The 140,177-nt window shown below is 40.6% G+C and overlaps 9 protein-coding genes and 1 long non-coding RNA gene across 18 annotated transcripts; 3 read left to right on the forward strand and 7 right to left on the reverse strand.

The window, feature by feature from the left end:
• Window positions 1–1,688: 1,688 nt before the first annotated feature.
• Window positions 1,689–15,431, reverse strand: LOC100678958. Its single transcript, XM_008215456.2, has 6 exons — window positions 15,249–15,431; window positions 13,014–13,719; window positions 10,658–10,950; window positions 6,426–6,749; window positions 2,972–3,112; window positions 1,689–2,581 (listed from the first exon to the last, which is right to left on the reverse strand). Exons 2-6 carry the CDS (start codon window positions 13,300–13,302, stop codon window positions 2,297–2,299), a joined length of 1,332 nt encoding a protein of 443 aa, XP_008213678.1. The 5' UTR covers window positions 13,303–13,719; window positions 15,249–15,431; the 3' UTR covers window positions 1,689–2,296.
• Window positions 15,432–31,650: 16,219 nt separating this feature from the next.
• On the reverse strand, window positions 31,651–32,108 carry LOC116416756. The gene is made up of 2 exons (XR_004227102.1): window positions 32,007–32,108; window positions 31,651–31,935 (listed from the first exon to the last, which is right to left on the reverse strand). It is a non-coding gene; the product is annotated as an uncharacterized LOC116416756 (long non-coding RNA).
• An 8,011-nt stretch (window positions 32,109–40,119) lies between these two features.
• LOC100123355 (cytosolic endo-beta-N-acetylglucosaminidase) lies at window positions 40,120–43,843 on the reverse strand. Of its 3 annotated transcripts, none has more exons than XM_008215453.3 (8): window positions 43,763–43,843; window positions 42,919–43,383; window positions 42,392–42,844; window positions 42,139–42,310; window positions 41,840–42,058; window positions 41,416–41,765; window positions 41,152–41,334; window positions 40,120–41,074 (listed from the first exon to the last, which is right to left on the reverse strand). In XM_008215453.3, the coding sequence occupies exons 2-8, from the start codon at window positions 43,164–43,166 to the stop codon at window positions 40,957–40,959; spliced, it is 1,743 nt and encodes a 580-aa protein (XP_008213675.1). In that variant the 5' UTR covers window positions 43,167–43,383; window positions 43,763–43,843; the 3' UTR covers window positions 40,120–40,956. The 3 variants fall into 3 exon arrangements, with proteins under 3 accessions (XP_008213675.1, XP_008213676.1, XP_032453675.1); XM_008215454.4 differs by having other exon boundaries at window positions 43,662–43,825; XM_032597784.1 differs by lacking the exon at window positions 43,763–43,843 and adding an exon at window positions 43,448–43,618.
• Window positions 43,844–44,326: 483 nt separating this feature from the next.
• Window positions 44,327–101,252, reverse strand: LOC100680540 (COPII coat assembly protein SEC16). Its single transcript, XM_003424205.4, has 5 exons — window positions 100,970–101,252; window positions 59,688–59,875; window positions 50,003–50,296; window positions 49,290–49,440; window positions 44,327–47,750 (listed from the first exon to the last, which is right to left on the reverse strand). The coding sequence occupies exons 1-5, from the start codon at window positions 101,022–101,024 to the stop codon at window positions 47,551–47,553; spliced, it is 888 nt and encodes a 295-aa protein (XP_003424253.1). The 5' UTR covers window positions 101,025–101,252; the 3' UTR covers window positions 44,327–47,550.
• Window positions 50,711–57,206, reverse strand: LOC100680511. The gene is made up of 3 exons (XM_003424204.4): window positions 57,066–57,206; window positions 56,625–56,712; window positions 50,711–56,550 (listed from the first exon to the last, which is right to left on the reverse strand). The coding sequence occupies exon 3, from the start codon at window positions 56,523–56,525 to the stop codon at window positions 50,784–50,786; it is 5,742 nt and encodes a 1,913-aa protein (XP_003424252.1). The 5' UTR covers window positions 56,526–56,550; window positions 56,625–56,712; window positions 57,066–57,206; the 3' UTR covers window positions 50,711–50,783.
• An 11,472-nt stretch (window positions 101,253–112,724) lies between the features above and the next one.
• Or139 (odorant receptor 139) lies at window positions 112,725–114,900 on the reverse strand. Of its 2 annotated transcripts, XM_008215087.4 has the most exons (10): window positions 114,683–114,900; window positions 114,385–114,507; window positions 114,197–114,314; window positions 113,858–114,122; window positions 113,690–113,791; window positions 113,531–113,621; window positions 113,317–113,453; window positions 113,108–113,240; window positions 112,941–113,028; window positions 112,725–112,848 (listed from the first exon to the last, which is right to left on the reverse strand). In XM_008215087.4, the coding sequence occupies exons 1-9, from the start codon at window positions 114,827–114,829 to the stop codon at window positions 112,978–112,980; spliced, it is 1,167 nt and encodes a 388-aa protein (XP_008213309.1). In that variant the 5' UTR covers window positions 114,830–114,900; the 3' UTR covers window positions 112,725–112,848; window positions 112,941–112,977. The 2 variants fall into 2 exon arrangements, with proteins under 2 accessions (XP_008213309.1, NP_001177542.1); NM_001190613.1 differs by lacking the exon at window positions 112,725–112,848 and having other exon boundaries at window positions 112,978–113,028; window positions 114,683–114,829.
• Window positions 114,901–116,307: 1,407 nt separating this feature from the next.
• On the reverse strand, window positions 116,308–119,917 carry LOC100680226. 3 transcript variants are annotated; one of them, XM_031926984.2, is made up of 7 exons: window positions 119,720–119,917; window positions 118,252–118,507; window positions 117,929–118,086; window positions 117,525–117,855; window positions 117,104–117,456; window positions 116,932–116,998; window positions 116,308–116,860 (listed from the first exon to the last, which is right to left on the reverse strand). In XM_031926984.2, the coding sequence occupies exons 2-7, from the start codon at window positions 118,311–118,313 to the stop codon at window positions 116,674–116,676; spliced, it is 1,158 nt and encodes a 385-aa protein (XP_031782844.1). In that variant the 5' UTR covers window positions 118,314–118,507; window positions 119,720–119,917; the 3' UTR covers window positions 116,308–116,673. The 3 variants fall into 3 exon arrangements, with proteins under 3 accessions (XP_031782844.1, XP_031782843.1, XP_031782842.1); XM_031926983.2 differs by lacking the exon at window positions 119,720–119,917 and adding an exon at window positions 119,059–119,150 and having other exon boundaries at window positions 116,314–116,860; XM_031926982.2 differs by lacking the exon at window positions 119,720–119,917 and adding an exon at window positions 118,737–119,127 and having other exon boundaries at window positions 116,314–116,860.
• LOC100680480 lies at window positions 119,298–124,270 on the forward strand. Of its 3 annotated transcripts, XM_008215451.3 has the most exons (7): window positions 119,309–119,648; window positions 120,628–121,812; window positions 121,991–122,282; window positions 122,352–122,464; window positions 122,540–122,876; window positions 122,964–123,434; window positions 123,530–124,270. In XM_008215451.3, the coding sequence occupies exons 2-7, from the start codon at window positions 120,639–120,641 to the stop codon at window positions 123,729–123,731; spliced, it is 2,589 nt and encodes an 862-aa protein (XP_008213673.2). In that variant the 5' UTR covers window positions 119,309–119,648; window positions 120,628–120,638; the 3' UTR covers window positions 123,732–124,270. The 3 variants fall into 3 exon arrangements, with proteins under 3 accessions (XP_003424251.3, XP_008213673.2, XP_032454409.1); XM_003424203.4 differs by having other exon boundaries at window positions 119,298–119,648; window positions 121,991–122,464; XM_032598518.1 differs by lacking the exon at window positions 119,309–119,648 and adding an exon at window positions 119,760–119,872 and having other exon boundaries at window positions 121,991–122,464.
• Window positions 124,271–124,478: 208 nt separating this feature from the next.
• On the forward strand, window positions 124,479–127,798 carry LOC100123321 (zinc transporter 9). 2 transcript variants are annotated; one of them, XM_016984658.3, is made up of 12 exons: window positions 124,479–124,684; window positions 124,992–125,120; window positions 125,200–125,492; window positions 125,574–125,769; window positions 125,837–125,919; window positions 126,003–126,126; window positions 126,211–126,349; window positions 126,422–126,745; window positions 126,839–127,051; window positions 127,132–127,266; window positions 127,356–127,469; window positions 127,542–127,798. In XM_016984658.3, exons 3-12 carry the CDS (start codon window positions 125,204–125,206, stop codon window positions 127,584–127,586), a joined length of 1,662 nt encoding a protein of 553 aa, XP_016840147.1. In that variant the 5' UTR covers window positions 124,479–124,684; window positions 124,992–125,120; window positions 125,200–125,203; the 3' UTR covers window positions 127,587–127,798. The 2 variants fall into 2 exon arrangements, with proteins under 2 accessions (XP_016840147.1, XP_001606946.2); XM_001606896.6 differs by having other exon boundaries at window positions 124,992–125,492.
• A 52-nt stretch (window positions 127,799–127,850) lies between these two features.
• On the forward strand, window positions 127,851–136,980 carry LOC107980959. The gene is made up of 4 exons (XM_016984657.3): window positions 127,851–129,630; window positions 129,834–130,281; window positions 130,883–130,960; window positions 131,045–136,980. The coding sequence occupies exon 4, from the start codon at window positions 131,074–131,076 to the stop codon at window positions 136,795–136,797; it is 5,724 nt and encodes a 1,907-aa protein (XP_016840146.1). The 5' UTR covers window positions 127,851–129,630; window positions 129,834–130,281; window positions 130,883–130,960; window positions 131,045–131,073; the 3' UTR covers window positions 136,798–136,980.
• Window positions 136,981–140,177: the final 3,197 nt, after the last annotated feature.

Genomic DNA, 140,177 nt, shown 5'->3' on the forward strand with positions numbered 1-140,177 from the left:
GGAAACGAATACGCCATTCCAACAATCATGCAAAATATAACGAACAGAAGTTTGTCATTTTAGCAGCTACAGTATTTTCATGTGCTGATTTCTCAAAATCACAAGCTTACTTTGACTGTAGCAATTCCTTGTACGGAACAGATTTTTATATCGAATATTCGTACTTACGTCGCTCGATGAAGTGTGCGAATTAAAATCCCATTAAAATGATTGGTACATAAGACGAATTAAATTTTGCACAAAAGAAAAGCTGCGTTAAGGTAATCGGACGGAATATATGACTTCCTTAAATATTTGTATACACTCCGTAAACATGATCAGAGGCTAAAAAGCGTTATTTATGATTTTTAAAAATGTATTAAATCAGAGAGAATCGGTAACTGCATTTGTTCAATTTTGAATTGAAACGTTTAGAAAATACAGACAAATTTGATTTATTTTAACAATAAATGCCATGAATAATCACTGCTTCGTTCGAAAGCACATCGCGCGATAGTTATCTCACCGCATTGTCAAGGTTAGTGATTTTCCGTATAAAGAGAAACTTTCGCGAATCTTCTTCTCGTGATATCTTTGGCATCGTCGCCACCGATCTCTCACCAATCTTGCACATCTGCGCGCGAATTTAAAAAAAATCCGCGCGAGATTCAAACTTTCGCTTGCACGATTCTCGATTGGCGCGCACGCGCGTGCAGCTTTGTGTTTCCCCGAACGGTGTGCAATTCCATCTATACTTATGTATAGGTACACACGTGAGGCTCACGAGAAGTGGCTTTCACGTTGAATTATGCATTTTCTTGACTGTTAGGCGAAAGCTTATAAACTTTTTCTGTTTAATTCGATTAGACTTGTGTGGTGTGGGGATAAATAGTTGACGAAAAATGTAAACGTTTTATTTGTTAATATAGTAAAACATCAAGAATTTATTTTATTTTTATCTCACGTATACATTATAGTTGGAGTATGTACAGAATTCCTTAATGAGTTACGCTATGATATAATAGGTACTAGTAGAAAAATGTCAAATTTATTTTCTAATATATATATATATATATATATATATATATATATATATATATATATATATATATATATATATATATATATATATATATATATATATATATATATATATATATAACCCGCGGTTTTCTTATTAACGCATTATTTATTCTTAAATGATTTTCAGAGCAAGTGTTGCCTTTCATTCAACAAAATATTCATTGATTAGTATACTAAATATTATGTCTCGAACATAGTTATTTTTTTATGTATATAAAGTCTATAACTTAATGAATAAGTTTCTTAGTAACAAAAATCGTTGCCTATTATTATGTACACGTTAACGATGAACCTTCGAAATGCATTCATACCATCTGATGGTTATAAAATAATTCGAAACGCATATTTTACACTAAAACCAGCGGTTTGTCATTGTAAAAGTTTTGAGTATAAGTTCTTTGATCTTTTAGAATTGTGAGTATTAACTTTTTCTTTTAGCTTAATTATAGTGTGTCAAACTCATAATACATGACATCAACAGTACTATTAATGTATTTATTTATTTAAAATAGTATTTGGGTAAAACAACTACTTCATAAAAGACCAACATGTTTAAACATTCACAACTACTATATGAATATTGAAGATAAGTTGGTTTCTTGTTACAAAGTATCAACTTATTATTATTTTTTTAATAGTATGTTACACAAACAATAAAAATCTGTCCTATACTTAACTAGAAATAAATCTTATGATTTCATTTCTAACGCTAATACAAAATTATTCTTTTGCTTAATTTATTTGATTATACATCTCAACTGTAATTTTATTGCAGGCTGATGAGTAAATTATAATTAACTTACGAGCTAGATTGAATAGCACCAAACAAATAAAAAATTAACGTTTTGTCTGACTAGCACCTTATTTCGTTCACAAACGAATCCGAGGCAAAAAGATGCCTGAACATACATTACGATATGTAAAAAGTTAAAATCTAGTCATAGAAAGCATTGATTTTTGTGAGGTCCCTCATACGTTTGATTCAAACCAATTTTATTCAATTTCGATCAATTTGAGTTCAATTGGAAAAATTTGTCCTCTCTAAAGATAAAAGTTTACATCGCGCAATTACGTCTAACCTAATTACTTATACTCTACGCGTAAAATCATAGAAAATTATTTACAACATTATATCTTCAACAACCGAACGTCGCTTTCAATCAAACCGATCTCCAGAACATTCCATAACTGAATTCTCGCAATCATCTCTTCACACATCCCAGCGATAAATCGATCACTTGTTGGCGCCGATTTCGCTTCCGTGATGGCTCGAGGCTTTGGATTTCCTCTCGGGGTCCATAGCTATGGAGATGAATTCCTCGGAGATGCGTTTATCGAGGCCAGTGTAGGTGCGCGCGAGGTCCTGCTGAAGCTGGCTGTCCTCGCCGATCGAGGCCATCGGCTTGTTAGCCGATTGCTGCTGTTGGCTGGAGGAACGTCGCTGACGGGCCTCACCGCCACTGTCCGAATGCTCGGAGGAGTGACGGCGCTTCTTCTGCTGTTGCTGCTTGCCTCGGGCCTTTGACATAGATTTCTCATTAGTCAGCTTATCGGTATTCATGCCATATTATTAATAAACAATTTTTCGCGTCGAACTCGCATATATACAAGCTAAAAAAAAATTTCAAGCCTCCTTCCGATAAAATCTCTCGGACTCTACACCCATAAATATCTCCAGCGCGCACTTTCCCACCGCGTCGCTATCTCCCACTAATCAGCTGCCTCCGCGTCGTGATAAAGAAGCTCTATCCTCCTCGAAATTTCAATGGGATATAATCGATCGTGGCGAGCTGCGCATGACAATGGAAAATAGGAAAAACGCGATAGTCGCGTTGCATGTGCACGCACGCCGCGGGAGAGAAAAAAAGCGGTGCTTAATTAGCCGGAATGCGGCTCGTTCGTGACTTACGATTTGCGAGGGCGGCCTGGCGGGATAGGCTGCTGCAGCCATGTGGGCCGGTAGCATGGGTACGGCTCCGTAGGCTGCGGATGGTGGTGGAAGGAAGCCACCGGCGAATTTCCCATGCGGCGCTGGCATTCCGTACGGAGTCTGCAATAGAGATATGTAGAGGTATAATGAGGTGCGTGACCATGGTATTTTGGTTCTTAGAGGGACGTGAGTGGGTGAAAGAATGTTTTTAAAATTTTGCAAAAGTCAAGAGCAAGCAACTTTGTTCTTACGGTAATAGCACATTCGCGATCGAAAGGCACGTTCGTTCCCATCGAGACTACTTATACACACTGAGTCGAGAAACGTATTATGAAGTGCGCTAATAAAAACGCGTTAAACGCTCATCACGCTCTATACAACCTCGCGTTGGCAATGATTACCCACAGACCCACATACAATCTAATAACCATCATCATCTTCCTCGAGAAAAAAAATCACGACACGCTGGGAAAGAGGGATATAAGCGAGTGGCCGTCCTCGAAATTCCTCGAAATGTAGGCACCCGATCGCCCGAAGCCATATTATACACTCTCGTACACACGTCTTTGCATTTTCGCATCGTTAACGCCTCTATCTCTACCTATACGTACGATCACTTCTTAAAGTCCTCTCACCGAGTTTCCATACACCTGTACTATGCCGATCTTAAAAATCGGTATATAGGATATAATACCGATCTCAACGAATGTGAAAGTCATTGCGCTCTCGCGTGTATGGACAATGTTTTCAGTGTGTTATAAGGACGTCGGCGAAGCGTGTACTAATTTTTCCTTTGATTTATCGGTCTAGGTGTTCTTTTCGCGATCGGTGTAGATGGCGCGCGTTGGATAGCCGATCGGCCGGCTGGTGGCCGTGTCTGCGATTTGACGCTAATGTATGCATGCAAATCGAACCCGACGGGTCGGTGTATATAATGCATTTTAATGCTGTATTTTTTTTTTGTAAGAATATAGTGCTATTGTTTGCGAGAATGCAAGGCAGGTGTGATTTATCGTTTGTTTGGTGCTCTGGATATGTAAAATAAGGTATCTCGGAATTCGCGTGTATTTAACTAGGATTTTTATGTTTCTGTCGAGTAATAAGTTCGCTTATTTATATGAAAATACACAGTCGTATAAAATTTGGCTTTTCATTACCTTAATCAACGCATTAACAACTTTTCCTCGAATAATTAATAGCCTTAATTAAATCTGAAATTATTCATCGATTCGATAAGAAATTAAAAATCGCATATACTTAAATTCGTTATCAATACTGCCCATACAGGTTCCCCTCTAACGCACAGCATCGGCTTGTACTACAAATAACACAGCAATCGCCAGCTGATTTACAAGTTTACACAAAGAAAACTATCGGTCTGTTCAGCGACCTAAAATGCAACCGCGCGCTTTTTAAATTTTTCCGCAAATACGGCGTGTAAAGCAGCCGTTACAGTGCTCCCGTCGAGTTTACTACCTATTCTCAACTCTCAGCGTATGTATTCTCTATACTTTAGCCATAACCGCTCTCTCGGTACATAGAAAGTCAAATAAACGTCCGTCGGTGCATTTTACCGCGGTTTAGCAAATAATCAACGTTTTCACTTTTTCCTTTCCCTAATTCTCTCGTAAAACAATATACGCGAACCATCTGAAAATTAAAAACTCCGCCGGATCGATCAAAGTCCACATCCAGAACAGGAAAAAAAGATTTCCCAAGAATGTGGCTCATCAGTAGTACAAAGCGCGCGCGCGCGATCGATCAATTTCTAAAATGCTAATCCGCGGAGCGAGAGATAAAACGGGCAACGGGAAAGAGGATGAGCAAGACGAAGCCTCGGTCACTTTGTCTCTTGAACTTTCTAGCGTCTCACTATAGCTGCGACTGATTCTCTCCGAGAGAGTCTCGAGGTCAAGCGAGATCGTGAGAGATCATCGCCGAAAGAAAAGCGCTTGGAATGGAGTGAGAGTCGCGACGGAAATCGATGTATTTTTGGGATGTGTATCTATGCTGATGTTGTTGGTATTCTATTCTGTGCATTGTTAATTCTTAACGATGGCTCTGAGATGCGTTAACTTTTACTGCCTGCGGCTTTATCTTCGCGTTGTAATGTGAGAAGTGAAAATCGCGGAAGTAGACATGCCTCCGTTGTGACATCTTGTGCCTTGATGCGCGTAGTTTAGCATATTGTTGCGTCACTTTTAGCAGCTTTTTTAAGCGGTCGTTCATCCTTCGATATTGCGTAAATATTTACGGCGCGATTATATGCTTCAGCAGACGACTAGAGCTATTGCAATTTGTCAACGGAAAGTAGAACGCGTATACGCGATATTGATTATAGCCTAGAAATTAGAGATTTCTTTTGACACAAAAGAGCTCGTCGACGACACCATAAAGTCAACAAGCCTGAAATTAATTCGAAAACCTGCAAATTAAAGTACTAATAACGTACATTACACACATCAATTACGGATTTCCAATGACTCTGCGATTCCGACGAAAAGCCAGACCGACGACTTCGCTATTACAATAATGACTCGATGATTTTCGATTCTACCTCCGGTGTACAAGCGCATAGTAAAAAAAGAGATCCAAAACCCGCACGTGAAAATCGATTCGAAGCTTCGTCGCTGCGCGCAAATGACACGCAATTACATCGGGAACCGAAAATAAATCAACTCTCGGTACTTCTCGCGCCTCTAATCACGTCAACCACCGCAAATCTTCAGCCGAGAGATGATTGCCGTTTTTATCAACGATTACCGAGCGCCGGCTCTCGATCATCGCACTCGCCGGAAAAAAAGAGAAAGAAACGCGATAATGGCCGACCGCAAGCTCTCGTGTACGCGAGCGAATTTCTCTTTTCTCGATGCGCCTGCGCGAATTCGTCTTCGCCCTTATACACTCTTGCAGGAATTCCGAGAGTACTTATAATAAAGTTTTACTGTGTATAAAGCCTGGCGTAATTGCTTTAATTGCGTCAGTAGAGATTTACGGTGTCTCGGCGGTGACGCGCGCGCAATTGATAGTAATTGTGAGAACGGCCGTTTTGAATTTCGCGGGCTTTTATTGCGCGCGGGAGTTTCGTAAGACGCGGGCAAAAACGTACCGCGCGAAGATATATTTTCTCGGCCGTTTCGGCGAAATGCCGTGATTACAGGGTGTGCTAAGGCGGAAAGGTGCAGTGAGAGATAGATACATGTATACAGAGGAGTAGAAAGTATGCGCGGGTATGTGGAGGTGAAAAACTTGGATAAAAAATGGGTCTATAGTTATAGAAAGTAGACGTGTATATAATTGAGCATGTAATGCGGAATAAATTTGAATACATCAGCTGTATGCATAAGTGTGTGCGGAGAATTCGGGATCAGTTTAATGAAGTAATTGCGAGCAATTTGCACAAAATTATATTGTAACGTTTAAATTTCCTTACCTGCATCATGGGGTGCATAGGCACGAGCGGCTGTACGACGTATATCGGCTGGTTCTTACCGCAGGCTACCGGATGGTTCTGAGCTATGACCCACTGGTGCACCATATTTCGGGTCTTGAGGGTCTTGCCGTCAACGGTAGTCGTGACGGTGACGTCCTCGTCGTCGGCCTGATCGTCGGATGGTCTGAGACAGCCGCAAAGTTTAGGCGCCAGGGTGACGCAGGTGTAGCCCGAAACAAAGAGCTCGGCGACACTGGCCACCAGGAGGCCGATACTGGCCAGCAAACCGGCCCAGCCTTCCTCCACTTCGATGCTTTCGTCGTCCTAAGGGTTGTCGTATTTTTGGTCAGTATTTAGAACAGGATATTAGAGTCGAAGTAGTCGATCGCGAAACGCTGAAGTACTGCGGGAAAATTTGCCAAAAATGGTATACCATAGGCGGTTTCGTAACGCGTAGGATTCGGTAGCCTGTACACAATCGACGCAAATGATTCGGCTTCGCAATACCATTTCGTTTTAGCGTGAGAACTTGCATCCAGGTCTATCGATCATAATAACAACAACAAACAAATCGGAGTTTCCTCACTTTTATATCGGATGATTCATAATACCCACAGTAGAACTTTTTCATAGCGTCGAATTAAATTTAATTATACGTCAATTTTTTTCAATTAAAACGATTTCTCGAAATCGTTATAACGCGAAGCCGGAGAGAAATTACGCTCCGTACGCTCACGAAACATCCGTAATTGAAATGAAAGCAGATCTTCCTACGTTTTCATCACGAAGAGTGTATCGCTCCGCGAAAAATCCGCAATTGCTAGTGAAGTAAGACGAAACCCATATCGTATTCCCGATAATTAGCTTTTCAGCGAATCTCGATGCAATATCGCTCAAAATTAGCAATCATACGCTACCGAGATCTTTTTTCTTTCCTATTCCTAAAAATCAGTGAAAATCGGAGAAATCCTCTAACTGACAGCTCCAAGTGCCCACATACATCACACACTCGCCGCGAGAGATCCTAACGAGCTCAGACTTACACACCGAACCAAAGAAAAGCCGAAGCAATTATCATTCATGCTCTCGTGCGTGCGCAAATCTTCCGCAGCCCATCGCCATAACCACAGATATACATAGGTATACGCGTGGAATAAAGAAGAAGCTAATCTCTATACCGGCTCGGCGGGGGCAGCGACGCGTGAATCGCGCGTCGATCGGACCGAAGCGTCTGTTATCTCCATCTCGCATCTCTTTCTCTCTCTCTCTCTCTCTCTCTCTCTCTCTCTCTCTCTCTCTCTCGAGTCTACGCGCGTATATGGATACGCGCGCGAAAGCGATTAACGCGTCGTTAAGCACCGATTCGCTTGGCTGTAGGATATAGCGACGTTGGAGAAACGCGGGGGTGGTGAACATTTTTAGAAGCTTCTGCTGCTGCAAATAGATCATCGATCGCGACAATATAGCCCGAGTGTGGAGAGTAATAACATCATCCATTAAGATCCGTGTAAAGGCCGGCAATGAGAGCAGCAAAAGGAGGTAAAATCTGACAGTTGGAAAAAAGCCATATATTGAACCGGCGTGACTGGTAAAATCGCGCGCGGAGGCAACGATGATAAATTGAATCGATACCGCGCGAGAGTCGAGTGCGAGAGCTGATAAAAATTTCGGAATTTTTCTGTTTAATAGAAATTCACCACTGTATATATACGTCATGTGGAGTTTCTCGTTAAGACGAGTATGTGTATCGGATAAGCTCTATTGATAAATTTCCAGACATTCTTCGAAGGAAAATAGACGTGATTTTGTGGGGCCGTCAAAACATTTACTGCCTTTGTCGAATTAGAAACGAGAAAAAGCTTCAACACACTCGATAAAAGCCCTCTAATAACCGTCAATTATAGGCGTTCGAAAAGCCATTTCCCAGTTGACCAAAAAACTCTCTCACATACACACACTTTCTATTCAAACTCTCTCGACTATTCCATTCACAAAATGCAAGAATCTTTTTTTTCATTCACAAGTATATGCGATAGACCCAGCCGAAATTCAACAGGTTTCCCCACCGTCCAATAAAAATGCGGGCGGCCACTTGACTCGATCGCGTCTGCTATATACACACACACACACACACATATATATATATATACCTTGACCGTGTTATATACACAGCCTTGGCAGTGAACTTTCTCTCGGTTTCGTCGGTGGTCCGATACATCGGGTCTCTCTTTCTCTCTCACTCACACGTGCAAGAGCTGAGCAGTAGCGGCAACCTTTTAGGAAACGGGGCCATCGGCGGCTCTGTGCTCCGTTAATTGCCGTCTCTTTCACGTGCATACAGTGGTATGTATATAGATATATTAATTCGCTATATCTGCTTATGAGTTTTCACGCGAGGAGAAAACGAAACCGACGCGAGACGGGCATGTGGAATGTATTTTTATGAACTTTTAGAACTGCTGATCGACGATCGCATCGCAGGTGTGTCCGCGTGTGAACGATCGTTATTCACTGGCTGGGAAAACTTTGTTCTCTCGGCGATCGACAAAATTTTCGCCAACGAGTCAACAGCTGTTCCGCCAGTGTAAATACGAGCGACAATTTTGCCAATTACGCGGGAAAAACATTTGGAAAACGCGGCGAGGAGGAATGCCGCGCTATCTTCGAGAAAAAAAATTACCGCGGTATTTTTCACCGGCTGCAGCAGCGCGGTTTAACATTCTTTCGAGAGCTCTGTGTACTTTCACTTGAAGAAAGGTATTCGATTTTTTTTTTACAACAAGAGCGAACGAAGACTATTTTTTTATTACGTTTTTTTTTACGGTGAGTTAAATATTATGAAAGGTCGTTCGTTGTTGTTGCGGGCGTGTGACGTTGTCGTGGGCTGAGCGAGAGTAGGTATGTTATTACGAGAGCTAGTTAGGTGAAAATGGAGGACAGTTATTAATGAATGGAAATTGATAGCTTGTGCAATTAGCGATCGTCGTTTCTTTTGAATTCGTGTGAAGGATTACCCAAAAAGGATCACTGGTTATTATATTTTCCAATTATACAAGTACGACTAAAGTGCGAAGTCTAACGCTGAAGTAGTGCAGCGCGGCATAGACTTGTTATTAACTTTTTGCAAATAAAAACTTTATAATAAAACGTATAGAACACGTGCGCGGAAGGTTTCATTAAAACAGGTTACGTTTATGGTTTACAGGTGACCCAAATTTGGCGACACGCGTCTGTTAAGTCAACCAGCAAAACCTGTTCTTTTTAAAAGCTGGAATTTCTTCCGCCAAAAAAAAAAATGAATGACGGATATCGGAGTTATCGGTCATTGAAAAATGTCGAAACGGGAAATCGGATGATTTTTTAAAGATCATTTAATTAACACGTTGTACACACCCTAATTTGTATTTCATCTCACTTTACCGCAAAAAATTCCGACGGAGAACTGAGAGATTTGCTCTGCTATGCGATTAAGTAATAAATATAAGGAAACTCATTGTGTGCTACAGCCAATGCTGTATCATCACGGCTGATTTAACACGAAAATCCTCAGCGAGAGTCGAGCTAACCGCGAGAGATCCTCTCAGATTAAATGCTCCTGATATGCTCGTTAGATTACACAACTTTTTCGTCTCGCGTATAATCATGAGATCATCCAGTTGTAATACTATATAATACATACAATTTCGGCGCACTACTGGTATATATCTATATAAACATATCAGCGCACGCACGACCCCGATTTTCCTCGGTATAATTTCTCGCGCGCGAGATTTTCTCTCTCTCTCTCTCTCTCTCTCTCTCTCTCTCTCTCTCTCTCTCTCTCTCTTACGCGCCGTTTTAACTGTACCCATATATACACACACAGACAGAGCGAGGCGCGTGCGAACAATCCGCGAGTTTTACCGTTCGAGTAATTTCGCGAATTTTCAAAGGCTTTCCGAATGCGTGTACGTGTGTACAGCGAGCTGTACGTGAGGAAATTAAATAGAGCGGCGCGTAAAACGCAGCCGAGAGTAGGCTTGTAACGGTGAGGTTAGCGCGTGATAAGATCATCGTATATAACACAGCTCGATGAATGAGAGTAGCTCCAGCTGAGTCGAGGTATATATTAATTAGAGTTTATTAATCGCTAGTTGATTACATTCCGAATTTGAAATTCTCGCCAATGATCAAATATTCTAATCCGACCATCGACGCAGACAAACCCAAGTAAAAACCAAAAAAACACTTACCGGAAGCGTGAGCTGCGTGACGTCCGGCGCAGCCCTCTGAGAATCCCTGACAACCGCCGTGAGTGCGGTGATCGCAGCCATGTTGGACAGGGCCAGAGCTACGAGGCTCGAGGCCAAATGCGCCGAGGAGAAGCCGGAAGTCGTCCTACCACTCGAACTCGTGGCCAGGGTTGCGACTACGCCCAGAGCACCGGCTACCAGGGCACCTGCGCCTGCCCAGAGACCAGCTCCCGAACCGCTCAGTGCGGCGCCGTGGACTAGAACCAGGACACCGAAGACCACCAGCACGACACCTGTTGAGGAATTTCGTTGTTTTGTTATTTTGAAATTGCGTCGCTTAATTTTGAATTTATTTTTAAGATAAAATTTACGGTTGCGTTTTTAAGAACTCTCATTACGACGATTTGACGCCTCTGCAGCGTGTATAATTGGAGTGTAATGCAACGCGCCTTTAACTTTGCGGTAATACTCAATGCAGAGACATTATATTCGGCTTTTAATTGTCGCCTTTTAAATTGTTTTCACACTCTAATTATACTTCCTGCTCCGTAGCTTGGCTCCGCGCGTTGGGGCATTATTACCATTCCGGGTGTGCATGAATTTTTGAAAGAAGTTTCGAAACGCATAATGTCCCGCGCATAATAATAGTTCGGTGCGCTGTAATTTTCAAAAAATATTACGGATTGCTCAATTCGGATTGCAAATGACGAAGTGATTAGTGGACACTTCGTTACCGAAACTTTCGTAACTCGAAAATTCTCGAACTCTACACTGTAGAGGTCAAAGCTGGACCCGAGCGTTTAGAGGAAAAAAAGGCTTGTATTTATTACCCTTGATTTGCATATCTAAAGCCTCTGAAACCCCACGAGGGAATTTATTGACGGATAATCGCTCGCGCTGCATTCCTCGGCTTTTAATAGCTTCGCGATATGGAAAAGACACTTTGAATGTGTCAGCGATGAGCTCGAGATGAGAGGTGCGATGATTGGCAAATCGATGCGACACCTTCTCGCACAATGGCCACATTTGCCTTCAATGCTTGTTATAACTTATACCGCATCAGCCCACTATACTGTTGCGGAATTCGAGTTGCGTAATTTTGGCTGGATTTTTTTTCCAGCTCGGAGTAATTAGAAAAAAGGGTTGGTGTATGGTCGATGTGACGTAACGACAGAGTAAAAAGTATACACTGATGGGCAGTAAAGTTTTACGGCGTTATAAACGATGTATAATATTCGAGAGAGGGACCTTGAGGGTGATTTCGAGATGAAATTAATAGCGAGAGTTTTGAGGTCGTTTTTTGGTACACGGTTTTTTTTTAATCTGGAATCAGCTGTAGCAATGCCGAGCGACGTGGAATTATTTAATTGGAAGCATCTTTTGGGACGATTAAAAAATTTATTTGTGTGTGTCCATAAAAACGCGCAGGTAAAAAAGCTCTGGATTGCAATACGCTTTTAGAGCTTATCTCGTTTAATTGTCGCGTTATCGAGTCCGCAGAAGAATCTCGACGACGGCTTTACGACCCTGACATAGTATAATGAGCGTTCAGCGAAAGTTTAAATAAACGCGCCGTAGCTATATCTCAGTAGATACATATCGGCAATGGTCAGACCCGCGCATTAAGACAGCTTTCATTGATTTTTCATACTCTCACATTCGCGAGCTATACAAGAGCTTGAAAATCACCTCCTTATTATTTCCGATAATCAGCTCGACTCGGACGGCACATTCCTCGGTCTCTCTCTCTCTTTCAGCTCGAGTCGACAAAAGAAAACTAAACAGGGACGGTTGTACATCCGATACATTTTTGCGGTGCCGCATACGTAAGCTAGTTTTCCAAGGCGGCGCGTCACGCTCGGGATGAATCGCGAAGAAAGACCGCAACAAAGCCAGAGGGAGATGATATAAAAAATAACAACGAAAGAAACAGGCGCAGCGGATGGAAAATGAACACCGCTCTCGTGCGGAGGTATGGCAATAAGAGCAAGAGATGTAGAGATGACCGCAGGTCTTAAACGGAACTTTGGTGTCGGTTACTAGCGGGGAGGGATACCACTTTTGCGATGATGTTCGACGGGGAAGATTCCTGAGGTGGGTATGGATTCTTTACTTCAGATTTGCTGGACGCTTTCCGAGAAACGATGGGAAAATTGTGTACAGTTTCGACGAGTTCATGGAGATTTTATGGAACGGGAGCAATTGGAAGCTTCTTTCTCTTTTTTTATCGGTTTTTCTTCTTCGAGGCATTTTACGACACCTTGTTGTGAGTGACTCACTTTTCAAAGTGTAACACTTGGCGGTGGATTTCTCGCGCGATAGAAATGAAAATATGCGATTCCTCCAAATAACTCACCCAACAGCAGCTGTCCACAGGACGTGAACATGAGCACGTTCGAGTCGTCCTTAGGCTCCTGCGGTGGCTGCGGCTGTTGCTGCCTGGGCTTCTGATGCTGCTGTCTCCTTCCCGTCTCGATCAGTCCATCCTTCGAGTGTTTGGACTCGAGACAGCTCTCGGGCTTCGACGACGTCCTCGTGCTGTCCGTCATCTTCGACGCTTTGCTCTCCTTCGAGTCGCTGCTGTTGTTGGAGTCCTGACTCCTGACCGTCGAGTCGGCAGCTGCTACTTGATGATGATGATCCATGTTCTCTTCTTCTTCTTCTCTTTATCTTCGCACAACAATCAAGCCCTTGGCATATCACACTTTGTTCTCCCCTTGATCACACTCACTAATTATAATCGCGTCTAATTAACGCTTCTCTCTGCGCGGTATGCGGTGTATAACGATGATGACTTTTAAGATCACTACGGGGGAGGGAGCGTAGGAGAGTATAACTTCCGTTTTTTAATTTCACGCTTTTTTGCTCGCGGCGCTACGCGAGGCAGAGCCGAGTACCGTTTCCTGCGCCTCTTCCTCTTTCCTTGATCGCAATTAGGAGGAGAGCGAGCGCAGGTGGCAATTAATCGATTACGGCTGGAATGATGATGATGATGAGGGCGATGGCGGTTGCGTCAGTAGCGACGAGTGGCGCCCGGTCATCCGGACCGATGTGGGGCTGATCTGTAACAGAGAAAGAGATGTAGGGATTGATTAGTTGGTGTTGTGGGTGGCTTCGTTTCTGGCAATAATATTTTTTTGTCGCGTTTTCTAATTTTCCGAGGAGAAAAGATGTCCAAGATAGGAGAGGTGATGTTATCGCAGTTCGAATGAAACTGAGCTATTACGGTTCAACGCTCAATCTTATTGAGCCATGACATCACAATAGATCTATTATATTCGGAGTATAGCTTTCAAAAGAATAGCTCGTGTGAAATATAAGAAATGACTGTTGAACTTTTATTCCCGTAAAATAAAGGAACAACAATAATGAGAGGAAATGCAATTCCTCACTGATTATACGTGTGATAACTAGTTTTTTACGCTTTTTTGTCAGAGTTTACAGAAAAAAGTAAAAAATAACTCCTATTAAAATTTATACGACTCGACTTACAAATCGATTCCGGTATTTCGCAAGTATCTTCCAAACCGGAATCAAAGTATTTCAACTCACGCGTGTACATCTTTTATTATAATTAATTGCACCTGTTACACGCGAGGAACATTCATTTCAATAAAATCAACGATTTATGAGTATCATCAACCTTTTTTTTCCACCTGCTGCACACCATCGATGAAAAATGAAATCCCATGTAATAATCTCCGGACTACTAAATCCCGACCCACAAAAAAGCCCGTCGAAAGTCAAACATCGGCTCTTTATCAAGCTACCCCAGAAAAAAGGACTCTCTCCTAAGCACACAGTTTAATTAGGTGCCGTAAACGGAAAATGTTAACATTTTATACTGTGCTATGAACGAATCGTAAAAGACGGGACAGAAGTGGAACGCTATTAAGACTCGGGCTGCGCGCGCGAGCGCGCGAATGTAGGATACTTTAAAATGTAACCAAACCACCTAGAAAGCACATTCTTCTTTTTTTTCAGCGCGAATGCACTTTACAGTTATTATTCCTCTATTTCATCGGAGCCCGAGGGAAAATTAACGACGCCTGTGTCTGTGTGTAATTCGCGAGTTGAAAATAGGAGAAAAGAAAAAAAACGGTGCATGCGTGTGTGGGAAAGGATGTGGATGCGGAAAAAGTTTATGATTCAAAAGTGAGAGACGATAAACCTATCAAGCGCGTTGTCGTTTTCGAATTGGAGTTTTTACTATTCGAGAGCGGAGAGTTGATTTTTTCATGGTTGAAAGCTTCACTGTGTGAATATACTGCGCCTGAATATGTTTAAAACATATTTTGCATTTTTTTTTTCAAATAAAGGCTGAATTTTATTAAAAAGTGCGAGTTTTTTGATTTTTGAAAAAAAAATTTTTCATAATTTTTCATAATCCATGGCACATCGTCACAAGAACCATCAAACCATCGTCCACAACAGCACTTCCACATAACATAAACTAAAAGAAATCTCGTACATAGCGCACACCGCCTCATCTCTCTCGGCGCATCAGATATCAGTAGCTCCGCGAATACCCTTTGCGAGCATCGAACTCTCCGCGCGCGTATCACTCGTTATTTTCAAAAGCGACCCTTACTTTTCTTTCTCTCTCTTCAAGAATCTTCGATCTTCGATTAATCGATGAATCTTCGATCGATCACAACACTGGTCCGTACGAATATCTCGCGATAAAACAGCTCGAAATAAGCAGTGACTTTGATTATTTTCACTCGCGCAAACTCAGCATCGCTCCGGCGAGCTGCGCGTCTGGTCAGTGACTGGCGCGAGTTGCAGGTTGCCGCGGCTCTTGCGCCTTTCTCTCTCGCGGCCGCCGCAGCAGCAGCAGCGGCGGCGGCTCCTTTCCTCCTTTCTCGACTTTTCTTCTCGATTCGCTGAGAGTATAGAGCTGTGTGTGTATGTGTGTGTGTGTGTGTGTGTGTACCTGTTCGCGTAGATCGAGACAAGTGTCCCCTATTGTCGTCCATCTTTGGGATATATCGGGTATGAGAGAGAGAGAGAAGGAGGTGGGATGTTTTGTAAATATAAGTGACTGCGAAGCTGGAGGATTATGTATGGGAAAGTCGAAGGAGTAGGGGAGAGGAATTATGGGGATCGGGCGGAGCTTTTAAATTCCGCGCGTTTTTATCGCGTGACGCCGGTGCGCTAGTCGTGTAAATAGGATATGGTATTCGCAGGGGCTTGGAGTTGGGTTTGTTGATAGATTTTGATTTATTTGAATTTTTCTTATTTCAACCCTTCCACCACAATGCTAATTATTCGTGAATACCTGCCGACGCGAATCAATCACGGCTGTAGATTTTCATTAGAACAATAAACATTCTGTTCCTATCATTCATCAGCTGCTAAGTTAAAATGAGTTCTTCATTGTTGTCTGATTTATCGATTCTATTGCAGTGTCTATAAGAATGCCCTTCGAATGATATTTATTGATCCGTTCGTATACTTGTTATTAAATTAATGGAAAGTTGCTAATGATTTGTACTGTGAGGTACCCTGCAGCATTGTCTTATTTACACTTATATTTGAAATATACGATTTAAAAAATTATGCTAAATAATTAGGTTATATTAAATTCGACAACACATTGGTTTCTTCAAATGCAGTTCCTATCATTCTTTTCTTCCTGGTAATTTGTATTTCCTCGTTACATAATTATAGCTGCCTCTATTGTCATTCATGTTGAGGTAGAGGAAATGGATGGTGTTAATTAATAATCCTGAGAAATAAGCGAGAAAGTTCAAGCTAATCTTATTTGTTACACGCGTATGAATTTCATGTTAACAACATCGCCCGCAAAATATTGGGCTTCAAACCAACAATAAAAGAGTCGAAAAATCCAAGCAAACAAACTAAATCCCCGCGAAATTCCGCAGATTCTTCGATAAGCGCGAAACAAGGAAAAACCCATGCAAAGCACATTCCTGGCCCCAAACAGCATCATTATGCTTCTCCTCCTATTTATTATAAAACCGACATCGTTTTTCCCCCCTTCGTTATACCAGCGCTTGGAATCCGAGCTCGTACACTTCTTTCTCCGTATCCCTACGGTATTTTCCCTTCGTCCTTCCGCATTAGTTCTCGCACTTTTTACGTCATTTGTTTTGCTATGAGAACTGAAGTTTTGCGTTTATGTTGATGTTTATAATATATAAATTAATTAATCTTGCTAATCAATCCATTGTCGAATACTTGACATTATGAAATGTCTCATGAATGAATGCGAATGTCAGATGCCACGAATTCCTAGTAAGAAAGTTAGAGTACTTGGCGCATATTAATTCGAGAACCGGTTTCTATTTGCTCTGAAAATTTACACAAAAACCCAATTTATATGTTTCACCGTGTTGACTGTGAGTTTATTTGGTTGATTATTATATTAAGGTCATAACGTTTTCTTAATATATTTACACCTGTTATTTACTAATATGATGCGCTCAACATCTGAAAAATATATATTGAATGAAATTATACAATGCAATATTTAGTATGCATTCTATTCGAGATTAGTTAACGCTACGAAACGCCAAGTTTTATACCTAGTGTATATCAGATATGAATTTACCCTGGTAGATAATATTATCATTATTCAAATAATCAACTTCGATAATTGAAGAAACATTATGTATGACTTTCGTTTGTAGGTTGCAATCATCGATAGTTTCTAAATATTGCAACCTTGAAAGCTGGATCGATCTGTTCTGGGAAATGCGGTATGCGAAAATAACATTTTTACTTCGCATTTTAAATAATCGATATGGTTCACTTACTTATTTTGTTATAGTAAAAGAAAAATGTCTTTTGTCGAGGTAAATTCTTTAGCAATGCACCATGCATCCAATACTCAGTATTTTACAGTTCGCTAGAACTCAGTTTGTAGTTTGCATACGTTACGCTTGTAACTGAAAAGTCAAAATAGACATTTTAAATGTATATTATATTGAATAGTACTTATCAAATGTATTTTATCAGACTGTTTTTGTGTGTTGCATTTAATATTATTTTGTGTCACTGCTTTAATTCGCAGAAGGAAGTTGAAGTTTTAAATTGCCTAATGAATTACTTGACGGAACTGAACCAAATCCAAAAATCAACAATCATAAATACATCCCCGGATCAATTAACATCTACCAGTAATATGCATTAAATTTTATGAACCTTGAAAAATTAGACCTCTCCCTGGTAGAAATATTAAAGATGGATTGAGCAATTGTTAGTTAATTTTGGAATTAAAAATGTTACACATGACATTATTAACATTATGAAAGATAAAAATGGAATTTTCGCATCTACGATTTTGCGATAGGGCTGTTGAGAATATAGCGATACAAAATGATGCGGATAAAATTAGACTCCGCTGATTGCACGGGTGTATTGGTATAAATAGGTTTTTATATATATAACTCTCTGCATTCATGATTGAGACCTTGGATTTGAAATGATTTTGCTATTCATTAGGTAACCAAATGCATTTTACAGGCTGTTGTAAGGTCTGTGACGCCAGTTCTTGTAATCCGGAAAAGTTTCATATTTACTGCATACAGCCAAAATTTACCCATATCCGAGCGCATCAAATTTACGATCAGTAATAACTGTAACACGAGCCTCGATCGATCTGTTCTAGGTATTTATTGACGAAGAAATAACTTTTCCATGACGATTTGAGGTATTGATTCAACCTTTTTATAGAAAGATAATCAGTATTTATTTTTTTATAACCTATACACTATGAATAGTAATTTTTTGTCACAGTAAAACACATATTTGTTTTGTCAGATGACACTTATTAGCACTATACTATACATGCAATGTTCAGTAATTTTTTGCATACGAACAGCACAGTAGGTTTTCATCATTTTATAGTTTACATCCGATACGCTTGTAACTCGAAATCCAAACTAGACCTTTCAAATTGATCACGTATTCATCATATTTTTCAAATGCATTACAGCAAACTATTTTTGTGTGTTGCATTTAATATTATTTTGTGTCACTGCTTAAAGACGCACGAAGAAGATGCAGTGTTGAATTACGCGTTGAATTACATGAAGAAACAGATCCAAATCCAAAAGTCAATAATTATAACTACATTCCCGGATCAATTAACATCTACCAGTAATCTAGTGATTAGAAAAGTATCAGCTACATTTGCGTCAATCATTTTAGATACAAAAGAATTCATTGAATCTAAACAGCACAAAAGCGTTGTGATTAACCATATGCTTCATCAGCCATTTGAGCCAGAATTATTGTATGTAATTTTTTTACGCAATCGTTCTAAAATGTATAATCTCAAAGAGATTTTCAAACTATTTGAAATTTTAATGTATCCAAGTGATGTACCAAAGCATTTATTATTTATTATTGACAAGGATCCTATAGAGAGTACAGAAGTACTTGTAGACTATATATTTTCATACCAAATTTTGCATGTCACCGTGATTAAAATGATCGAATGCAGAGGTAGTAAGCATCTTCGTAGCGATGCTCAAGTTCTATTTGACAGTTCTATACATCAATACAACTCATTCGAAAATACTTATTCTACCTCATCCTCGTTAAAACAAGTTGATTCACTTGCGAATGAACAACTACAGTTGTACATATATACTTTAACCGAAGGCATTTCAAACTTTAATTTTTATTTTATGATCGGCAAAAAGTATTATGGAGACATGTGGCGCGCCGTTGATGAATTATTAGATGAAAAGATCTCGGGGGCCATTAATATCTTTAAAGGAATTGCGGCGAATACAAGTGGAAAAATAAAAATTGAAGTATACTTAAATTTTGGTCAATCAAAATCCTTGCAAGAAGTTCTAGTCATAGAAAAAAAATCTAAAATAAAGTATGGGATTTTTCCTACAGCGACGACGAAATTCATGTATGTTCCCAAACGCTTTGTCTTTCTATACCCACTTAACATAAATGTAGTAGCAAAACAGTATGGAAAGCGGAAGGTCACCTGTACCTACGAAGTTATTACTTTGGGCGTTTCAACCGTGATTATGATTTTATTTTTTACTAGTATATTTCACCAGTTTTTTCCCAACAAAATCTGGGAATCATACAATGTAATTTACATCCTGATCTCCGGACAGACATCGACATCCATTCCTGTCACTGCAATCGAGAGACTTCTATTTCTTTTTATGATTTTCTTCTCCTCGGGCTTTTCCATTTACGTCTTGGGAGAACTGGTGGAGATGAACTTTTTACGTATGGCCTATTTGGATTTGCATTCTCTCGAGGACATATTTTATCAAAACCTTTTTCCTTACTTTAGCAAATTTGGAAGAACAGCGACTAATAGTAGTTATTTTACGGACGACCCAATAATTCAAGAATTGATTCGCAAGCAGCCACACATTGGAAACGGCGACTTAAACTGCGTATTGGAATTAACTAAAAATGATAGTGAAGTAAAAAGTTGCATTTTGTTGGAAAATTACGGGCGTTTATTGAGCTCTAGTTATTCCTCTGGTAGGAATGGATGGATTCTGAGCTTCATCGAAGAACCTGTTATGTTCGGTTATTTTGTCATACACTCAGCAACAGAACAGGTCAGGTTCCAGGTGACATTTCACCGATTTCTGGAGTCTGGGATATTGGTTAAGTGGCATGAATTAAACGCAAAATTAACCGGAGTACTAGATAAAGAAATATTCGGTAATGATAGTTTTAATATCCTGTATCAGCGAGGTTTAAAGAGAACCAATCTTTTCGACAAAGAAGGTGAAACTATTCTGAACAAACTGGTGTTCATTCTCTTTATGGGTAACTTGTCAGCTATCGTTGTGTTTGCTATGGAGAATTTGTGGAAATATTTGAAGACAAAATTCTAGAAGAGAAAATATTCTTGGATTGATACCAGTACTGATGGCTGATTTATTGCACGAGTGTTGTTTTCAAGTTCTTACTCCACATTGATGGACCTGAAGTGATAACCCGAAGAATAAAGAAAATTTGAGATCAGCGTGCAAGTTTTGCATTAATATAAAAGTACATATAATTCACATGCATTTACACGACTTATTCAACAGCAACTATTGTATGGACAAAATCGATTGTCGCGTGTAAAAAATATACTTTGTAATAAAAATTGATTACAAAGCTAACGTCAATACATTTCATTATCCTTACGACCTATCCGTCATAGTCCCTCTACCTTCACCGACACCCCATACGACCTCCCTAATTAAAATCCAAGAATCCACATCTAATCCTAATTTCATCTCCAGCTCTCGCTCACCTCTAATTTACTTCCCGCGCATATGCGCGCTCGCACGCGATGTTTCATGCCTCGTTATACCTCCGCCTCGCGTTTTTTCATTTCCTCCCGGCGTTTTTGAGCCACCGCTCAACCGAGCGCACCGAAAACCCATATACCGGAGGTCAACGCATCCTCCGCAACTCGACTGATCCTATATTTCTGCCTTTTACGGCGATTATTGAACTTCCTTTGTTCGATTACGGCGAGAGTTCGGTTTTTACATTAACGACTATCGTGGGGCGAAAAAATTCGTTTTCTCATGCGCGCTATACGGCCATTCTTGCAAAATTCATGAATACATTTTTACTTATATATTACGCAGAGCAGAGGGGCTATTACTACTTGAGCGTAACGGACAGACTCGGTTAATTTCTCATGCGCGATCGTGCAGATATTGCGGAAAACTCTCCGGGGTGGATGAACTCGCCACAATGTGTACACGCGGATGTTTCTATATAATGAAATAATATAACCGCGTGCGTCCATTGGAAAATTTTCTGGATTCCGATTAATTAGGATTTTTGCCTATAGGTGCAATCGTTATCTCTGCGGTGATTATGACATTACATGCACTCGTTCATATGGCAGAGAGTATGATTAACAGGGAATCAATCTCGGAGAGGCCAATAGTAATTGACGATCGATTTTACGTAATCAACGTTAACAGCCGGTGGCGCGCGCGCGTGTACCGGTTTTCACTTTCTCGACTTTCCAGATCGATTGTCGGATAAATTTTACTTTTTTCGGACGTGTGTGAGTGGATATTTTTTTTTTGGTCGTTGCGCGTTTGTCAACGATTAAGAAGAGAGATAATTTTCATAGTTTTCCGGAGAGAAATTCGTTTTCAATTGTTAAAAATATGTCGATGTTTTATATCTTTTCGAATCGATGTATCTTTTATCACAATGATATGAAAGGTTAGTCCGAATCAGTTATCAAATAAAGCACGAGCGACTTAAGCAGTAGGTCTGAGATGACAGTTTTGGCATAGGTACCAGATATCTATATGCACGTTCCGCGTAAATTTCGATGTGGGAAAATAAGAAAGCACCTGTGCGCCACCTATCGTCGCTACTTAGAGACTATAGTGAACCGGACATTTTCAACGCTAAAAATGCACCAAACACTCGTCGATATTCCTCATACTATATACAAAACAAAATCCTCGCACGAAGCTCTTAAATCTCTCGAAGCATCACAGCCTGAAAAATCGTAAATCGCTGCATGCGCTTGTACATATACACGGAAAGAATTTCACAATATAAATTACATAGAAATTAAGGATCAAAATTACCGTGCTAGCACAGTAACGTAGGGACGCTCCGTCATCTAGAGCACTTTTACTGCATCGGCACAGTAAAATTTTCGGTACTTTTTTATTTTTCTCCATAGCTTCTATATTATGATATTTTGTTGTATACATGTTCGTAATGCATTCTTAACGCCGTATTATTGATATATGAAGGGTTATTTGTATATGACACACTTTGAACCAAGAAATTCGTTGGATTCAACGAGCGTACATCAGGGTTAGATTTGGAGGTTATGGAAGCAGATGACGCACATTAATTTACATGGCCGCGCATGAATTTCCTTTGCAGCATGGTAAAAATTTTCGACATTAAAAAATTTACAGTGCCGGTTCAGTAAAATTTACGGGGAGCAAGATAAATAATATCTTGGGTCAGATAAAAACTTTCAGAAAGACACGGCGGCCCATGATTACCGTGCTATTCCGGTAATTTTTACTGAAAAATTCTTTTCGTGTAGCCATACCTACACACGCACACCTGTCGCGCGCTTTGGCGCGTGGAAAATATATACCTACACACGCGCGCGAGTTTCCCCCTTCATACACACACGCGCGTCGAATGTTTCATTCATAAGGAGGTTTGTTTGCCGAGTCCGTTCCCGTTTCCTTTCTCGGAACGGCTTTTTTTCTCTATGGACCACCGATAATTTCGCAGCAGGTCGCATAGGTGTGAAATTCGGTGCGCATTGTTTTTAGCCGCCGCGCCGGCGGTGGTAAATCGCGTTTTGCAATTGAAATCGATCCTAGAAAGTCGCCGCGGTTGATAACAGAGCTGTGTATGCGCTTGATTCGTTGCTCGAATATCACTAGGTGCGTGTGTGTGTTATATGGTTATTGAGTAACGTCGCTTGGGAGTTTATTACATATGCGAGATTTGAGGAGGTGAAAAAAAGGCTAATTGTATTACCGCTCGGTGTCATAATAAACGCGCAATTAACGAAAGCCGTAATGAGTCGCTGTGTGCGCGCGTATACTCGTCGTTGCAGTTAAGGTAAACTACTTGGATACGTGATGGAATGCAAATTGCGTTTCATTAGCCGGACTCGGATTCACTTAAATTTTTTTTACATATTACACGGGTGATGCTCGAGCTCGCGGTGAGCGGAAGTCGTTATTGCGTAGGTACGCGCGCATGTGTGTTCGAAACCGCGGAAAAAATCAACCGGAAAATTATGTTAATGCGATTATCTCGTGCGGGTCGTCGCGTGAGGTCAAAAGTTATAACTACTGATTTAATTCATAAAAACCAAACGTAATAATACACTCCAACCACTTTTTTATACAAAAAATTACTCTTTCAAGATCTTTCCTAGCCGCTAACCTCGAGCAATTTGAAAAAGGAAGGCACGAACCATTACACATACTCCGCAGGACGGCGACGTCAGAATCCCACGTTTTTGCGCTCTTTTCCAGATCATCGGCTCGGAATCCCTCTTGAGACCGGCGGCTAATCATCGAGCGCCGTAATGAATGGAACGCTCGCGCGCTTTGCTTCATAATTCGGCTGAGCTTTGCGCAATATCGCGCGCCCGTGTGTAAGTATACGGATACATATAGATACACACGAGAGGTCGTGCGTTGGAATGCGGTCTCGCGTGGTGTCCGATCTTGTGCAGTGTATACACTGAGGTATATGGACTCTCGTTGCAGGTGCGCGATTATGTGCGGAGATTTGAGATGTGGGTATGCGTTGAAGTCCATCTACGAAGTTGCGGTGATTTTCTGCTTTTTTTTCGACGTATGGCTATTTTGAAATCGTAATCGGATCCAAGGATGGGAACGCTTTGGGGCTGAGTTGTCAAAATGGAGATTGCGAAAGAGGTTACGAAATTTCGTTTAGTTTAGCTTATATGAGTGTATCTAGTCGAGGTCCTTAGAAGGAAGTCATCGAAGGAACTAAACCAGATGTATGAATTCGATCGAGTGCATTCGAAAGTCGCCGAGAACTCAAGCCTCTTATCTTGCAGCTTTACACACGTGCAGTACAACACCGATTAACCAAAAGTGAAAAGTATCGCGATCGCTATCACACCTGCCAAGACAGCACCAGATCTCGAAAAAAAACGTCCATAAATACTCGCGAGCAGTCGGACGAGTGAAAGAGCATCAGCCAAGCAGCGCAAGTGTACAAGTACACACATAAAGCAAGTGCAGCAGCAGAAGGATTAAGAGCCGCGCGCTCGACGAGTCTCGCCGAACTTCCAGAGGTTTCTTTCAGCAGCAGCAGCGCCTTTCTACCGAGAGGCATCCGCTTGAGGAGAAATGCGAAGAGAAGCGGCGAACATTATTACGGCCGGAATCGCAGCGCCTGGAGGCTGCTGTCTATATCGGTTTCATTTTTCGACTCTCTGCAGCCTCGTGTTTGGACACAATGTGACCTGTCATGTAGTGGGTGACCTCGGAAGGGAATAACCTTCGTGACCTGCATGTCTCTTGCTGCTATTGTCTATGTTGGACCGAATTGAAACAATGGACTGGAAGTGGTAAAAATTGGCTATTCGTGTGTACATATGTGGGGAAAGTTGGGAAATAGGCATGTGAACTGAACTTGATTGTACAGAGATGTGACGGATAGATGCGCTATCTGCTCTTGTACATCTGAGCGGAATGATTTATGGAGATACGGGCACGTTTTGCGTCCGCAGACTGTATTTTCAAGGTTCTCGCAAGCTGTGCGCACTTCAGTGAGCATTTGAAGAACGATTATCTTTTATTATATGCCACACCTTGTACACCATTTGGATCTGGTTGATTTCTTAGGAACGAAGTACGCAATCAAGGTTAATTAGACTCGAACTTTGTAACACACGCGTTGATGGTCTCGTTTAATCAGAACACGTCGCATAAATAATTTCACACTTCAGTAGCACAATGAGCCTACAGCAACACCACCTACATCATCGAAGTCTTTAGAAATATATTTCTAGCCATCGTATACCCATATCATCTCCACACATACAGTACTCGAGTTGCGCAACGAGGAAGAGATGGGCCGCAGACAGGCGCGCTTTTTTCCTTCATCGCGCACTCTCTCTCGCGGGGCTTGTTGAGTGCCGAGGAAGTGCCGTAAGGAAGATCCATACTCGCAACGTGTGTGGCTTTCGATTTTTATCCTGTCTTCCTCTGGATGTACTCGTGTCGGCCTCTGTATACTCATGTATGTGTGCTTTTATTACGAGGAGGCTATTCGAGTGTGCCTTCTGAATCGATAGATAGAACTGCTATCTATCAAGTCAAATCAAATCCTGATAAAAAATACATACTGCAGGGATTCGATAAGAAAATTAAGTTCGCTCTAAGCAATTCAGTTTTAAAACACATCAATACACGCGTCTGCATAATGCGAAACAAAGTTCCGCGCATAAATAGTTGCACATAGACTCACCACTGCCGCAACAAAATCACCCGTGTAATAGCTCAATTACCGGTAACGTTAAAATTGACCGGCAATCGATAGCTGAAAAGAAATAAACTACGCGCCGCAACGAGCGTAAGTAAAACAACAAACATACAAACAAAACTGCAAACCTTTCATTTCGCCGCGTCGACAAAGAATTATCCTTTCCCTTTCTTTCTCGCAATTCGCATCGACCACCTCCGCTCCCAGGATATTCTACGCTGACAGGTCATGTGTTTGGAATCGGCTGCCGCCAATCTCGCGTGGGAAAATCAATTGAAGCGACTCGCGGCGTTTGGATAAGAAGCGGCTGCCCTTAGGTGTGTGTTTATTGAAGACGCATAGATGCGAGATTATTTCTCGTAGCTTACACACAGAGTTTACCGTAATGGAGAAATCTCGTTGTGAAACGAACAAAATAGATCAGCATTTCACCTACGAAAATTAGTGTAGTGAGAGGTGAAGGTTGTCGCGTCGTAATTACAATCCAGTAGAACAGAACAAAGCATCAGTCCACGATGTGGAGTTTTCATTCGAAACGAGGTTACAAAAGCGACAGAAGGTCAGCTAAATCATCTCGCATATGTATGTCTTTGCCGAGAGCTGATCAACCAATCACTCGTTCGAACAGATCTCGACTGTTGGACGTATATAATTAACCTGCTTCGTTATGTTCTCCCGAGGCAAATCATCGGAAGCTCACGCTTCGATGTAACGTTATGGCTGTGTGCCTTCGTGTGAACCAAAAATGAGTTGTCTTAATACAGACCTGACATTTGAAGAAGGTTAACGATTTTTCCGAAGTCGATGACAGCCGAGCGCATATCTCTCATTCAAACTGAGAGTTTAGCATGGGAATGTGTATACTTACAACAAACGCCTGCATCCGCGTCAAATTAAATACCTCTTCATTGCTCGTGCGGAAATTGCAAGATACGCAGGAATGTTTAGTCTGGCATTAGATGGCAACGTAACAGACAGTTGGATCTAAACGGACGTTACCGCTTATTAAGCGCGAAGCTCTCGAATACGCCCGAAGCTAATTCATCCGAGTAATTTGACGTCATAGAATAACGCGTGTAAACAAAACTCGTCTATATCTTTTTCTCTAAATCTCAGCCGTCAGTCGCACTCCGGTCTACACCAGAAGCGAAACTTATTCTCAACGCTCGCGATTTCAGCGCAAGCACGCAACGTTTACCGTTAGACGCCTACGTATACCTGCACTCGCTCTGCATCAGATTGAACCGATTTCTCTAATCCTCTCTCGGAAACAACAACAAACGCGCTCGGGTTCGATTATCCTACAGCTGATTCGCACCTATATGCAAATAACCGTATACGTATTACCGTACCGTATCCCCTGAAATGAATCATGCGCGTGCGGCAGAATAAAATTTGTGAATTTAATCAGAGCTGCGAAGTAAGGAGAGAGAGAGAGAGAGAAAAAAAAGACCTTGGCATTCGCGTGCATCGCCGAACAGTTATGCCATTACGGAGTAGAGCTGCGCGGCGATATGAGATTATGATAATAATCACCTGTTCGCTTGGGTTGATATCTATACGCGTTATGTCGCGGTTTGAGGAATTAGTGTGATAAACTCGTTACGCTATATGGATGCGCTTGTTTATCATTTGGTTGACTTTTTTTCTTGTCGAGTGTGTAGGAATTTAGGTGATCTGGTTATTTAGAATATGGTTCAGTGGATTTCTGTGCGCTGTTGATTTTGTTAGAACGGTTATACGATTATTGGAAAAAGTTGTTGCTGTACATAACTAATCAAATATAGCTCGGCGAGAAAATTAATTGATTTTCAATGTGCAGTCGGAGAAAGTTGGCTGTTTGTATTTTCTAATGACGACTTCGCGACTGACGTTTACGGTGCTCCATAAATTAATTAATAAATTCCTTTCGCAATCAATCAATCAGTTATACACTTACACCCAACATCCGATCTTCAGCTCAATTAATTAAACGATTAAACTCCATGTACTATATCAAAGCGTCGTAAATCCCCCGATTTAATTCATCCCCCAGGAATACTCGCCTCGGAATTTCGCCACAAACCCATAAGCGCGCTGAAAGCGCGAAAGGAGAGAGGAATCTCTGTGTAAGCCGCAGTTGGGAATTTTCCCGGGAGAAAAGTCTCATTAATCGCGGCCCATTAGTTCCGATGTTATGCGGAAAAGACTGCGGCGCGCGGAAGTGAGGAAAAAGCCGCGCGCGGTTATCGACACCAGTCCATTACACGACGAGCTACGCGCGTTGCGATGCTTTTACTCTCGAGAGAGCGAAGATACACTTACATTTACGACGATGTTGGAACAATGACGAACTGGATAAACGCGTTGCGTAAGTCTCGGAAGGTTTTTGACACTTTGGATTAGGCTGACGCATGAGCCAGTGTTATACGAGGAGCGAAAATTGTCGTTTGAGTCCTGGGAATTTTGGGACTAATGACGGTGCTTGAGACGCGCGAACGTTTTTGGGAAACTGCGCAGGTCTTTAATTTCCGTGAGACCATTCGGAAGCCTGTGTTTATGAGCGATTAGGCGTTTTGTCGGCGTTAGGTAGTTTTTGAATCCTCAAACTGTTGTTTAAGTGAAGCAACAGCCGCTCTGCTGTTACGAAGCTGGAATAAAAGTAGTAAAATCGGGCACATTCAATCTTCAATTCAATTAACACCTCGGCAGCGTTTCGCATTCATCTCACACCGAACGTACCTTCAACAAACGCCAAAACTGACGCAACGATCACCCAGTCCCACTTTTGCAACATATCCATCAAAGCCTCTTAGCAATTCAAATTTCCCGCCGCACGTAAACCCAAACACGACGTAGTTTTATGCGACGTTTACGAGCCTCCCCCCCATCGTCGGATCAACGATAAACAGTGCAATTTTCCTCGCTGCAGGCTTATGCCTATCCGGATAAACGTCATAACCGCGAATTAAAATCTTTCGTCTCGTTTTTGTCCGCGCGAGTGTGGAAAGTCGCGCGCGGAAATAATCTGCTGCACTTTTACTTTCGTCGATCTCGGCAAAAGGACGAAACAACCCCGAGATATATACCTGTATATAATCAAGGACGTTCAACTTGGAGTGAAAAGTCATGGAGATCTTTCTTCGTATAATAATATTGTGCGGCTGCGAGTACCGTTTTTAGGTCTGCTTTTGTCGGCCGTTTTTTCGGAGACATAAGCTGGGTTGTATTCGTACAGTGTAAGAGATCGGTATCGGCGAAGTGAAAGGTGCAGGGGATCGGAGAAAATTTTTGTTCGATTGTATCTGATTCGGTAATGAACTAATTGAATGCAGTCGCAGTTCGAGCGTGATAATTTAATTACGACGGTGCGAGCGAGATTTATATTGATTCTGTGTGCTGTGCCTCTGTGCCTGTGTGTAATTTAGAATGATGTATATTTGCAACGACGTTTCTTCCTTATAAGTCGACGTACGGAGAAGATAAAGATTTAGTCTAATTGGTTTGGAATCTTCAATATCGAAAACCTTCGATTTCTTGTCCAACGCACCGCATTTACATAAAGCATGCAAATAGCCGATAAACCCACGAAACACGCAATACCTATCCACATCTATATCCGTAATTTTGGAAAGCTGCGGCTATTTGGTTCAACGCGGCGCGACATTATTTTCAAAGCTGCCGTAAAAACTCGCATCCTCCATAACATCGCACGCGAGCGCTGTTTACTTTCACCGTCATAACGCACCGCAAACTCAATCAGTCATGCTTTTTCCACATTACGTCGAATTACGCGACAAAAAGAAACTCCTTCTCTCCATCCGATCGATAAACCCAAGCCCTTTTACACAACTGTTGAGACGCATCCGTAACACCTTTACGACTTTACCTAGAATACTCTCCTTCGAGATGTGCACGTAACGCCAGTATTATACGCTTTACATAATTTTCACATTTAGAATGTCAGATCCGAGTAGCCGATTCAGCGGCAGAAGTAACGTATAAAGGTCGAGGGTCGGAGGGAGAAAAATTTCGTTCGAAAACGAGCTCGTGATATGCCCAATACAGGAGCTATATTCGCATACACGTGCGCCAGAAGTCGTGAGCGCGGCGAATCTGATTAGAGCTCGGATGCCGATTTTGGTCATTTTTCCCTCCGCGATGGGCCTTATTAAACCGATTCCCTGAAGCGAATCGGGTATTTTTTTTTTAAGTTTCACTTTCATACCCACCACTGTGTGTACGCCTGCGGCCTTCTAAAGTTGTATACTGAAATTAGAGATATATCTCGATCGCGGTTTGGATATATAAGGCAGGTTGTCTGGCGTAATTTCGTATTTATTATATTACATGATATCGGTCGAGTAAACTCTGATTATTAAATAATTCAAACTACTATAATAATAAAACAGTCAATCACCTCACCAGTACTACAACATTCACCGAACCTCCAATTAACAACAGCTCATAATCAGCCAACGCTGAAAAATGCAGCGCTACAAGTGCACGTCGGAGAAATAAAAGCCAGCTCTCGATCTCGGCATGCGACGCGACGCTGTGCAATAAAAATTAACCAGGGGAGAGTTCGGTCGCCGCGTACCGCGTGTTATTTCGATCGGCGGCGGCCGACTCTCGCGATTGAGAAATTTCCGAGCGTTACCGCTTGTTGATTAATATCCAAGTGTGTGTGTCCGTGTACCAACGCGAATGTATAGCTGCTTTGTATACGGGATTACGCTGATTTACGTCTCGTGCTTTGGTTATTAATTAGGGTAATTAATTTGGGATTTTATAGAGGGATACCGGATTTTTCGGTGTTTTATACGAATTTCTGTTTTTCTCGAGTCCCTCGTTTTATCGCCTTTCCACGAAGCGTGTATCTCAGTGGCTATTTCGATGCCTTTTCTTATCCTTTGTTTGACAAAAAAACTGTTGAATAACCTGTATATCCAGAGAAAAAAGGCTCGATTTGCATCATTGTGACCTGGAAGCTAAAAAATTCGTACATTTTGCATGAATTCGCGAAGGAAATAGTTGAAGATAAATTTATCGCGTTATTGTTTTCCTACCATTCAGTCGTCATACCGAAAGTATTCATAAATTCGCAAAAGTAGAAAGCCTTCAAAGCGATTTAAAGCAACAATCGGTTAATTCAAGTCTCGGCGTTTTTTCGCGAAACGCTGAAAAAATGTCATAATAATACACGCATTCCTGCATCCATCGATAAAAATCCGACGAAGAATCGTCATAATAGCAATAATAAACGCGCTGAACTCGAGTGATCGTAAAGAAAGTGATAAAACCGCGGAGTAGCGCTGTGTACGAGTGATAATGATAAAATTAGTGAAAGGCCGTAAATCTTTCCCTGTTTCCAATTTGTCTTGCATTCAATTCGGCACATTCCGCGGTAGCGTAACAGCGACGTTAAAACAAGCACGATTGCGGTAATCGTCAGTGAGAGAGAAAGCATAATCTGAAAAGAATCGATTTGCGCAAACACACGAAAAAAATGTTTGTCGAGATTTTCCACTATCCAACCTTTCACTCTAATGAAGACTGAAGACGCAAGAGACGTTTAAAAAATGCCTCGCCGATTACCAAACGCTAATGACAATTACGCCAGAGCCACTGGCGAATTTCCGAGTAGACTGCAAGAAGCCACTTGGCGCGCATCGTCGTTCGTTACTTAAACGTTAAATAATTCATTTGTTTATCTTCGCTTTGCGCCGACGAGCTCGGGTAGAAAGTGCGCGTTGATGGGGCGACGCGTCGAATGAAAATAATAGAGCGTACGTGCCTCGCGATTTCGTCAGAGTATGCGTGTGAAGATATATGTATACTTGTATAGTGTACTGATGCAGCCGCCGTGAGCTCATCGCCCTGAGGATCATTTGCCTCGCGGGTTCGCGACCTCAATAGGGAATCGCACGTTTAAAGAGTGTACTTACGTGTATAAATTATTCACGCGCGTTGCGACGCCTTTGCGCAAATGGGTTTTTGCGAGAACTGTTCTAGAATAGGCTTTTTTTATAGATGTATTATAATTGGCGAGATTCGTATATTTATAAGTTCAAATGTTATTTTTAAACGGATAGAATTAAATGATAGTATTTTGATATATTGGTCGACAAATTTCTCCTTGGAGTTTTGTTCCTGGTGGGCATTGCTTTTCTCGAGATGGTATTACAATTATGGTGACATTCGACGCGTAGTCTCTCCATGACTGACCGTAAATTGTTTGTGTCAATATGAACAATAGAATAAGCATCACGAGTACTTTCGGATACATTTTGTCGAAAGACCTATAGTATCAAATTATATAAATAAGTGATGATACGTATTTGAATCAGATTAAATAATATAAAAGTCTTACGTCGATCTTATAAACAATATTTTACAAAGTTAGAAAAATACTTCACTCCGAACTCAGCTGTTGCTAGATCTTTCACGAATCTGTACTGCAAAACTGCTACGTGGTTACCATTTATACATTGTCGTCTGCAAGTACAGCCATACAACAAAAAGGCACTAAAAATTATCAAAATTGTTGAATAGCTACGACTAAACGACCTCAAATTCCACCGAATAACAACAAACCGGATACCCTAATCTTTACAGCTTCTCAACAAAACCACAGGAAACTTACGCCTTGAAAACTATCTAAAATACCAGGAATAACAAAAAAAAGTTAACCAACACACACACACACACACACACACAACTCACGCAGCGATAAATTCTCCAAGAAAAGCATTGACGCATAAACGAGCTTCATCCCGCGACGTCTTTCTAATGAAGTTGAGCATCATCTCGTCGTGCGAATGAAAAAAGACAAATTCCAAAGACAATGACGACGAGGAGCTATAAAGGTTTCTAGTTCGTCGACCCACTAGGATGTCGCTATACGCGACGACGACGAGAAAACGACGCGAATTCCTACGCGACGACCTGTTTTGTCGTCGCTGGCAAGGATGTGCCTCTGCTTTATGTAAGAGCTTGCGAATGCTTCTCTGCGCCAACGAGTAATGCATCAGTCGCGGCCTCGATGTATGTATATCTTATGCGTTTTCTTTCTATGCAGTGCAGTAAATCAGAAATAAAAATAACTCTTAATGTATACTCGAAGATTAGAAAATGTAAATAGAAAACTGAATCTCATCCACGCACATAAGAGTAGCTTTTCCCCGCGTGAAAAGTGAGCAAATAAGTTGAAAACCGCAGCTTCCTCGACATAGAAAAATTCATCTTCGATCTGAACACTGAAAATTTTCCCACCAGCACCAACAACAACAAGCTTCAAGAAAACCGCTCTCGGCGCAAAAACACACCATCTCGCAACGCTCGATCCCGAATCATTATCGCCATTAGATCAGGATAACCACTCCGAAAACCGCAGTTTCCTCTCGCTCAAAAACTCTCGCTCGTCTCTGTATACACTTTTACGATTTATCCGCCACGCACTTGCACAAGCGCGCGAGCGACATCAGCGGAATGCGAGATGAGGCGTAAAGGAGAAGAAAGTCCGTGGAAGGGTTAACGCGCGCCGATGACTTCATCGCCTCGGCTGATGTGCTCGCGACGAGACGAAAGCCGATGATCCTCTCTCGGCGCGATTGTTATTGCTCGCACGCCGTAGGCCAACTTTCTTTTTGCAGCTGTGGATTACGCTGTTGCGAGACGCGGACTGGTGTGTCTTTTTTGGCTGCCTTGTGTACCTAGTATGACTAATGCGGTGAGCTGGAATTGCGAAGTGGAGTAGTCTAATGATAGACTGTGGTCGTTTTGCACCTGTTTTTATTTGGGAGCTGAATTGCAACGTGTGAGGTGCTAATTTGGACTGTACTATATATATTCAAAACCTAACTACAGTCGACTTTCTAATCCCCTAATCGTCACCCGCAGCGCTTGATCTTCCACTCAACGACATAATCGCGCGTCTATACTCAGCCAGTCGTTGGCATATGCAAAAAGAAAGCCGCTCTGATGCGTGATTTCTCACGCCTGCGTAATTCAATCATCGGAGAATCGCGTGCGCAGCTTGTAATTGACGGGGAATCGAGTATCTCAGCGCGCGGACGATGCCGAAAGTAAATCCGCGAAGAGCCGCGCGCGATCAAGGTGAAACTCGAGAAGCGATGCTGTAATGCGAGGCTTCGCGGATGATGATTCGAGAAGCGCGCGCTTACGCTCCGCTGTATTATCTCTCGCTCGACGATGATTGTATAGGAAGTGAGTGGGGTATCTGGTGTTGGAGGATGAAACCTTTTGCTTTGAGCTTCGGTGATGGTTTCCGATTGTCGGAGGATGTTACGCAATTTCTTAAGCGTTGACGCTTCTTATTAAAAGTCCTATTTGCGACAAGAATTTGTTTCAATCTCAAGATTTTTACCAACCGATTTTGCGCCCGTAAATATTCATAGATGCAAATTCATCTCGTTCGAGCCGACATTCCCATGACCACGGCTAGAGTTCACGTGTAGGAAGAAAACAAAACCGTATTATTCCATCACGACAACTGCAGTACAAACGCGCTGCAACGTACCGATATCCGCAAAACAGTTCTCGAAATCTCCAGCTCACGACAACGACGATGACAACGCAGTGCGGCTCGCGAGATATGATAATTATTCCAGATTACGAATGCCTGCGCGAAGCCACCAGAAATAAATGTATCCTTCAACAGTGCGGCTCATATTCGCTTGGAAAGCATCGGAGTTTGCCCTTTCAACGGTTCTGTCGAGTAGGTAACTGTAAATGCAAATTGCAGTGGATGTAGGTATGTATAAGTGCATAAGCAGAGTGACGCGGCCATCTGTGCGAGCCGAGTGAGAGAGTTGAAATCGTGCATTTTCCTCGCGTTGTAAGGAAAAGATGCTTGTACAGCTGAGGAGGACTGCGGGTTGTTAGTTTAACGAAGGTGGACTGTTAGTTAAGAGTTAGATTGTTTTTGAAAATATATGCCGGAGCGTCATGTATATTTATTTGTCGTTAATAAAGACCACAGGGTATTTACAATAATATATTTGCAGTTTGGTTTTTAATATAATCCGAAATTCGAGGCGCTATATTCATTGCTAGATTCATACTTTTGGCGCGTAAGCACGGTAAGCAAGATTCTGAGCAAAGACAGAATCGGGTTTCTGATCTACTACAGTCTTCGAGCTGGTATTTTATTCCGCTCTTTCGACGCGCTATCAAATCTAAGAAGAGTAAGTTGCGGAGCATTAGGGCACTCGAAGAGCTACCGACTGTAGACGATTCCTGGTTTATCAAGAAATTAGATACAGCTGGCAGCTCGGAATCCAAAGTCTGAGGATTTAACCAATTCAGAGTTTCTGGAACAGCATCATTTAGCTCCATGAAATCTTCGTAGGCATTATTAATTGTTTCTTCTTTCGTGAACCAGTGGTCTATTTTATTTATCGGATTCAGGTATTCGTAAGCAACCATCAAGCCAGAGCCAATCAGATTGAAAATGTTATTTATGAACGAGGACTTCATACTGCTGCAAATGAATCTGTGTTAACTTTTCGCACTGATTCATGATGTTCGTCTAAACTGCGATGCTTTCTCATGAAATGTTTCTTATCACTTTTAGCCAAAGTATTAAGCGACTCGATCATTGGCATTTCTGTAGATATGGTATAACCAAAATCATTCTTGTCCTACACGCTGAACTGAATATTTTCGTGTATTATTCAACTCTTTGAAAAAAATGGCGATTCATTCTATGACGCTTTCATCGGGAGGTAAAACATTTATAATATCTCCATTGTCATTTTCCTTGGAGAAGTAATTATTGTCAACAGTTGTGATCAAATTTTTTTATGTTCTTAATCATTTCAACGAAGTTTTTTGCGAGTGCGAGAAATGCTTGTCCATCGGCACCAAGTGTCACCGAAGGGTAGTTAATAGTGAATACCAATTCAACTTTTTCAGCATGCAATTACTGTATTACATTATTAAATATATCCGGGCATCAAAGGATACGTTAGAATTTATCTTTGCTTTAGTTGTATATGCGTACGTGATTAGTTGATGTGTCTGCTGGTCGATGTTGTTTGTTATTCCTGGTTTATACTATAGAGATTGATAGTTGTGAGTGAATTTTTCTAGTTTAAATCATTTTTAAGGTGCGAGGCTTATGCGTTCTTAGCAGAAAAGATGAGCTGTGAAGGTTGTATTATAATAAGTATCTATAGTTTATTATCCGTTGGAATTCCTGGTCGTTTAAAGAAGCTTACATGAAAATTTTGACAATCTGACAAATGTGCTATCCTCGTTGATTTCCGCAGAAAATATATCAATTTATTAAAATAATTCTAATTAAATCTCGTTTCTTCATAGCGTCGTTATTTATGAAAACAGAAACACTATATAGCTTGCACAATTAACGTCAACGGCATAGGCTGCAGAAAGTTTCTCAAAACACCGACAGTATAGCGCATAAAATCCAACAAAGCAACAATGCAGGCTCGAACAGCGCCGCTAATCACTCCTCGAACCTATAATAAACGCAGCAGGAACTAAGTAGCTCGGTCTTCGCATGAAAATACCTCCGCGATGCCCATAAAAAAGTGAAAACCAATATCATCGCAGTTCGCAGAGACCACACCCGGATGTCCAAACGTGCAGCGTACCAACGAATTTACAGTCTCCGATTGTCACATCCGTCACTTTCGTTCAACGCGTGAAAGCCACAATATAACTATTCGGCATTCAGTCTACGTATAACATGTCACATACGTGTACGCGTGTCTTCCGTCATCCCTCGCAATACTCCGTAATTACTTCGCAATCGCCACCGTTTTCATAACACGCGCGGCTATGATATCTGTGCGCGAATCAAACTTTTCTCCTTATGTTCTTCGCTTCTTTTTCATTTTTTTCTCGGCGACTCTCTGTAGGCAACGTCACGTAATATCGACGTGACTTATATCCGCTCATTAGCATAATTCCTCGACGTCTCGTCGAAGCGATTCCTACAGGTTCGTTACAGTTCTGCAGCGCCCGTTTCACTTTCCGACGCGTCGCTAATTTATCATTAGCCCCGACTATCACCGCGGACGTTTTCTAAGAGTTTCACCTTGCCGTATATTCGCATCCCCCCCTGTACCTCTATAAATAATGATAATGGAATTACGGCTAATGAATGTCGCATCGTCGGTCACGTTTCGCAGTGGAATGCAGGAGAGAGTCGTTTTGCTGGGAAATAGAAGAGGGTTTGTAATACACAGCTGACCGCAGAAGGAGAAGGCGAGTAGAAGAAGAAACTTATGGTACATCCAAATGGGATATGCGAGAGAGAGAGAGAGAGAGAGAGAGAGAGAGAGAGAGAGAGAGAGAGAGAGAGAGAGAGAGAGAGAGAGATGAAATTGAAAACGCGACGAGATAGGGGAAACGAATTTAGCGGTGAGATGATGCGCGATTGGGTTCGATTGTTTCTTTGATGTTGGGGTGTATTAGATTCTGTCTTATGATGGCTGTATCGAGTGGGAATTCGATTTGGATAATGGAGGGTTTTTTTCGAGTCTGTGGTGGGGAGTTTGAGATGCGATAAAAAAGCTTTAAATCATGATACAATTTAACGTCAGTGTTTTCTACAATTAAAACGCCGTATTTCAGGCGGTATTTCACGGACGACTCTAAAAGTCATCCTCGGCTTTTTAAATCTCACCTATTAATCTCCGAGTAAGCCGCTCGGTGCATGTGTACAGATTCATAAACAGCGACGTTTTAATAGTACCTGCACTGTCTAAAGCAACATTTAAATCGCACTTCACTGCCGAACAACAAAAATATCTCTAACAAAGCAAGATCGACCGCTGCATCTTCTGGATCGCCCATAATTTAAGTCAAAAAAAAAAGTTTCGATCCACTCATCCACGCGAAAGTCTCCCTCTCTCTCTCGTTCCCCACAATATACCCATACCTCAGCAGCTCGATTTTAATGAGTCGAGCATTCCGAAGCTCACATGCTCTATATATCCCAGAATTTATTCGTCGCTGTGTGCGGAGAAAGTCATAAATTTCGAATTTCATCCCGCCGCGCGCGCACGGGTTTTCAAAGCGCGCGGAAATTCGATTTCTATATACATCGACGACGGATTTATGCGTCGAGTTTCTTCAATTAGAATATTACTTTTTACTCGCCGCGAAAGTCGCCGGCGCTTGATTAACATTTAAATCGATATCTCCATACAGCGTCGCACGCGATAAATTTCATATTTACAGCTATGCTATATACTCGCGTGTAAAAATCGAAGACATGACCACATCTTGGCTCGTTATTGCGCCATTGGGGAAAAACAATCGCGAGAGCTGAGGGATATCCCAATAATAATCAGCGACGATATTGGCAATAAGCGGCATAGCTATAATAAGGCTCGTCCGTTTGCGAAATTTTATGCAGCAGCATCTCTCGGCTATTGCAGAGATGCATTGTATTCACGAGTGCCGAGAGCGGCATCTCTTTGGCGAATGAGCGCGACGAGGCGCCTTACTCGGAGAATTTCACGCGCAGGCGTTTCCTTCCGACGAGAGCGAGGCGTGTGTGTTTTTATACGGGGGCGTCGACTGCTAATCCGGTATGAGATACCGTAGGCGCTTCGTTGTGCTCACGTAGATGGGGTTTGGTATTGTCGTCGTGGGAGGAGTGTTTTGATTTTTCTTTTTAAAAAAAGAAAGATTAAATTTCAATATCCAAAGCTCTCAACCGTACTATTATCACAGCCGCGTCGTTTCCTGAATCAAAAGCGCCGCGGAATATGAGCCGCGAATCTTATGTTTATTCAAATGCAGCATCTAGTTTATATACGAGAATCCGTTAAACGATTCCGACGCGAGCATGTAACGGGCTGTAGGTTCTCTCGCCGCTACTGCTGCCAGATTCGCGGCAAAAAGTGTAACGCGCAGGTGCGAAATAGAAATCGGATTATACTCGGATTGTTTACACGAGGGTTTTTCTGGATCTCGATATAGAAATTAATTTCATTCGCTGTAACTTATAACTTGGATTCTTCCGAAGAAAGCGCATAGGAAGCTCCCTTACATAAATTCCAACGTCGTATAAAATGATTAATTCGAATACTCGCGTACATCCAGTATGTAAAAATTCAATCAATCATAACGACAAAAAACCCATACGAGTATGATATATAATCAAGGTGAAAATTGGCAAAAAAAATCCGCGCTACCAGCTAAGTAACTTGTCGCCAGCAGGTACATACCGTTAAACACACGCGCTACAGGTCGAAATCGAAACATATAACTACACTTCTATCTACCTATATACATATATTGACAGGTCAGTTTCGACTACTCTGTAGGCTCGCGAGCGAGAAGTGGTCACGCCGCACGAGTGACCCACATCGCGTATACATACAGCCGCATGTGTGTACGACACACGTGTAAAACGCTATACGTATATAATGACTGTCCGACTAGACACACGGCTCATTGATATTCCCTCTCGGTTATCGGGTCGGTCCGATGTCTAAAACACGTCTGCGTACGTGTCTACGCTTCGGTATTACAGAGGAGTAAGTACGCGGATGTAGAGCAGAATTTCGAAGATCCGCTTTCGTAAACCGATCTTCTGTCGATACATTGTGCAGAGTATAGAATTATTCGAAATCGGCAATATATTGTACAAGAAAAGTTCCGTTGGTCAGCCGAATACACCTGTGCGCACACGGTATAAAAAGCTCGGTAACAACACACCTATAACGAGCCCGGATTGGCGAAGCGCAACAAAGCGATCCGCCAACGCTCTTCTCTCTATATAATCACGAATATCGGTTCATCGACCTTCGCCGGCGCGCGGGAATAATTAATTTTCGCGCGCTCGGAGAGCTGCCTAGGAATGCGAGAGGTGTATCCCAGCTACTATACTACAGGCTTCCATATAAGCGAGGGAGACGTCGCGTTAATGCTGCAGCTCACACGCGTGTGGCTATACGACTTTCTCGATTCACGCGTAGCCTTGAGATTCTGCGGGAGACGATGCAGTGCAGAGAGACGTAATCGATTGTGGTGTGACTTTTTTCGAGAGAGAGAGAGAGAGAGAGAGAGAGAGACCTCTTTATGACAAATCGATCGGCAAACCGATTTTCTGCCGATCTCAAGAAAAATAAAAAAATCTGTCTCCAAAACGCAACATACATCAGCGTCGATCAGGATGAATGGACGAACGAAGGCTACTACTCTCGCGTATACAGCATTATCTCTCTTTCTGGCCGGCGGGAAGTTATGGTGCCGTGACCTACTTTTGTGCGCACAGCGACGACGAGCGATACCGTTTGGTTCTCTCTCTCTCTCTCGCTCTCTTTTTCTCGGCGGCTGATCTTTTCGCCATAACGTCCTTTCGACGGACGCGCTTGGAATGCGGCTACCCTTGACGAGAGAGTTCCTGCATCGACTCGAGGTTACGCTGGAAAGTACAACTGTGTATGCAGATTTCGCAGTTTAAATCGATTAGATAACACTTTTTACTTATTGCATACAGGTTTATTCAAAATTCAATATTTATACGCGTTACAATATTCACGCTCGAGAGCGCACGGTACACAATGGGTATAAAAGCAGTACGAAATCGTTACATCATAATAAAGCTATATAAAGTTATTCAATAAAGCCATAATTCGCTGTACCCGGTCTATAAACTTACGATATACAAAAATATAACGCGCTCGGGTCAGACGATCTATATAATATAATATATACGCATACACAACAACAACATCCTCTGGTCAAAACGAGAACAAAATAAAAAACGACGTCACCGTTCCAGCCGAAAACGAGCCTTGGCCTCCTACTGCTATCTTTTCATTAGAGAACCGGAAAACGAATCATACAGTCCCTATCGTTCGCAGCAGCAGCGCTCGATCGACGTTTCGCGAACCTATATCTGCGGCGGCCGATTTATAGCGGCGAACCGCTCGGTCTTCCTTTCACCGCGCCGCGCGATTCCCGACCTCGCGATAATGCACCGCAGGCTCTGCGCGAGAGTGTATATCTGTAGGCAGGTATTATGCCGATGAAGTTTTTTTTTCGAGCTTGTCGGCGTAATACGACGCGGGTGTTATACTCGTATTATGTTTTTCGATCGGTAGTGAAAAAAATGAGCGAATTTTTAATCGTTAAAGGCAATCGGGTCACGGTCGATGACTAAAAAGTAGCGACGAACGTTATCTGTTTTCTGTGCAAGCGACACTGTAACGGTTCTCAGCGATCTTTAAAAATCGATTTTTGTCGTTACGCTATCGCGAGGTTTGCGTTACAGTACTCGAACAATCAAGTTACACGAGGAACTAGATGCAGGATTACATGTGACGAGGACGCCTGGTTTCTTCGAGGATGATCTTTCCTATGTAACAGCTTCCTACGTGTGTTAGGCCCACGCCGATCTCGTGGGTTGTCCTTACGTTCGTATGGAAAATACTGCAAAAAGTAAATACTATGTATTACTCAGTTTTATTTTTTTTCTTTTCATATTAATTCGTTTATCTTTAATTTACCTCATTTTCCATCCTAATCCATACTGTATGGTATCCCTGGGCAAGTAGGACGTCACCCCATAGCCGTTTCCAAGTAATAATACTAAACTGCTTTTATCGTCGTCTCCTGAGTCGGTATTGCAGTTTCGGTAGATAACGCGAGCTTGGATTTCCCTCGAAAATCCGACGTACACGAAGAATAATCTAAATAACAAAATTCAATTCAGCAAATTATAGCAGTTACTAGATAATTCATAACAATTTTGCACAGATAAGGAAGAGTACCTGTGGTACGATCGAATATTCCTAGTGATAATCTTGAGACACCCGCCTCCTTCGTAAGAAAGGTCGTAAGAAAATTGCGTACAATTGATACCAGCGTAAGAGTCCGGCTTATCATCGAAAGTGATTCTTTTCCCAAGAACTTTGACGATCTCGTGCCAAGTCTCGTAAGTACACAACTGAGGTTCCGGCTTTAATTTGTCATCTTTTTGAACTGCTGGCAATAATTTTATCGAGATAAACTTCAAATGCGGACACGCTGCTATCATTTGATGCCTTTGCATTGACATATTGTAGAAAGAACTGTTGGTCAGAACCGTTGCTTTTGTCTCCGGATCGTAAAACGTTATTTGCTAAAATAAAAAACGTCGCAGTTGATAATTTATTTGACATTTTGAAGAGGAGAAAATGTATGCTAAACTACTACCGTTCCAAACTCGTAGTACTTCTCGCCAGCTCCTCGACAAAACGTCGTGACAAAGCGTTCATTTTCATAAATAGGAACATGTATGTACAGATATTCCATGAGCTGAGCCCAGAAGATATTTTCTACTCGAGGAAACGTTTCGGGTCCAAAGTACTCAAAGGTCCAAGCAGGAGCAAATATGGCTGCAGACAGTCCTTGATTTCGTATCTTTCCCAGTGCCTAAACAAAAGTATAGATTATAATGAATACTTTGATAGATTTCTAAAGGGAGAATAAATGGTAATCAGTGAGCAATTTACGTAAGCTGAGTTGAAGCCTCCTCCCCCAGGACAACCCCGTCCCCAAACGTCTAATCCTACGTAAATGTCCTTTACTCTGTCGGTATTCTTGGCACGCTTAGCACTTTCTATTAAACCTGAATCACTCCAGTTGTAGTTCAAAAAAATCCCATCACAACTGTCAAAAAAGCACCTGAAACATTCATTTAAAATTTTTTTACTACTCATAAAATTTTCATCAATAAATCAGAAATGTTCTTTAATTTCAACTCACTGATTTTTGTCATTAAGTTCATTCTGCCATATCAGTTTTCCAGTGTTAATTACACTATCATACCAAATAATTTCAGAGTCTTCTATTTTCTGATGTATATTTTCAGTCAAGTATTGAATAAAGAATGTGAGTTTGGTGATATCTGCCTCATTTATTTCGTTTTCAATATTTAAAAGCCAGCCTTCAAATTTGTAAAACTGAGCCAGTTGTACCAGGGCATCGGCAAATTTGATTATGCTATTCCGGCTTTTAAGTATTTCATCCCATATTGCCTGACTTCCTGTACCCTCGGTGATCAGTGTGCCCAAAATTTTGACACCGTGCTTATGAGCTGCATTGATCCATCCAAAAGGTGGTACCGTCACAAAATAATGACTAAAGTATATAAAAGTATCAACAATGCTCCAGTGATAAAAGTGGTATGAAGCATTTACATTAGATCCATCTATAAACCTAAAATTAGAAAATCATTGCATTAATTCAAATTGTTTGTCTTATTAAGAGTGAACAAAAAAGCATTTACTTACTTATCTTCTAGATATCCTCCCATCAAATCATGGCACACTATTGTTTTGGGAACACTGTCTCTTTGTAACCTTCTTGGTCTATCGATTTGTGCATCGATATCTGTACCTTGATACACATAGTCTGTTGATTTACGTAAACTGATAATCCCAGACCAATATTCTAGTTTATCGATCTTACTGTAGAGATCTTCTAAAGACTTAAATGGTTGAACCACTCGTTTGTTCTCTTCCATTGTTTCTGACTGCATCTAACTGCTCTATGTGCATATCCTAAATAGTGAATGCTTACAATGGTTTTCCGCTTCTAGTGCATCAAGGGCGATGATTGGTCAATGCATATCCTGACGCATTGATATCTCCACCGGAACTCCTGATATCACACTTTCAAGTGCAACCGACAACTTTATGCCTGGCTATCTGCCGACTACGGATATTGTGTGTGGTTTTTGATGCTCCGTCAATTATCTGTAAAAGAATGAGAACACGTTTCAGTTGTCTATGACAACTTTGATAGTGATAAGGAGCGTACTATGATTGAGGTCAATGATACACGGTATGAATGAAATTTTTAATATCACTGGCTCATTTGTAAAAGTAATTAGCGAAAAAAAGATGTGTTATGCTCCGCCATGTTTCCAAATTTATAATGCAAAAATGTTAGAAAAAAGTATATTATCATTAGCTATATAATCTACGAGTTAGGTTAGGTTAGTTAAAATATCGTGAGCTGTAAATTCACAAACACTAGAACACTTCATCTTAAGTTATTCCTTTAGCCAAGTGAATAGTTAATATTTTAGATGATACTCGAATTCTCTTTAAGAATATTAACGTCATTATTTACAGCACGTTTGTCACTGGAATATAAGTCGCGAATGCACAATGCACACGTATATCGTCGGCTGTTGTAGCAGACGACAGTAGGAATTTCCGGCGCCAAATCATGTTCCATTTTTTTAAATTCAAATTCGATCATACAGATATTTTGTAGTAAATATAAATAAGCAATGTCTATAAATCGATTATATTATCGTATAGTTATATATTCAAATCTCAAATCATGCATAAATAACACTGACAGTCGAATTAATGAACAAAACCAACAGCGAGTGATATTTCAGTCTCAAAACTCGCTTAAGGATTTATCGAGGGTCTCGTAAGATCGGTCCTTGTATTGGCAATTCCAGTGTCGTACAGCTTCCTGCGCTGCTGATTAATGCTTCGAGCTGGCTCAGGTGGAATTACGGCTCCTGTATCGCCATCTGCGTGCGACCGACGTTTCTCGCCGAGCGATGAATTGCTCAACTGCGGCTTGCCCATGTTTTCTTGTGATTTCGAGTAATACATTTTCCAATGTGTACGAGTCTGTTTATTAATTGAATGGTTATTTAGAAAAATAAACATATTATAGTTTGGTGAAGCTATATTTTTATTTTTTTCAATACAATTCTTATACAGGTCTTGGTGACTCACATCGTCCGTCCTCTACAAACTTCCGTTCTTTTTTTTTTGTATTTATTTCCCTTTGCCACAGGCTCCATTGAATTCATCGTATTTTCGCTAGAAACGTCAAAGGAATGATCGAAACTATTATTACTCGGAACTGCAAATTCTTAGACAAAACATTCGCTGGGTTTTTTTTTCTTTATTTATTTATCACAATGGAGTCTAGTCTAGTCTGCCTATATGTAATAATTTATGATACAAACAATTTTTCTCGTCGTTATATATTATCGCTTATTTATGATGTGCGCGTCTCACAATAACAATCGGTCGGTTGTATCTTCTGGTACGTTTGAAATGCAAATTTTTTGCGTATATTAATATCAGAGTTTGTCAAAATTGAACTGTTTATGATATAACTTTTCAATTAGATTAATAAGTAATGAGTTTTAAAATGTATGCAAAGGGAACCTATATAGTTTTCTAAACTAATAGAAAATATATATATATATAGGTATCTGAAGTCAGTTTTTTTACATTAGTATTACGGATTATGTATAGTTGGAAATGTTGTAAATAACTTTTTCGTATAGATACATACTTATAAATATTGAACTAATTAAAATGTCTATGATTGCATTACATTAGATTATACATATGTACTTTATATTGAGTTTGCATTCGCATATGTATTGTTTAGCGTTTTGGTTCCATTTATTACGTCTTTTACATTATTATATAATATGTATAGTATAATAGATAATATATGGGTATTGTGTGCCTTCGAGTATATTAGGTATACTAGGATAACCTTTTGAATTTTGGAAGAGTCGTTTGATCAATATGAAACGGGCTCGGAAGATTATTATTTATATAATAAAACTGTTTCGAAATTACGTTTTCTATATTGTTTTCATTGTTTTGTCATGAAGCACGTTTTATTAATCATTTTGTAAATAGGTAAAATCAGATTATAGTCATTTGTGAAAATAATGATTCAACATTTTGAACATACATAATATACATTCGTACAAAATAATAATAAACGAATTAGTACAGTTTATGAGTAAAATAGCAACTTCGGAGTATTATTATTTGTGTTTACATATGTAGTTTATTGATGCACAAATTAGTTTATAATATATCTATAATGGAAAAATTAATAAGGTGATTATATAACTTTGAAAAAAGTCTCTTGTACAATGACATTCCGTGTACTGCAATATCATTCGAAAATCAGAGATTCGCGTGGCAAATTTTTGAAATCACTTTCCGCATATTTCTTGCACCTCGTCTCCTTGATTATTGTATCCCGTGACGTGAACTTGTGAGTTTTCCTTGCTTAAGACTCGTTTAAGCTCTCGAAATTGCATAATGGTTATTATATCAAAGGAAAAATATATTTTTACAATAATGTTTTCGAAACTCTGGGATGCAAACGGATTTATTTTATGCGTTTTCTATATTTTTTTTTCTCGTACTTATAATCATACATACGAAATGCTACTCGGTTAACGTGTACTGAACGCCAAATGTACACGACGCCTAGAATGAGATTCTAGTATCACTTCGCGATAATTAGTTTGGAAATACATGAAAACGCGCGCTTTTTTAAATATTACTGTTTGAACTTCAGATATGTGGAATCGAGAAATTTCGCTTAGAAAATCTCACGAGGGTTGATATGTGATTAATATCCAATTATTTTAGATGGAACCATTGAACATAAGTGAAACTTTTGATTGATGAAATTTACACTCATGAATAAAGGTATAAAGAGAAATTAAATATTTAAAAATCAAATGGTATTACTTCATTTTTATCTTAATGAGCGCACGTGAGGTTTAAAAAGCGAACCTGCGCTGTCTCTTAAAAAATCTAAACTACATATTATATTTTCATCATATACGAAATGCTTTGATTATGAGTGTGCGTCTTTTGTTCACAATATATAATTAATATATGGAAGAGATTAATTCATCGTATCAGAAATTAAAAAAGGGGGAAGATGTAAAAGGCACGTTCCTGAACGAGGGAAAGCGCCGCATTGACAATAAAGTTGTTTCTTATTACTATCTTTCTTGAAATTTTATTTCTTCAACTGTGCACGTTTAATTCATTTTATTTGATTTGTATAAGTAAGTATTAAACGATCTACATTTTTGATTATTCAGTAATTTTGGTGCATCCGCTAGGCATTTAACTTTCTCAAGCTGATTTTTTTTTTTTTTTTTTGGTAAACTTAAATTTATTTAAGTTACTACGGTTTATGTCCACGATACTAAGGTGCTATTAACATATGCCGTGTGTTGCTCAAACGTTTCCATTATATAATTGATATTAAATCGAGTGTGTAAAAAATAGTATTTTCGGTTACATATTGATTTTAATATTTATTCATCAGTCACTAATACACGACACACAAAGTGCTGCCTGTTTAAAAATAAATCCACAGTATATAGAATGCGTTTACTAATTTGTCAGACCAAAGCTGGAACTTGTGTTTTCAATTTTCATCGAGAACTAAAATCAATCAATGAATTGAGAGAAAACGAATAAAAAAATTGCTTTTAACTCCGAGATGATGAGCCATATGAATAATCTGATAGTCGTATTTGGAGAAAATATAAATATTATCATTATTTATTCTGACTATACGTTAAGTACGAATATATGAATCCCTATAAATTGTACATTACTTTATAGTTTTCTGTAAAAATTATAAACCATCCGCTGTCTATTACTCTTCATAAAACTCGCTTGTGCTCTAACGATCCTATTGGCTTTTACAGCTCAATGCATATCGAGAACGAGATGATACTCAATCTAAAACTGCTTCAAAAGTAAGACTTTTTGCTTACGCATATAGAAAAAACGAAAAATGATACTCGTACACAAGTGCAGCGTATACATATTGGTGTTATCTAGTCAAACTAATACTTAACATTAAGCAACAAAACGCTTCAGAAATCATGCGACGATACACTGCGACAATTCCAGTCGTGAAATCGTGGCTCTCGCACTGTACAGCGATACTCAGTAGTATACATCCAATTCTCTCGTCACGAACCAAAAAAAAAAAAAAAAAAGAAAGAAATTCCAATTCTTTATTGTCGCGTATCATTATATAACCCATCGCCAGGCCAGTGATCAGTATCATGTTGTAGCAGCGAAAAACAAACAACAAAATTAAAAGCTCTCCTCGATGCCTCTCTCGTGTTCAAAGTCGAAAAGTTCAAAATCTCCGGCACCTGCGGCCTCGACGCTTTGGGGCCTCAGACCCACGCAGTCGCGCGGCGAGCACTCGATTCGGCCCTCGGAGCCACAGCTGCACTCGACGCAGTTGCCCGTCGAGTGTGGCAGCACCTCGCCCTCTTGGTACTTCCTCCCTGCAAGCACAGATAGGTATATATAGACGTGTATGCGGGGGTGTGGGGTCGAGTGTGACCGAAGAGCAGCAGTTGCGCTGTTCGAGCTTTAATGGGATTCCGCGAGGGGTTGGTATTTGATGAAGCCTATTTGACTTTTGAGAGGATGGCGCACTGCATGGAGCCTTGCGAGTGAGAGACGGTCTGATGGAATTGTTTTTCGCCGGCGAGAGGTGAGAGGCTTTTGTGGGTAAAGAATTTTTTCGGATTCTAGAGCTTGAAAGCTTTGATTCCGTAATTGCTCGCGTTGGAAACTTTTAGCGGTGGGAAGAGCCTTCCAACGAGATGAGCTCGAATTACTACCTTCCAAGGCAGAGGCTTTCAAAATAACGTAAATTGCAACCCAACAAATCCCAACAGCAGCCGATCAATCGAACAAAAGCTCCTCCAACCGTCGAGAACCGCATGATAATTCACGTCGTAAACATCGCGAGCCGCTGATCCAATAATCGTTCCCTCACTGCTATTCCTCTCAAGAATTTCAATTTTCCCGCCGCGGACTCGTCGCTGAATCCCCGCAAGCACAATCTCTCACATACAACGAGAGGAGGCGAATCCCAGCGACAAAGACCATAGCGCATCGGTCGCTGCGTCTCTTTCTCTCTCTCTCTCTCTCTCTCTCTCTCTCTCTCTCCCTCGGTACCTCCGAGCTTCGTCGCCATTATGCTGCAAAGCACACGGCAAAGAGCTTTCAGCCTGCAACGCTCCTTTATACATATATACAGCGGAACAATGTAAGGCCGCGAGCGTTAAAACGAAGCCAATCCCCGGACTCTGCTGTGTGTGTGTGTGTGTGTGCGGGAAATCCGCCAAGACGCCAATCCTGCTGCTCTCTTTGTTTCTTGCGCGGAGCGAGAATATATCTCTCTCTCTCTCACCCCGTGACGTGTCGCGCTGGATGAGCTTTGCCGCCGGTGTGCGGCTTTTGCGCTCTCATTTGAATTGCGCGCGCTGATGCTGCGGTTTATCTCACGTGGATGAGCTTTGCTTTCCGAGAGGAGATGTATGAATTGTTACCGTTGTTTTTCTTTCTTTCTTTTTGGTACATTACGCTCAATTTTTGTTACGAGAAACGACGACGAGAAATTGGTACTCGCGAGCTTTATATTACGAGGAAAATTTTCCTTCGAAAACGAAAGGTTAAAAGTTGATGAGATCTAGTTTCTCCGACTCGCTCGATTCTTCTCTATATTTAACTTCAAACAAACGGGAAATTTCTTCGATCACCGGTACACCTCTGAAGCTCTCTGCAGAATCGAGCTTTTTCTCAAATTCACGCGTAATCAACGCTAAAGCTCCAGAAAAGTAAACAAAACGAATTATTTCAAATCTCGCACACACGACTGCCAAGATCCAGCTTTCACCTCCCAAGAGCCCACCCGAATCGCGCCATCCATCCTCGGTAAACGCGAAGAGGCGCCAGCAGCGTCGCTCTCGGCTTCATTAGAGCCGGGCGATAATTCCCAGGGCTAAGGACACGTCCGAGTAAGCTCGACTTACCCATGACAAGGCACGTCGCTGGGGCTCCGGTCGGCCGTGCCGTCGTCGTCGTCGCCGCCGTCGTCGTAGTACTGCTGCTACTGCTCATCGTTGAATTTTCCAAAGTCTCCGGGGCTGATGCTTCATCCTTCGAGACGGCGATGCTGTGATCCTAGGAGAATATTGAAGCTTCTTTAGAGGGAGAGAGCTTTTTTAGCCGCGCAAGCTCGGATATGCGAGCTGTTTGCATATCGTTAGGTGTGAGAGCTTGCGGAAAGCTGTATAGATTAGAGAGACTACGGGTAATGAGATGCGCGCGTGCTGAGAGGGTTGATTGTTGTTTTCTTTACTTTTTTTTTTAAACGAGAGTGGCTCTAAGTGGTATGAAAAATAAAAACATTTTTGAAGCTTCATTTCAGCATTGTAAGTCTAACGCGAAACGTAATACGCGATGGATACCCCATTTAGCATAAAGCATATCACAATGGAGCTCGACACTGCTCCTCGTCAAGCAGCCCATCAATTCCCCACGGCCATTATCGCCCTGGTAATCCTCACCACGTAACAGCATTCCGACCACGTAAAAAACCTCAATGCCATTCATCGACCGAGAAGGAAAAAAAATTCCACACTCCCAGATCCGAGCTTTCACGGGCCCATAACTCCGGCATTATGTTCGCAATATGACACATCCCTCTACCCCCGAATATAAACCGAGAGATAGAGAAACGTACGTCTTGCTGTTCGCCGGAGGCTTCGAGCAGCGCCGACTCCCCGGAGGCCTCTGGCGATTCGCTTGGCCCCTCGGCGTAGTCGCTCTCCTCCTCCGTCGTCCAAGACGACGGATCATCCTCGTCCTCTTCGTCTTCTGCTACGTCTTCTTCTCCTTCGTCTTCTTCGTCCTCCTCCTCTTCTGGAGGAATGGGGTTGTTGGAGCTTCGGGATTTCGAGGCGACGTACTTCTGCCACCAGCAGTACACCTCGCCGGCTACGCAGAGGCAGTGCGAGCTTGAATCCGTCCAGGGGATCTGGAATTTCAAGCGATTACTTTTATTGAACTATGTTTATTTATATTTTGCGAAAGTAAATTTTGTTCGTTTCGTATTTGTGAAAATATTACGAATATTGGAAAAACAGAGGTTATTACAGAGGCGCGTCGCGTAAATTAGTGTAAGCCAGTAGTATTTTAAATGAATTTTTTTTTCCATAAAATCGGAATTCCACGTTTTCAAAGATGTTTGTTGATTCTGATAATACCAAATAAAAACTTACGTATAAAATTTGTAGTTATAGGATTTTCTAAGAAATATCGAAGTCTACAGGAAAGTTTCCTAAGCAAGTCACGAGCTATGGAATATGGAACATAATTTTTGCCTTATGGCGACAAAACTATATAGGAGAGAGAGGAAGGATCGAATCTCAGTGGTGAATGAAAAGAAGCATTTTTTATTCATGCATTTATTTATCACGGATAAAGATAACAAACGTTTGTAGTTTATTTTAAAATTTACATTGCTAATTAAATCTAGGTCTATGAGCGTTATAAGCAAGAATATTAGAATACTCAGAATCTCTTTGTTTATCGACTGCAAAATGATTCTGCTTGTATTTCATTCCGTTCTTTTGTCGTACTATTAAATCCAGTAATAATAAATTTTCATTGTTACAAAGTGAGAAATAGTTTGGCAAGCTGTTAACAGCAGACGAATCATCATTTATGAACGGATTGGTAAAAGTCGGTAGTTCTGAACCTGTAGACGGAATATTTGTCCATTTCGCAGCTACGGACGCACTGTCGTCCAGCGTCATAAAATCTTCTTCCTCAATAATTTTTTCTTCTTTCGTAAACCAATGACTTATCTTATTTATCGGATTAAAATACCCGTAAGTCATCAAACCAGTACCTACAAGATTAATGATATTATTTATAAACGAAGATTTTATATTGCTGCAAGCTCCACTTGTAGAAAATGAATCTTTATTCGTTGAGAACTGTTGCTCATTTAAATTTCGACGTTTTCTCTTACTACGGTGTGAATTACTTCGAGTGCTAAATAAGCTATCTGTTGGTATTTCTTGCAACGGGTGTTTATTTTGTAAATTAATATTATCAATTAAAGATATTGTATCGTCTACTGCATAATATTTATTCAAATTGTCGTTGCATAATGTAGTGAAGTCGCTGTCGACGTATTGGCCGACACCTTCTAACTCCAGATCTATTTTTTCATTTGTATAATTTGCCAATGAAGCGAAGATATTGTTTTTGCTCAAATCGTATTTCCTGAGTTGTATACTCCACAAGGTATATGGACTGAGAAACGGTTCGTATTTTTCTAATTTTTTGTACGAGTCACTTGAATCCTGAGGAACTCCATTTTCATTCTTCATGAACGTATACATAAGTGTTTGATTGTCGCTTACAATGGTATAAAATTTATTATGGCATCTATAGTAGGAAGTGCCCATGTGCATCATTTCTACTTTCAAATACTTTAATTGTTCATTTAATTCAGATTGCATTGTTTCGTTCTCTAGTTTAAAATTGATGCCCACGACATTAAATTTTATCGCATTCTGCTTCGAACCTCGTATAATATCGGATTTTAAAATTATCTTTTCTCCTAGTAGGAGTCGCTTTATCGCATTTTTATACTCATCATGACTCCACACGAAGAATGGCTTTGATATTGCCAAATTACTATTAAATGGTACTCGGCTGTGGATGTATTGATCGTATTCGGTCATGGTAATTTTAGATTCTTCTAACTTCGACCTCAAAAGACTTATCTTTTCACCAGATGCTACTACTAAACTGTTGGTATCATTAGATACAAGATTAGAGGGTAATTCAAATTCTGCAAAAAAATAATCCCCAAATGGAAATATGCGCTGCTTGAAGGAGTTCATGGATACTTCATATTTTTCCAATACGAGATTGGATTGTATAATCCACTTCAGACTATCAACTTCGCGTCTCAGTTCATCATTCTCTATTTTTATCTGACCCGCACTATTAGAATAAATGTTCGCAATATAATCGGCCAATTCTGCTTTGTCGTGATAATCTTCTATGCGATCATACATTTTGATCATGATTGTCATGCCCTCTTCTAATTTTTCTATGCAGCGAACAAGATTTTCTTGTACACGAAATCCCTGTGTCATTTGTTTCATTTGCAGCTTCATATCCCTTAGAGAACCTTGTATTCGCCATTTACTGATATCAAGGGCAGCGTGAGATTGACCTTGTAAATTACTTCCCATTTCATTTATCTTATCTTCGAGATTTCTACACGTGGGAGCGATAATTTGATATATCAGCTGTTCATATACTCGCAACTGATATAGATTTTCATCTAATTTTCTCATAGCACGACCTAATTCATCTATTTTAGCTTCATCATTTTTAATTTTATTGTAATAATCAAGCGGTATTTTAATTATTCCAAAAGTATTTTCTATGACTTTTACTAAATTTATCTCATCCTCTTTCTTCTTCTTTTCGCCTTCACCGTTGCCTTCGTCCTCATCATTGTTTTTGTTATTGCCTCTCGTTTTTTGATTTTCTAGCATTTCTCTTTTCTTTTGCAGGAAATCTTGTACATCTTTTCGCATTTTGTACAGTTTATCAACGGCTTCAACATCGATCGAATTTTTTACGTTCATTTCTTTCTCTAATTGTTGTTTGACCTCGAATATTTTTTTCTGAACATCACTCATGACAGCGGATGGTTTGTTTTCTGAAAAATCTTTCAATTTGTGTTGTGTGTCATCTAACTGCGCTTTAAAAAGCGATTGTTCATCTTTTAGTTGTTCTGTTATTTTTGATATGGAATTTTTTACTGCATTCGGTAAATCAACTGGGTTTGCTGAACCTCCACCTGAGTCTTTGAAGTATAAAGCTTCTGATACCATTATTCCTCCGCCAATCACTGATCCGGCAGCACCAGCGACTGGGCCCAGAAAACTTAAAAATTGACTTGCTGTTTTCAAGACAGCAACGAGCACTTTTAATCCTCCTGCATTTTTTAATTGTTCTCGTTTTTTGTCTATCTTGTCTTTCGCTGTTTGAGTTTCGTTTTGCAAAGCGATTGTTTCTTCGACCAACAATTCAATCTGATGATCTACTCCATGCAGCACATTATTTAATTCTGGAGTGATTTGCTCTTCAACGAAATTTTGAGCTTCATTAATTTTTTCCAAAAGTGAGTTCTGATATCTTTTTCTTTCGTCATTTACGGATGCAACACTTTCGAGTTCTTTTAATTTTTTAATTTCTCTTATTCTTTCTTTTAAGAAAGCGTCAAGATCTAAGACCAGTTTATTGCCTGCACTGTTGTTAATGCTATATATTCTACTTAAAACTGACGTGTGTAAAAAGCCAAGTACTTTTTTATTATCATCCGTTAACCGTTTTTCTGCATGGAGTTCATCGGCGTATTGATCGATTCTATATAATAATGATCGATAGAATGGTAAAAGCGACAGCTTATTTCGCAATCTGTAAAACTGATTTTCTAAGCCTTGTAATTCATTAACCAACCCGTGTATATCATACAGTTTTTTCAAAGATTCGTGATGCTCCAAACCGTCAAGAAATTTTCTTAGAAAAGACTCCATCATATTGTTACTCAGATTATCTCTTACGTAATTTTTATAATCGTTAATGACTGCAGATGGCAAGCTAATGAAACTAACTTCTTCTGACTTTTTGATTTTTGCATCATTTTTACCTGTAAGGCCTTCATGGCCTGCCGAACACTCTTTCAAATCTTCTCGGGACACAACGGTATACTTGTATGAAGGTGTGGGACTCTGCCAACTGCTCACTGCTTTCAAGGAATATCCGTCTAGTGTTAAAAGTTGTCCTCTTTGTTTTCCCCCTGCAGCACCTTTACCTCCAGAACCAGCTGTTCCAATTTCTCCTTTAGCGACAGTGATTTCGAATTTTGGACTCTCAATTAGGTTTACGACAATAGGGTCAAATGAATTTCCTCCTTTTCCACCGATACCACCATCACCACCATTTCCCCCGTCAGTACAATCCTTTCCTCGTACCCACCATCGAGCTTTCCACTCGACAAAATGTGAATTAAATTTTGGAATATCGCCACTATTAATCATGTTCATCTTTATATCATCTTTTACTTCAAACTCTCTTTCATCCCACCAAGGGTCATCACCATCTTTGGGAACAGGTGGTATCGTTCCATTTTGTCCTTCTTTGCCATTGCCTCCTTTTTGTCCTGTCCCGCCTTTGCCACCTACGATCGAGAGTTTAAGATGCTCACTATTCGCTACATTTTGTGAAATACTTATGAAATGGCCAGTGGGGCCACCAGGTTTTCCGGGGTTTCCATTTTCTCCTTTAGCACCGGGTTGAGAAGCATTTTTTGCTTGTTCATCTATCAACGATGCTCCAGGACTTCCATTTAATATTATACTTGGACTTCCAATGATTTCCAATTTCGGTGCTATGATAGATAGTTGTACTTGATCACCTGTTTTATTCAAGTCAGTATCTATAAATACCTTATCCAATGCAAAGATTCTTATCGATTTTGGCTTTTTACAACTCGCAGAGTTGGTCTCATTTAATCTAACATATTGTCCTTTAATGATTAAATTATTATCACTGTCGCAAGATGAATCCACGTTGTATTTAAGCGTTAAATTTAACAATATGTTTAAGAATTTTAATTTAACTGCGCTTAATTGTCGGATATTCTTAATATTATCGTACTCTTTTTCCGAATCAGCTTTGCTTACTTTGTCTAAAAAAATTTTCAACTCCTTAGAAATAACGCTGGGATTCTTTTCGTTTAGTTTTATTTGATTTTCTAATTTGTCCACAGTATCAAAATGTTGTTGGTAGTGTTGTTGTACATGGTATTTTGACAAAATATCATAAAAGTTTATCAAAAAATTATACCATCTCTGTGAATCATCTAAATATGTAACTAGATTTGTTAATCCTTCAGCCCATTCTACGGGCTTAACTACGGTCAATTCATTATTTATTGTTTTTATAAATTGAAGATACTCACCATGATTTATGATGTTTTGAAAATTTTCGTTTGATATAGTAATATTTAAGCTAATAATGTTCTTAGTGATTTGTTCAACCATCTGTCGCGGTTCCTCAAAAGAAATTGCTGCAGTTTTTGTAGATGAAAATAAATTGTAGCCCATTCGAAATTTGTTGTGTAAATCTTGAAAATCGTTGAATGGTTCTATTCGGTTATTGCAATATTTTTCGATTTCTTTACAAATTTTTGCTATATTAGACACGATATCTTCATTTATTTTTTCGATTAAATCGCGCAGATAAATCTTAGAATTATCGGATATGGTATGGCTAAAGTCACTTTTTTTGTGCGTTTTAAACACAATATTGTTGTTTACTAGTTTCAGCAAAGATGGCTTAAGATCTTGTAGTAATGTTATGTTTCTATACTTTCCAGCCTGGTTTGGTTGTCTTAGAATTCCTATATTTGTATAGTTTCCATTTGCTTTTGTTAATAAGGCATTGATGAACTGTATTTTTTCAGCTTTCTTACTTGTTACAGATGTGTTCAAATCATTCTTAACACCTGCAATGTAATTACCAATGTCTTTTATAACTGTTTCATCTGGAATCAGAGTCGCAATCAGTTCTCCATTTACTTCTTCTACGTCGTATTCATTTTTAACTTTCGTCACTATAAGCCCTATGCTTTGGTTGAACTTTGCAATATTCGTCATCATTGCCGCACCATAATTTAACAATTCCGGAAAAGATTTTTTATCCTTGTTTTCACTGTCTACAGCAGCATAGGAAATAGTAAAAACCAATTTAACTCTTTCAGCATGATCTATAATTTTTTTAGTAAAATATGAAGCAGATATGTCGTATAATGGACCTCTGCTGTCGGTATATCCAGGACAATCGTAAATGGCTCCATCTGTATTAGAATCTGATAATAAATCCGGAAAAATCGTTTGAGAGTCAACCGTAGAATTGCCGATTTTACCCAATGTATCTGTTACTGTATAACCTTTGCCGTTAGGATTTTTTTCAGCTATTATATAATCATCGTATCCAGCAATAAAAAGCGAAGCAGTTGTTTTTCCTGTGCCTGTGATACCTAAGAATAGTATCACATCTTTACTAACACTCATTTTGATCTTGGTTTCACCTTTGTCGAGAAGATTCAAAATATCCTGTACTGTAGTTTCGTTAGTGCCGCTAGACGATTGTTGAAGATGCGCCATTTTTGCTAATTTCAAAAGATATTATCTGCAATGAAATATTTTGTCTTATTTTTTATTATATCTTATGAATGTTAAATATTCAATCGATCCTATACTTACGGTCAAAAATAGTTCGTTATGCTGTCGAAACAAGTTGCTTTTTTATTCGGCAGTCGGCTAGTGTTTTATCACAAAAGCACACGATATCCTGTAATACAAGGATACAAATAAAAAAAGCTGCAGCAGTTTTTAATCAGACTTTCTTCTGTTCAACTTTTAAGACTCCTCACGTGTTTAATATCATGATAATCAACAATTATCGATTGAAATATTATTAATTGAAAGAGACATATGTAAGAGTGTTATAGTCTGTTGCATTAGCGCGATACACTTTAGAACTTTGAAAGAACGTTTTTCTTGTTCTGTAGTGCATCAAAAGTAAGTGAAAAATAGTGTTATCTAGTCCTATTTAAATTTATCAACCATGTACCGTAATACACATTTAAAATAGATATCAAATACAAAGAAAGTCGAACCTTTAAAATAAAAGCAGTGTCATACCTGTTGATGTTAAAACTCAGTTTGTGGTAAGAATAATGTCTAGTTAAGACATGATGAAGAATTTACACACTCTGTACACGGTAGAAGAAAGTGAGAGACAAAGACAAAAGCCTGCCAGACTGAGAGCTCAGCGTTGGAAATTCTGATTTATAAACATCAAAGCGGAGAAGAATATGTATACAAGCTAGTAGGAGAGAGCGCAAGGAGTGGGGCACGAAAAACGATTAACTTCTTATCTAATGTAGTTTCTTCTTTGATATTTGCACGATATAATCTTACGATACCACATAATATTATTATTATTATGCTATTAGAATTCGGCGTTTTCACTTATTATCTTCTTTGTGTTCGTTTCACCGATTATAGGCTATTATGAATAAAATTATTTATCGATCACTTTATTTATTCAACTTCTCCTTCTTACAAAAATGGAAACTGAATTCATCTCGTGGAAAATTCCAGCGTAAAGTTGCGTTATTGCTGTCGGGAAAATCGTATTGCTAAATACCAGCCGCAATAAAATTATATCGCTTACGTTTTGAACTGAATCTCGCAGCTGATTATTATGTTGGATATAACGCGTATCTAATAAGCGCGGAAATAAATAATTCCCGCATGCGCAGGTGAAAAATCAAAAAAAATAAATAAAAGTGAAATCTGACGTTTCTGAAACTGGGACAAACAAGATAGGAGAAATAGAATGAACAGGATATTTATGAGTACAATTGAACGATGACCTTTATCATGTAATGGCTGGCATTCCAAATCAATTTTAAATTATCGTAAAAACCAATTCCACTCCAAGCATAATCGACCGAACATATACCCTTGGGATAATAAAAGAAAAATAGCCGTCTGCACTATATACATACGCAGAGGTACCCATATACCGTCGCACGTCGCATACCGCCTCGACCAGCAGCCCTCTCAAGTCGTGACTTTCAACGAGAGCTAGTCGAGCACGAATGGCACTTCGGTGCTGCTGCGGCGCCGATAAGGGCAGGCTTGACTTTGATTCCATTACGACGACTAAGTAGTCTGTAGCAGTATATGCCGGTGTGCAATTTGTGCGGCGTCGAGGATTCAAGGGACTAAGACGTCGTCGACGACGGACTCGTGCTCTTGAGTTTCGGGAAAATTTGCCCAACGAAATTTCCAAGGAATAATACGGACACGTTCGAGCTTATCGGATTTCGAACGGTCGACGAGTTTAACTCTGCCGCGGCTCTGTTTACTTGGAATATGCTTGAATTTTTCTTAGTAACGTATCGATTATCGGAATTGATTATTCGCAATTCAAATTGATGTATACCTAAGACTCAGGCCAGACGTTCAAATTCAACGGGCAAAAACAAGGGAATAAAATTACAACTGTACATACAACTTCTCGCATCCTCATTAAAATAAACGAGCGCGTGCCTTATATACACGTCAGCAGAGAAAAAACCCGATACGCGATATCCTCGCCGGCTAGAGATTAATCACGAATATAAGAAGCTGATGTATACGCGCCGAAAGTACAAAAAGTCCGCATCCTCTCTAGCAACGGCACAGCAGCAAATCAAGCTCGAAACTCGAGAATAAAACGAGCGAGCGAAGTCGACGAGGAGGAAAAAAGCGCGAAATGTAACGAGGGCTCGTTGCGCTTTCCAAGAAGGAACGATACACCACGCGGGGGCGTAAATGTACACACACACATGAGTATATAAATACAGCCAGGCAGAGTGTGTGACCCGATTCGGCATAGGCGCTCGCGCGTGTATAATCCTCCGGGGTAATGTCAACATGCACTCGAATGTCGCTAATTGGATGCAGAAATAATAAAGCGCGCATCGCCCGAATACTAACGTGTACATGTACATAGAACGCAATTTCGTCCCGTGTATGTGTGTGAGTAATGTTGATTTATGCCAGGAATACGTCTGATAATTGGAAAAAACATTTTTCGAGGCTTCTGAGAGAGAGAGAGAGAGAGAGAGAGAGAGAGAGAGAGAGAGCTGGTGAGTGACGTTTTCCGTCGCGGCTCGTTTGATCGTATTGATTAGCGAGAGGTGTGCGGCGCAACCTGTTCTTTTTTTAGAGGTATGCATTTTTTTTCGCTGATGTATGTTTCGTTCGATAAACGCGCTTGCCGATGGTTTGACCGATTATTTATATTTTTATTTTTCTGGCATTCAAATCCTGAAAAGACTAATTCCAGCCTTCGAAGCAACCCGACGTTCTCCAATAAACCCCCTGCCTTCAAAATTTCCCTCGCACACATCACTCCCCCCCGAGAAAACTGCGTTCGTCGCAGTTTCTTCCGCGGCTTATTCAATCGAATCACACACACATATACAGTTCCATGGCCATACAGACACACGAGAAAAAGTCCGCATGAATATTCATGGCGTTTTTGCGGGGTCAAGCGCTGAAAAAAATTCCTCTGGCCTTCGGGGTAAACGGCTTTCATCGTTCGGTCAATATTTGAGCCGCCGCGTGCACGTGCCGCCAGGGCAAGTTTCCCGCGCCCGTTATACTGTCTTTCCGTGAATCCGAAAATCCTGTTTCGGGCCGCGTGTACGACCTTGTAGTTTAAAGCTCGTCTGAATAAAGTGATGATCGAATATTTTATGACATTACCATCTGACTGTGAGAGTAGGCCTTGTTATCGACGATGCACTTCTTGGCGAAAGGTTGTTCAGTGCTGGTTTCGGGGCTGTCGTCGTCCCCGGCCACCATCCCACCGCCCCCGCTGTCATCCTCGCCGTCGTGCATCGCGATGTCCACCTCGCCGATGAGGATCTCATTGGCACCCCTTCGATTCGGCGCTGAAAAACAAAGCAAACAAGTTTTCACATAACACACCGCTAGAAGTGATCCAAGCGGACGGGTATAAGACGCAACAATTGCCGCGTGTGACACACGCGCTGATATATATTCATGGCTCTCGGGGGTAATATCTCTTTAAAAAGCAATTTTCTACTTTCGAACTTGTTATTTTCCCGTCAGGGGTAATTGCTCTCGCAGGCGACGACACGTCACAGTGTATACGTGCGGGGGAGCTTTCGCGCAAGCTCGCGACGAGAGGGATGGGATATGATATAACGCGCGGAAGAATCTCATACCGAGCTGCTGCTGCCCGAGAAGGAGGTGTGGAGAGGAGGAATGAAAAAAAGGAGTAAGCTCGCGCGATCAATTCTTGAGAGAGGGTGTAGGCATCGCCTGAGTAAATGCACGACGAGATTTCCATCTTCCTCATGGGGGGTTTGTCTTCCATCAGGTACGATGTTATTAGAAATTCGAAGGAAAAATCGTATTTCACGGTATTATCGCGCGCAATTAAATTTTACCTTATTCCACCAGTGGATACACTTTTGAAATAATTTGGCAGGTCGAGGTATACGTTAATTAACGGTGGCACCACGCCGACGATAACAAAAGATAACGATCCCTCGTTTGACGCGCTTGACATTTTTAAATGAAAACACGCCGGCATCATGACCGATACTAATTATTGAATGAGATATTCCTATGTAGGTATACTATTCTCGGCTGTTATACCTTTGGGAGAGAGAGAGAGAGAGATCGAGAGAGAGAGAGAGAGAGAGTTCAAAAGTTCAACGAGGGAATAATACGAAAAAGCCGCATCTTAGTCTTTATTTTTAATTAAACTACGGATAATTTACTGCAAAGTCGGTTAATTAGCCGATCCTTTGTATCGCAGTTCTTAAACACTGCGGAGCTTTCCACCTTTATTTACCGTGTTATCGATGATTCATCAGCTCAACAGATAAAAAGCTCTCGAAAGTTTTTAAAGCGGAAATTTTACTCCCTCCAAATTTTGCAAGTCCTACTTCGTAGTACACCGAGCGCTAAGCAAGGGTAGTGCGATTCCCTGCTTGGAATTCGAAACAGTTACGGGTGAAAAGCTCCTCTAAAAATGAAGCCGAGAACTTTGATTCAAAGTTTTTAACGTTATTTCGCTCCAGTAATAAAACACAGCAGCGGCAGCTGCGCAAATTACAAGGCAATAACATCGCGTTCGCTTGTCTAACGAAAACACTTTCGTAATGGAAAATAGTGGAAAGTGTAGAGGTATATGTATAGTCAAACGTAATATTCGTGAGAGCAAGAGCTGTTTTTTGCCACGCTGGTGTTCAAGAACGGCTTCGGAATGATTTTTTTTTATTTTTTCGTAATTATACCGTCGTTGTTAATCAAAACTTGCGGCGAGTGAGTAAATAGAAAAAAAAGAAAATTTTCCGAAACGTATTTCTCGTTCCAATATAGCCGTATCCGAATATGGTTAGCCAAACGGAATTTTATAGATCTCCTGCAGCCCTTCCAATATTAAAAAAAATTAGCCCTAAACGCGACGGACGGAATCGTATCAATAAAAAGGCGCTTCCTCGCAAACAAAGCGATTGTTTTCAGCATAATAAGCGCTTCACGGCACGGCCGGCAATCACAATTAAATCCGTTTTGCCATATCCGCCGAGTATCGCATCAAAGCCGGCGGTCCGATTAAAGCCGAGCCATTAAACGCAAATCCAGACCGAATCGAAGCGTAAAAAAGTTATTAAAAACCGATTTGCCACGATCGCGCGGCAATTAATCAATTAAGCGAGCGAAAAATAATGACTACGGCAGCGCGTCAAAGTGTCGAGAAATCGTTGGGGTGTCGTCTCCGACCAATTAATCCGGATGATAGGTAGCAATTATCGCGATATATCTACCGTGCGAGTCTGTGTATAACGAGACTGCTCTGTATCGCGTGTAATTCCTGACCTGTCCGTCCGTCCTCTCGAGGGTTTCCAGTTAGAGAATAACGTACGAGAGCGTCGTCAATGAAATTTGGTGATTTGTAACGGATACGACGATGTCGCGTAATTGAAGCTCGTCTTTCTTCGAGTAGGGATAGTTGTCAATATAGTCACTACTTCGATAATGAAAAGTAGGCTGAGAGTTTTCGTTACAGTTTGGCAAAAGTTCTGGAGAAGCCGTAGTTTTTGGAACGAATTTCCACGCGCGTTAATTAGCCCGGGCAAACTAATCTCGAAGAGCTTCGTTATCGCCGATGATATCGATATATTCCAGCGAACGAAGTTGAATTAGAGGTGTATCGCGTTGTCTCTCAGAAATAAAATTCATCGATTCTTATTGCATCGTCGCTGGATATTGTTTCCTCGAGATACGAAACACCGATACTCCCTCCGCGCACTTTTCATCCGAAGAAGATTCAATTTTCGAGGAAACAGAGAAATTAAAGCCCAGATCCATATACTCCCTATTAGTATCCCCTAGACATACAATTCGGCTGATCGGCTCGAGCCGTATACACACAGAGAAGCGGTTCACTCAATAATGTAGCCACAGTAAATATCCGCGGCACTGCAGTCCCAGTGTAATCCGTTACTCAAAGCTCGAGTACACCAGCTCCTCATACCTAATTTACTGCGTCGCTCAAGCGGGATACAATTCACTCGAGGAGTATATAGCGCGTCCGAGGAAAATTTACAAAATTTCCAGACGACCAGCACAGTATATAGGGGGTTTATACCGGAGCTGTCGCGGAAGTTAATCCTGCTATCGGATGAGCCTCTCAGCCAGGTGACTCCTCTTCCTCTACACATGCTAGCTCTCCCAGAGGTTGGCTCTTGGATAAGAGTGTCGCCCAAGAGCTTCTCTCGAGGATCGATCCGCTCTTCTCTCGCATCCACTTTGCGACGATGCATAATGCAGACGCATACGTGTGTGTCTGTGTGAGTGAGCGTCAAAGCTCGAGACTCGATCATTTGTCCTCGCGGAGGAGAGTTTGTTCGCCACCGCAGTACAGTGGAAGTGTCTTGTGTCTTCGAGACGACGAAACGCGGGGGTGGCTGTGTGCTCTTGGGCTTCCGGGAGAGTCGAGAGGAATCGCTTTGTTTGCGAGCGGCTTTTCATGCGTTCAAAGGGTGGATTTTTTTTTTGGAGATGGCTGATTTGATTTTAGGGTTCGAGAATCGTGGATGAACCGATGTTAGTAGAGCTGGAAAATCATAACGTTTTTCCTAAGAAAGCTATCTCTTATCATCGATATATTGCGGTAAGTATTCAAGCTGTTATTATTTCAAGCTCTACGAACGCTTCAAAAGCTAATCGAAAGTATCGACACATGGCTGATAAAAGGTGTAATGTTTACGTTTGTCATGAATACATTAGAAAGCACAATGCGAGCGCAGGTGCAGCTAACGAAAGGAAATCTCTCCGACGATTGTCACGATCAAGCTGAGCAAACAGAGCTATGCAAATACATAACGAACTTATGCTCCGTCGAGTAAATAAAATATTCACTGCAGTTATATCTTAATTAACAAACAGCGAGCTTTCAATACAAGACACACACACACACACGCACACACAAAGAATACAGCCGAGCTATCCATCCAGTAACTTATTACATTCGAACTTCTCGTTACCGCCAACAACTGTTTACTTCCATTCATCGCCATTACGAACTATACTATATACCCGCCCACACAGCGGAGAAATGATACAATGGCCAAAGCTGCGCAAATACGTCTGAAACTTCAGTGAGATATTTGCAAACCATCAAAACTCCATCGGATAGTTTGCGACGGTTAAAAGCCAACTCGGGACCGACAACTCGACGAAAAGATTGGACAGTAATTACAACAATATAAATCTCTGCAATTTGCGACGCCCGGCGTTTCGCGTATGCGGAAATATCACGACGTAGCGTAGAAACTCCCAAGAATTTTATTAGGAATATTTATCGCTCCAAGAGAGAGAACGAGACGGTTTTGTATTGTTATGGACTGCGACTCGAGAGAAGAAGGGATATTTTTATTCTCCGGGGCACAGACGTTGTCAAGTGCTCGGCCGAGCAAGTTCTCTGCGCTGGAAGTACATTCCAGGCCAGTTCGAGTTTCAAACTCCCTCAAAGTTTTATACCCATCCCTCCACCTCCGGACGTAATATCAAAAGATAAAAATAGATACTTTCACCCCTCCCTCTTTGTTTCAATAAAACGACGTCGTCGCGATTTTTCAAATCCTTCGATTTAATGACCACAGTATAGAGCTCGGCGTATTATAAAAAAATATTAATTCAGCACCAATGCCGGCGACGTAAAAAGCATTCAGCGCCGCAATGCATAAATCAGCGACACGACCCGCATTCATATTCAAATAGCAGGACAAACTCCGGCGCGTTTATATATAAAAAAAAGGCCAAATCAAACATTTACCCGCGCGCGGCGTTCGCTCACAATATATCCCATTAGCCGACGCAAAAATACATCGTATATTGTATAGTATAGTCAAAGCGCGGCATTATACAGCCAATTTTTCCCGCGAAACAATTCCGGATCGATATATGGCGCGGCATTCAAATGAGCTCGCGCAAACAATGCGCTTTCTCTCTTTCCACACATACACGTGAAAGCGTGAAATATAAATAATCGCCTAAAAGCTCCGACACACTGCAGCGCTCTGGAGTAGCTTCCCTGCGCGCATAACGATAAGCGCGTTATATTCCACGCGCATTATTATCACCCACAATCCACGCGCCGACTCGTTCCATCTCCAAATGAGTTATGCACGAAATTTTCCGGAGCCGTACTTACCAAGACGCGAAAAAGCAGCTCTGTGTGTAAACGCGCGCGAGCGACAAAAGCAGAGACACACTATATACGTATATATGTGTCTATGTACGCTGCAGCTGACAGCCGGTTATTATAGCAGCTCTTTCGGGGGAGGGAGAGAAGCATGTGCGCTGCAGCCCCCGTCATGTGCGGTGGGATCGAGAGACGCGGCGAATTAGCGCCTCTCGACAATGAACGCGCCGTGTATATGTATAGCGCCAATCTCATGGCTGACCGAGTCGCGATGATTCCACTGCGTATGTGTGCGTGGGTAGGCTGTGCTAATCACGCGAGCAGCTCGCCCAGCCCTGGCATAAGTGGACAGCGGAAGCTGGGAATTTAGCGCCGCGGGAGATTGATTCGCCGAGTGGTCGGATGTGTGCACGGGGTATAGGATTGAAAGTTGGACAGAGATGGACTGCGCTTTTGAGAGCGGAGCTTTTTGCAGCGAGCTGAGTGAGCGATCAGGATTTTTACGAATTCATGTACTTTTGGAAAGATGTGAAATTTTTCATTTTTTTTCTCGATTTAATATAAAAGCTGTACTATAAAAAGTATACCCGAAGGGCCATTGACATTTATAGCGGTTGATGACTGTACAGCCTAGTTGCGGATATTTTTAAGCGGTACTTCGGTCGCTGCAGCGGTTAAAATTACAATATCCGATTTTACAAGAAGAATCGAGCTCGATACGTGTAGAAATAGCAATAAGCGTGGATTTATAAATGAAGAAGTGTGTAGCTGAAGCTTTCGTCGATATTTACCTTACTGTATTTTCAAAATCTTCCGAGTATACCTGTAAACCGACGATATATACGCCGAATCGTGTAATAAATGTTAGATGCGCACGATAAGGTAAATATAGGATAAACAAACGGCGCCATTAATAACAATATCAGCGCATACATGAACCTCGATCAACAAGACATACTTCGTGTAGACCAATCCAAGCTACATAATAACAACGATAACAAAATTATCCGAAATATCCACATCAGCTGTAATAACACAAAACACATCGATACTCGGACATCGAGATATCACCCGCAAATAAGCATCGACACTCTAATACACCCGCCACACCGCACAGCAGAAATTCATAATCGTACCTACACACGCGACATCGAGCAGCTCGATATCATTATTTCAGCGATCAATCTTTCGCTCTTGTTAATTAATTAACAAGTCTCTCTCTCTCTCTCTCTCACTATTGAGTATCACTATTGATAAGAAGCGCATATATATATATATATATATATATATATATATATATATATATATATATATATATATACATATATATACATACACACACACACAATATATATACAAAACCGGACTCTCTGTCTGCGGAGCATAATTCGCTATTGTTTCGCAACAGAAGCCGGCGATTATTCATCGCTTTGCCAACAGCATGCATCAGGAACTGCGTCTGCGGTCATTTTGCACCTGCGCTTGTTTCCTCGTAATCGCGCGTGTATATCCTGTATATAGCTACATAGGTATATGCAGAAAGAGACGTGTCGATACTTTTTCGGTTAACAAGGCGAAAAGTCGTCTATAACTGCTGTGTCGAGTTTGAATGCGTATTTGGATTGAAGTGTCAAGGTCGGCTGGTATGAGCTTTTTACTGCACGTGGAGCTATTTTGCAAGTATAGGAGCGAATTTCAGTGGAGATTGAAATTTTAACGAATTTCAGCTGCGGGCTGTGTGTCCGAGAGATGATTGAAAGTTAACAGTGGAAACGATTTTCAAATTTATATACTTGATCTATACGATCGTCGTTAGTGATTCACCGCGTTTTTATTAAAATCGGTTCAAGTATATATTTGACCTTTGTCACGCTCTATAAAACCCATTATAAAGTGGCTAGCGTTCGGCTGCAGGTAACGATAGCAAATGAGTATCGATCGATCCCTTCATCCCACTTTATTTAAAAAAAAAGCTTCGATTCAATCCCACGAAAAATAAATAATGATAAAATACCCCATACACAATACACACCCGCGCACTTTTTTACAGGTATGGATGATGGATCGATAATAAACGAGTCGGCCCGTAAAAAAGACGCGGCTGTCGGCTCCAGGGCTCATCAATTATTCAGCGAGGCATACAATATAAAAGCCACAGCTAGAATCCGATTAACCGGCCGTTTGTTTCAGCGCCGAAATATCGTTAACCAAACGATCTCCTCTCCCTCTCTCCCTCCCAAAGACGCATAAATCCGTTAGTCGTGCATTATATCCGCGAATTCGACGACGTGTTTAACGTCCCAATGATTTTTCTCTCTTCTGCAGCAGCAGCCGTTGTTCTGATGCACCCGCGCGTATAACATACACTCCACCAGTGCAGTGGCGAAAATAAATTGCGAATAAATTGCCGCGCTCGCGCGCGAAAGCTCGATTATAATTTTAGTCGACATACGGGGCCATTTCACGCCGAGAGCCGTTTACGCGACTGATGTTAATTGGACGCGAATTGCCGGGGCAAATCGCGCGATGTATTTTTCGATGATTTTATATACGTTTGTGCATTTGGTGCTCGAACGCGTTCGTAACGACGCGTGAAACGATGTTTCGGAGGTGGAAAAAATGAGGATTTTGTTTTGGACACAAGCGCGCGGGAGAGTGCTTTGTGCTACATTTACGCTCCGGTGGAATTACACCAGCGGCTGATAATTCACCTGTATTTGTTCGAAATTCAAATTGATCGAAGTATACATCAAAATCATTTCTCGATGCCCAAAGAAATTGAATCCAGTATAGCATATCGTGGAAAAAGACACGTGGAAAGCCGAATCGCAGAGCCGTATCCACGGGATGGTGGTCGTCAATAACAATCAGTACGGTAACAAGCGTCAGTCTCCGCGTCTAGCCAATCACGGCTGCACGCTCTGCCAATCACTCGGCTGATGCTGCAGCTCGCCAATTTCTATTACCGCCGCGACAAGACACCTGCTCGTCATGGCCTCGCGTATATGGCCGTTGTATCCTCTATTTTCGCTAACCAAGCAGAATGGGATATTTCGCTTTTGAGCGAAAAGGAGTGTCTGTGGATTGCGATGGGGTGGACTTTTTTGACGATGTATGCGGAAAGGGGAATCGGTTTAGAGTGTCCTTTGATCGTCGTGAAATTGGTGTATTGGGTGACTATTCCCCCACCCCTCAAACTCTTTGACTCTGTAGCTTCTTGTTAGCGAAGATAGGTGGCGCATAGGTGCTTTTTCATTCCCCACATCAGAATCTGCGCTTCAAATGTAGATATACAACTTATTCCAAAACTTGGTTTACAGGCCTCCTGCTTGAGCAGCTCGGGCTATAACTGCACCTGTAAGTCTTTTGTTATTGGGTTGTTGGGTTGCCTCACGAAATGAATAAGTGGGTTTCAAAGAACAAAAACAAAACTGTCGCGATAATTAAATTTTCTCATGTAATATCCAGGAAATCCATCACCCAACACGTACAAAAAACATACATTTCCACACGGCTCATCTCTCTCACTCTCGTACCGAATCCACATGGGCGCGAGCACAAAAGAGAAAAAATAACAGCGGCTCAGCAACTTTTTCTGTAGCTTCGCCGGAATTATTTCACCGAAAGTAAACTCCAACAATGAGAGGCATCGTAGAGCACACACACATATACCGAATATCCGAACTCATCGATCTCAACTCGAGGAAATGGAACAGAAGCTTCGCTGCAACGAGGAAACTTTTTTCCTCTTTTCACTCTCACTCCACATCAGCGGTATTAAGCAAGCGTCGACTTGTAAACTCGCGAATTCGCGAATCATCGAAGCGGTACAGAGATGATACATGCGCGCATACGTCGACAAGCCTGTGACCGACTAACCTCGATTCTCATTAAGCAACTAGACGTATTTTAAGTGCGGATGTGTATGCAGTGCTGCTGAGAATCAACCGCAGGGTTGTTCCTCTGTATTTTGGTCATATGTTATATATGTCTTATATACGCTTGTTTCATGTTACGCGTCGTAGGCATCTTTTTGAGCTGTATAACATGTTTATTTTATCTATATACGAGCTTTGACTTGGTACCAGTTGAACTCCGGCATACAAATCGAGCGTTTCAATGCCGAATGTTTGTCTAGAGCGCTTCATTCAAGAAACAAACAGTCTACTCCTTACCATTTCCGCTGAATTTATCTCACTGCCGACGCGCCGACATAGCCTGAACCAATACAGCCGACGTTGCATATAGACACGGATGACGCCGTCGACGGAGCAAACAAATTAATTCGGATCTCGATCTCTCCCTTGAATTCTCGAAATACTCCACCAGAACGTCAACTTTAAACCACGTCCGCTCCGTCTTTTTACATTTTTTTGCGAGCCAACACACGCTGTATACACAATCCGCGCACGTGTGCCACTATACCGCGCGTCGCACAGCTCGTCGTCGCGGCCGTAAACTTCGCGCATGCAAATAGGGACACTTGTAGACCAGCGAAGCTGCATACAATTTCTATCGATGCGCCTGCCTACACAAACACAAACGGACGAACGCGTTCACTCGGTCGGGAAGAGCCGAGAGAGAGAGAGAGAGAGAGAGAGAGAGAGAGAGAGAGAGAACTGGGATGAATGCGGGGGCGCAAGGCTGTGCGAGTCTGTTGAATTTCGAGCTGCTATTTTTAGAGGCCTACTGTGATTTTTGCTCGATCGTCGCGTGTCTGCGGGGACGAGAAGTTTGTGTTTTTTTGCTGAGATGAATTTGCAAAATGAAAGTGAGAACGTATAGAGCGATGGTCGATGATGGGAATGAAGTGTGTCTTTGTTCGAGGAGGAGTGGGTGATAGTGACGAGTTCGAGTAGTTATGACAGTGTGCGGTCAGACACGTCGATGAATTTGCAAAATCAAATGAATTTCGAATGCAGAATCACTGATTAATTGGAGCGAACATTTTCAGTGTACGTATACATTTAAAAACGAAATTCGAAATTATTAACGCTCGACTAAATCGCCGTTCCAATGTAATCAATGAAAACATCACAAAGCGATTCTAGTAACAAAAAGAAGATCACTCCTCGATATACTCTTGGAATCTCTCCAGTCTGCTCGATAAAATAGTTCGTCGTCGCAAAAGCAAAAAGAAAACCAGCTTCAAGAGAGGAATAGAAAAGGAAGAATTTTCGTCGCATTACATAATTTATAACGAGAATAGCGAGTGTTCGTTTACGGGTCACCAGGTATGCGCAAACGCGCCTCGGGGCGGCCCGGAGGCCTAATTAAAAATGCTTCGTCGTCATATAGAGAAGCTCGCGTTCTCGCTCCCTCGCAGAGAGAAAAGGTGAGAGAGAGAGGAACAAAAGAGACTCGTATGAATCGCTGAAAGATTCTTTCGTTACACGTGCCGTCCTTCTCTCCCTCACGGCCTCTTTGCCCCGCTCTCTTGAATATGCGCACTGAAAACGGCTGGAATAAGCGCGAGCGCGAGGGAGAGATCGATAAACAAACGTCGAGTATAATTACGCTTTATTAAGCGCGCTGATTTCGCTGGCGAGGAAATGAAATTTTTTTTATTTTCTCGGCTCTCTCGTCGTCGTTTTTGATTGTACCCCGCTGTGATTGGCGTGTGAATAAGTGATAATTACCAGGCTGCGGGCTGATCTCGCGTGATTTATTTATTATGCAGAAGGAGCTTGCGAGGTGAACAGACAAGCGCGTCAAATGGGCTTTTTGTATAATGTATAAATCGTTCGTCGTTGAATTTTCGAGCCGATAAAAGTTGCATCGATCGTCGGGACTTTCAACGTCAAGTTTATAACGTTATAAGTTGGCGAGTATCGAGACGAATTTTTTATAAAATCAATTCGCTCCCAAGAGACAGCCGTCAACGTCGCGAAAGTTTCAGGCGTTTAATACAGCTTAGTCTATACTACTGGCTGCATTACGAATTCAAAAGTGTGTCAAACTCGGTTTACCGTGTTTCGTCAATGCGCGCGCGGCGCGCTTTAATCTTCGCTTGAATATTAACGTCGTGCGCAGAGTTTCGCGTGTATTCGAATTTCGAGCAAAAAACGTGCGACTTTTCAAACGCTACGTTGATCGAGTCGAATCTGTGATTCTTTCCGACCATATCCGCGACGGTTATGATAATACACGGTATGGACAGTCGTACGCGCGGATTTATAGTTTCCATAAATCGCGCGACAATATGCGAGGAGATAGGCGCTGCTTTATTGCACCCCAGAGCGTCTGCGCGTGAACTCCCAGAAGACGTGCAGAGGTACGCGAGATTCGACTCAAGGCTGAGTCTAATTTTGTAAAAGCATCGAGGAAAATTTAAATCCAAGAATTTCAAGTCCAGTATACCTGTCCCTCCGTAAAATAAATAAGAGAGAGAGAGAGAGAGAGAGAGAGAGAGAGAGAGAGAGAGAGAGAGCTGAGGGTAGCAGCTATAGCGGCACTGATGAATCGACGCCTCATGCAGAGGGATAACGACGGGGTAGAGGAAGACGCCGCCGCGAGCGGAGAGAAGATGTATAAGCCTCCTCTCAATTTAGCCCCGGCGTTCACTACTTGCTCTCGGTCCGGCTTAATTAAATTTCGCTTAGATTAATGGGCCGCTGCGGCTTTTGCCACCTACGCCGAAGGATATTGCCCTGTGTCTTCCGTCTAATTTCGATAACGAGTGTTCCGACGACGACGACGACGTCGACGGCGGCGATATGAGTGTATAGCGGGACGAGAAATGTTTACGAGAGGATGTCAGCGAGTTATACGACGCGTCGTTTTAAGAGGGGTTACGATGTGTGCTCGCGACGGTCATTAAAGCTGGCGTCGTATAAAAGAATCTTGTGTGCGATGGATGGAAATGACGCGTTGCGATGAGTGCGATGATGAATCTATATAGCTATAATTGTAAAGAAATACACTCGTAAAAGGAATTGCAGGCTCGAAACGTGCTTCGGACGAGATTACGCAAACGAGCTTGAAATTATTTTTTTAATTAAAATTCTCACGTACACTCATCGCGCTCTCTTTTGCGAGCCTTCGTTATTATTTTATTCCAGACAGCTTTCGAATCATTTATTTTTAGTCCCACCTATGCCAAGCTGGTTCCCCCACCACTTGAACTTTCGCGCATTCTACTGTATGCCTCTGGTTACCGAAGACAGATGGCGCACTGGCGCTTTCTCGTTTCCCTCATTACTTTGACGGACGCGGGGTGTATAAATATAGCGGTGTACCGCCTAAGGCAAAACAGCCTCAACGGACGAGCTGCTTGGGCCGCTCATACTAAAACTGCTGCTAGACTTTGGTTCATTATTATGTGCTTCCGAACTTTTTTCCTATATGTGCTTCCAAATTTATTTCCTATTGATAAATAAAGTATTAGCTTTAGAACTAAATTGAAGTCGACTCGCGCGACGAGTCGAAGAAATAAGCTACAGCCGTGTACTTCCTTTTCGCGCACTTGTTGATTATTGAGGACGGAAATGAGAATGCTGTGGTGGAAGCTCTGGGAGTAAATTAGAAAACGTGTCGAGATTTGCATGGCAAATGAAGTCGAAAGAGCTTGTGTGAGCTGCGGAAGGAGGCAAATAAATTTCGCTAATGAATATAACGTCCGCTTTCCTCTGCAAAAATGAATGACGGACACGAGTATAAAGAGCTTGTATTATTATTTCAACCTCATTATATAGAATCTGTGTATACACCCACTCGAGCATCGAATATTCAATTTATAAAGCCTTGTGCAGTGCTTGTATGTACGAGCTGTGTTATTAATTTTGAATTATTGACTCCGTTATTGTTTGGAAACGCGGGGCGTCGTCGTTCAAAGCAACGATTTCGTTCGTACACAATAAACGCAAAATTCAAACGATTATCAGCTAACGATTCTCGCTTTAAACAAAATGCCCGAGAAAACAATGTGCTTTTAGCCCATTAACGCAGCAGTTCGGTCGACAGTTAAACTCGCGCGCGAGCGCGGAGAAGAAAGCGAGGGAAATAAAAGTCAGGTAAAGAATAGCCGTGCTCGGAATATTGACTCGCTCACAGTTTCGACTTCACCTCTCTCCCTCGTCCATGTATATATTCGCCGGATTTTTCCGAGTAAATAAATGCATTTGCAGCTAGCTTACTGGAACTGCCTCGTAAGCTCCGAATCGAAAAGAGGCGAGATTAGAACCGACCGATTTCTCGGCCATTCGAGTGCTGCGACTCGTAAAAAGTGTAAAAAGAAACGGAATTAAACGGCCCGCTATATATATATATATATATATATATGGCGAGAGAGAAAGAAGGGAAAAAGGGGAGGGTGCTATGAAGGGGAATAAGGAAAAATTCCCGCTGACGCGCATTATCCGGTCTATAGCCGGATTCAATCACGCGGAATGAACCGACCGGTTTTCGATCCTTAATTTACCTACGGATTCTCGGAATTCTTCATCCCTCGAGTTGATGAGATGGTTAGGGGGTGAAAAATCGCGTCCTCCTAGTTATCGCGCGAAGCGCCATATATAAAAGCGACCCATATAAAACAGCGCAGTTTTCATCAAGTTAGCCGGTAAATTCAAAGCGCGAACGCGCATCAGTGCCCCGCTGGTATATATTCCCTGGAGTAATATCGGCATGTCCGAAAGCGACCGCCGTAGATATATATGCACACACGGCAGCGAGTTTTTTCCTCGCCGCGCAGTCATTTCGCATTCGGCCGTCGCTCTCGCGGGATATAAATCAATGGGGCTTGCGCGCGAGCAAAAAGCCAAAAAGAAGCCCACGCCTCCGAGTTAATGTAGCAGTTTTCTTGCCGTATATACACTGAGAGAAAAGAATCCTTGACACAAAGAAGAATTCTTAACTGTTAAGAAAATTGGATTAAAATATGGAGAAATCCAAGCGTCTTAACAGTTAGGTTTTCAGATTTTTGAATTTTCGTAACTTTCTTTCCATCGGCGTAAAATCACTAGCATTTTATAATTACTTGTTTTCACTTCTTATTATCATTTAGTGCGCTGTTGCTGCACTCGGTCGATAAGTTTTTACCGACAGTGCGCCACAATCGCTCAAAAATTCCTAAATCCTTAATAATTAAGAATTCTTCTCTTACTATGAAAAAATTTTCGTTTGCAACAAATACATGAAAAATAAGCTGTGGTTAAGTCACAAATCCTTTTAGACAAGGATTCTTTTCTCTCAGTGTACGTATACGCGGGGAGAGCAGCTGCTGATTAAGCACCGATTTTTATGTGGCTTTTTTTTGCGCGAGCTTGCGAGCTTTTCCGTTGTCCGGGGGAAATATTTAACGCGCGCGCGTATGTGTAACGGACGCTCGTAAAAGATAAGTCCGTGTATAGGCCGTCGACGCACGTTTTTTTCGGGAGGCAAGGAATTGAATTTTTTTTTCTCGTTTTTAATGGATCGTTAAGTAGCGGTTATAGCGCGGAGAGAGGTGGCTATACGGCCGCTGGACACGGATGCGGCTGTTTTTGTGCGTGTATAGTCGGGGTATTATAGGCGCGTTTGAAAGTTGCCGGTGATAACGCTGCAGTTTAACGGTATGCGCTGCTCTTTTGAGGCTATGGGATATTGTGTAAAGGTGCCGTTATCCGGCCATGCGGGTACACACACACGAGCTTGTTTCGATATCTCTCGCGGTAATATTTCGCTTCGTTACCGCGACAAACGGAACAAAAGCTCATCATATACCGGGTATTGTTGTACGAGCTCGAGTTCGAACCTTCTGTCGCATTAGATCCTCTTCCAGAAAAAATAATCATAATTCGACACACACACACGCAGGCTTCTTGCGCTGCGAAATCCCTCATATACCGGTGATCTTCCTCTTAAGCTCCTAATTACCCCCTGCTCGAAGCTTGATATTCGCGCCTGGCGGAGCAGAGAAAGCGCGTAAGCCGAATTACGGCCGAGGCCTCGATTCGATTTCGCGCGGAGACGCTCGCGGATAAAGGCGTCGTACTATATATACGTATGTATACCCACACAGATAGAGATGGCGAGAGAAGGAGACGTGTCAGCCAGGATGACGACGCGAGGAGTAACCCCAAGGCTTCTCGTGCGCCAATGTGCAATTAGACTGTAATGAAAACTTGATATTGTATTTGCCACGCGTGGACTTGCATTTTTTGAAGTTTTGATGCTGCTGACGACTGTGTACCTTGGTTTATGGATACATTCACGAGGTGAGGTTATTTTATTCAATTTGAAAAGCTGAAGCCTTATTAAATCCAGGTGCAAAGCGTATCGCAAGCTCATATCATGAAAAATCGAACTACACATAAAAATGCGGTTCTTCATATCATACAGTCAACGAACGACGTGGATTCAGGACATAAAATCCGTGAAATCTATTCAGAGACTAGATATACGCGTAATCCCGCGCGATTCCTCCACCTTTAAAAAGCCGCGAGAGGATCGATTGGATTCCGGATTCTTTATATATAACTCGCTCGCGCGCACATGCACGACTGCCTTTCAAATCCATAAGTCTAATTATCTGATGTACGCCGCCGTCCCCGCGTGAATATCCGATTTTGACGTACGAGAAAGTTCTCCGATGCGGGTGTATATCTACGCTCGTCTTTTTACGCCCGTCTGACCAAACGCTGAGTTATCTACTTATCGGACTCCGATGCGAGAGGGTGTACGCATGCGGATTCCATTGAATTAGCTCGATGTTATCGCGTTTTATTTACTGAGGAGCTGCTTTGAAAAAATTTACCTTTTACGTAGGGTGTATATATAGGTGAGGGGAAGAGGGGTGAAATGAGATTGGCGAAGATTAAGGCTGCGCTCGCCGGGCTGTTAGCTTCTTTGAATATCAGAGCCGCCGGTGGTTGAGACGTCTCATTGATGGGATTTTCCAGTCACGAAAGGGCGAACCCTGTGCGGGTATTATAGCCTTCGAATTACAGATCATCGCGTGGACTTTGTGAAGTTGGCAATTTTGGGGTAGATTAGTTTCCAGATCGTTTTCGCTTTCTATAAGGCGGAACTTGCTACTCATCCTTCGCTTTATGATTTTGAAGCATTAAAAAACGGGATGTCGAACAAGTTTCGATTGTACAGGCTACTATAAACTCGCCCTGTTTACACGGTATAATTCCGCTTAAGCCTCGATCACATTTCGCGCATTTCTCTCTCTCTCTTTTTTTGTTATCTTCCACAACACAGAGAGACAGAGCTTAAGCATTATCCGTCCATCTGGTATCGTTCATTCGATTACCCCACAGTGGTATCCGTCTTCCTTTCTCCGAGCGAATCGTCCCTCCTCATTCACTGTCGCGAAAAATAGCCCAACAAAGAATATCTCTCTCTCCCCATTGTCCCCGAAAATCCTGGAAAGATCGAGCCTCTCTCCTCCCGTCTGATTATACCACTGGCTCCTGGCCAGCTTTAATTTTCCCGCGAATATATTCGATCGACGCGCAATCAGTTGCACACGCGCGCATATTCATATAAGACACGTGCGACGAATGGGAGCTTAGCCACAGAGCTTCCGAGAGAATCGAGTTTTTGCATTCTTCGCGCACAGTGCAGGCTCCGGAGGGAAAATTGATTTTGTATATTATCGGCGATGAATTATGAATGAATTTCAGCGAGAGAGAGAGAGGGCAAATCGATTTCTCGACGAGCCCCGGGGATTAAGTTTTAATGGCGCGATGTGGGGTGATAAGTTTTTATCCTGTCTGTTAGTATTTCCTGCGAGCTTTAAGCGGGTATTTTTCTTTTATTTTTTATTACTTTCTTGAAAAGTTTTCGAAATAATAATTAAAACGTGCCTTGGGAAGTCGAAAGGAGAGAGAGAGAAAGAGCAGAGTTGTTAGTTGCTTTTAATTAAAAATCGAGTTAAATATCTGCACAAAGGGGGATAAAGGCTGGTTCGAACGATGCCGAGGATCGAAGGTGGAACAAAGCAATCCTTTTGGCTATGGTATAGTTACTAATTGGCGGAAATGATGGAAAACTATGATGAAAAACTAACTGGGAGAGTGTGTACTGAAAGAGAAATGGAAAAAATGAACCTTGAATCGTTATGGCTGCAGCTTCGATTCTTTCATTGCAAAGGCTGGAATCGGTTTGAAATGTAGATTAAAAGGCGCTAGAGGGACTTTTTAGTTCGAATTTTGAATTCAATTCATGGAACTCGGCATTGTCAGTTTTCCGGAAAATTCTACAGAGGTCTCATTGTTGTCGATAGTTATGTGCGATTCAATTTGCTAACGACGACTTTTGTCGTTTTTTCTTCTGCGAGGGTTTTCACAACATAATGTCAATTTTCTTCTAGTAAAGTGAGAATTTCGAACAGATATCTGTGACAATAGAATTTATTTTTGCTCAATATACCTGAAATGAACTCAATAATTTCGGATGTAAGATTAATCACCGTGAAATTGGATGTAATACGTCGGTATTATAAAATACGAATAATAACGCTATGCCGTTTGACGAAAAATTGTTGTTCGATCGCAGTGGTATGCGTTTTGCTGAATTTTTTCTGTAATATTTTCGACTATCTTTACGAGAAATCGAGACAACGTCGCTTTCGATTCAATAAATGAAACGTATACTTTAATTCCCGTACAGAATTAAAAAAAAAAAGATCCAATTAAAACTAACTAAAGCGTCATCCATACCCTCTCCATTCACTTGGGCCTAATTAAACATCGCATTCATTTGAAATCCAAACAGAGCGGGAAGAGAATTGCGCCCGGGAAAGGACGAACCAGCGTTGGAAAAGGAAAAAGTAATTGAACGAGAAAATGTCCCTTGATGACGAAAACTTTTTATCTCAACGACGCACTTTCGCAGCAGCGATAAATCAATTCCGTTTCGTTATGCAACGATCGATTCTCTCTCCCTCTAAAATTACTATACACCCGATATCGGCTAGCTGTCATTTTTAAACTTCAAAACCGAAACGCATCATCGGCGAGCAACGTTCTATTTCATCGGATTTCCATCCAGAACGTACATTACACAAACCTATCGATAACATAATACGCAACAATTTTCAGAGCGAAATCCTCGCGCTGCAATAACAGCATCGTCATCATCAGTCTCCCTTCCCACAGCGCATTGGAACGACAGTTCCACACAAGTTGAATAAAAGATCCGTCCCGAGGTAATCTGCATGTCTATTTCCCTCATCCCTTGCGACTATAGACGAAATAACAGCCTGAGAACAAAGCAAGACGACGACGTCGAAGGAACCGTTTTCCGCACAGTCGAATCGAGCAAAAAATACACCTCCTTGTAGACAAAGCTTCGACGGGGCTCCTAATTCGGAAAGGCAGTATGACGCTCCTGTCGTCGCCAGAACAGCAGCAGCAGCAGCGACGGCGGCGGCGGTGGTGGATCGATCGGTTCAAGGGGAAAATTGGATGGCTCGCCGCAAAACAAATGAACGTCGTTGCTGGTGCTCCTCGTTGATTGGCTATATCGGGGAGACTCTCGTTATTAACTAATCGGCGGCTCGACGGTGATTATGGCTGCGGAGAAGGGAAAAAAAATGTATGCCTGTATAGCGTTGTGCGTCGGCTTGATGAGATTCGTAAGTGCGTTTGCGGTGCTTGTTACGACCTGATTGCTTTTACTCTCGTTGTCGACGATAATTCGCTATTAGCGATGGCGATTATGTGTGTTTGGCTATTTTCTGCGGTGGGTGGTTTGCGAAATGATTTTTTAAGTCTTAACGCGTACGGTGAATTTCGCGGTATAGGATATCCGAAATGATATATGTGATATTTGCAACACCATCAATACAGCCACATACACGTAGACAGTTCGAAAATCAATGACCGAGTGATAATCTCACTTCTCGCTAATATCAAATTTAATACCTACACAGCTTATTATTATTATAACGATCCGATTGGGAGTAATATACGTACATATATCCTCCAAGGATAGAAATCGCCGGTCGAAATTGCCGCGTAATGTGCCAGTGACTCGTTGTACACAGGGAACATCTATCTATGATTCATCGTAAAGGCCATACATACCATATGACAATCTCGCAAAGTGAACAGCGTTTTCTCTGGCGCGATATACATGCGCACGCTTTGTGTGTGTATAATAATGCACGAGTGTGCGGGCAGAGAGCCGCTCTCGGGATCAACGCGAATTCGCCAATCAAAGCTCTAATCTATCACAGCCGGATGACTCAATTTTACGCGGCGAGAGATCGAATATCGCGTTTCACCGAATGACTCTGCGCTTCTGCGTGTGTATCGCAACTTCATTTTTATTCCCGATGATTTACAAAGTAATAATTACCACGTGCCTGTATACGAGGAATATTTGATAATTACTCTAACGAGTTTCAAATCAGTTGAGCTAATGGACCTTTGCCGCGCATTTAGTCCGCATCAGTCGGACTAATCCGACTAATTGTACTTATTAATCATCTCGACTGTCCTATACGGCTATTAGTGTACCAATTAAATTAGAACCATTTCCATTTCGATGCGTCGATCAGGTTTTAATAAATATCATCGCATCAAGCTCGGCGACTTTCCAAGCTGCAGCGGAATCGCCGTGTAATTCGACCATAATGAACACGTCCAGTATATTATACATCCATTAGTTTTCAGTACCTACATTTTCGAAATAACGCGATAATTTACAGCGTCGCTCATCGTAATGTGACTAATGCCCAGAAACTGATGTAATCCACGCGCAGGAATGAAATTACCACGTTTAATTCACCAGCATTACTCTCTCCACCCCATTACGACGACAACAACGACTCGGTGTGCTGAAAGCGGCGCGTAAAACAAAGAAACTCCTCTCGACGCATGGAAAAAGAAAAAAAAGTCCTTCGAAAGCCTCTGTGCTCGTTGACATAAAGCTGACCCTCCTGAGCTGTTTTTTGCTCGCGGGAGCTTGGAAACGACGCAAGCTCGATGACGGACGACAAGAGAGAGAGCCAGGATCAAACGTTGTAAGCCGTCCGATCGTCGAGGAAATGAAGACAAGCGTGTGTGTCGCGCATTTTTTCACTTCAGAGGATATACGTGAACGACGAGGATCATTAGCTCGACAACGTAACGGATTATGTTTTCTTGTTATTTTGTTGGGTTACATCGAATTCACAGGGAGAAATTTATTGTTTGCCGAAGAGCTGAGTGGAACGTTTGGCTGTGCGGAAAAGATTCCAAAGTTGCCGGATTTTACGCCGGAGTTAATTTCGAGCTCGAAAAGTTTGAAAACGCGCAGGGAAGTTCGAAAGTTGATACAACGCTTGATTCTCCCCGCCGTAGTTGCGCGAAGCGAGAAATTTTACTATCCAAGAGTAGCTCTTGCGATAATTCGACTCGAGTGTCGAAACGAAGCTCAAATTTGTACGGAGATAATAACGAGGTGAAACAACTCTTACACGGCGCTTTTAGCGCTGTACAGAGTCGTTCCGGCGCTTAAAAAAATAATCCACTCTACCACGCGTCGAAATTTTCCGTCACCCAAAAATACGCCCAAAAGCTCATAAATCACGTAATCACTCCGCTAATCAACCCAGAAAAACAGTCACCCTCCGTAACGAGCCTTTAATTTCGTCCATCGACGCACACGCGTACACGAGGGCATTATACCGCACGCACATGTATGTACAACGTACATACAAGACCGATGATAAATAGAGGCTGTTTAATGCGTGCACGACATCGCCTGTATTATGGCTGGTATAGGAAGGGCAGACAAAACGTTCGCCTCGTTATACGGCCTCACGCGACGCCGAGCAATAAAACGACGATAAAGGTCAGAGCCTGGTTAAAGGCCGATTTTAGCCCGGAGATGATGTCGCTCTGTACGCGGATACACGCGTATGCCAGCGTTAAATGTTTGACTATTACGCTGGAGAGAGATGGATTCATTTGCTTGATAGAGCTTCGCCATACGTACACACAGTCAGTCGACGCGAAGAACTTCACGGCGCGAAACGACGTGAATTATTAGCCCTCGCACTGTTTATTCCTCGCGTCTAGCGAGATTCATCACTTTAATTAAAAATATCGGCGAGGCGATGTTTGATGTTATCGAAATTCCCGCTATGTAAACGATGACTCTCGTTACATAAGCGTCGCGACGGCAATTTTCTCCTGTAACCACGTAGTTATAAGCGAGGGTTATTCCCTTGGAAAACAACAACAACAAAGCGCATGGTGGCCTCTCTGACGTGAAAAAAAAAGCTCGTATACGCGACAATTTCCCGCCGCAAGTGCTGCTTACGTACGCCCTTATTATTTCCCGTCGGACAAAAGAGCGTTTTTACGCGCGAGTCGATATGACGAACACGTTTTCCCCGATAATTAAGCCGCGACGTCTTTATTTTTTCCGCGAGAGCGACACGCTCCGGGAGGGAATTAGCATTTTTTTCCTCGCACCCCTTCGAGCCTATCGGGAATTTCTTTTCCAGAGCTTTTTTTTCGAATGTTTTCTAAAGAGTCTTCAGTCGCCGAGGGCTTTAATTGAATAGTTCCGCGGATTAATGGAGGAGCTGATTTGATTGGATTTTAATGGAGTTTTGAGGATCGAAATTTTGATTGGTTTTCGTGCGCGAAGCCGAGATGGACGGATTTTTCGGACGTTGATCACTCTTTTTTAGAGAGATTTATCGGTCTATGATGGATGACGCGATGAGTAATGAGTTGAAATTACAGTGGACTATGCGGTAGTGAGAGGCTATTAATTTGGTTTAGATGGATTTCACGGTTGATGTTTCAGTGATTATGAACGAGGATTTCTCATATATTACCCGGAGTGATTAAACGAAGATCTGATGAAGTTTGTAACTTTTCCTACTCGTATAATTTCACTTTAATTTCATGAATAATTTATGGCATTAAAAGATCTCGTATAGATCATACGTATAACTCTTGGCGCGGCCGCGTATGAAATTGAAATTTTGATCCCAAAAAATTTAGGAACTTCCTTTGTGCGAAGAACCTTCGATACGTAAATTGAAAAAAAAACTCTCTTGAGGTACAAAAGAAAATTTTAATTAAAAAGGATGGAACTCGCAAGCACAGTTAGAAAGTTAATCTTATCGACCGACTCGAGGTAAACAAAAAAACGCGAATAATTTTAAATGGTTCACTTACGTTTTAAAAAGGTCGTACGACTTTCGGCTCTTACAACTCGTTAAAAGTTAGTCGAAGCAAGGAACAATTTTCTTCAGTTCAACTGGCCTCATCATCAAGAGAGAATACTTCCCCATTTTCTTTCCACTACTACGGATTCATCAATCCGTTGAAATATACACGAGCCTCCGTGATACCGCGATGGCTTCAACTCATCTCGTGATTCCCTGCTACTCGACCTTTTTTTCGGTACGAGAGTCTTGGAGCAATTGCAGTACACTGTATACGCTGAACTCTCGCTTGGAAATATGGTAATAAAAATCATCGATCCGAGAATAAACACGACACTGAATCGTCAAAAATAAATCTCGTCGAAAGTACACAACTGCGTATTCGACGCTTCTTTCGCCGGACCGAAATAGATACACGATGTTATCCATCTTGCAGCTGCTTCGATTTTTAATCAAGCGAAGCGAAGCACGTGTTGAGCTTTAAAGAAGATGGAAAAATATTCCATCGTTAAAGTTCAGCGATGAAACTTCGAATCAAGCGTCTTCCTCTTGTACTAATCAATAAACAGAGGCCAACATCGCGCTTCAATACACTCGCGTGTTTATCGCGTCCGAAACTTCATCCTATACAGTGGACACACACGTATATATGTATATATCTGCGTCTATTAAACTGGTCGCCAGTCCATAGTCTGAAGCAGCCGCAACGAGCGAGAATCACGACATCGTCGGCTCTCAGTTACGAAATCAGGTCATACACTCGCCTGTACCCACACACATACGTCCTTAAGTACCCGACTCTCGTGCGTGCGTCGAGCCAATTAAAAAGGCCCACAGACGAGAGGCAAGAGGGGGAGAACTGCGCAGATATCGGTCAATCGACGAGTGGCTTGACCTTATACACGTTATATACGTTCAGTCGCTGGATTCTTCAATATCGCGCGGTCGTCGCCGCGGAATTCGTTTATTGCGTTGATTTCAGTGCAGCAATTACAGTCTCTGTGTGGGTACGACCTTCGATATTTATTTCGGATCGACTATTTTCAGCGTCTCTGCGCGCAGGAGAAAGTTTTCAGCGGCATATTGCGCCCTCGACGCGAGAATGCCGTTGAGGAAGAATTCATTATTACGTCGATGCGGAAGCTCTGTGGGTGTATTTATATGGATATTCATGCAGTCGCGGGTTTGCAGCTATAAACGAGTGATTTTCTACCGTCCGACTATATTTTGGATTTACTACTGATTCATGCGCTATGTTCGCAATCGTACAAAATCATGCGTGTCTCATTATATCCTGATTCGACTACTGATTGTGCGAGATTTGGTTAATAAATTGAAATACCTGCGCTGCGTTGCTTCTGAAATCAGCAATACCGAAGCATAATTATGGGGTTTTATCCTCTACTATAACACGCTCCGATTTGAATAATTGGATATTATCAGTATAGCCTATATAGATATAGGCTATATAATTCGCCATCGAAATTGCCGGTTGATCAACGACCGAATTTGCTTTTTTTTCCAGTCAAAATTAAATTCGAGATTTATAATATCGCTGTAAAAACATCGATTCCGCTATTTTTCGCCCGCTTGCTACCGCGCGCGCACATGTGGCCTAGACCAAAAACCATATATTTTGATTTACCGCCTCGATTATCGCGGAACATTTAAGCTTGCCCTGTTTTTCATTTTTTAATTGCCGCCGATAAAAAACGAAGCGTACACCAGCTCTCCTTGCGTTTTCCGTTTTATCAGCGAGTATTCAATACTGTAAATTGTTTAGCAATAAAGGTACATTTTCTTTTTTTTTTCATTTTGAACGAACCCGCCAATTTCGTTTGATCCGAAAAAGCTACCGACAAAGTTAAAAAAAAAACGCACACACACACAGTTGGAATTCCGGCGAAGTTAAATCAAACTCCAATATCAGCTCGTTCCAGCACATTTCATCGAATTCCCCGTGCGATTAGTGTCGAGGCCGGCTTTCATCTCGGCCTAGGAATTCCGCCCGTTTCGAAAAGCAACAATTGCCACTATCCGAGCATTAGCTGTAAAAGCACGAACAGCACTACTACTAGCGAAGAGCTGTAAAAGCACCTTAATGCGGTGTGCGTTTGCATCTTTACTGCGGATGTGAGCAGAGGAACGCGACGATTGTCGCTGCCTCGTGTTATAAAAGCGACCGCAGAAACATTTGGAGCAGCGGGAAAGAATGAGAGAGAAAAACTTCGCAGCAGTTTGCAACGCGAAAACACTTCCTTTTTCCGTGCTCCGTATCTTCCTCCCCTTCTGCTCTTCTCGCTTTTATTTCGTTTGCTTTTCGACTCGGCTCTGTTTTTTTTCTCCCTCCTTCGGTGCGTCGCTTTTTTAATATCTGCGAACGATACCCTAGGAGATGGATTTCGTATGGAGTGGTTAAATGAAATTATTTGGGCCAAATACTCGTCGGTGTGTAAATTTCCCAACCCTAAGGGAAATTTCGACTTGGACAATCACAATAAATTCAAAACTTTGGTCCTGTGCTCGCCAAGTTGAACTACACACACCGGGACCCAGTTCTATTTATCGACAGCCCGATGCGCGCCGGCAGTCCACCTGCAGATATCCAATATTTATAATGCGTGCGATAGTGAATTTTCATGAGAGAAACGGACACCGGAATATGTATAGAAGGCGTGTCTGTATAAAAAAAATATTGAGGGCAATTTTATCCAAGAGCTTAACGCGATACACACACCATGTGCTGCTGTGGAAAACAAGAAGGTATTATACGCACGGAGGGTGTATGCGTTCGATCGAGTTATACACGACTGCCTCGTATTTCGGGTGGGCCGCGTTTGTCGAAATTCCCGATACGAAGCCTGCGAATATATAGTATGGAACGCGGTGAAAGTTTGCAGCTATAGTCTTGGGCAGCAGTCACTTTTCGCGGAAGAATTTCAGGAGTTTGTATATAATAAGTCAAGTCGAGAACAATGTAGTCATTAGCGGATCGTCCATCATCCTACGTATTTTGCGCGTAATAATAACTGACTAAACCAGATTTTTCTCTCCCGGTTGACGAGGGGATACACAAGTTGGAAGACTAATCATCGCGATGATCAAATGGCCGGTAAGAAAAGCGATTAATCTCATCTTGTACCAAGTGTGCTTATAACGTTCCATTCGTGTACGAGGATTACGCGAGAAACAACGCGACATTAGCAGGAGGACATTTGTCTTAAAAATGGATATTATTCTTCCATCGAAGCCCAACGACCGACTCGATTCATCAAGCCAACTTCTCAATAACTACATCAATACACCCCAACGACTCTTCCCCTCGAACGACTTTAAAATCTCAATTTTAACCCGGAGAGCCGATAATCGAATCGCGCTTAACAATATTGGAATCCCTCGACCTCTTCTTCTTCTTCATAGCCTTTCCAAGCGTCCCTCGACTCGAAGCTCTTTTTCCTTACACGCTATATCCCTTTGTCATATCGAGAGGCGCTAAGAAGCTTTTAATATTTCTCCTCTGTCTGATTGCTCCGCAATGCGATTTCGCTTTTCCCCATCTGTTCCCTCTCGCCTATACACCTTCTGTCCAGCAACGGAGAAAAAGAAGCCGGAAAACACAAAGACAGCTTGAGAAATATACGAGCTTTGTACAGGAGGGAAAAAGCTCCGCTGTAACTTATGAGCGGAAAATTCTTCTTCACGTGTATCAAAAAAGAGAGAGGATACATCCCGCGAGCGATTTAGTGGTCGAGTCAGCTCTCGCGGACGTCGTCGATCACTATGGCGAACTCTCTCATCGCCGCTGACCTCGGCGTTGCGGGAAATCCAGTGCGTGGAGAGAGAGAGAGGTGTACATGCGTGGAAAAATAAAAAGAGGATACACGCGTTCGATTCGACGATAAGGAGAGGGATACAGGAAATGGAGACTGACACGTGTGTGGAGGTAGTGGGAATTTTTGCTCGACGAGTGATTTCGTTTTTTTCAGCAGAGCAGACTGCCGACGCCAGAACGACGAATTTTCGTCGTGGCTGACGTTGATTTATCGCGGATTACATATTTTCGACGACGCGCTTGTTGTTTTTCGGGGGCCGACTGAAAAATCGTTCTGGGAGGTTAGATGGCGTTTGAGCCCGGAGGCTTGTTTTTACTGGATTCTTGGCTGAAATAAAGTCTTTAATAACTTTCAGTGCTCGAGCAGTAATCAGTAGCGCGATCCGTAATTAGTCAGACGCGGCCGAGGTCGACCGCGAAGGCAAGCAATTAGATTAAAACGATCCTCGTCTCCGAAAAACCACGTCGAACAAACAAGCGTCACCTTTACCCACAGTCCACACACACACATAGTCATACGCTCCAAAACGGCTTTTTTTTCATTAAGCCAGCCACGCGCGCTCCAGAGTGAAACATCCCATTTCCCCGGACGCAAATCTCATCTTCCCGATCTGTCCCCTACTACCCCCGAAATAAAAAGATAAATCCCTCGCCTAACGAGTAAACGATTTTGAAAGCTCGCAGCCGCAGAAAATTCGACTCCTTCTAACAAAATCAAGCTCCTCAGCTGAAAGCTCGAGAACAAAGCCGGATCGTCGTAAAAACCATCAGCGTCAAAAGTCGCCGAGGGTATGCTTTTAAAGCTCGTCGGGTAGAAGAATACGAGACTTGTCAGGCTCGCATCGATCTCCAGAGCTTGCACCTACTGGGACGCGTCACCTCAGCAGCTGGAGTATATGCAGCAGAAGACGAAATATTTAGACGTAAGAGACGAGGTGCGTTTTACTGGGCTCGGGGTGAAGGAACTGCAAGACAGATGTCGCAGGGAATTTTCGTGGTTGATGGCGAGCTTTTACTTGTTGAATTAAAGCTCAGCATTATTTCGAGGGATGTGGAATTAAAGATTTTATTTTTGTATCCGAGGATAAAAGCGATTTTTGTTCGATCGCCCGTTTGTGTATTCGTATATAAGACTCGAGCTTTTACGGTGCTTGTAAAAAAAAGTCAGCGTCGTAAATATTATACTCCTTCAGTAAAAAATTGACGACGCGGCCGTATTGTCAAGCGCGATATGGATTGGCCGAGGCTTTGAGCGGGAAATTTGAAAGCTGTACAACGTAGTTTTTTAAGAACACGCGCGATTAAATAAACAATAATCCGTGTACGAATTAGGAGAAGACTTTATAATTCCAGACTAATTCCAAACTCCAGCAATGTAGAATACCCCGTCTTCATCCACCTACGTATCCGCTTGACGCGAGAGAACTTCTCTCACAGACGGAAACTTCCTGCTGCTCCGCAGCCCATAATTCCTCTCTCACTTCCTGCAGAGCCAGAAACATCAGAGACGAGTCGGAAAAAAAGTCTTTGACACACACTCACAGAGGCACCAAAGGCTCGACGAAGGTCAGCCGGCGGGCGTTAAATGTTAATGAAATGCGAGCGCTCCTACGTATAAGCGACCATTGTTTCCCAGTAGAGCAGACGAGCTGTATCGCGCTCCGGAATTTTCATTAGCCTTTGATTTCCGCGACTGTATCTTCCTCGCTCTGTACTACGCGTCGTCTATTTTTAGAAATGCAGAACTCGAACGCGTCTTCAAAGCCCGGAATTTTCGCGGGGCTTTTTCGAAAATTTCGCGAGAACGCGTCCCTGAAATTTCCGGTATTCCCATAGCTGCGCTATCAAAGTGTCCTTTGTGCCGCGAGTCGAGTGTAATTCGACGAGTTTCAAACTGGCTTAATTATGCGTCGCCGAACGGAAGACTGACTCTCTCTACTGCGAGTCGTTGTCGATGAATCGAGAAAATTTCACGGTATACCTTTTTCCTCCCCCGCAATCGATATAACTCGTCGAGAATTAAATCAAACGAAAAAATATACTCTACCGGCCGTTATATTTTCGTTCGTTTATACGCTAAAAACTACAACGACGATGAGCGGCTTAATTAAAGCAGCCCCCTCTATCCAGTCGAAAAATTTAATCTCGTTGATGCATACGCGTTACAAAGTTCCCGAGAGCATAGACTGCACATCTCGAATGCGACACGTATAATTCAATCGTCGCCCCCGAAAACAAAACTAATCTCGCGACGGCCTCGAACTTCCTCCAAGATCAAAAACGAGCTGCAGCCTTCGCGCGGTACGTCTCATCCCGGGGATGTGCAGAGGATGCAGGGAAAAGTCGTTACACGCGGAAATCCGAGTATAAATGCCAAGTCGAGAAGCTGAGAGATAGAGATATAAGGGAGAAGTTGGAAATTATGTCAAACGTCGAAACTCGACGGGCTTATATAGACAAAGAGATGCAGCTGCCGCTGCTGCAGGTCAATGCAGTATATAGCCGGGCTGCATCTCTCGGAGTGCATTGCACATCGTCGTCATCGATTTGACTCTCTCTCTCTCTCTCTCTCTCTCTCTCTCTCTCGTGCGGCACTGTGTACATATAGACACGTATACAGCTGTTCACTTTATTATTTAGCTTCAGGGGGCGAAAGCTCGTCCCGATGCATCGGCAATTAGATTATTGTTTTGCTTCTCACTGCTCTCGCGTCGCGTGTTTCCCCTCGAAACGTTTGTATATACAGTGTGTGCGTCGATCTATATGTAACGTTGTTCGGTTACAGAAGAAACTTCAGTTTCCCCGATACCCTTTCCCGAGAGAGAGAGAGAGAGAGAGAGAGAGAGAGAGAGAGAGAGAGAGAGAGGGAGAGAGAGAGAGAGAACTGAATTCAAATTCCAAACGAAATTATCCCCCGCGCGACACGATGTAATGAAAATTCGCTGCAGTCGAGCGACTTTTCGATTGCATGCAGTTGCCATAGCCTTGATGCGCACTTAATCTACTTTCGCGATGAAGAGTTAAAGGCGAATGTTCGAGACGCTTAATTTTCGCGGCGAACGATTTCCGCGCGGTTTATTTTTTACCTCTACTTTCTTGGCTTCCTCGAGAGAAGCGTAAACGTTGCAGGAGAGTGTTTTATGAAGTCCGCAGCAATCTGTTCTCTCTCTCTCTCTCTCTCTCTCTCTTTGCCGGCGATATCCCGCGCTTTCCTCTCCCCAAGATTTAGCGCTACTCGCCTTCGTCGAGTTTACGGGCTTTTAAGTAAGGCAGAAATTTACGGTTTGCTCATTATAATTCTTGGGGTTTTCGCTTTGGCTTTCGTTTTTCGGAGGGAAGAATCCTACGGATGTAAGTGGGAGGCATGATATCGCATCGACTTTTAATTCGCAACGACACAGCTCGACGCCTGTAAGCACTATAAATCCCCAGCAAAAAGTCGCGACAGAGAAAAGAAGCACACACAGAGTGAAAAAAAAACGAGCTCGAGGCCGGCGTCCTAAAAAGCTGAGGCTAAAAAAGCTCACACGACGGAGCCAAAGCATCAGCGCATACAGCCGTCGCCCGATCGCTATGAGCCTCAAACCCCTTGCGTTATATAGACGTACACCTATACCACATGTCCAATCCTGCGCAAGCGCGTCTTTGGAAGATAAACGACTCAGCGAGAGCATTAAATTAGCTACGCGGACCGCGGGAAATGAACGCTTCGAAAGCGCTATGACGAACGAGCGACTTCCTCTTCAACAAAGGCGGCCAGATTTTCTCTCCGCTGTATAGTGGTACGAAGGAGGAGTGTATATATCTGTGTGCGGTTTTGGCCGGGCTTCAGTAGAGCGGAATGGACTCTTGCTCGCTTTTTTCTTTCGGGGTCGAGCTTTATATGCGAGCTGTACGCGCTGATGCTTATTCTCGCTCTCGACTCGCTCGTATATAGCGCGATGCACTCGCGGGGAAGGCGGAGAGAGAGAGAGAGAGAGAGAGAGAGAGAGAGAGACGTGCGCAAGATTTTTGTTGACTCTTTTTTTCGAGAATGTAGGAGTGGGTGGGTGAGCTTTTTGGATTTTTGATAGGAGAGGGTACACGGTACACAAACATCGCGCTTAATCAAACATAGACTTTCGTAATGTCTTATCATTCAACAGATTACATATTCACCGGCGCGAGATTTCGTAATACAACACATCGAATGAAATTTCACAGAGGATTTGACGAGTACTCATAGAATGACGGTAAATTTTTCATTATTCGCGAAAATAGCTCACTTAACTAATCTTCTGATTAAATTTATAATGTCATTTCGGAGTTGCTTAAGTGCTTTCCTTAAAAGCGCTCTTCCATATAGAATATTCTAATAAATTAGTCAAGCGCAGAATGGCCAAAGTAAAGGTGTAAAAATGAGTTTTTACGAACGCTCGCGTAAAATAATTTTTAAAAGATCTCATCCACGTTACACACACACACACACACACATTCCAAACTTTTCATTTCAAGAGCGCAAGAGATAATGTTTCGGCGACGGCGCGGCACGCACAGTCCACCCGAAATAATATCCCTGCATGCGCCTTTAAATAATTCGAAAAACGAACGCTATACACTTATACATCATTACGCGCGAATCATTATAATACCTACATCCGCACTAGTACAAAATTAATTTTCATCATTGTTGATAATAACCTGGCTGTGATCGCGAGCGTATTCGAAATCATAGCTGCGCGAGAGGGATATGCAATTAATTACTGAACTGCAAATTTTGCATTCCGCGACTACAATATAATAAGCTGATGGCAAATAAAATGTTCCTCGCATCGAATTTTGCATAATCGTTCGTGAAAAATAAAAAAGCTCGTCCGCACACACGAGAGAAACGCGAGAGAAATGTATCATCGCGACGAGGCAAAAGAGCCATCGAAATAAACAGAATATAAAAGCTCGCTGGCGTTCTATACCATTGGAATAAAGCTCGAGCTTTGTTCGATGCACGACTGCGCAAAGCGATGGCCGTTTCTGGCTGCCCGGCGCTAAAAATCCCGCTATTCAGTCGAGAAGAATTCGTCGAGCGTGTGCGAATTTTTTTCCTCTCTCTCTCTCTCTCTCTCTCTCTCTCTCTCTCTCTCTCTCTCCACATAGACCTGCGCACAGTAGTTCGTTCTATTAATCTAAGGCCGGCTCTGTACGTGTGCGTCTATGTGTGTGAGGGAAAATGATATTCCGCCGTTTTCTGCTCGAGTGAAGAATCGAACGAGGAGTAACGGGAAAGGTTAGAAATGAAGGGGAAAAAAAGTTTTACGGCCGCCTGGATTGATAGTTTCCTTTTTCCCTTTTCCTCCTCGTTTAATCAATTTCGTTCGCGCAGAGTCAAAGAGAAGATGCGCTGTGTGAGAATGTTTTGTTGCCATAATTCGATAGCCCTTTTGCGCCGCGGTGAATTCAATTTTTTCATTAGCGCTTTGGATTTCCAGTTGCTTACGTCGTGCTGCGGCGCGTGTTTTACATTTTAAATTTCAAGCGAAAAATATTCCATGAATAAAAGGATTCCCCGCGCACTACTCACAACGCGTTACAACGTACAGTTGTGTGTGGAGAGAAGTTCGGACAATTTTCCGTTATTCAATTACTTACTGCAAAAAGTAATGCAAAAAATTACACTTTTAGAATCACACACGACCATATAGGTTTACATAAAAGCTTGGAGTACTTAGCGGAAGCGCATCGAAAAACAAAACGTCGAGAGAGAGAGAGAGAGAGAGAGAGAGAGAGAGAGAGTAATAAATAATTTATCGCAAGCGCGACCTTTTCCTCCTTCTGTCCCTAGAGATGAATGAATAAACATGACGCGTTATTGTAATGCGAGCAAGAAAGGAGCCTGCGGAAAATTGAATTTCACCGCGGAAGAATTTCCAGATTCAGCCTCAATTTAATTAAAGAGAGGCCGAAGACAAAGAAAAAAAGAGGCGAGCGAAAGGAAACTGGAGAATGAGAGAGAGAAAGGGAGAAATAACGAAAGGAAGTCGCGCGCGCGTAGGAAGGTCGCGGGTCAAGTGCCGTAGTCGTCGGCGTATAGTGAAAGAGCCTCGGCTTCGCGTACGTACGCCTGCATACGCCTATACATACCTGTGTGTGTGTGCGTGAGTGTGAGTATGTGAGTGTGTGTGTGTGTGTGTGTGTGTAAAAGTTGTGTGGGCCGACGAGGCAATGATATATACATTGTGCGATTCAGTCGTGCGCTAGTGTAACGATATTTCGACTTTTCGTTTTCTCTATATTTCCCGTCGACGAAGGAGAAATTTCGCAGTAGAGGAAATAACGAGCGTTATGGAGAAGAAAATTTTCGTCGCGTACATATTTTAACTGTTAATTTTCACGCGCCACTGGCCTTACTCCATATATATAGTTCATCATTCATTAGCATAACGGGGTTTAAAATTTTCAGAATTCCTGTCCATAGAAGCGCGCGACAGGTGAATTTTTTCCCCGGCGCGTGTGAAGCGTTCGTTATGATACATTGAAAAAGTTCGGAGTGTAAAAGTGACTCGCGTTGAGTGCGAAAGTGCGCATTAATGAGATTTTCGAAAACGCGCGTTGCGAAACATAAAATATTTAAAATATTTGACTTTCATGTATATAGCTGCGCGCACTGGGTGAGTCAGGTGGAAAAATATATTTAAAGCTGTTGAAGTTTGACGAGAAGAATGAGTGCGATATTTTTATACTTATTTGCTTGTTGCGCGCGACGAGATAGTTTAATTTTTTCCAAACGCTCGCTAAGTTCGCCACCTTTTTTCTATTTTTAGTTTGAAAATACTTCAGATATAAGCAGTTTTATTCAGATCGATAAGTCCACAAAAAAAAAATCTGAAAAATATAGGCTCATGACTAATAAAATAAACGCTATCGAGCTTCTGCGAACAGCCCTACACACGAGCCACCCTCTTCCCTCATAAATCGAGTCGAGTATCGAAGCAGCAGCGGCAACAGAGAAGCACTCTCTGATTACAGGGCTCTTAACGTACCGCACCGCAATCAAATTCATTTCCCGCGATAGACGCGAGATTTCAGCTCGCTGCTCTTGCTTTTTCTCACCCGAGAGTGTGCGAGAGAGGGAGAGAGATAGAAGAAGATAGATGGAGGAGTACGTGTGCGCCGAGAAGACGGAGAAATGATTTATAATGTCGAGTGGAGCCGCGCGACGGTAAAAAGGAGCAGGATGAGAGAAATCAAAGGTGAGGAGTCGAGCTTGCGCGAGAGGAAGATCTTAAGTGGAAATGCTGCTGCCTCTGCTGCTTTTGTGGGGAGAGAGGGGAATTGAAACGAAAGAGTCGGCAGTTGCGGGCGAATATCGCCCGGTTAGCGCTAGAGATTCATTTGGACGAATGGCTGCTAGGGGTCTCGAGGCGAGTTATGAAGGTCAAATCTGCTGCACAAGAGGGGGTGAACGTTTTATATTTAGTGGCCGAGTATTCGGGCTTATCGGACTGCTTCGGTTTTTCTTTTTCATCCGAATTCGATCTACATTGTTCAAGACTGATTCTTTTCCATTGAATTGAGATGGCGTGCCACGTGGCAGCTTTCCAGAAAAGTAAGCCGAGCTTTCGTCGTTAAAGTTCGATATTTCACGCGATTCTCGAAATCCAAGATTATATTACGACAAATCGGAGCTATTCCCTCGTTTAATCGCCGCCGCGAGTATAATCACTACACATCCAAATACGAAAATCTAGATTTACGCGACAGTTTAATATTCCCTCTAAACTAGTAACAGAGCTTGCGCGTAAATCACGCAACGCAAATTAGTCTCATTCAAAGCTTGAATATTACTCGTTTAATAAAAAATAAGCTCGAGAGCCAACTTTGAATATCAAACCTGATGAAAATCTTACATGCGCGAACTTAGCGGCACGTATATCAAAGAAGCGAAAAACGACCGGGTCGGGGCGAAAACTTTCGATCGAATTACACAGCAGCAGCAGCTTCTCGAGCAAGCCGAGAGCTTGCCCGTGTATGTATACGGGAAATTTTTTTTCCTATAATAAGTAGGCAAAAGGGCTTCCCGGAAAATGATTCTGTCAGCCTCTCGCATATTTGTCCCTGCGTTTTCACGTTCAAACATCGACCCAGCCATCACGAACCCGAAAAAGTGCAGAACTAAGCTCGAAGAAAAAACGACCGAAAGAATACCCGCGACTCAGCGAAAGCAAAAAAAAGCTTCGCCCCACGCTCAAAGGCAAAAAAAGCAAACAAGCGCGCGCACCGGGGCTAAAAACGACTCGGCAATTTGTAAGAAAGTTCCGCGCGCAGATTGGCCAAATTTCATTCGACTGCGTTGCAACTACACACGAAGAGCAAAAATGACGCGGATTTTTTTCCCTTCTCCTCTTCCTCGCGTCCTTGTGTTTGTTTCATGTATACACCTCCCTTTTAGAACCAACGAAGGCGATTTCGAGGTACAGTAGACACGCGGCCGCTTAGCCACCACTGCTTTGAATAAAGCTCGGCGAAAGCTCTTTCCCTCGAGTGCCTGAGTTTCCTTTCAATTTCACCTCTCGTGCGTCTCTCGATTCTTCGCTTTTGCTTCTTCTTCTTCTTCTTCTTCTTTGGCTTCAGGTGGACGCCGGAGATACTTTTTTCCCTTCGGCGAATATTAAAATGTGCAGAGCGGAATGCGAGCTTTGGTATGGGATAAGGACGACCGCGAGAGATACACGCGAAGAATGTATCCACAGCTCCGCGAAGGGGATGAAGAAAACACGGGGTGGGGGGGGGGGGCATTGTTGGGATGTTTTCTGGACTCTGATTTTCGTGAATTCGAGAACGCGAGAGATAATAGGGGAGTCTGACTATTTTCGGGGCGAACTACTGGTTCGAATTTCGCTGCAATTTTTGATAAGCAGTATGAATCACAGAGTGAAATAATTTGATCCATTTATAGTGAACATCCAAAGCACACTCGTACGAGCGCGTCTTCAGAAACTTCATTAAGTTTCAAGTTGACCATGAATTCATCAAACGAAACCCGTTTAGACTGCGTATACATTAACATATTGCGCTTCTCTCTATACATATATAATTAAATTGGAGCTTCATAACTCACTGTTCGAGAGAAATCAATTTAAGCCCGGTTTAATGATTTCGCTCGGCTCGGGATTTTTATAACGCGTATCACATGAAAAAACATTAATTTTTCACTGTTCATCCACGTATAGGTATACACACTGACGCGTGTATATTATCCGACTCCGTATCGTTATATGTGCGGAAGGGTAATAAAAGCTACACACACTGGGCGCGCACGTGGAAATAAAATTACGAAATAAGGCACAAAGGATAGCTTATCTTTTCACCTCTCACAAGTCTCTCTTTATATCTTTTCATCACTTTATCCATCTCTCTCACTGGATATATATCTACGTCCGACTCTTTCAGGCTATTTCTATTTTTGTTCTTTTATATCTGCCTCTCTCGCGCTTGTTTTCTCTTTTCTCCTCTTATAATCTCTCCTGCAAACTTTTTCCCTTATTTTCTGTTATACGTATACTTATGTACAAAACTTCCGGCCGGCATTACTCTCCTTAGTATTTTATTTTGTCGCCTGAGAAAATCATACCTACGTATACATCACAGACAGTCGGAACAAAGGGAACCTTTCCACCTCCAGCCAAGTCTATAACCGAATACCTCACATACCTTTAAAAAATTAATCGAACCTGCTAACGTCCACTCCAGACAGACCGCATTTTGTCACTCCGCCCAGTCTCTTTCTCTCTTTTCATCTCTTATTTCAGCCCGTTAAAAAGTCTCTTTCTCAGACAAAGGCAGAGAGAGAGAGAGAGAGAGAGAGAGAGAGAGAGAGAGAGAGAGCCTGGGGATCCGCCAAGCTTTCGCGTGTGTACACCGCCGGCCTCGACTTTCTCTCCGCGTGTTTTTCCTTTCTCTCTCGCTCGGCCTCTCGTGAAATATGTGCAGGCTCGCGGCATTCTGGCGTATTAAGCGCAGAAATGCTGCCTCCTTTGCTCGCGCGCGCGCGCGAGAGAGGGAAGGAAGGAAGTAGTAGGAAGTGCGAGGACATTTGCGAATCAAGACGGGAGAATGTGTGCATTTTTTACGCCTCACTGCGGAGAAAGCTGTTATAATTCGAGAAATGCACTTCCGAGTGCGAGAGGGTACATTGTTTTTTTTTTAAGAGGGCGTGCGAGGTGTATTGCTTCTGGCTGCTTGGTCGAGACGGAAGTATACCTGTACAAATTTCTCTGTTTTATATAAATCAAATAATTATTTAAAATTTTTGTTTTGTTTTTCAGTTTGGATGAACCAAGTAGATGCGCAGACATGGTGAGTACGGTCGTAAGTTTTTAAAACGAAATTTTCCATCAAAAACTCATTACGCGTCAGTTCAACGTATCGATAAAACATTTATCTTCCGTATACAAATTCAAGTTGGACCACACACCCTTAGGGGAAACAAGACAAGAAAACAAGCCACTAATTACCTTCCACAAGAAAACGGCCCTGCCGCGGAAACTTTTCGTATATCTTACTCCCTGGGATTCCACTTTCTCATCTTCCGACATCTCGTCCATATAAATACATACACGTCGGCGCGCGGAGCAGGAGGTGCACACTTATTATTATTCCCAGCGAGCGGTCAATTATGAATTTTCTGTACGTGCGGAGATTGCGCAAGCTACTCCCCAGGTGAGTTATCGTAATCACGGGATGATATCGCGCGATGGAAAACTCCGTGCAAGATTCGACCGAGAGGTATAAGGGCTTATATCGATGAGTTCGAAAAAGACAATGTCCTCGTAGAGGTTGAAGGACGAAGAGGAAGGTATGCGCATGATTTTTTAAATTTATAGTTTATCTGGCCTGTCAAAGGAAAGTTTTTCTCGGATGAAACAATAACGTGCTACATATGGCCTAAGCGACGATTAACATTCCACAAAGGCGCTGTTGATTGAATTCAATAGTTCAAGATTCGATTTTCCCAATAGTTTACGAACGCGCAAGTTCGCTCCAGATTGGCGTAATCACGTTAAAGTATAAGCAAATCTCGCCGGGCCTGACTGAAGTCAGCAAGCTGAATTGCTTCGCATTAACGTATGCGTTCACGTCGCTTAGCTCAAGATGTCGCGAAATTCACTATACACATCAGCGACTATATCGAGAGAAAAAAGATTTTCCAAAAAAGTCCCTCCATACATGATTCACGAGTCCGCTGCAACGTTTCAATTAATGTCATCCGGCCGTGTAAATATTTAATCGCTCGCGCGATGCGCCGCAGAGTCTTAAGCGCGTGCATAGTGCAGGGTGCTATTGAAATTTTCATCGTTCGCACTTTGAGCACTGCACAGCACGCGCGGGCCGAAAGTGAATTTTAATCGTTTTTAACATCCGTCCAATAAGCTTCGGAGCTAAGGTTTATTTTCGAAGAAATAAAGCTTTTCGAACAAATCACCATAGGATTCCTCGAATCCGAGAGCACATGCACTCGAAGCAATAGCACCGAATTCGCGGAATACGATTAAAATTAATACCTCCGCCGCAGCCACGAAATCGCGTGTAGCATAGCGCGAAGTAATCTTAATTGAAGTCGCGCAAAGATCGTAGATAGCGCAGAGCATTCGTCGTCTCGTCGCCTATATAGGATGCACACGTTCAATTCCCCTACTCCTCTCGGCGTATACACGTGTTATAGGCGCACACAAAGGCTCCCGCCGCCGCGATTGGAACTCAGGGCTAACCGCGAAACTCTCCTCGAGCGCGCGCGTAAAGTTGCCCGGGAATAGTCGGGGACTTTGTGCCGCACACCAGTTGGCCAGCGACGGACCGGCAAAGTTGGATGATCGCCTTATAATTCGTCCGCCTCGACACGCTGCTTTAAACTACCTGTGTGTGTGTGTGTGTGTGTGACACAGGCGAACGCTCCGAATATTTCGGCAGCAGCGCGTTATGCATATGTAAATCGAATCCTGCTGCATGTATATATGTATATAAGGTGAGCTTTTTTCGGTGCCTATACACGTGCCGATGAATTTTAATGCGACGATCGCGTTCGACTCTCTGTGGTGTGCGCATTGGCGAGTCAATAATTCAGAATTTTCGGGGACAGAGATATGCGCGGAAAGAGAATTTTATGTACGAGGACCGCTGTCTCGAGAGACAGAGGCTTGGTGAATTTTAAAGTTTTAGTGTTATTTCGGAAAACAGATCGTAGAGCTTTATTTAAGCACGCGTGATTCGGCTTGGGATTTTGGGTTATACCGCGAACTTTTAACGAAGTAATAGATAACGTTTCGCGCGTTTTATCTTGAATTCTACACCTTCTCGTCGGGGCAGGGTAATGAGAGTGAAATGCGAGCTTCACTCCGTTAAGTGGCTTTTATTTTGCAAAAGTATCGTTTTTCACGCGGTTAATTGCAAAAAGTTCGTAGAGTGCATACGCGATTCAAATTAGATTGTAAAAAGTGCCAAGAGCAGCTTAATAAGATGAATCGCGTGAACAAAAAGCGCAACGATCATACGCATTGGCATAAAAATTAAGCTGCACGATGTGAAAAACCCCTTTTAAACGCTTTCACTCGCGCATAGCCTTAGTGGGAAATAATTCAGAAGCTTGTCTGGCGCGTTTCATTAAAGCTGCGTGTTCCTAATGAGACGCTTCATACACTTTTTTACAATGAAAATTACAAACTTTAGCAATGTTTGTAAATTTGGCGAGTTTTGCTGGCTTGCGTTAAGTAGCCTTATCGTTGCATGGCGAGTATTGCAACAATGTTACTACGTCGGCGTGTACTTTTTCAAAATTATAATAAGCAAGAAAATCCTAAAAGAATCTCTGGCCCACCAATGGAGTACAAAAAATAGCCCCATTCATCCATCCACTTTGCGCTACTATTGTATTATAATTGCTCTCTAAAAATGCACATCTCTCTCTCTCTCTCTCTTTAGCTCGCCCGTACAATGGCATCAGACTCCGGAGCCAAGCTAGCTGCGGGGCGAAATTCTATCCGCCCTAAGAATCTAAGCCGATTACGGCTCAAACAGCAGCGCGAACTCGTCATGCTCCGAACATACCTCGGCTGATCTTCCGCGCTATGACTGGCGCGTATAGTATCTGGCTTTTCCCGCGCGTCAACTCAACTTTCTCTCTCTATACACGCCCATGAGGGCTGCGAACTCCATACTTTGGCTTTGAGAGGATATCTGTTTTCGAGTAGTATCGTATTTTTGTTCTAATTGTTTCGGACGAGCCGCGTATCTAGGGAGTTTTGAATTTTCGTTTCCGCGCGAGTCAGCTTGGTTTTTCTGGGTCGCCGGCGAGTATATACGAGTTTTTCAGAGCCACGACGTTGCAATATCCTTTAGCGCGGTATAACGATGTTTTACGTCAAAGGGAGTCTGTGCACATGGTGGGATCGAGTTAGAAGCAAAGGAAATTCGTATTGTTTATGTTTTTAAGCGTTAATTCGATATTGAAATGCGATCTAAACTCGTGATAAACAAAGTTTCGAGCACCGGTATTAATCATTTTTTACGAGCTTTAGTGCAATTAAAAGTTGGAGTGACTGTAAACACAATTTTAAAACTATCATTTTAACTTTTACCTTGTAAAATAACGCGAATTCGTATTCGACTACTAAGCCGTTTCTTCTTTCGTCCATTTTCCAATAACGTGCAATTCTATTGGAAAATATGATTCCGAAAGAGTGAAACAGTAGGTTAGAACACGTCAGAGGCCCAACTGACGAATGGCTCCTCAGCCCCTATAAACATGTCAATCACTGCCGTTGGCGACCCTGTTTTTCGATGAATTATAAATGTTTCAGTTTCAAACGTACCCTAAATTTAAACGAAATATGTGGTAATCCCTGTACCCTCGTGCATTATTCACGCCTAAAGGGAAAAAGTGTGCGCGCTCCATTTTCACGGAAATTACCATACTTTATCATGTAATTCGATAACATAAGTAATTTTATCATACGTCACGACGAACTCCGTCATTCGATCAGAGCATGTATGTAATTATATCCCTATGTATATATATACTGTATTGGAAATAAAATTGATCGGTAATTCGGGAGATTTATTATCCCGACGCATAGACCGTGACCGGGACGACGGTGATTTAACTTCATCAGAGCCGAGGCTTCTGATCTAATTGGTCCCGGGTGAAATTGAGACATCGATCGATGCGGCGGGAGAGTTTAGACGCGCATCGCGAAAGCTCGCTTTTAACAAGATCAGTTCGCGCTTTTATTTCTCATCGCGAGCTTATGTGCCGCGAATCATTCGAAATCGGCAATTACCCCTCGCTTCCTCATACACAAAGGATCGATATTACGTGCTCCGCTCTAGTATATACATATATATAGTTCGCGGAACGTACACAGGATATTTCGCTGTTGACTTTACTTTACAATTGCTTTTTCCCGTATTTGCCGTTCGAATGAAACGGAAATAGAGATGCGAATCCGTATTTCTTTTTTTGTTATTGTATACATACGGTTTGCCAACGTGGCTCTTTCGCGCGGTCGAAGAATCGCTATATATTGATACTTCGTAACAAATACCCGCGTACGAGGTTGTTTTCGACTTTTACGATATTTTTACACAATTTACCGATTCAATTTTGCAAGTATAACGCGTCAAAACTCCAATTAGCGCGCTGTCGAAACGTGGCCGTCAACCCGACGGAAATAGCTAGGCTCTAAATTAATTTTACGGTCCAATAGCTCGCTGCGCCCTTAAAATTCCAATCCTAGAGTTGAATTAATCCGCCGACGTATAATGGCATTGAAACTTGCATCAATCATCCAACTTTTTAATTTCATATAACGCGTTACACCGAATCACCTCCGGCAAGAATAGTACCCGCAGTAATTTTCACGGTCTGACTGAAAACTGACTTATACCACTAATTTGTGAATTTTCCGCTGCAGCGGAGCCCGGAGAATAGGCGAGTATAGCCGTCCTATTTCAAAACATACGACCAATCTTTTGCCGTTATAAGAGGGATAACGCGCGCGCGAGAGAGAGCTTTACATCCCTGGAATTCGAGATGAAACATCGGCCGAGAGAGAAGTTTGGAAAATGCTAATCTATGTAGTTGAGCTTTCCTTGCTAAAGTTGAAATCGCTTTACGTTTTTACATTAATATTTATTTTACGAACGAATAGCCAAGTTCAGCGACAAGAATAAAGCGGACATCGTCTATATGAGCGGAAAGCTCTGCAGCTAGCTATACCAAAACACCTGCAGCGTGCTTTCGACGCGCGCGCGTGGCCTGTTCGATCCCTCGTGTGAGCCGGCTGCAAGCTCTCCCCCCAGAGCAGTAACGAAAGCGCAGCGGAAAAAAGCAGACTCACCTGACACCGCGCAGCCGACGCAGCAGAGCAAACACACTGCCAAAGCCGACCTCATGTCCTCTCGTGATTGCTCTCGAGCAATCGAACCTCACTCCGGCGATTTTCTTCCTCTCCTCGAAACGTATACAACGAACCGCTCGGCTTTCGAGTAAAAAAAAGAAAGCACACGACAGAAAGCTCAGCTCGTGGCTGTGTGGGAAGGGAACAACAACAACAAGAGCGAGGACTCGTCGCGCGACATCCTACGGTCCGAAGCGCCAGAAGCCGACTGCCGCAGCATTTGCGCACTCCACGACGGCGAAAGCTCACCTGCGACGGGGAGACAACAGCTGGGACGCTGATGCGCCTGCGCGAGACGAGCTTCGGCGTGGTTTTGAATTTTTTTTTTTTCGTTTCCTCTTCGAGGACTCTGTGAGCGGATGGCTTTTTTGGAAAACTATAGAAATACTGTATATTAATTTTCTGTAAATGAGTTTGGACTAAATCGAATTTAAAATTTGACAAAATTTTGTTGTGAACATGTGCAGTTGGCTTGTTTGCTGAATTAAGCACGGACTCTAACAAGCGTGTATATATACTCGAGTTCGTTAGTTGCGTGTATGTATGTGTGCCATTCGGAGAAGTGGATGAAAGCAGACATGTTTAATTAGGGAGACGGAGAGGAAAAGGGTTAGCGGCCGTAGGGGGGGGGGGGTAGCGGTAGGGACGAGTCGAATCTCGTTTTATTAGGCTAGTTTTAAAAAGGTGTGCACGGGAACTCTTGCTGGCCGGGAGATGTACTCGAGACTTTGGAATTAAATAACTCATGATGTGCATTTTGACTCTTGTATTTTTGTGAGTCCAGTATCGTATTCCTTCAGAAGAATGAAGATGTCATTGATTCGTATAATATTTCAATAACGTGCAACATTATATTTCGTTGCTTTTGTATAAATAAAATAATAAACGAATTTTCGCCATAATCCATCTTTTACAGCTAAATATAACCATGAGATATATTTCGTAACCTTATAGCAGGGAACGCAATCTATTACTCCCATTGTACTTTCAATTGACATTAATGGAGCACCGAATTCAATCTACTGTAGTTCTTTTTAACCCAGCTCGTAACTCTTATTGTGTCTCGTATAAGAGAACGACTCTTACTCTATTTCAGCGAGGCCTATATTCTGAGCTCTATTTCCACGTCTCTGTAGAGATGGCAATATAAGATGTCCTGATTGTTCAACATTTGGAATTAACATGTCCGTTTCATATTTTTCTTTGGACATTGCTCTCCCTTCGTTATTTGAGAGCCGAAATAATTCATTTCGCATACGTACGCCAACGACTGGGAGCGAAAAACCGGCGAACAGGAGAAAAGGATGGACAGATAATGAAATTGGCTGAAATAGGTTCAAAGGCTAAAGTATGTAAATACACAAATACAGCTGAAAAGGCTAGTTAGTAGAATGAGCTGATTTAATACAAGCATTTCTAGAAACGGGACGAAGCACCTACAAAGGCTATCATTTTTTTTCTCGGAAGCTCTGTTGTATACGTTATCCGCTAATTAATTACATTCTTGATGCAATCGTTCTAATGCTATTTACCATGAGCTACTTTCAATTATATCACAACGAAATTTACTTCGTTACAGAATTGTTCTCTCGATGTGTATAGTGATTAAATTGACAATGATCCGCAACATCCGCCATAAATCGCTCGTCGAGAAATCGAACAACTACGTGACTTTGATGTAGTAATGCATCGCTCAAAAATATCGCATCAATGCCCGAGTTCCTGGATGCACGATCTGTGAAAATACGATTGAGGTGACTTGCAAAGTGCAGAAAGGTCGAAATGATGAACGAGTCTGGAAACCTTTTCACGGTGCTTCTTCTCCTTTTTCCCCGACCTTTCTCCGCTGCCGATCACTACACTTGATATTGTCTTACCTTCTGGATTTTCTTATCCATTCCATATCATCCACTCACTGCTGATAAGTTGTTTAAATAAAATACAATATGAATACAGGAAAATCAATTACTCGATTCAATATTAGCTTCGAAAAGAACATCTTCAAAAATCACACAGAGCAACAAGTCACCGAAAGGACATGTGAACGCGGTGCACACGTTGGCTTCGGTCAGGCGATACATCACTTACTTCGGGAACGTTGCCAAAGAAGGATGTCCATCGCCATAAATTTCATCGACCCTGAAACTCCTCGACTACTTCAAACACTGCGATATCTTTCGCTGGACTCGGCCAGAATAAAGTTGGAAATTTCGATAAAACATACGAGTTGTATACACTACTTTTTGACTATATCTCTCTCATAACAACGTTACAACACCCCCTGACTCTCAATTCAAGCCTCGAAAGCAAAAACGAAAGAAAAAGCCAAATTTCCGCAATACCAAGCGCTAAGAGCAAAGAATATTCTCTCGAGAAAAGGGATAAGAGGAAATTCCAAAAAAACGAAGCCGAGCGAATGAGATAAGAGCGCTGTAAGTACAGTATACTAAAAAGATAGGGGCGGTATATAGTGCGTGTGCAGTGCAGCTGCGACTGCAGCCACCGCATCGAGTGCAGATATTCCCCCCCGACTGTATATATAGCAACCCCAACTTTACGTATATATATCTCCATCCCCTTCCTTTACCGCAGCTGTTCGCGTAGTAGGTTCTGCGTATACGTATATACGTTCTGACTCTCTTTAAAGGAGCGCGATAAAGAGTTATCGAATCGTGCGCTGCAAAAGCTTCGGATGGAATTGTTCTATCCTTATGCGTAGCTCGAGTCCCTTAACGTTATCGTATGGAATATCTAAGTTCTCGGGATGACTGAGGGATGAGGGACGGAAGGATTTTCTTCAAAACTTATTATACCCCCTATAAAGTACAAACATATACTTTCCTCTCAGTTCTCGGTAGTTTCGCAACAGCGCCGAGCAATATTTTCAATAATAATTATCATGCGCATCCCACATAACCGAGAGCATCCTTATTAACTTGCGAAACAGCTGTCGCAAAAACCATTGTTGATTTTAGCTCGAACTTGCGAATTGAAAACTAATAAAGTGGGAAAAGGTAAACTTAGCGCGAGCGTAGCCGAGCGCAGAGCGCCAGATGCCGAATATAGATCTTTACAATAAAAACTTCGTTGTTGACTTTTCTTCGACGAGACTTTCGTTTTGTGATTCTTTGAGAAGTATTTCCTAATAGTGCAATCAGTGTCACTCACGCGAACGTTAGTTATTGCTAAAAAAACTTCGTTGATATGATTAACATTTTCAGAACAAAAGTAAAGGCCAAACCTTTGGTTTAAGAACTCACCCCTAGACAGAGAGCCACGTCACTTGGTGAACTCAACGGAAATCCCGAGCCGTATCCAGTGACGCATACGAAAGTGACAAACACGCGAACAGCAGCAGCAATCGAGACTCGTGTTTTACGAGTCGCATCTTGAGCGGACGACTGTACATTGTATAATACGCAAACGTCGTTGTTCCGCCTCCAGCTTCTGAAAGTGCAGACTTGTGATGTGACGAAGCGCCTGTGGCCAGTACTGCATGGATTTTATACATTTTCGAGTCGACTGGACACGAATGGCGTAAGCCTGACGCTGGCGAATGAGAAGCGAATGGTTTTGGTCAGGATAAATTGAAACTCGTGTTTCGAACAGTTTTTATAGTAGTACATTACATCTTTTGTTGAGCTTCTTGAATCTTCATGAATATTCAATTCAGTGGACAGAGGATCTGAAAGAATAACAAAAAGTATGTAATTATTGAGGACTGAAAAGATCTTTCAAAAAAAATAAAAAAAAAAAAGATAATAATCATGGATCTGATATGGACGTGTAACGTTAACGGACGAAGAATCACTGGATTCCGGAGACACGGGAGGATCGAAGTGCGAGCACCTCCGTATACTGCTCAATAATGGTTCGGATTATGCAATGTTCCAAATGCAAATGACATTTCACTTGAATAAACATGTACCATAGAGCGAATCTTACAACATGTATGTTTGAGTTTGAGATTAAATACTTTCGTGGAACCTGTTACACTAATTTATCGGAAATTCTGCGTTTAAATTCTGCTATAATATTGGGACAACTGTCTTTTTCATTGTTTTATTCAATTGATAGAATGAGCTGAGAAGAAAACGTACGTATGTTTCATTTCTTTGAAATTAAAAATTCATCCAATCGAAAACCTTATTATTCATTCATTTATCATTCATTGGGAACATATATTGTTAATTATAACAAACTTTCTCTCGATACTTTGCGCATATAAAATTGTTAAAGATAAATTTGAAGTAGGCAAAAGTATTGAGGATAGAAGAGTTATATTTTACAAAATGTTTTTTTGAAGACTTGTTTTCAGCATTACCAAACAGCAGTATCCAGCATTGAAAATATGTTCACATATGCGGAAATTAATCAGAAGAGATCTGGTTGGAAATAGAGAAGAATAAAGATTGCTTAACTCAAGACGTAATCACAATATCAAACATTGAAAAATTATCTACGAATTATGTATTTGCTTACAGATTAAGTCGAATAATAGTATACCGAGTGATAACCGGATGTTTCGCAATGTACATACACTTTTACTTACCAAGTTTATTCGACTGAAAATATTATCCCTGTTTTTTTTTTGGTATATAAGCACAATCTCTTTTACTTCATTTAATCGCAGTAAGTTCAGTCAGTATCACCCAGCATCAAAGTTGATGATTTTTACTTTTCAATACAAGGTATGATATAATGGTTAAATATTCTAAATTTATTTCACATATTCTATAGTTGTATTCAGATATTTGGAAATAAATTAATGAATGTCTTTTATAGATGAATTCTTTGAGTTTGTAATTAAATTTAAGATACATAAAATTTTTTCTTATAAAGTTTTCTTCTTCTGCTGATTTCTTGACTTGCGTTTGATTATTAGTATAGCGTGTATCAAGGACGTAAAGTAGTCGATTTCAGCGACGGTAAAGGCTACACCTTGCACGAGCTCTCATGGCCTTCTGCTACACGATATTATTTATACTACTTGTGTTAAAAGTTGTGTTAAAAGTATTCTTGTGTGATTTTGATGGAATTAATTGCATCTCCACTGTCTCCTAGGGCAAAGTATTTTCCGCTCGATAGTTGTGAACAGAAAAAAGTCACTTCTGGTACAATAAATCGGGTGCAGAGAAACGCTAATTTTATTAAGCTTATCAAGAAATTCAAAAGTTTAAATGCAAAATATGTGTGAGCCATTTGCAAATGGATTGTTTTATGAGTATTAGTTAATCAATACGGAAATTTTATAATTTCAGACAGACAGGAAGTATCAATTGACAAATTGATAATAAAATTACTTTGCACAAATCATACAACAACCAAAACTGTTGTAAGTATACTAATACATAAATAATGAATTTTCTTTTCTACATAAGAAAAATTAATAAGTAAAACTTTTTTTCAGAAATCTTAGCTGCAAGCTAACCAAAGGCAACTTATAATACATATACTTTATCAAAAGTCGATATAATGGCGAATATTATACAAGAAACAGTTAATAGCAATAATGAAATCGGAGCAATTCTAAAACTCCTCGACAACGGAGAGGAGACAGTAAGCTCAATTGGCGAACACAAGGATATAATATTAGTACTAGGTATAACAGGTTCTGGTAAAAGTACCTTCACTCATTACGTCTCTGGACACGATAATGAATTAGTATCAAAACAAATTGGATTAGGCGAATACATTATAGGAGATAGAAACAATAAAATTAGCGATTCTACTATTAAATCGAAAACGAATTTCCCAGAATTGATCGTAGACACGGAAAACAATATAGCTTTTTATGATTGTCCTGGATTCCAAGAAACAAGAAGCACAGCACATGAAATATCTGAGACTTATTTCATTAAGAAAATAGTTGACAATACTAAAAATGTTAAACTGGTTTTTACAGTAAGCTTTCCTTCGATAAGAGAAGGTATGGATAGGCATGGATTCACGTTGCTTTTGGAAAACGCTGTTAAATTTATTAAGAATATTAAAAAATTTGAGGACAGCATAGCTCTGATAGTAACAAAAGTTGATAACTTAACAAGGCCAGGAGACGAGGAAGACGACGAGGGAGAGCCTATACCAGTTCTCGTAAAAGATAGTGAGCATATAGAGAATATTGTTAAGTTCATCACAAAAGCTAAAAAAGATCTACCGAAAGATGACAAAGATTATCATAAAAAAGTTCAGTTTATTGACGCCTTATTAATCCAAACTGCAAAACAAGAATATAAAAATATTGGTATTTTTAGAAGACCGAATAAAGTTGGCGTGCTGAGCAAGATAAAAGCATTTACTAAGCGTAAGCCACAGCTCAGAGAAATAATATTCGATAAAATACAATTTAGTCCTGTTGAAGAAAATGACTTTGCTTATACACTGTCAGATAAAGCAGAAAGACAAATAGATGATTTGATTGAAAAAATAAATTATAATATCGCTTCTCAAATTGAAAAAATTGGACAAGAAATCACGGAATATTATCAAAGCCAAGAGAATAATTTGAATGACATTGAAGATTTACGTAACGTGGTGCAGTCGGGGTATAAATCGTTCAAAACCATCCAGATGGATACAACACTCGTAGAACCTCTAGATCTCTTAACGAAAGTACACGAAAACTTGAGTAATTTGAAAATTACAATCGGGAAAACGAATTTTTCAAACATTAACAATCATTTAGAATATATCAAGTTTTTGAAGACTATCAGTAATAAAACTGTCAAGGCAAGAACATCGCGTTTGGCTGAAAAATTTGAAGATTTAGTAAACTATTTAAACGGTTCAAGACAATGGTATTCGTTTCTAATTGAGTTTGATAACATTTTGTCAGAATATGAAGTATTGAAAAATATAAGTAAACACCAGACGAAGATAAACGAGTTGAAAGATACCATAGTACTGGAGAAAAATTTGATCTACCAAAATCGAAAGAATATCACTGACAAGATAAAACTCTTCCTAAACGAAATCGGCAAAGACAGTGTGAATTCTATAACAGAGGAGCCTTTTGACATGCCGATAGGCGAAAGAAAACTTATGTTTTTGACTAAAATATTGAATTCAGCACTTCTCTCAAGTAAAGACAAGCCTTTATGTTCCGAAGGCAAGTTAGTCATTCGAGGCAAAGATGTGAAACTAAGTGACATCTTCGAAACGGAATGTCCTCTATCGAAATCGATAGAAATATTCGCATTAAATAACGTGTACATTGATGCTGATCTCGATAGAACTGACAAGCAGACAGAACTTTCAATTATAGCTCCCACGTGGAATGTCATAGGCCATCCTAAAATAATTCTTGATGGCAAGTCTGGAGATGAGCATAAAGATAAAAGTGCTCCGGTAGTCGTAGGTGGACCGGGCACCGATGGAAACAATGGCAAAGCTGGCAAACCAGGTGGTCCTACTGGAAGATTCTTGAGCATTGGGCACCGTTTCATTAATGGCGAAAATCTTAGCATCTCTTTGAAAGGAGGCGATGGCGGTCCGGGACAAAATGGCAGTGACGGTTTGGAAGCAAGAGATGGAGACATTATGGGCGATCCCAACGATAAAGCATTCCAATTTCCCGATTTCGGACACAATTGCTACGTTGTCGACGAGGATGTAAAACAAGTTGAAAATGTCATGATAACTACCCAAAAGCATAAGTGCTTTATCGACGGCAAAAAATGCACAAAGGGAGGAAAAGGCGGTAAAAGAGGACCAGGGGGAAAAGGTGGTAAGACCAGCAAAGAAAAGATATTTGTACTCGATGACAAAAGTCGCACGACAAACATCATGATTGATCGTGCTGAAGGAAAGGTCGGCGCTAGCGGAAATCAAGGACTTGACCAAAAAGAAGGAAAAAAGGGACAGTCTATGACATTCGATTGGAACATCGTTACTACCCACTATATATTTAATCCTATAATTAGTAATGTAGCTTCCGAAATTGTAAAAACGAACCACACAGATTGTGAATCGTCGAATACAGCTGCCGGTCTCGTTAATATTGAAGAACCAGTAGAACCGGATGTCGTTGATGTCCCAGCCATACTGAACAACTACAAAGGCTACGCAAGAAAGAATTTACATAATAACATAAGAGAAAAGTCTTTGAGAGAATTTTTGAATCAATTGGAGGAAGATAAAGAAGTAAAGGGTGAATTTAACACACTGGGATTTGTTAATGAGCTTCAAGTCTTAGAAGATCAGTTCTATGAATTGCGCAAAGAGTTGTCCTTTTTACCTTTCTACGAATCATTATTAAAAAGAATAACTGAATATGCTAATGAATTGCAGTCGAATAACGAATTAACCGAAGACTATGTAAAAGCACTCAATTACTTGTACGCAGCAACTTTGAGCAAAGTTATTAGCATCAATGATCGTACTGCTAATACATTGGCTCTAGATCCACAAGCATACTTTGAATTAGAAGCAAAGAATATTGAAAAATTGAAGGACTTTACCAGTGAAGCATTAAAAGACGATTTGCATAAAAATTACGACGATTCAATAAAAACGAAAATTGCCGAGGCCCAAGCATTCATTGACACTAAAATAACGCCAGAATTCGACGTCATTACGAAGCAAATAGATGATCGAATAAAAGAATTAATTACCGATACGAAGTCTCGAGAAAACGAAGCAGAGAAAAAAAAAACCAAACTGATCGATCAAGAGAAAGAGTTGAAACACCAATTGTTGATAAAAACGTTTTTAGGCACTGTACAGATGGCAGGTAAATTTTTAAGCTTTGCTGGTCCAGTTGGAACAGCTGTTGGAGTGGGTATTAATGCAGGAGTAGGCGTTATCGGAGCTTTAGCATTAACTGACGAGGAATCGACTGTACCCGAAAAACTGATGGAATTACCAGCTTCGGTCAAAAATTCTTTTCCGGTCTTGAAAAATGAGTTGGAGAATAAACAAAAATTATTGAAAACCCAATTAACTGACGCTGAAAATCAATTGAAAGGAATAACTCCTCAAAAGCCAGAGCCCGATACAGAGGCTCATATAAAAGAGGTCCACGACAAAATATCTAATCTGACGAAAGAAATGAATCAAGAAACAGATGTGGTAGCTTCCTATGAGAAAATAAATGGAAAGAAAAAAGAAATTATAAAATTGCTAGATGAGAAAATTGTTCTATTTGAAAAACAAGAAAAGGAGTTGAGTTCGGAAAGTCTTAAGACATGGGTAAAAAGACTGGATCGCGCTAGCACTATTCTCAGCATGGCCCAGTTGCCTATTGATTTGTACAAAACTATTAGTAAGGATTCGAAGAAAATTGACAAAATGAGTAAAGCCATCAAGGAAGCTAATGTTAAGATAAAACAACTAGAACAATATGAAGACAATATTTACCGACTTGTGATCCCTAAGTGTACATTTATAAAAAATCAAGTAGAAAACCTGAGCCATAATTCAAAAGGCAAATCTCATGCTGCTCTGGACATAAGTAAATGGGAAATGCAGAGCTCCCTGAAAGATGTCAAGCGCGTGATAAAACAATTGACTAAGGAATTCCCTGCAGAAAGCATAGCTCATTACATTGAAAAATTAGAAGAGGCGATGACAGCTATGATAAAGATGTACGATCTAATACAAGACTATCACGATAAAACAGAATTGGTTGATTACATTACAAATATAAACTCCAATCAGGCAGTGGAAATCCCTATAAGCGATGTTACATTGAGAAGGGCTGTTGATCATGTGAAAGTGATTCTGCATTCTAATCTTATACTAGAAAGCTACGAAAAAGGTATGAATTCATTTAGACAACACATATATCCATTTGCGAATTACTATTTACTCAAATTTAAATCTCCGTTTAAAACCCGACCGAGTAACATTAATGCATTAGTGTCCAGCGCTGCTAAAGCTATGAGACTTTTACAACTTGACATTGCTAAATCCAAAATCACGATCGATAAGTACGATCATTGCATACTTAATCAAGCTTTTACTCTGGAAGATAAAAGCCCATTTTTCGTGTGGAATCACGATGAAAATAAACTCGCCATATCAAACCTATTGAGTGGAAAAGAAGTAATATTGAAGAGCTACATAACGAAAGGTTTAATAGATATGAATGCAGTAAAATTCAAAGAAGTGGGAATCAACTTTGCAATAAAATCAGCAAACAAAGACCTGCAAGACGAGTTAAATGATGCACTAACAAAATTCCATGTAACCTTGGTGCACTTGGGAAATTCTCAGTACAGATGCGTCGATAAATTCCATGTGATAACACACGATAATGTAACTATTAACTATTCTTTGGGTGATAAGCAAGGTGATTCAAGGAAATTCAATACTGTTTATGGTAAATTAAATGAAAATGAACCTATGCTTAGTCCATACGCAATGTGGACTATGCAGCTCACTACTACCAAAAGCAATTTCGGTTTCTTGGAAAAATATAGAAACCTGCCAATAGATCTTGCATTGGAAGGAATTGGCAAATACGTTGACAATGGTATCATTGTTCCCATGTGTAATCTTAAATCTGTCTGTAACGACGATTTGAGTAACTATTACAAAATCGATGACTCTGTACTCGAAGCGAATAACACTGTTGTATCATCAGTCAAACGCAATTCAAGAAGCCATCGAGAAATCTCATCTTTACGCAAAAAGAGACAAATTCAACAGAGAAAACGTCGCAGCCTCAGTCCAAATGAACGAATCCAACATGCGGATGCAGATTTATTTGCAACAAACGAAGCTTACAGCAGTACAAAATCTTCGTTCATAAATAACATTTTTAATGCGGTAGGTGCTAGCTTATTGGCGTTGGAATATTTGAATCCAGCAAACAAAATAAGTCAATGGTTTACCAAAAGTGGCAAAAACATTGACCAAGAGGATTTCTTCAACTTTGAAAAAAACGTGGCCTACCCGTCTTCGAAATTCATAAATGTTGAATCTTACAATTCTGAGATATCAGATGCATCCAATAACTTCATAAATGATGAATCTGCAACCGTCAATAATATTGTATACGATTCTTCTGTTTGTAATCATGGCAATTTATTATTGTTGGATTTGGTAATTCGTTCAAAGAGTGGTGTTAAGCACGAGCATGAGAGGATCGTAGACAACAAGCATATGAATTGCGAATATGCTCAGAGTCTTGCATACCGAGAACATATACCTTTATAAATCTGAGAGCGCATACAAATATTTTTAAACGTTAATCAGAATTTTATCCGTCTTTTTTTTTTGTTCACTTTTTTAATTTGTTATTGATATAAACTGCGTATTTATATACGGAGTAAATATAATTTAATTTTTTTTTTTAATTTATCATATGAATGAAATTATCTAATAAAACCTTGTACATAAGACATAATCACTTTGTAAAATAGGATATTGTGTACCAAGGGCGTAAAGTCTGCTTTTTTAGGCCAAGTGTGGAGTTTGCAGTACGAGTCAAGGCGAGTTATCCCGAGCCAAAGGCAGATTTACAACGAAATTCTACTATGAGATACTGGACGACTCTGCTTTTTCAGGCAGGCTAAAAGAAGCATTATCGATGCACTGATTATAAAAAGCACGGTACACAACTAGGGGCGAAAGTTGGCTTTTTCACACTCGGATGATGGTTGAGCACTCGTGTCCGTCTCTAGTTGTGTAATGTACTATTACATTTGTAATATATTGGAGTTTTCAGCTGTTATAAATAATGTATACGGTATAAAAATGAAAATACAATAAAATTTACTTGTCTAAAAAGGTTCTTTTTTATAATTGTATCTCGAATTTTCCTTCATCGTCTTCTTTAATTCACACATGCTTCCAACTATACATTTTTTCGGGGTCTAATAAATAAGAATGATAAATATAATATAAAATTTTTTTCTCGTTTGTTGATTTGCTCTATATGTATATGTGTATTTATATTTATTTATACGTATTCTGGTTGAGATGGCCAGGGTCGAGTATCCAATCTATCTAAATGATGCAAAAACTGTCATGTACGACATGGATGTTTTTACAATCTTGAAACGAAACAAGTTTTAAAATCAGTACAAGCATATAATTACTCTCTATTATAACGCTGCTAAAGAATGAGTCTACCTTTGCGAAATTGCTGAAATTCATAACGTATATTCCTCCGGCGGTCAATTGGCACGGCTTCGAACATCGCAAGATCATCAGGTTTAACAACTTTTGAGCCCTCGTTGAGCAAGTATACCACTCGTTGAGGTAACTGTCAATGAAATTTAATAATTTTAATCAAGCTTCATGCTAATTGATTATATAAAAAAATGAAATGGGCAACTCACGCATCTTGAAAAAGTCCAATACTTAAGTCTGTGAGTTTCTGGCCTGGCCAACTTAAGTAGAACAGATGGACCACAATTCCTACCATGATCATGGAGTAACGAATCAGTTCCATCGTTTGACCAAACCTCGTGAGCACCTGAGTACACAAATATGCTGGATGAATCATGACGTCAAATATCATGAAAGACACACGCATTGATCTATGTAACTGACAATGATACACTCAAAGCTGAGAAAGAGTACGTTTACCCCAACCAAGATCAAGAAGGACGACGAGTACGAGGACTCGAGGATGTCCGTGAAGCTGCAAAATCATACAACTCTTACTACACCTAAAGCCACAAAAACAGCAAGTCAACTCCGATACTAAACTTTATAATATCCTTGTGCAACCGAATAAGCTGAACAATCAGCCTATAAGATACATCCTTCCGACTATCACAACTTGGCTGGGTACACATTTGCAAGCGTAGCCTGAAATCTCAGTTTGAAAACTTCTAAAAACTATAGACTCACATACACGGCGCCATGGAAACCTACTTGACAATAGCGAGAAGTCCAAGGCAATGCTCAATTGAGGCAGCATACATTGAGTCGACTGCACAGATGAGCCAAACTGTGACGGCAGCTGGAACGAGCTCGAACGCGTAGACCTTGCCGTAATCCTCGACGTTGTCCACGATGAAATACTCTCCGCCAAGTATATAAAGTCGAGGTCTGGTTTCGTTCAGAGGATCGATCATGTCCAATAGTACTGGGGCCATCGGCAGCAAGCTGTATGCCGAGGCGGCGATCACTATGTACACTGGAATTCGTATATTATTATCGTATTATGCGACTCTTTTACAGTTATATTGTGTAAGCAATATATCAATATACTTATGTAACTGATGGTCAAGAACCAGCCACTTTCAGAGTACTGAGAAAGTATATTCACTTCATTCTCGTCCTTTATTGCCTGCCAGTTCTTCGCTATGTTATCGTACACCACTTTCAGCTATGGGTGTAACGCAAAATGGATGAGACGTGGATTATCGCAAAAATCATCGTTATCGATATGTTACAACCTTTTCCTCGTAGTAAACGGAGGTGAGAAACTTGAGATAAGTTGTCAATATGAACAACAATATCGCCGCGTGCTCGAGCACCATGTCCATGTTGACTCCGAAGTAGTTGTATATACGAACCAACTGGAAAATTGAAGTAATCACGAGTTCACACTTTTTTAACAAATTGGTAAATTAAAAAACGATATCCCAGATAATTCTTGAATGCACTTATGAAGGTTTCTATATATAAACGCGCTCATGGACGTTAAACATTTTACAGCAGTTCACACGCAACGATAAATTAGCTAACTCTCACCTGAGGAAATATAACAAAAACTCCGAGAATGAGATTGATAAAAGTGCGTATGCAGAACTTTCTCCGACGACTTTCGTAAGGCCAGAGTCCAGTGCTCTTCAGCAATGCCTTATTAACAGAAAAGTAGTGTTGGTCGAAGATCTCCATGTCTTATCTTTTTCTCTCTTCCCGTTACTAACGAACAAAGGAAAAGGCTCACCTCCGTTAAAACAATCCTCAGCTGATGCGTGGGTGTGTAAAGCCAGCAGCTAGCCATAATTCGCCCATACTTAAGTGTAATATACATTTTTTACGAGACTATTATATAGCTTTGAATAAGTCGCCGCAGCTAAAGGGTATACTCTTTTTTTTCTCCTCGAAGCTTTTTGCGGCTATTTTTCCGTACCTTCGCTATTTGCATTTGTAATGTATATTTTCAGTCGCCCTATACGCCTTTACCACTAATAGCAGTAATTTATTTTTCCTTTAAAATGGAAACCAATTTCTTTTCCCGCGAACATACTATTACCGTCTAATTTTTGGAAATTATTTGAAACAGAGGATGTATCTGCAGAATTCTGATATTATTTAATTATGTGCATGCGTATGTGTGAAAAACGCAACAAAGCCATCATTTTTATAACTCGAAAATCGGAGTGAGTGAAAAAAGAACGTATTTAAATAATAAAATTCCAGAGCTCAGCTTGCATCTGAGCCTTTACATCACGGAGTGATCTACCTGGTCTCAGGTTTATTTTTTTATGTTGGTCTCAGGCCTGAAGGAAACGCAGAGAGAAAGTGTTTTTCGATTATATCAAATTATCTTCTCATTAAATATGCGCGAAACGCAAGAAAAACGCGATACTCTTAGTTGACACATGATACTACTTTAGTGGAGACCTCTTGGAAACGGCGTGGTAATTAAGGGCTTATTATCCTGTATTTATATGAATTATCCAAAATATAGTAGATTTCGATTCTAGTGTGACAATGGGATTATTCGACCTTTACTATCCTGCGTAAAACTCAAGGTTTCACAAACGTCGTGTCAAACAATACGATACACGTGCGAGAATGTGGCATTGAACACGTGCACACTTTTGTGCCGATGTTTTTAAATTATAAGACTTGGATTCTAGGTTCTCGCTTTCGATTTACTTATGTTTAAAAAGAAAGCCACAGTAGCTGATAAGAAATATGTACTCTATTCACGATTTCGTAGAATACACGTACTTTGAGCAGTATCATAAGAATACAACACACTTAACATGTTTGATTACGATATAGACCATTATTCTTACATCCTATACGTCTTTTTCGATAAAACGGAAACGATATATGTTTAGCAACAGCTGTACATCAAGATAAAAAACAGAATGAACCTAGTCTATTATTACAATACTCTGCGCCGTAATCATCAGACCATTGTTGTAATGAAGCATTGTATAACACAACTGTTTAAATTTTTCATTATATTCTAATATTTTTAAACTATGCAAATAAAAAATATTTTTTTTATGCATCGAAAATGAATGACAAGTTCCTCGTTTTGAGAATACGGGAAAACTTAATAAAATAAAATAATAATTAATGAACCTAGCAACTTTTCTTATTCGAAACATTTTAATAAAAAACACTTAAAAATATTTAAGTTGTTGACAATAACGTTGACATTTATATAGGTTACACTTTGTTATAAATTAATTACACATACTCGCGTTATTACTCATTTTCTCAGCAAGTATATTACAGTGTTCATAGAAATACATATGTATCAAGCCTCTTGTGGAAATGTGTAGTACATTTATTTTACAGATTAATTTTTTCTAATGTTTCCAACTATGATTGTAAAAAAAGAATATAAGTATTTGTTGGATCACTGAAACTTATAATTAGAATACTGTCAAATACTAATCATTACTATATGTATTCCAAACTGGACATAGAATTATTTCACGAACTCGAGTTTTGTACAAAATTTTGTCACATAAATGACACACAATTTTTCGCTTTCAATTTTTTTTGTCGTACACACTTTCCAAAGTTTCCTTAAGCTCTGTAAAAATATCTCTCATAGCTTTTTGAAAAGACTCTTCAATCGATTTTTTAAAGTTATCCAGACTTGGTATTCTCTCTGTGCTTTCATTAGTTTGATGTTCTAAATGATATGGTGCCTCGCTTGTTCTTTGTTTCTTTTTTCTAGAATTATATGTTTTATGAAATGTTATAAATTTAAAAAATTAAAATTCTGAACCCAATAGTATACATACTCTAGTCCTTTATTCACTCTTAATGATGTATTAATTACTTCATTTCCTTTGTTTGCTAAAGAAGTATCTAAGAAAAAATAAAAAAGTGAAATGAGATCTCATTTTCTATGCTTGTGTTTTGTAATAATCAAACGTCATATATTAATCTGTTTGTCAAAAAACAATAAATTACTGTTTTCTTTGCCCTTATTTTTCATTTCTTCTGATATTGTATTTTCTGTACTTGATAAAAGGTTGGTTTGAACCATTGGAGTGCTAAGTGAGAAAGGTGAGTTATTCAATTGTCTTTTAGGTATCAGCAATTCAGCACTTGAAGCTGATTTACTAGGAAATGATGTTGCCTCGAACACATAGTTAGGTGTTGGTGCAGTAGCTGAACTGTACAAGAGTGTAGATCCAAAAATAGTTGCCTGAGGTGAAATAAATGAAGGTACTGCAACTGGCAATGACTGTATTGCAAATGGCATATCTTTTGCGCAATTTATAGGAACTGTATCATGACCTTCATCACCTTTACCTGTAGAACTGAAAAAAATACAACTAGTGATTATTCCAAAAATCTATAATTTTTTGTTTGAAAAATATCGTTAAACCTGATATTATCTAATTGAAGTCTTCTACTCGTTTCAAGAGCTTCTATTCTTGCTTCCAAAGCTGTGATTCTTTTTTCATATTCGGCTCTTTCCTTTGAGAATTCGTTTATTATTTCTTTGAACTCTTTGAACAATACTTTTACGCTTATCTCATCTGTCTTTTCATTTCCTTCATCAGATTTTTGTTCCTGTTCACTTGATTCTTTGTCTTGCATTTGAGTTGTAAACTTTTTATTTGTATCTTCATTTATTGTTTCCTCCTTGACAATTGATTTTGATTCAGTTTCTTTGATGCTGGTAATATTGTTGTCTGCACCAGAACCAGATTCATCTATACCAGAAAATATTCTTAATTGAAAGCACTACCGCAACTTTTTAATAAACATAAAGCTGCCTAATTTTACCTGACTTCTCTACATTGAGAACAAAATTAAATTTCTTTTCAAACTTCTTCTCTGCATCCCTCTGAGAATTCCCAAATTGAAATAGCGCAGGTTTGTCAACAGTCAATTGGCATCCTGGATTTTTAGTCACATCCTCCGGTTTATGTGTGAATGCTGATCTAGAAAACATCAATAAGAGCACACATGATTGAATTCTTTACCGCATGTAAATCAACAACATTAACCACCAATAAGTTTAACTCCACAAAATAAATCTCCATCAAAACATAAAAGAAAAATTATGCACACATAAGTATATAAAGACATGTATAACCAACACTCACGGCGATATGGACCGAAAGGAAAAGCCCGTGTCAACTTTGGTCGGATTGTCAAGGCTAAACATTGTTCGTCTCGGCTCCGCGATGACCGGTGAAAAGTCTTGATTCCTCTCCAAACGGTGCGCCGAAACAACGACGCAGGCGAAAGTAAACAACGCAGGCGCCCCGCACAACTGGGCGAGCCTTTTTGTTTTACACTTGTAGTTGCACGTATACGTATGTACTTATAGGTATATAAGGAACATCAGTTCGACAAAGTCTGAAAGAGAAGAAAAATAATCCAAGTGAGTTATATTGTATAAATCATTGCTGTGTGGGCGTATGTCAAATTACGCCTGAATATTATACGCGTCTGCCGATAATTTACATCGGAACGTTGACAGTGTTGCTAATATGATAAACTCATTAATATTCATTCAATAATTGATAGATGTAAGAAAGATGCTCATCAAATAACATAACAATATTGATTATCGTCGATACTGTACCTATTAATCTAACGCTGTCAACAACAACTATACGTAATAAACAAAAACAAATGAATTGCAATATTCAGTATATAAGCCGGTTGCAGGTGCAGCGAGTAGTTCGTAGGTTCCCACTTCCGCCTGCGCAGGTGTATAGCAGCACTTTACAGTAGTATAATTTCAGCGGTGAGCAGCCGAGCAACATAACCGCCTTTGCGTGAAAATCAGCAGATGTCGCTGGCGCAGTATTTCGCTCCAAATTATATATATATGTGTGTGTGTGTGTGTTAGTCCGGCCACAAACTTTCCAATGAAAAACCTTCGACAAAACCACTCCATTTACCTTCGCCGGCTCCTCGACGCATTTGGCTTTCGTCAACTGTCAACGATTCAAACGGTTATTTCCATCTGCGCCGCACGCTTTGCAAAAATTTGGCGCCCTGCGCGCATTCTCCCTCTCTCTTTCTCAACGCATCTATATAGATATAGAACACAGGTTGTTGCGGCCCTCTGCGAGAGCACGTCAAAACACAAAGACGGCGCAAGACAAGAGAGGGAGAGAGAGAGAGAGAGAGCGTAGCTGCGCGACGCGTATAGCTACCAAGCTACTCCGGCTGACCAGTCACACCGTCCGCGACCTTCTATAGCTCACCACGGCACAAATATTCTCGCGCGCGCTCGCTTTATATTGTATACAGTGTATACCTATAGTGTCGGATATACACAGAGCAGCAGCAGCAGCGAAAGACGAGGAAGTCATATCGTCGTCGAGGCAGCTGTATTTGGAGCGGAGAGGAAACGGCAATTACGATGCGCCGAGCAGCGTACTATTTACGCTGAATATTGCATGAGGAGCTTCCGAGCATCACGGCTAGCTGTTGCTGCCAGGCGTCAGCAGTCTAACCTAAATCACAACCAAGGCTCGCCGTACAAGTCAGTATACTCTGTGTGTGTGTGTGTGTGTGTGCTCATGCGTTTGTCTATATAGGTATTACTCGCGGTACCAATAAGTACTCTGTATCAACGTTCTCCGTGCATTTCTTCCTCGACGTAGATAGCATCACGATGGAACTGTCCGGCTGTGCGGTTGTCACCGCTGGCTTTTGTTCGCCGCGCCGATGGTCGGGGAGTTCCCGAGGCTGTACACTGCCGAGAGAGTAGTAAAACAAAGGGTCGCTCTGTTGCACGCCCTATGCTCGCTCCTTACTGCAACTCTTTTATCTTTCCTTTTACCAAGCGCGTATTTGCGTCTCTCCCACTCTCTTTCTCTCTCTCTCTCTCTCTCTCTCTCTCTCTCTCTCTCTCTCTCTCTGTACGATATTATGCTATGGGTTGGGAACTGCGTGTGCTTTTATTTTCGCAACGAAAGCTCGGGTGTAGATCGATAGCTCGAGAAAAAATGCTGTTGCCATGAGTGCCTAGCTGCGAACACATCGGCTCTCTTATAAGCGCATAGACGGGAATGCGATTTTGCCAGCGGTTTTGGTATCAGGCGTTAGCTTATCTCTATCGATGTTGATTTTGTTTTAGCGATCCGCGATTGTTGTTGTCACGACTGATTGTTGTGAAAATTCGCAGCTGCTTGCATTGGCATTGTTGTGGTTGCAATTTTTTAGGTAACGTTGTTCAATGGTAGACGACAGCTGAATTTTTGCAGTTTCCGCAGTGCTTTTTATTTTATTCTATACTTCTGTGAGAATCAATAAATCAATGACAAACTTTCTGTACTGCATGACATTGTTTTTCTTTGCTATACTTTGGAATTTTTTTTACATTACAGCTTATTTAGCATGTAAGAAATTTTTTTGGTAGAATTGCAAACAATTATTCTGGTTTGGTGTTGTGTTCATGAAATTGCAGTTTTAATTGTAATAGATACTTACTCGTCATTAACCATTGTATTTTATTCCAGGAACTGTATCAATGGTAAACATACCATTAGTAACGATGGATGATTATGGGCTACTGGAGCCAACAGATGTTGGTACAATGACCATAGACTACGATCCAAAGGAAGAATGCAAGAGGCGAGTGACTCGTTGGGACCCGGAAGAAGTAGTTTGTATGTTGACCTTGATAAAGGAGCACAACTTTGTTAGCAGATACTCTGTTAACAAAATGTCCGCATTGCTCAGTCAATTGATGCTCAAGAAAGGTTGGAACCGCACTGAAAGACAAGTACACCTGAAACTAACAATGCTGAGGAAGAATTTTCTCGCATGTGAACGACAAAAATTGCTGACGGGTGTCCTAAAAGAATGTCCATTCTATAGGGAGCTCCGTGAGATTTATAGAGATGCCAGTAACTCAAATGGCATTGATTCAGAAGACTATGACACCAGCAGTCAAGAAGAATTTCTAGTAAAGTTTCCTAGTGATCCAATTGACTGGTCCAAGGGGGAAGTTCAGAAGATGCTTAACTTCGTCAAGTCTATGAAGCTGAAAAATGAACTGACCCTTACTTTTTTCTCTCCAGTTGCTGTGAAAATGATTGCTGAAGCAATGCAAAATGCTGGCTTTGACAGAAGTACAGAACAAGTTAAAAATGCACTGATAAATTTAAGGACTATGTACATAGATTATAAAATAGGTTTTGATAATAACGAAAATCCTGCAGAGTGCATGTTTTATTCAAGCTTGGACTTATTTTGGGGTAGAGAGTACAAAAAGTGTCGTTTAAAAGAGAAAAAGAAGTCAAGGTCTGATGATTCCTGGTCTACTGAGGAGACTATAGTGCTTTTAACATTGATACAGGATTTAAATATTGCCGAAGATGCTTATATTAATACCGAAAAAGCTGCTGAAGAATTGAGACAGAGTCTAGCAGAAAATGGTTACTGTAGATCCAACCAACAAATTATGAGTAGACTCGATCAACTGAAATTAGAATTTGTCAGTGTGGATCAAACAAATGCAGAGTCTGAAGCAGTTCAACAGTTCCCCTTTTATAATTTGTACAGAAAACTGTTTGAACGACAGTTCAGTCGAGAAATGATGAATCGAATAAACCTGTCATCAGATGCAGAAAAAGATTCACTAGAATTGATGGAATTCAATAACGGAAACGATAAAGAATCGTCTGAGAATCATAGCAAAGGTATGATTAATAGCAAATTTATGTTATTTCAATTAAAGTAACATCTATACAAAGGTGTTACAATTTTCATATGATCTTAATAATGCCTCTACATGAATAATTTCAATATATAATGCTTAAAGAACTTATTAATTTTGTAACTTGAATAATAAAGTGTTACGTTTCAATATTATTTTAGGTGTACTATGGTCAAAAGATGAAGTAAAACTTCTTTTAAAGACGGTTAAGGAATTGACTTCAAAAAACCACTCGAACGAGAGTTTGGAAGACGAAAAACTACAAAGACTAGTTCAAGTTTTGCATGAGGCTGGTTTCCATAAGACTGGTGAGCAGATCAAGCGAAAATTAACTCTGCTCAAAAATTCCTATCAAAGATGCAACCAAGAAGATAGCTGTGAAAAAGATATTTTTGAATGTCCGTTTTATAATGAGCTGCACGATATTTTTCATACGCCCGTTTCTGATGAAAGGTACGAATTTATACAAAATCTATTAACGGAAAATTGTGATATGAATACATCAAAATTCCCCGATCATAGTTACACGAGCATAAAATTTGGCAACTCATCTAGCGAAAGTAGAGTAAACGACAAGGTCACTGTGATACCTAATAAATGTATAGATACTTGGTTTCCCGTTGAAAGTATTATTGGTAAGTTATAATAAAAGTACTCGTAAAAAAGCTACATAAAATAATTTTACTAATTTTCTCATGATATTTTTTTAGATGAAGATGGTATAACCGCTTCGTCAACTCTCGACTTCGGTAATTTAAGCGCCGTTTCTAATAAGGAACAAGAGCAAGTTATCGAAGATGCTATTCTGGCCACTCTACCTAATAATAATAGTGATACAAAGGATGAGAATCGCACAATACCAGAAGGTGATAATACTTTTGAAAATAAAGTCATCACAGTCGTAGAAGAGTGCGTTCCGCCCATAATAAATGACGTTGCTCTGGACCAAGAAGTCATTACCTCCGGTTCATGCGAGGAAAATAATGTAGATTATTCGAAATATTTCAAATATGAGGATACGGACAGGCCAGTATATTCTGCTACAACGTAAGTTGAGAATTAGCGTTACTAACACTTGGCTTAAGTCATTTATACCGTAATGACACTTTTTAAATTTATCCTAATTTGTTACAGACCATCTGTTTTATCCGGTGACGATGAGGGACCACCTCCTAGCAAAAAGCTAAAGATCACCGAGGATGAGAAGATCACTGGCAAGAACAAGTTTCTCCTACGACCCGTGGAGATGAATCCTTCATCGTTGACGGGAATGGCAAACACCACGAACACCAAGTTCGTACGTCTGATTGTCGCGAATGATCTAAATAAGAGTCGAGTCAATCACATCACGGCTCACATCGAGCCGATAAATATTAATACGGCAAGTTCCGTGAGTTCAGGTATGAGCTCACCGGTCGAGCGAGCTGATATCCTCAAGCTGGCAGCTGAGAAGGTTTTGACAAAAGAAGATTTTGATATACACAAACTGGAGAACGAAGCAGGTGCGATTAGTTCGAAAAAAGACTACCAGTATAATGGAGTGAATGGCTGTTCGTCAAGCACGAAATCTGGTAACTTCGAAGAGAAAATTTCGAAAACGATTCAGTAAGTAAAAGAATTTAGATTTTAGTTTTATTTCAAAATTATATAATTTCCTATCTGCGGATTGTCAATTTATAAATGAAAACCATAATTTATAGAGAAGCTGTTCAAACCATGATGAAACATGACGAATTGATGCAGCAGAAGCATCATGCATGGATGGAGAAGCAGTTCGAGATACAGCGAAAGCACGACGAAAGTCATAAAATGATACTGATGAATGAACTAAAAGAATTGCGAGGTGTCATGACGGTTCTGCTTACAGACAAGCAACTCCACGCCAATAACCAGAATCGATAGACTTACATTTTTTATAAAAGACAAAACAAAATAATTTTAAATACGAATTGCCAAGCTTTAAATATTGTACAAAACCCAACTTGTAAATACGAAGCTTAAGTTATACTTAAATTAAAAATTCAAGTTTAAAAAGTGCTTATAAAATACGTAATTTTTACAATTTTTACTATGTAAAGAGTTTTGTTCTATTTTTTTTAGAAAAAAAAAGTTAAAATTATATATTTTTCGTATGCAACGGAAAACAAGTTTTTGATGTTGTTCCGTTAATGAAGAAATAAAACAATGTTTTCTTTCTTTATTTTGTTAATTTTTATTTATAAAAAAAAATTAAAGAAAATGTTGTTTTTTCTCAGTAATACCTATTTGTTATCCCATAAACACGTTTAAAATGTCTAATATTTAATTTCTCGTCTCGTTTTCTTAAAATTAAAAGTTTTAAGCATTACATTCATTATTGATATATGCAATAATAGTAACTACGCAAACTATACTCGTGTAACTGCCAAAATGTATAAATAAAAAAATGGATTTTCCTTAAATGTTTTCCTTTTTTTTTAAATATAACTTCTTTCAATAGTAGCAGCTTTTTAATTTAGTGCTATTTATAGTGTATAGAAATTAGTAAAACTATTATAGGATATTTATAAAAATTGCTGATCTATTTCGCATTTGTATTTAAGATAAAAAAATTTTAATCTACGCGTTACTAGAGTAGAGACATCTAGGGGTGAGATATTCCTACAATCAGCTGCGGCTTTTTGAAGGTCAAAGTCTGTTTTATTGGCAGTGTTACAAAGAACCGATTATCAACATGGTTTCTGTCAGGCCGAGTGAAAAAGAATTTTTTATAATTAATTCTCAATATTTATTGATATGATTTACAGCTTATACGAAAATTTGCAATACTGCAGTTTATATAATGTATGTGGGACCGTGATTAATTCTATGAGAAGGTAATATTTTGATTCTACAGCAGTCAGAACATATTAGTTTTTAGATGTAAACTATAGTTGATTTTAAGAATGATTTTACTCATGAGATTGATAATTGGTAATTTTTCATTGAAAATGCGCAACTTTATTGCTTATTACACCTCTACAATACATAAATTGTAAATTATTCGATATCACTGGATAAATATGATTGTAGGTTATGTGCATAACATTAATTTTGATTAGTAATGTCAGCATTATTACGCAAAAATATATTGAGCTTTAAATGCCATTTTATTCTTCATATAACAAAACTTTACTTTTGCAGGTAAATGTAAGCTGTCAATAATGCTTCATCGTTCATATAGTCTCTTGAGCTTTCTTCGTCGAAATACGAACGGCTGTTGCAGAGAGCAGTTTTATTTATACCAAATTGGACTTGCCAAGAGGCATACAAGTACTTTTATTAAACAAAAATTTATTCACGTTATATCAAACTCTTCAAAACTTTGCCATAATAAACATGCCGATACAAGGTGGATGTGTGCAACCGCGAGATTGGCTTCCAATGATGCCAAAAGCAAATCTGAGGTGGTGGAAAAAGCAGCTGAAGTCAAGGCAGAGCCAGAAGCAGATGCTGCAATCACGCATAGGATAGTTGAATTAAATGAAGAAAATCTGGGAAAATTAAAAGAACGGGTGTTAAATGTTGAAGCCCCAGCACCTAAAACTGCAGAGAAAGAAAAAGAGGAAGTCAAGGTGATAAAAAAAGAAAAAACTAAGAAGGAAGTAAAAATAGCAGCAGCAGAAGAAGCAGCATCAAAAAAACGTAAATTTTGGCGTTATTTTAATTTTAACTTTTTGACATCAATGTATTTTGTACTATCATTAATACTTTTGTTTAATACAGCCCCACCTAAAAAGAAGATTCGTGTTGATCTCTCAGTGTCATCTCTAGAAAGAAATTTCATAACACCGATCAGGGCAATGTCTGATTTTTTACTTAAGCAAGCTGATTTAGAATCTCTGCCTAAAACAAAAAGAAGATCACCTTATGAATTTGAACCACCTATCACAGTATATTGGAGGAAAGATGTTGAAGCAAAGTAAGTAAACTTATTTTAAATAGAATTTGATAGATGAGTTAATAATGCAAGACTATCCTGCTTGCAGAGCACTTGAAGTCTGGGGATCACGAGAAGCATTGTTAAAAGAATTATTGAAAAAGGAACTGGAGCGAAAAACTTACCAACAAAGTAGGTACTACGTATACTGTTAACAAATTGGCATGGTGAAAAATTAAAATCAATATCTAGTTTTTAATGTTCTCTTATTAAAGATGTATTTACTGTAAAGAAGAGACTAAGGGACTATAGACGCGAAGTTGGGAGTCAAGCTCAAACTTATGAAAAAGAAGGACTTTTTGGTAGATCTGGAAAGGTCGTTTTAACTGCAGTTGTGATGTGAGCTGATAAAAGAATCCTTTGCACATTATTTTAATTTATTCTACAAATGTCCAACTAAGCAATGGCTTACATTTCTTTTAGAAACGGAAGTAATTTTCTTTTTAAACTGTTTGCATGGATCTACACAGGCTCTCATAGTATGTTTTCTGAATGTATTCACTCGGCTGCGGATACTTTTAATCAGTTGATTTTAGCTTATGGCATTCATAAGTCTGTTCAGGTAAATGTTACAAACTATAGCTAGAAAAAGTTATTGAATAAAGAATAAAAACAATTCTTGCGATTCTTTCAGACTCCGGATCCTGATCACCCTTATGGTTACACGAATATGAAGTCCGTTTCTTCACTAATATCTGGTGTTGGAATTTTCTGTGTAGGAACTGGTTTATCCATGTATCACGGAATTCACGGACTTTTATTTCCTAATCCAGTAGAATCGTTTTACTGGGCATACTTCATACTAGGTGGCTCGCTGGTTTCAGAAGGAGCTACTCTATTAGTCGCTATCAATTCAATCAAAAAAGGTGCGATCGAAAAGCGAAAAAGTTTTCGAGAGTACGTTATGAACGGCCACGACCCATCAGTAAACGTTGTTCTGATGGAGGACTTCGCCGCTGTAAGCATACATGATTCAGCAATCACAATTTTTTTCCAATACGAAAAAACCTTAATTATTACAATATAATTAACAAGTGACTTTGTTTCACAGGTCATCGGAGTTGTGTGTGCTGCCAGTTGCATGGGATTGACTTCATTCTTGGGCAATCCTATGTTCGATGCTATAGGTTCTCTACTTGTTGGAGGACTTCTTGGTGGTGTGGCTTCGTTTATTATTTACACGAACGTAGCTGCTTTAGTTGGTCGGAGTATACCACAGGAAAACCTTGACAAAATAAATGCTGAATTAGAGTCTGATATTATGGTATTGTAATACTTTTTTTAGAATTAAATTTTGCATATTCAGTGTTAATAGTTCAGATATAACGTTCATCATTACTGCAGGTTCGGGCGATCCACGACGTCAAAGGCATTGACATGGGCAACAGTCTTGTAAGATACAAAGCCGAACTCGACTTTGATGGTCGGGAGTTGACAAGGTCCTATTTGGATAAGCACGATCTTAACGCGATGCTCGAGGTAAGATACTCGCATTTAATTACTATCGATGCTCTCGAGAATTACATGTGGCCAGTACTAAATTATAAATAAACTTTTAATGCTATCAGGAGGTCAAGAAAATGCAAAATATCGATGAGCTCGAATCGTTTTTACTCAAACACGGAGAAAATATCGTTGACATGCTCGGTGGAGAAATCGACAGAATCGAACTAAAATTAAAGGTAAGCCATTGTTTATTCAAACATTTGAATATAATTTTCCTTTTTCTAAATATTAAACTTTTTTTGTTACAGAAAAAGCATCCAGAAATCCGGCATTGCGATTTAGAGATCCTTTAAATATGAATCTAGAAATAATGAACTTTATTAAATTAAGACAACTGGATGTAAATATTAATTATTAATAATATTGTTATTATTAAGATTATTATTATTTATGAAACTGCAGGTTGTCCAATAATTTTTGTTGTGACTGGAATAATAACGTGTGTCCATCACATTTTGTTACAATAATCGCTTTAATAAAGCTGTGTAAACTAATTGAATCAACACAATCTCTAATTGAAATTCAATTTATTAATCTAGAGGGTATATCAATTTGCAAGTTATATTATTACAGTAATTGATTCTCAATACTAGAAACATGTATTATCAATTCTAAAACTACTCGAAAAATGAAGTCACTAAAACGTAGGGAAATCATTTGTTTTTCACATATTGTAGATTCATATATTCATATATACACATCGTGTTGATAAATACCGAAAGATGAAACGCCTCCAGAAATCAATTTAGCATTTTATTCAGAAACTCATTTCTGATTTCTCAGGAGGAGAGACGAGGTGCTACGCACATATCGGAAGGTCTTTCGTTTATTTTCGTTTAAAAAGGCGTGAGCTGCGAGTGAGAACAAACAAATGATAAAAACAATTTATGGTTGAAAATTGAGGCAGACAATGCAAATTATTGCAAATTCCTTTATTTCATTATTATTGAGGATAAAACTGTCCAGTCAAATCTAAATAATACGAAGGCAGGTCGCGGTTGACTCGACGCGAGACTCGTAAGCATTGAGTCCTGAATTTAATCTGGTCCGAGAATTCGGTCGAGATGATTGAACGGCTGAAATCTGGCTAAGGAAAAGGAATAAATCAAAACTTGCTCTGGACAAACCTCGAATTTTCATCTATTCTATCTACACATAAATGATCTCAAAATAGGCAAAAGATAATCATGTCCCGCTGATTTTTTTAACTTTTCTTCAAGCGTCAAAGAATAAGAGAGTAGAAAATATATTATTACATAAACAGTGTGTATAAACTGAAGAATCCTAAGAATAAGTCGGGGAACGGCATTAATCGCATAAATTTACACCAGTTGGTTCGAAACAGAAGTGATGTAGCTTATATCTGCAGACATGTTATTATTTCATAATATGGTGATAAAATTCAAAGATAGCCCGTTGTAGAAAACAGTTGGAACCAATTTAATCAGTAAACAGAAAAAAGTGACATTCGAGTAAAAATAAAGATTAAAGCAACATTTTTTTAATAATAAGAAGAGACACAGTTCATTTTTGTACATACATTTACAGTATGCTTACACTTGAACAATTTCGTACAAATGAGAGTTATATGTATACATATATGTACGCACATATCTGTACAGTATTCATGAAAAATTGCAAAAAGCAAATTTGCTTGCTGCACGTGTATACACGAAATGTCAAATAATTATTAATTTACTTTTATATCGGAATTACAACGTGAATGTTTATACAAATGTGTACAGTAATATAATGTCTATTGTACTTTATATACAAATTTAGATAAGGTGATTTGAAAGTAGAATGTTGATATTGTAGTGTTATTTGTTGACAACTTAAAAGCCTAATGCTTGTGGCTAAGAAGTTTATATGATATCTAAACGTGTACTAGACTCTATAATACTTGCTATAAGATTATACGTCTGGCATTTTATACACTTGTATCGATGATCGTCTTAATGATATGAATACTGTTTTAATTTTCTGGAGAATCCAGAAAACGCAAAAGAAAATTTATAGATGGATAATTTAATATAATGTAGATTTTATTGATAACATAAGCTAACTGCAGAAACAGACAAAATGGAAAACCAAGCTTAATACGTCTTAATGTTTCCAGCGATAAGGCGGCAAGCAATTAAAGTGAAGTATCAGTTTTTTGGCGCCCCTCTCGACTCCTTATTTGTGTTAACACCAATTCCCGTTCGAAGCCTATATAAGAGAACAAATTCACAATACTGGCCTCTCGCTCAACCAGTCTTATTCAGTGTTCTTCACTTTCCTCTCAGGCGCGCAAAAGATCAGTCTGTCCTGAATGTCCACTAAACCCTTTCCAAGGTAAATCGAAGTTTTTTTCAAATTAAAAGTAATACGGTACATAATTGAAAATTAATAAATTGCACTACCATGATTTGTATTTACGGTTACAATTATAATTGTGGAAAATTCGAGTGAATGCATGCTTGAATGTATGAATGTGTGCAGAACGAGTAATCCACCAGCTAAATATTTTCGCTCTACGATGAATCCGGTTTTTCTAGATATAAAGAAGGTACCGTTCAAAAGTATACGAGGATGTATATATAGAAGGGCCGTTTCAACAAAAAACGACAGCCTATGAGGTTAATTGAGATAAGAAATAGTATGAGAGTGAAAGGGGGCGGGGAGAGAGAACCTGTTCGCTAACGCATCCCTGCGAAGGTCCGAGCGTGGTCCGAGCATTGGCCTGAGCCAGACTTGCGGATATTGCCGTCAAGGCAAGTTGGGCGAATGTCAGTAAGAAAGTCTAAAAATTATTATATTCATTCTGTAGTGTTTTCATCGATTAATAATTGACTTATCATACAGACAGAATTTCATTTACTCGTTCATTAGCCACGCGTCTTTACCAAATTTCAAAAGTTCATTTGAATTATTGTTGCAACGATTGGTCTGTGCAAAGGTGTAGCCGTGAAGAAAAATAAGGGGGAAAAACTATTTAAGATTCAGGTGAGGTCATAATTAAAGTCATAGGTCATGATTCATATAGTTGAGAGCGCCCGAAGGTCCCGAGATAGATAGATGGATGCAGTTATTTATTTTCGTACGAAAAAAGTATAGAATAATTTTCAGGAAATTTCCGATACTTTAATACTTTTTTATTAATTATAAGTAAAGTCACGATATATACGTCAGGATTCTTATGTTTTTACATAAAATGTAAAATGACGCACAGTAACTAACTAACTAACTAACTAACTAACTAACACAGTAACACTGCACATGAATACACTTTAAATTATTACCATTTCGATGGGTGTAAATGGATGCGCTGTACCTTGACAGGCTGTATTCAGTAATTTTACTAGTTTTCTAGCTAACATAAAGAAAAGGCAACAAAGCTGTTTCTTTGCTTTGACTATAAAATTACGAAATTTGAGATAAGAAATCAGTATATGAAACCGTGCAAAGCTTTATAAGCCAATAATACAAAAAAACAAAGATTAAAAACTTGTATACACAGATCATTTTTTTTCATTTCTTTACTCAGTCGTTAATTCAAATGACAAATATTGATATATCGCTAAATTTTCAAATTTATTCATTTCAGAACGTAATACAACTCGACTACAAAGTATACGACGAATTCCATGAAGATACTTCTTTTGAAAAGTTGTCTTACTAAGTAGTGAGTAATATTAATTTTGATTAAATATACTTCAAATTTTATAATCCAACAGTTGCATGAACTAAAATATAATTTTGGTTACAGAGCATAGTTATTCGCATACAAGCTGAACAATGCTGATTGAAGAAGCATCCCGTGCCGACGCGAAGGGAGGCACAGTACAGGATATTTTAGATCTTCTTCAGGAAGGTGAAAGTAACATCATATACGGTACTAATAAAGATGTGATACTGTTACTAGGCACAACAGGTTCGGGCAAAAGTACTTTTACGCAGTTTATCGCTGGATACGACTATAATTTAATATCAGAAGAAACCAGGAAAAATAGCCATGAATATATTATTATAGATAAAAATGGCAAAGTAGGCAACAGCACTTTTACTTCACAAACAATTTTTCCGGATTTAGTATTAGACACGGAAACAAGTGCAGCTTTTTATGATTGTCCAGGATTTAGTGATACTAGAAGTCCAGCACACGATATAGCTGCGACGTATTTCATTAAGAAAGTACTTGATCACGCTGAAAGAGTCAAGCTGGTCTTTACTACAAACTATCCTTCGGTAAGAGAAGGTGTCGATAGACAAGCTCTTCTCACACTCGTAAAAAACGCCGTAGAAATGATAAAGTACGTCAAAAAATTTGATAACAGCATAGCCCTAATAGTAACAAAAGTTGACAATATTTACGACACAGAGGAGAATGAGAATGGAGGTATAACAGCTACTTTACGCCCCGATGAAAGCATCGTAGAATCAATCGCTAATTTTCTCAAACAGTTTAAAGATTATCTTCAGTCTCAAACTTCTGGCAAAGGACTTGACAACTCAAAGGCAGTAGAATTCGTTGATGCCCTGTTGCACCAAAAGGACGGAAAATATACAAACATAGGATTGTTTAGACGACCTAATAAAGCTGGAGTACTAACGAGCATAAAACTACTACAAAGTCGTAAGCCAGCTTTGAAGAAAATAATACACGAAAATATTCTGTACAATGCATATAACACGAATGATTTTGGTTATACCATATCGGCTGATTCGCAAAATCATCTCTATGATTTGATAACAAAAATAAATGAAAATATAGTTACTGGTATTTTAAACATTGGTCAAGAGATTGAAAAAAATTATAAAAGTCAAGAAGAACCAACGAGTGATATTAAAAATTTATACAATACATTTAGATTGGGCTATGATGCGTTATCAGCTACAAAAACATCGGCTCTTAGCGTAACGGAACCGCAACAGTTACTAAAAATGATCACTAAAAACGTTATTGATTTGGACATTAGTATTTCAAAAGAAAATTTCCAAAATATTACAAACCACGGCGAGTATCTAAAATTTATCAAAACAATAGATAGAACGTCAAATGTAATGAAGCCTACCGAATGGGCTCAAGCTTTGACAAATGTTGTTGGATATTTGGACGACTCGCAGAGATGGTATAGTTTTCTAAACAACTTTTATGATATTCTGTCAAAGTATGACGTACAACAAGATTATCGTCAATATTCAAGCAGCGTAGACAGTTTGAAATACCAAATAGGAATAAACGAAAACAACTCACAACTAGTTCTTGCCCAGCTAAAGCAATTTTTAGATAAGATCAACAAAGAGGAGTCGGAGAAACAGTATCCCAACATCAAAGACGTTAAGCTAAACAAACCTAAATTGAAAATCTTGACTGATTTGCTTAATTTAGCGCTCAAATACAATGTGGATTCATCGTGCAAAGATAATAATTTAATCATCAAAGGACAATTTATTAGATTAAAAGACATATCCTCCGCAAATTGTGAAAAACCAAAAGTCGTAAAAATTTTTGCATTGAACAAGGTGTTCATAGATACTGACTTGGATAAAACAGGTGAACAAGTGCAGCTTTCTATCATAGCACCGAAATGGGAAGTTATTGGAAGTCCAAGTATAATCTTGAATGGAAGTCCTGGATCATCGTTAAATCCTGGAAAAGCGAAAAATGCCATTGCTCCAGGTGCTGCTGGAGACGATGGAAAGCCTGGAGAGCCTGGTGGTCCCACGGGACATTTCTTAAGCATCGCCCAAAATGTAGTGAACGGCGAATATCTAAAACTTTCGATCGTAGGCGGCCAAGGTGGGCCAGGTCAAGAAGGAGGCGACGGTAAAGAAGGTAAAGATGGAACGGTACCGGGCGTTCCTAGAAATGGTGCAGATCCTTCGTGGGGCCCAGGCTTTGCTGTAAACGATGAAATACTCATAGATAAATATTGGAGGGACTTGGGTGAAAATCATATTGTGTGGTATTGGGAATGGCATTCTCGATGGTGGGTACGTGGACAGGACTGTATTGATGGCGGAAACGGTGGCAGTGGTGGAGTCGGCGGAAAAGGAGGAAAATCAGTAGACGCTGTTGTCGTAAACCTAGTCAAGAGTCCAGAATTTGCCATCAGTAACCATAAGGGAGATACTGGAACAGGTGGTTCTGGAGGTAAAGGTGCCAGAGGTGGTAGCAAAAGAGGACAGCTTTTAACATTGTATGGACATTCTTTACAACTGAAATCTATTTGGGGCGATCCAACTCCTAGTTATAAATATACCGTTGTATCACGAGAGGATTTAAAACAGTGCTCTTCAGGTCGGTATGGCAATACTGGTAAAAATGATAAAAATATTAAGGAGCCGGCAGAAGTAGTTTTAAGTCAGCTGCCATCTGTCGCCGTTAACGATTACAAAAATTATTTAAGAGATAACTTGAGTAACAGTGTTATTGAGTCATTTCTGAGAAAGTTTCTGGACGATTTGGAACGTCACAAATCCGTAGAAATGTTATACAATGTATTTGGATTCGTCAATGAACTGCAAGGCTTGGAAGATCAGTTTTATACATTACGCAAAAAGCTTTCACTTTTGCCTTTCTACAAGTCACTTTCAAATAGAATTTCTGAATACACCGATAAACTTTATAAAAATAACGAATTAAAAGATGACAATAAGAAAGTTCTTGGCTATCTGTACACAGCAACTTTGAGTAAGATTTACAGCATTAACAATAACGCAGGTAGTAATCTTGTCATGGATCTGCCGGAATATTTAAAACTAACCATAAAAGAAATAAACAGACTGAAGGATGTAGGCAACATCGCGGCAATAAGCGAAGAACAAACAAAGTACCAAAAAGAAATCGTGAAAAAGATAAATGAAGCTCAAAGTTTTGTTGAGACGCAAATCAATCCAGAGATAAACAATGTATTTTACCAAATAGATCATCAAATCGAGCTGCTGATCGACGAGATCATTGCTTTGCAAAACGCAGCTCAAGTGGAGAAGCAAAAGTTAGAAGAACAACAACGGCAATTAGAAGACACGTTAGCCTTGAAAATGTTATTTGGCATTCCAAAAATGGCAAGTCAATTTTTAAGCTTTTTAGGCCCCGTTGGTGCAGCTGCCGGAGCAGTGATTGGCGGTGGGATAATGGTCACGGAATCTTTAGTGTTGGATCCTTCGAGCACGGCTGGCTCGGAAACTATAGCAGCCTTACCAGCTGCGGTAAAAAATTCCCTGTCAAAATTAACAGAACAGCTGAAAGAGCAGCAAGCGCTTTTTAAAGAGCAATTAGCTGATTCGCAAAAGGAACTCAAAGATTTCACGAACAATAAACCAGCAGCAGATATCAAAGATATGAAAGATATTGAGAAGAAGGTAGAAGAAACTAAAAACGAGCTGGAAAAAGAAATGGCACAAGGAAGTTTCCTCGATCCAGAAGCCGTAGATAAAATGTACAACATGCGAAAGGAAGTGGCTGGCTTATTGGAAAAGAAGAAAGATATTTTGGAAAAACTAAAACCGGGACAAGAAGCGAAAATTAATCAACAGTTGAAGATGGTGAAACGTATTCAGGACATTGTCAGTGCGGTTCAAATACCTATAGATTTCTATAATAAAATCAAGAAGGATCAAGCTAAAATAAATGAATTGTCTCTTGCTATAAAAAGAGCAGATGAGAAAATGAGGCAATTGATGATATATGAGCAGAGCATCTATTCAACGATGATCCCTATATGTAAAAACATAGAAAATAAAGTAAACGATATGGAAAGCAATTTACAAGGTAAATCCCACTCAGCTCTTGACATAAGTAAATGGCAAATACAGAGTACTTTAAGGGACATCAAGCTTGAAATGCAAAAAATGACGAAGGGATTTAAGATACAAGAAGATCTATCTCGCTGTATAGAAAAATTAGAGGAAGGCATGACTATCATGATTAATATGTACGACCGCATAGAAGATTATCACGACAAAGCAGAATTGGCCGATTACATAGCAAACATCAACTCCAACAGAGCGAATCAAATCACCATAAGCAATCCAGTGTTGAGACACGAAGTAGACAATCTAAGATGGATTATACAATCCAACCTTGTACTGGCTAAGTACCAAACAGGTATGGATGCGTTCAGGCAACATATCTATCCGTTTGCTGAGTACTTTTTACAAGAATTCGATCTACCTACTTCGCTGCAATCAAACGATACCAACAGTTTAGTAGCTAAAACTGATGAGCAAATGACGGTTTTGAGATCAAAGCTAATAGAATCTAAAATAACCATTACTGATTACGATAAAGTAAGATGGAGCAATGTTCTATTCGACGGTGGAGAAAATAATTTACCGCCGTTCTTCGTGTGGAAAAGTAGTAAAAATAAAAACGCGATTAAAAATCTTCTGGAAGGAAAGGAAATAACTATGAAGGCCGACGTTAAGGAAGGTTTGAATAGGAATGCGATTAAATTTAATAGAGTGAAGATTAATTTCAAGTTAGCCAACGAAACAATGCAAAACGAATTAAATAAGCAATTAGAAGCTTTTCAAGTTGAAATGATACATTTAGGTACTTCTTATTATAGATGCGAAAATAAATTTTACACGATTCCAAGTACTAATCAAACCATCACATATACGTTTGCGAGAGACGAAAATGGAGATCCTAAAAATTCGAATGATGTATATAAAAAATTAGAAAAGCACGAGCCCGTGCTTAGCCCATATACTTTGTGGAATTTAAAAATAAGTCTGTTTGATCAATCCAGAGGTTTTCTGTTTAATGCTTTAGAAAAGTATAAAGATGCAGAAATAGATCTGGAATTGGTAGGAAAAGGCCAGTACGTCGAGCGAGGTATTGATGTATGCAACAACGATTTGAATAAGTATTACGCTGCGGACGAAACAATATTTGAAATCGATCATAATATCGATTTGCCCAAAAAACAACAATTTTTACCGGTTATCCGAGCGATCAAGTCGATAAGCACTTTGTCCAAGATCAATGCAAAACATTTAACGAGAAAACGACGCAGTGTGGATGAACATCAAGAGTCAGCACGAGATTATAACACAAATTCATTTGCAACCAGTGGAGCTTCCAGCAGTGTGAAGTCCTCGTTTATCAATAACATTTTCAATCTGATTGGATCTGGCTTGGTAGCTTACGAATACCTGATTCCAATAAATAAAATAGGCCAATGGTTCAAGACGGGAGAGAAAATTGATGATGTCTATCACGATTTCAAGCCTCTGGATGTTGCTGTTCCAGAAACTCTGAATCGATTGAATCCTCAGACTTTGGATTCCGAGCTGCCAGTCGCATCCAATTTGTTCATAAACCAGGAATCGTCTACTGTCGGTAGCTCGCCAAGTGTTCTCATGTTCTGCAACAATGGCAACTTACTTTTATTAGATATGATAGCACGCCGAAAGAGCGGAATAAAATACCAGCACACCGACTTTGTAGTAGATCAGAAACCTGATTCTGAGTTTGCTCAGAATCTTGCTTATCGCGCATATGCGCCATAATATAAAGTTCAGAAAAATGATAAATTTTAATTATACGCAAATGAAAACAATACAAATATTATACACTTCGTTTTAGAATGTTATTTTAAATACCTTCAGTCTTCTTTTCTGACAAATGAATGTATAATGTCATTATTTTCAGCGTTGTATAATCACCTAATACAGTGCAATTATTTTATCTCATTTTTGCATTTATTTTTATTTCTTCTTCCGAGACACTTAATCATAGTACCTGCTTTATATTCGAATTTTCTCGAAATGAATAATCGTGCCACATACAGAAAAAAAGAAAACCTTTAGAACAACAGGCTCAAATAAAATTATTGGTTATACCTACGTAAACACGCCAAGAAGCGATTGCCAGCAAGACTCTCTTTCGCGTATAAAGTGTAATCAAGTGGCAGGCGCTAGAGTCTTGTATATTCTGACGCTAACTCGGACATCATTCCGAATCTACCGAATTCGTAACCTATATCATTTCATTTTCTCAAAAATATTTTTTCAAAACGTTACATACTTTCGCATAATCCTTTCACCTCCATTCAACGACGCGCCGCAGCAGGAAGGGTCCTCGTCACGCGCATTGAAAGAAGCCCGCGAGTATTATAGCTGCATACACACAGTGTAGTCGTCAAGTCCTTCTCTCTCGACTTCATGCATTTCAATGCGCCTCGTTTCCTCGCGTCTCCGGCTGCTCTCCGGCTTTTTCTCAAGCTCAAACCCGTGCGTAAATATTATAGGAAAGTCAAGGCACAGCCACAGAGCTGCAGCATCTCTGTTTTATTCAGTCGCGTTGTTAGCGCGTTTACGGGAGATAAAGAAGCTCCGCGAGTATTATACTCGACTTGCGGCTCGATTTTTCGCTTTTCTTCCGTCCCTTCGTCGAAGATCATAGCAGAAGATATATATATATATATATATATATATATATATATATATATATATATATATATATATATATATATATATATATATATATATATATATATATATATATATATATATATATATATATATATATATATTTACATATACAGGGTCTCTGCAGAGCTTTCGCTTTGTGCTTGGCTGTGTATACAGCTCGTACGTGCGCTGCCACTACCACTTGCTCTCGGGCGGATACATCTGTAACGTGACTTTCTGGACTTTTTCACGGCTCTTCCTCCATCTCTCTCTCTCTCTCTCTCTCTCTCTCTCTCTCTCTCTCTCTCTCTCTCTCTCTCTCTCTCTCTCTCTCTATCTCGCTGCAGACTAGTGCAGCGCCTGAACGTCTCAAAGTGCTGACGCTGCGCGAGAGCTTTCGTTTAATCTTTTAAGATCGATATCCCAAACAGTCTCAGGAGGACTGCACAGCCTGCGCTTCCCTGTATCTTTCTCTCGAACCCTTCCGAGTAGGCTGACTCGTGGTGTAGGTGTGTATTCTATGGGCTATGTCGGGGATTATACGCAACACACTCGTGGCGCCGCCGGCCGAGTCGTAAGAGTGAGCGAGTGAGATTGATGAGAGGAAGCAGCGGGAAGAATGTGGCCGCGGAGAGCTTTGTTGCTCGCTGCCGTGTGACCTGATGATGCCGCGACGAGGATATTTTATATACGAGCGTATGCGAAAGCTTCGACGTCGTCGATCTCGTTATAAAATTCTTATCGAGATAAAAATCACCTCTCGACTCGAGACGAAACGAGACGAAGTCCACAGTTCAAACGATAAAAAAGCAACGCAGTAGCACATTTTTTTCCTGGAGACGAGAACGAGTCGGACAAATCGAGAGCGAGCTCGAGCTACTGCTGGGATAATATAGGGGGTGGACGACCTTCCGCTCGGATAATATGCGCGTCGGTTGACCTTTTTCAGCCGTACGATAATTCACCGGCTGATGCAGCGCTTGATGCTCGTTTGTTCGGATACACGCGAGTGCGCCGAGAATAATTAATCGCAGCGGCTTATCGCAGAGACGCGCATCAGAAAGCATATTATAACGCCGTGGTTTAATGGTGCAGCTGCATTTGCATTTTTGCTTAATTATGGAAATGGATTAACTCTGAATATAATCACGAGTACGTCACAAGACTACGTTACATCAGCTCTCTTCCTCGATTCCAATTTGTTGCTAAATCGGCGACGCCGTGTACAGCGAACGTGGCTAGTCAGGTGTGCTCAGCTGTCCAGTCCGCGATGGCGCGTGCTAATCGAATTTACGCTCGGAGATACAGTTCGTAGAAGAGCACGTGACGATCGTCTCTAATTCGCTTCTGCTTAACGGTAAAAATTCAATGTACACCAATCGAATGACTCAGACGTTATGAGGCGGATGACTCACGAGTTTTCCACCGGGCTTTTACGATACCGCGTAAAAATCCGTCGTATACAGCTGTGTAGTAGTAGTCGAGCAGTAGTACGAGTCGACGTGCGCTCGGACGCTCGCTCGCTCGCGCGATAGCTTCGGGCGATAACAAAGGGCGTTGACCAACGTTGCCGCAGAGGAGTAGAGCAGAGCGAAATCATTAGACGAGCAGGACGTTTCAATTACAGGCGGCTAGCGTGAAAACGAGGCTTGTGAGGGGGGGGGGGGAGTATACTCGAGTTCCCGAGCTTCCGCCGGTTGATATGATTCTCGTGCAAATTTGACGCGGAAGTTTTCGCTCCTGTGTTTGCTCTTCTTTTTCTATTCGTTTATAGCCGAGTGTGTGCTTTGGTCGTGTATTTATTAGTTGCCCGAGGGAATGCGTGATGTTGTTTGTACTATGTGTGCTGAAATTGAATTAACGCGTGCGGGCTTATTTCGAATTGTTATCGCATACGAGAATATGGTATTTCATAGTAGTGTTTACGATTTAATGAAAAATTCGTAGAAAGAATGAAAAGAATAGAATCGACGATTTAGCCGATATTACACTTCGCTATCATTACAGATAAGCCAGTAGTGTATAGCCTCGCCGGTGCCATTGACCTACGAGAGAGGGATAGATACAGCCATACCCAGTAGTTAGTCTTCTTCTTCTCTTCCAGCGCGAGGGTCGTCTAGGTCCCCCTTATTTTCTCTCAGCCCCGCGCGATTAATCACGAAGTTATAAGGCTGTGCATGCACGAGGAGAAACGCGCGACTTTCTCACCCTCTGCACACTAGTTCTCTCCTCTGCGGCTTTGATCTTCTTCCGTTCGGTCTTCTTTCGGAGAGTACACGGTGTGGTCGGTTCTCTCTTTTTTTTCGAGGGTCGATGAATAAAATTGTAGTCATGGGGGGATGGACGAGAATTTTTTTTTTTCGTCGGTGGTAAATAATGCATCGGCTCTTCGGACGGGGATTGATTTTGGAAGGGGGAGGGCTGATGATGGCTATTGTTTTGAATGATTCAAATTCGACGAGAGGTTTTTTTATCGT

The sequence above is a fragment of the Nasonia vitripennis genome, chromosome 3, assembly GCF_009193385.2.
Source record: "Nasonia vitripennis strain AsymCx chromosome 3, Nvit_psr_1.1, whole genome shotgun sequence".
Lineage (NCBI taxonomy): Eukaryota > Metazoa > Arthropoda > Insecta > Hymenoptera > Pteromalidae > Nasonia > Nasonia vitripennis.

Coding starts and splice junctions, on each gene's coding strand:
- LOC100678958 (XM_008215456.2), bottom strand. CDS start 13,302: ATGGATCATCATCATCAAGTAGCAGCTGCCGACTCGACGGTCAGGAGT. Junction 6,750..10,657: donor TCACGCAGCTCACGCTTCCG/GTAAGTGTTTTT, acceptor GACAACCCTTAG/GACGACGAAAGCATCGAAGT. Junction 3,113..6,425: donor CTATGCACCCCATGATGCAG/GTAAGGAAATTT, acceptor TCTCTATTGCAG/ACTCCGTACGGAATGCCAGC.
- LOC100123355 (XM_008215453.3), bottom strand. CDS start 43,166: ATGCAGTCAGAAACAATGGAAGAGAACAAACGAGTGGTTCAACCATTT. Junction 42,059..42,138: donor GAGGCTTCAACTCAGCTTAC/GTAAATTGCTCA, acceptor ACTTTTGTTTAG/GCACTGGGAAAGATACGAAA. Junction 41,766..41,839: donor AGTACTACGAGTTTGGAACG/GTAGTAGTTTAG, acceptor TTTTTATTTTAG/CAAATAACGTTTTACGATCC.
- LOC100680511 (XM_003424204.4), bottom strand. CDS start 56,525: ATGGCGCATCTTCAACAATCGTCTAGCGGCACTAACGAAACTACAGTA.
- LOC100680540 (XM_003424205.4), bottom strand. CDS start 101,024: ATGAGGTCGGCTTTGGCAGTGTGTTTGCTCTGCTGCGTCGGCTGCGCG. Junction 59,876..100,969: donor CGTCGGCTGCGCGGTGTCAG/GTGAGTCTGCTT, acceptor TTTGTTTTTCAG/CGCCGAATCGAAGGGGTGCC. Junction 49,441..50,002: donor CCTCCGGCGAACAGCAAGAC/GTACGTTTCTCT, acceptor ATATTCTCCTAG/GATCACAGCATCGCCGTCTC.
- Or139 (XM_008215087.4), bottom strand. CDS start 114,829: ATGGAGATCTTCGACCAACACTACTTTTCTGTTAATAAGGCATTGCTG. Junction 114,123..114,196: donor CTTGACCATCAGTTACATAA/GTATATTGATAT, acceptor TACGAATTCCAG/TGTACATAGTGATCGCCGCC. Junction 113,029..113,107: donor ATTTCAGCAATTTCGCAAAG/GTAGACTCATTC, acceptor TTTCGTTTCAAG/ATTGTAAAAACATCCATGTC.
- LOC100680226 (XM_031926984.2), bottom strand. CDS start 118,313: ATGTTTAGCCTTGACAATCCGACCAAAGTTGACACGGGCTTTTCCTTT. Junction 117,856..117,928: donor TCTCAATGTAGAGAAGTCAG/GTAAAATTAGGC, acceptor TTTCTGGTATAG/ATGAATCTGGTTCTGGTGCA. Junction 116,861..116,931: donor AGAGTGAATAAAGGACTAGA/GTATGTATACTA, acceptor ATATAATTCTAG/AAAAAAGAAACAAAGAACAA.
- LOC100680480 (XM_003424203.4), top strand. CDS start 120,639: ATGGTAAACATACCATTAGTAACGATGGATGATTATGGGCTACTGGAG. Junction 121,813..121,990: donor GTCTGAGAATCATAGCAAAG/GTATGATTAATA, acceptor ATATTATTTTAG/GTGTACTATGGTCAAAAGAT. Junction 123,435..123,529: donor AAAATTTCGAAAACGATTCA/GTAAGTAAAAGA, acceptor CATAATTTATAG/AGAAGCTGTTCAAACCATGA.
- LOC100123321 (XM_001606896.6), top strand. CDS start 125,012: ATGCTTCATCGTTCATATAGTCTCTTGAGCTTTCTTCGTCGAAATACG. Junction 125,920..126,002: donor GCGAAAAACTTACCAACAAA/GTAGGTACTACG, acceptor CTCTTATTAAAG/ATGTATTTACTGTAAAGAAG. Junction 126,746..126,838: donor TGATGGAGGACTTCGCCGCT/GTAAGCATACAT, acceptor TTTGTTTCACAG/GTCATCGGAGTTGTGTGTGC.
- LOC107980959 (XM_016984657.3), top strand. CDS start 131,074: ATGCTGATTGAAGAAGCATCCCGTGCCGACGCGAAGGGAGGCACAGTA.